Genomic DNA, 143,470 nt, shown 5'->3' on the forward strand with positions numbered 1-143,470 from the left:
TGGTGGGATGGAAGGTAATGGAAGGACTGGGAGAAACCAGAGGTAACCCAGATCCCTCAAACACCCGTATCCCCTTCCTGAAGCATTCAGTCTGGACTATGTTGGATGGTCCAGTTGGACTGAAGAAAAAGGCAGACCACTCCTGAGTGGCAGGTGGTGGGTTTAATAAGCAAGGGAACGTAGATGTGCACCTTGTCTTGGGTGGTCACAAGATGAGTAGATCTCTGTACTTTACCATCAAATCTTAGACGTTTATAAAGACGCCTTCACTGGGTTCAACCAATCCAGATAGTCTCAACACCACACCACTATCTGGTGGCTGTGTCCTTGGGGCAGCCTCTGGGAGCCAGGAAGACAAAGGAGCCCACATTCTGAGGCCAGGGGAGGTGGGGAGGAGCCTCTAATTGCTTGGGTCCAGCTCATGGGTCAACTGGTGGTCATTTCTTGGTGTCTCCCACAACAGGCTGGAGAGGTCAGGTTCTCCCAGGAGGCTCTGCTGGGACTGAGAAGACCCAGACCTCGGAGAACAAGATCCTGGCTTTACCATATATTAGCTGTGTGACCTTAGGTTACTCCTGCCTTTTCGGATGGCATGCTTAACCCTATAGCACTGCATGCCTACACAGGGCAAGCACTGTTCCATGCCACTCTGTCCTGCATATAAGTGATTCAAATAAGGCCCTGCCTCTGAAGCTTGGCAGGAGCCAGCAAGGACCTAGCTGAGGATGAACCCTCTTCCAGTGCACAGCCTGGCACATGACTCCTTGATGGGAGCTCCAATTGGCAGCTGGGTGGTGCTCAGACCTGGGCTCCTGCACTGCTGTGTGTCTCTGGGAAAGCCTCTTCCCTTCTCTGGGCCTCAGCTTCCCCATCTGCACCACAAAAGCTTCTTCCAGCCATACTATTCCAAGTGCCTAATTGGGACCAGCTTCCCGCCTCTGTCCCTGTAGGCCTGTATCCAGTGATTCCGCTGATCCAGAGTGACCTGTCTCTGGGAACTCCCCAGCACCTCCTATGCCAGGAAAGGGCCCCCATCCCCACATTCCTCCCAGAATGAACTACAGTGCCCTAGCTCTCCCCACCAGATTTCTGGCACCTCCTCTAGCCTGATGGGGCCTGCCTTCTCCTCACTCTCTCAAGAAAAAGTTTCTATTTCTACTTTTGCCCCTCCCTTCCCAGAAGGCAGGATCTCCCATCTTGTGTCTTTCACCCTTGCACATTGAGGAAAAAACAAAGGACACCCTCATGGAGGTAAGAGAAATTGAGGTCAGATATTCTTTAGCTTGAAGAAGAAAAGGTTCAAGGGAATGTGACAGGGGAAGACAAGGTTGAAAAGGATGGACATTAACATTCTGTGTGACCTTGGACAAGGCATTTATTCTCTCTGAGCCCATGCCCCCTTCTGTAAAATAAGAACAACAACAATATGTGCCCCACAGAAGAGCTGTGAAGATCAGACGTGATGGTCCTTGTACATGCAGAAGGCCAGCCTCAGTGGGTGTGCAGACTTCAAGCACCCAGAGGCTTGGCATTCCTGTGGCTCTGGGGGCAGCGGGCAGAGCCCCAGGACAATATGAGATGCTAGGCACATCAGAGCTGTCCATGCAGCCTGGGTGGCTGTACTCACTTCAGGGAGGGAAGTGTGCAGGCGAAAGTGGCACAGATCCCAGGCCACAGGCTTCAGAGAGTTTCAGTCCCTGGGAAAAGCAGGAGAGTCCTCTTGACCCTGAGAACCACAGATTCAGGTGTCTGGGCTCCAAGGTCTTCCTCCTTCCCGGCTCCCTGCCCACCCCTTCATTTGGAGGCATACCCCTTACCTCTCCAGCTTTCAGGCCTTCCATCTTGGGAAGGAGACTTTTGGAGGCTGTGCTGGATGCCTGGTGCACATAAGGGCTTTAGGACAATTTCACAGCCCTCCAACCTGACCCCTAACATAGCCTGGTAGGCATTGTCCCCTCCCCCAGGTGCACACCCTCCAATCACTTGGGTTAGTTCCCAGCTCAGGAGTGTCCCAGGAGTGGAGGTGAGAGAGGGAAGCGGTGTGGGCTGTGGGGTATGGGGGTGGGGAGGTTTCACCAGTGTCCTGGGTTCAGCCTTCCATGGAACCCACCATGAAGCCTGCACAGGAAGCTCTGCCTAACCCTACCCCCTCCTCTGCCACTGTGGTGCCTCACATTCAGCCTCTGGCACTGCCTGCCTGGAGCATCATCCCAGTTCAAAGCCCTTCTCCTGCAGGAAGCCTCCTCAGGCTGCCCCAGTCTGCACAGCTCTCCCTGCCGTCCTCCACAGCATCCTTTCTCCAGGTGTGTTCCTAACACCTGCCTCAGTATTACCAGTGGGGATGGGGTTCCTTACGGAGCACCAGCTCATTCTGACTAGGCCTGGAGACCTATCAGTTACAGGAAGGACTGGGAAGACAGGAGCCAGTGAAGTGACATGGTGGGTATGAAATCAGCAAAATCCAGAATGAGAAAAATTCTATAGGACAGATTGTTAAATAAATGGCAAGACAATAAAAGCGATGAGGGGAAACCTGTAAGTTAAAAGTGACTTACTATGGAACACTACTCAGCAATAAAAACAAACCAACTACTGACACTTGTAACAACTTGAATAGATTTCAAGGGCATTATGCTGAGAGAAAAGAATTCAGTCTTAAAAAGTTACATGTTATATGATTTCATTTATAGAAGTTCTCAAAATGACAAAATTATAGTGCTGGATAACAGATCAGTGGTTGCTAGGAGTTCAGAGTTGTTAGTACAAGAGACTTTCTCTTGGTGACAGTTCTGTATCTTGATTATGGTTCCACAAACTGATACATATGATAAAATTTCATAGAACTATATGCAAAAGGAAAAAAATGAAAACTGAGTGCATATAAAAACTTGTGAAGTCCAAATAAAGTCTGTAGTTTTAATAGTATTGTACTAATGTCAATTTCCTGGTTTTGCTAATTATACTATGGTTAGGTAAGATGTTATCATTGGGGGAAGCTTGTAAAAGGATACCTAGGAGCTCTGTCATTTTTGCAACTTCTATGTGAGTTTAAATTACTAAGAAATAAAAATTTTTTCTAAAAACTGACTTAAAAAAGACATCCAGTCACAAGTTATGGATCTTGTTTGGATCCTGATTTGAACAAACTGTAAAAAGAAAGTTATGAGCCAACTGGGGAAATTTGAATATGCTTGTACTTTTGATGATATTAAGCAATTTTGTTATTTATTTGAGGAACTTTTTTAAAGAGTATTTAAAAGTATTTTGTATTTAAATGTATTTTTTAAAGAACTATAAACAGAAGTATGTAGGGATGTAGGAAAGTGAGGTCCAGGATTTGAAGGGAAAAGGGTGGGGCCATAAATGAAACCAGATTGTCATGTGTTGAAATTTTTTTTATGTTGGATCATAGGGACTTGGGTTCATTAAACTATTGGCTCACTTTTGCACATATTTGAACATTGCAACAATGAAAGTTTTTAAAAAAGAAACCACACAAAGGGCAGATGTCTGGGCCTTTCTCACAGAGATTTTGTTTCAGTATCTCTGAGATGGGCTCATGCACCCACTCTTAGCAAGCCCCTAAGAGATAGTTATACAGAGGACTAAGATTTGAGAAGCTGTGCTATAGACTGAATGCCTGTATCACCTCACAATTCTTATATGCTGAAACCTAATCCCCAGTGTGACGGTGTTTGGAGGGGGGACTTTGGAAAGCGATGAGGCCATGAGGGTGGTGCCCTCACAATGGGATTCTGTGCCCTTATAAAAGTCACCCTGAAAAATTCCCTTGCCCCTTCTACCAATGTGAGGACACAGCAAAAAGATGGCTATCTATGAACCAGGAAGCAGATCCTCACTAAATCTGTAGATGCCTTGATCTTGGACATCCCAGCCTCCAGAAGCATGAAAAATAAATTCCTGTTGTATGTAAATCACCCAGTCTACAGTATTCTGTTACAGTGGCCCAAATGGACTAAGACAACCTCTTCCTGTTTTCCATATTACCTGTGGGGTGTGATAAAAATGGGGAACCTCCCTGAGGGTTGGAGGTATGTCTTCTAGAAATAATGGGTGTAAATTAGTATAGTTCTTGCATCTCACAGAGACAGCCTGGTGGGGTGGAAACAGTACTTCAGTTTCACTCATTTGTTCATTCATTCATTCCATAAATATTTACCAAAGGCCCATTAGATGTCAGGCACTGTGCTTGGGTGCAGACCTTACCCTTTGTGAGTCATGACAAAGGCCTCAGTCTTCTGAGGAACTTCCACCAAGCCCAGGCTCCCCATTTCATAGCTTGTGAAACTGAGGCTGCAGAAGATCATTACAAGAAATGTGGTAGAGAGGCAGTGGCTCTTAAAGGGGAAGGGTCTTAGGTTATCAGTCTAATCTCTTCAGAGCACAGGGTAAACCTCAGGCACAGGGAGTGAAAGGGATGGGACCAAAGGTAAATAATGATAAAACAAGCCATTCAGTGAACCTTCTTTATACCTATGCTTGAGATGCATTTTCTCATTTCTTCTTCTCTTCATCCCTGGGAAGGATGTATGTTTGTCTTTCAGGAGCTATTAAGTTGTCCTTGCCTCCAGAGGGAGGGATGGAGGGGCAAGAAAGAAACAGTTCCTCTAAAGGGTAAGATGGCATTGGACACATTAGGATGACATCCAAGTCTGTCTTGCTCTGCCTCTTCTCTCTGGGAGGATGCTTAGGTCCCACCTTGGCTTCATTTCCTGGCAGTGGGGAACATTGTGTCCCCCACAGCCTGGAGGCAGCAAATCAGGCAGTGGTGGGGTCCCCTGCTTGTTGGAGACTCACCTGTACCACACAGGGTCTGGATTCCACAGCAAGTACAGCCTGTGAATTCCCACAGTTGTAATCCTGCTTGTCAAGGGGCTGCTTTAGGAGGTTTTTCAAGAAGCAGCTGTAGGAGCACAGCTTTGCCTAAGGGTAAGGAAACTAAGGGCGTGCTCTTCTGGGGTCTGCGAGTCTGCTGTATGCTGGCTGCCCACACCCAGCCCTCCTCCGGAGGGAGCCATGGGCCCAGGAAGTTCTTAGTGCTTTGCAGGTAGGCTACTCAGTTGAGCACATGAGATTGTCTTCCCTTTGGACTGTAAACTCTGAGAAGTGGGCTTGTTTTTATTTTCCCTCCTCCCATGGAACCTTGTAGCAACAACTGACAGTTGTAAGGAACTTTTTGGTTTACAAAGTTCTCTCACTGCTCTGGTCACTTTTGAGTTCTGCAGCAGCATTGAGTTCTGGAGGCAACCATTGGCTCCAAAAGGTAGAAGGACTTGGCCAAGAGGCACAGCCTGAAAATGGCAGAGCTGAGACTCAAACTCAGGCCTCCTCAGCCCGATCACAGTCCAGCCCCGTGCCTCACACAGCCTAAGCATTTAGCAGATGTTCTGCTTGAAAGCTATCTCATGCGACCCATCCAGTAAGTTAGGGAAAGGCGAACAAATCAGTTTGAAAAGGGGCTAGACACTTTTGTAAAAATGTTCTCCTAGGAAAGTAGATGAGAGCACAGACCTCTGTGCCTGGATCCATGTTGAAGCAATTACCAGCATGAAGTTCGTCACCCGTCCTCAGTACCCTTGACACTACCTTAGGCTTCTCGCTCACTTTTTTGAAACCCTTGCAAAATTTGCTGGTACAGATCATATTCCACACACTCTACAGACAGCACCCATGAGAGAAAGTCATTTAGTGTGAGCTGAGGGTGGAAGGAGAAAGAGAGGAAGGAGACCCCATACAAAGAGGAGAAGGGGTTCAGGCAACAGAGGGCAATCTGAGGATCACTTAGTTTCTAGAGTGGAAGATCACTTGCCTCTGGGAAGAAGGCACATGGTAGACCATCACTGAGACACCAAGAGCTTCCCTGACCTTGACAGCAATGCTGTTTCCTCAGGGGCACCCAGAGGACACAGTGCAGGCTGCTGGCTCTGAGACAAACTGAGAAGCACAAGAAAGTTCCAGGCCAATCAATCCCAGCTCCAGTGGGGTGTGAGTCTCCCAACAGAGCTCTGTAGCTGAGTTACATTCATCCCCCAACATTGCTCCCTGCCCAGCTCTGCATACATCATCCCCCTCTGCATCCTCACCAAAGGCAAGAGCAAACGCACACAGGATGGACCAGCAACCCACAATTCTTCATGCAGCTGTGGGGCCAGCTTCGTGAACAGATTATCCAGGGCAATAACTAATCCAGCATTTGGCTCCAGGGATCATGAGCTTGGGTAGCTCTCAGTTCTCACAAACAAAGAAGCCATCTGGACTCTAAGAGTCTGGGAAGGCCTCTGCTTTCCTCTATTGTCCTCGAAGGTCCTCACCTGAGACCAGAAATCTTCCCTAGAAGCAGACAATAATCAAACCCCTGTTTTCAGATATATTCCAGTTGGGTTACCTGGAACCAAAGGGCAGAGAAAATTTTCAACAGAGAGATAGAAGAGATAAATGGAATGTTGCTACCAACACCCCCTGTAACATTAGGGAAGTCATTTTTCCTCTGTAAAGTCACTAACTATTATAGGGGTTTGCAAAACAGGCTGAGCCTCAGAATTACCTGCAGATTTAAAAAAATTTATTTTATGGTGTCCCAACTTCACTCCAGACCAAAAGAATCCATATTTCAGTGGTGGGACCTAAGAATTGACATCTTTGACAAGTTCTTCAGGGTTTCAGCCAGGTGGGAAAATTACAGGCTTTAGTCCCTTCAAGCTGTAAACTGTTCCATCTAATGAGTCAACAAGGAACTAAATAAGTAGAGGTCTATAATCTTGGTCTCAGATAAGCCATCCACAAATAGTCAGGCAGGCCCTGAACCTTGGCTTGGAACTCCAAGTGTCACCTGGCTCCTGACCAGATGTCAGCACCCAGGCTCTGCGTCTGCCCTCACTCCTCCCTTCCCTTGCTCAGGTGAGGGCAGTGGGGCCAGCCAGCTGGTGGTTAGAGAGAGAGAGACAGTGCTCACTCCAACCTGTGTGCTTTGGTCTGGGCTTAACCAGCCTCTCCCACCTTGCACCTACACTAGTTTGTGAATTCAGTCTTGAGAGTTTCCGTTTCTTACTGCATTTTCTCTGGCATGATTACTATTGTTCAAGTCTCTTTAAATTCTTGGTAGAGAATTTCTGAACATGGCAACATAGGAAATGTCAACAAATTGTACAGGAAAATAGCACAATAGAAAATTTTGTTCTAGGAGTAGAAGGAATAAGGCCTAGAAGTAGATGTATGTTCTAGAAGAAGTTCCCATCTCCTCTATATAGGAGATTTGTGCCTTGAACAGGTAAAATACTTAATCTAGCAGCTACTATTTTGCTCTTTTATTATGTGTGAAGCATAGTGCTAAGCACTTTATATATACTATATCATTTAATCTTTTTCTTAACTTTTGAGATGGGACTATTTTTTAAATTTTACAATGAGGACACAAAGGCTCAGAGAGACCAAGTTACTTTCCAAAGGCAGAAATGGGATTCTAATTTAGACCTTACTTTTAACATGTATGATGCTCTCTCTTAAGTGTCCACATTTGTAAAATGAAAGTAATGTTTTCCTTACAGTATCATGGTGCAAATGGAAAAACAACAAGCAAGGCTCATTCAACTAGCAAGGCTCACCAAAACACCGCTCGGCTTCTTCCCTTGCCTGACAAAATCCGAGTGAAAATGTAAGATCTGTCACCTACTTCCCACCTGACCAGAGGCAAAATGAAGGATTGAGCACAGGTTGAAGAAATAAGAATGCAAGGGGGGGATTCATGCCACATCATAAATGTGGGTACAATAACAGCAACCACAAAAGTGATCTGGGGATCATAGTGGACCAAAAGTCAAATATGACTCAATAGAGATGTTTCAAATGAAGGCAAGGATTTTTTGGGGTAGGAGACTGTAAGTGAATTACTTGAGGAGACAACACTTACCTCTGATTACTGCCATGGCAGATGCAGAAGACCAAGGAAAAGTGAGTATCACATCTTTTGGGAGAGATACAGGTTCTGGGTAACAGAGTCAATTCAGGTCGAGATGTGATGGGAACACTGGGCTGAAACCAGCCAGGTGAAATGAAATTGGGATATATATATAGAGGCCCCAAAGTTAAGAGTTCCAAGTGGGAAAAGCCATGTTTGACAGCAGGTCATAAGGAAGGTAGCTAAAGGTGGGAATGAGGACAAGGTGAGGAATGGTCAAGTTGGAGGAGTTAGTAAGGCAATCTTGTGAGTGGCCATGTGGAGAGATGACTGCCGGTGGGCCTTGCCAGCTCCCAAAGGATTGCCATCCTAAACCTACTCTGGTTGCTCCACAAGGCTATCTTGGGTTCAACTTCAGGCCTCAACTATATGGCAGACACCAGTGAGTTAGTCTGTCCAGAAGCAGGGGCTGGAGCTTTGAGTCATGTAAGGAAAGACAGAAGATTGTTTAATCTGCTGAAAAAACTCCAATCCAACTTGAGAACTGCCATCCTAAATCACCAAGGCTGTGAGGTACAAGAGTAGATAGACTTTTTTGGAAGGCTTTAGCAATGGTGGCAGAACAAAGCTCAGTGAGGGGAGTGAAAGGTGGCTAGATTTAAGTTCTGGCTGGGAAGAACTTGCTATGACTCAAGCTGTGTGGAGACAGCACAGGTCAGCTAAGCAGGGTAGAGAGCTCAAGGCCCTGGAAGTTTCTAAACTGTTGCGCAATGGCTTGGGGAAGCTGCAGAGGTGGGAGGTTAAATTTGATCAGGGCTTTCAAAATCTTTCTTGGAAACTGTTTCTTCAAATGATAGTTTATAGGAAGCCCATAAATAAAACACTGCCTCTTTAGTTGAGTTGGGGGTAAGGACTACACTCCCAGGGTACCTACCTCTAAGGAACAGTTTGGATTTCTTGGAGCCCAGTTGAAAACTAGTGACTAGACAGTCTCTAGGTTCCTTTTTAATGTTAAAACTTGGTAAGTCAAGATGATCTTGAATGTGCCAGGCTGGTACTTTAAATAATTGTCTTTCTCCAAAAGTTTTTTCATCATTTGCCAGTTCTTTCTGCTTATAAACCCTGGACCTGGGTGCCTCCTCTGATGGTCCTTTGGCTTTGTTTTCTACATGCAGCCTCTGCAGTAAGATTAAAAGAAGAACATAGTGTATCAGGTGCTGTCAGGTCATCCAGAATGACCAGAGCTAAGGGAGTGGGTAGGGGACCTAGCAAGAGATGAGCCTGGAGAAGTCACCAGGGACCAGATGCTGAAGCTCTTGTGAGCTGATCCAAAGGGACTTTGTTCTGGAAGCTCTGGGGGGCCTGGGAGGATTCATAAATGGTTCAAACCTTTGTGTGTGTGTGTGTGTGTGTGTGTGTGTGTAGCTGAAATTTTTTAATTTTTATTTTATTTATTTTATTTTATTTTATTTTTTTGAGGGCATCTCTCATATTGATCATATGGTTGTTAACAACGATAAAATTCTGTATAGGGGACTCAATGCACAATCATTAATCAACCCCATGCCTAATTCTCAACAGTCTCCAACCTTCTGAAGCATAACGAACAAGTTTTTACATGGTGAATAAGTTCTTACATGGTGAACAGTGCAAGGGCAGTCATCACAGAAACTTTTGGTTTTGATCACGCATCATGAACTATAAACAATCAGGTCAATTATGATTATTTGTTTGATTTTTATACTTGATTTATATGTGAATCCCACATTTCTCCCTTATTATTATTATTATTTTTTAAATAAAATGCTGAAGTAGGTAGATGCAAGATAAAGGTAGAAAACATAGTTCAGTGCTGTAAGAGGGCAAATGTAGATGATCAGGTGTGTGCCTATAGACTAAGTATTAATCCAAGCTAGACAAGGACAACAAAACATCCACGGATGCAGAAGATTTCTCTCAAAACAGGGGGGTGAGGTTCTAAGCCTCACCTCTGTTGATCCCCAATTTCTCACCTGATGGCCCCCCTGAGACTGTGCCTGTCTTAGGTTGTTGGTTCAAACCATTTTTGGACTATAATTTTTCTTGTAGCTCTTTCAGCTCCTGAGGTCTGAAGAGCTTAGAAGTAGCTCTGTGAGCGTGAGGGATGGGCTTTCTCAGTGGACACGACAAATGACACCATTAAGTCTGGAGCATGGACAGTTGCTGGCTGTTCTTGGCTTGGCTTCTCATGCAGGCAGTGACCTTCAAGTCCTCTCTTCCTTTTTGTGCACCAAGTCTGTCCTTTAGCAGATAAAAATGCTGCCATCAACCTGCCACATTAGATTTGCCAAGATCAAAGTGTTCCATGCAGCATAAAAGAGCACAAAAAAGTTTTCCTTAGAATACGATGTCTCTTCAAATACAGTTTGGAGGAATCAGAAATGTATAGTGTGTGCATTATGTTCTTCAAGTTGAGAGAAAAATTGGCCCACCTGTTTCTCAGAGAAAGGGATGGTTCAAAAGCTACCCATGACTTCCTAAGGCTTGAGTTGGCTGTTGGAGCAGGGGGTAAGGGTAATTGGGAGGCTGCCCTCTTTTCTGAGCTAATGGTGGGGGATTATGATGGGGGTAACAAGGAGAGCAGCAGCACATCTCACCAACCAGCAGGTTCCTGCTGACCTTATAGGGTTGGTTGCTGGAAGGATTGAGATGATCCATACAAAGGGCTTGGCCACAATGCCTGGCACATGGTAAGCCCTCAGTGGTCAGTGTTAGTGATTATTGTTAATATATATATACCGAGGCCCGCCCTGGACTCACAGGTCCTCTTTGCATGGAACACATTCTCTGAGACTTTAATATTGCCTACCTGTTATTCCCTAGTTAGCTGTGAGTGCTTCATGGTGGGATCATGGTCTGGCAAGATTTGCATTCTCCACAGTACCCAGCAGCGTTCTTTAACCTTCTTCACCCCTCTTCAAAATTAGTCGGTTTGCCTTGTATTGTAACTATTCATATCAGTGTCTCATTTGCTGAACTGTAGGCTCCTCAAGGGCAAGGACTGAACCTTTAAATCTGTGCCCAGAAACAAGCCTGCTGAGCTTGGCCCTGCTTCAAGGCCTTAGCACTTGCTGTTTTTTACCTGGTACTTTTCCTCAGCTCAAGTGTCAGCTGTCACCTCTGCAGGAATGGCTCTCCTGACCATGAAGTTATTGCCTCTACTCACATTCAATCACATTATTTTTTTAATTTTCATAGCGCTTATAATTATTGGTGCTATAAATAAGAAATAAGCTTACTGGTTTATTCATTTGCCTTCTCACAAGAATATAAGCTCTCTGAAAACATGGCTTTATTTGTCCTGTTCACTGCTGTATTCCTATTTTCTATAACTGTGCTTGGCATATAATAGGTGAACAATAAATATAAATGCATACTGAATCAAATGACTTGGGGAGTGGGCATTTATATGAATCAAAGGTCATTACTGTGGAGATTGCAAAAAACAGAACATGTGGCTTCTGCTTCCAAACTGATTGGAGAAGAAAGAAACTGCAGCATAAACACCCTCAGAACAAGATAAGGCAAACTATGACCAGGTGCTAGATGTGTGGCACAGAATCTGAGGCAAGGGAGACACAGGTGACGGCTGGAACAGGGCTTGAGAGCAGGGGGCATCAACTCCTCTTCCTGTCAGCAATTAACATGGCTGTGGCAGAGCAGGTTCTCTGTGAGCAATTGTTGATGTGCACCAAGCAAAAAACCCCAAGGCAAAGACAGCAGATTGGTGTGTGTAACTTGGTATCTTGGTTTGCAAATATTCCTACTCAATCAGTTCTTGATCTATGTGTGTTAAGGGATTCTCTTAAATTCAGAGTAATTAAACATAGGCACACACACAAGATAATGTTTTGGTTAAAATCCATGTCATGTATTTATTCAACAAAAACTGAGTATCTTCTGTGTTCCAGGCCATGTCCTTGGCACTGGGAATGGAGATTAGACCCTGGCCCTCAAGGAGCTCACAGTCTAGAGGGGAAAGATACCTAAATAAATAAATAAAACATAAAGTACACAAAAGGGACCAACAACGGAAGTGCAGAGCAAAGGAACCTGATCCTATGGTTAATGTCCCTAGGAAAGAAAGATCTGGCTAATGGGCATTTTGATGAAGAACAGAGAAGGCAATGGTTCTCCAAATGTGGCTGGTGAATTACCTACATCTGAATCATCTGGACACATAGCAAAAGCAGATTCCCAGCAAGTTCTGCAAAGACTGATTCAGCAGGTTGGGGTTTGGGACCCAGGAATTTACCTTTTAAGCACTCTAGGTAATTCTACTGCGATTTAAAGTTTGAGAACCTGAGATAAAGTTTGTTCTTTAAACTGGAATGAAGACAAATCTGCACATCTGAAATGCGAATCTGTCTTTAATGAAAGGCAGGGGAAGGAGAAAAGAGGAAGAGAGTTGACATTTATTAAGCTCTACAGTAGTCTATATGTAAGTTAGTTCTCACAATAATCCTATGAGGTAGATATTATCCCCATTTTACAGATGAATAAAGAGAGTTAAAATAATTTGTTCAACATTATACAGCTAATGAATCACAACACTGATGTCTGAGCCCAGACTCATTTAACTCTAAAACCTGTCCACTTGCTGTAATATCATGCTGCACCAGGGGACAAATTTACCAATTGTTACAATTTTCTTTTAGTTCTTTGCCAGATCTTGCTAAGTAAATATAAAGAACAGCCTGATGGTACTTTGATCATATCCAATGTAATTGTCCATGGATTCCCTCTTTTGCAGGTGGGATTTAGGGCAAAGCTGGGAGGAGCCAAAAAACGAGCAGCGAGTTCTTTTCCCCTCATTTTCTGACCTTTTAGTGGAGCTGTTACAGAAATGTACTATGGCTAAAAACTGTTCCCATCTAGAGGGAAAAGCAAACATTTAACTGAATATCCATGAAAGTAACTCCACCTGAAGTCAAGGATTCCTGGGATTCAAAACATCCAGATTCAAGTTTCTCATAAGAGGAACTGTCAGGACCAGAAATAGGTCCAGATTTTGCATTAGGCAACAGCTCAACCTTTAGAGAAACTGAAAGGACAGCAGCTTTTCCAGGGTAAACACCATCTGTCTCTTTCTATACACAGACTCAGAAGTACAAAACAGACACAGCTCAGAAAATAATGGGAAGTCCAATCTCATTTAAAGAGCTTGGGGACAGGCCCAACCTATAAAAAGTCTTCTGTAATAAAGAAAACACACACACACACACACACACACACACACAAACTGCAAATACTGGTTATATTCCCACTCACTATATTTAGTATCATACAACCAAACCTTAGGCAGGAGCAGCAAAGTGGAGCACACTGGATCAAGGAAAGGAGAGGCACAGTAAAGGTGGTTGACAGCGATGCTAGGGAGGCCCTGGGGCCTCAGGTTCAGAAGGCTGGTATATAACTACTACCCTCTCTGTCCCTGAACTTGGAGTCAAAACAGTGACAATACAAACCCAATGGAAGTTTCAGTGCTGGAGCTTCTTTCTGATTTTTGGCGTTTCAGGCAACTGCTGAGTCGAAAGATGAGTCTTGGTCAAATTAGCCCACAGCACTGACAGTACAGACAGCACATAGTTTAGATTTCACTGTTTAGTGTAACAAAGATCGTAAGCCAGCCTTTATTTTATTGCTACATTTTCCCCAAACCCAATCTGGAACATCTGCTTCCACCCACTTTTTTATATAATACTGGCAGGGCTTAGAATTGTTAAAAAAAAACACAACATGCAAATCTAGATTGATCCTCTCCTTTCAAAAGTGTTAATTTATTTACACTGCATTGATTCACCCCTTCTAAATACATAGCTTCTAAAGGAGTTTAGAGAAGCAGGTGCCACAAACTATGGTTTAAAAATATGCAGGCACAGTCCTTGTGCGTTTAACTGTCCCTGAAATCTACTGACACTTAGCTACACTAAAGGGAACTCTGGGGCTTCTAGATGAAGTCTTAACCCTGATGGCAATATAATCCATGGCACAGAAGAACTGAACTTAGTTGGCAATGCATAGTGCAGCAGCAACATTCTGGAAGAGTCTGTTTTTCTAGAGTCTAAACAGGATATTTGGGTTATGCCTTTGCCCAGTCAAGTGGTGTATGGGAAGAGTATGTAAAGCCCACATCTAACTACAGCAGGTCTTCAAGCTTATTATCCTGTCACAAGTTTATAAAGAGGAAGAACTAATCATTTGGGAGCTGTGCAGTCAGAATGGCCAGAAAGCAAATGCAGTCACATTGTGTAAAATAGTCAACCATCATGTGGATCCTTGGCTCTCTCTGTTGATGACCTCAAACACTTAAAAAGGAAACCTCAAGTGTGCTGGGAGATAATTATCAGGGTGTTTGGGTACCTTCATTCCTGAACATCAAGTAACACGGCTCACCTCCACAATTACTTCTTGCAATAAAGCACATAGGGTGACTCATTAGAGATGCTCAGCTCCCAAGAGTTCAAGCAGGTGGGTGGGCTCTAGACTATCCAGGGCTGAGAAGATTGTAAGCCAACCCTTCCGGCTCTAAGTCTTATCCTGGTTCTGGGCACTTTTCAGTTCTGCTCCCAGTCCACTTTGCTCCAATTCAGCGATGACAGACATATATTTGAACTCATTTGGTCTGAAGTTAAAGGTTTCCACTAACCCGTAGGTCTCTTTCTGATCAGTGGCATAGAAAAGCTGAACTTGGTTGGCAATGCACTGTGCCTCAGCAACATTCTATAAGGTAAAAACAATAGTGAGGTTTTTCCTTCAATAGGGCCACAAAGCTCTGTCAGTCCTATGGTGGGTGGGAAAACCACCCTGTTTCTAGAAAGCTTTCCTGATATCCAAGTCTTGGTTAGGTGCCCCTTTCTCTGTATATCCAAATCACTCCATCTTACCTCTATAATAGCATTTATCAAACTGTATTGCATCTGCCCTTCCCCCTCTTTTTCTTTTTGTCTGGCTTCCCTAGTATGAATTCTTCAGAGTATGCGCTTGCTTTACATCCCTGCACATGGTAACATCCAGTGAATGTCTGCTGAATAAATTAATGAATATGTTTAAAACTTCCCTCTTCATTCAGTTCCTTAGTAACTGTTAAGTATATCTCAAGGGAAAAAAAGAGCAGTAATACCCAGTTCCAAGACCCAGTTTGTGAGTGAGTACTAAGTTCCTGACCAGCCAGACATACTCCTCAATGAAACCTGTTCCCAATACCTCTAATGGTACTAGAAAATAGTGCTAAAGCCGACTGTGTGGTATTACAATTTGTCCATGAATTCTATGACTCTCCTCCCTTTGATGGAGACCTAGGTTCCCTTTCCTGGAATGTAGGCTGTACTTAGTGACTTGTATCTTAATAAATGGACTATGGTGGAATGATGGAGAATGACTTCTGCTACTAAATCACTAAAATAATGTAGCTTCTGCCTTGCTATCTCTCTTAAACCACTTGCTCTGGGGAAAGCCAGTTGCCCAGTCATGAGGACAATCAAGCAGTCCTACAGAGAAGCCAGTGTGGCAAGGAAATGAGGCCTCCTGCCAGCAGCCACGTGAATAGGGGTTGGAGTTGGACCCTCTAGCCCAATCAGCCTTCAGATGACTGCAGCCCTAGCCAACATATTGACAATTTCAAGAGACTCTGAGCCAGAATCACCCAGCTATGCTGCTCCTGGATTCCTGACCCACAGAAACTGTGAGGTGTAAGTGTTTGTTGTTTTAAGCCATTAAGTTTTGTAGTAATTGCTATGCAACCATTTATAACCAACCAACCACCCACCCACCCGCCCAACCAACGAGTAAAGCCCCAGGGAAGAGAAGGGACCACATTCTCTAAAGCTCAGTAGCAGAGAAAAATGGTGACCAGACTACTCTACACAACAGAGGGAGAGGTAGGGTCAGGACTAGGCTACACTCTCAAAACTATACGAAAGAACTACCTCAAACAACTCTTCCTTTTGCTTGCTATACATTTTCTAGTTCTAGCTGGTCAGAGGCACTTACTCATTATCACTGTGTTCACATGGCCAAAAGATAATGGAAAATTCCCACTAAAACTGTCAAAAGTATGCTACGTCTAGCTACAGAATGATGAAAATGGGTTTATAAATACCACAGTTTGCTTTACCTCCATTCCCTCCCACGGGGCTTCCAGGTCATTTCTCACCAGTAAGCACTAATCTCTGAGACTAGATCTTCAATCAAAAGCCTTCTTCCAAAACACTGGCTATTTCAATGGAATTTTAGAGTTGGAAAGGGCCTCAGAGATCATCCATTCTTCATTGAATAGGCCAGCAAACCAAAGCAAATGAGGTTCAGAGACAGGCCCAAGGTCATGTGGCCAGCAAGTGGCAGAGCCAAGCACCAGACCTCTGGACTCCCAGACTGGTACTCCTTCCACCTCACCCTGACAGTGTTTCTTGTGGGGCAATATATTTAAGATTGATCAAGGTCAATAACTCCACTTCAACAATTTTACATTTTTTATTCTCAAACATGCCCCAAGAACAAATCATTTCCAAAGCAAGTGCACTGCCATAATCTGAGGCAGCTACCACCATTGTCTGAGACCCTGAACTGTAGGGACTCTGATAATGAACTTTCATGAGGCTTAGGATGGTGGAGGAACGGGAATTTCAACTGTGTACACTCTACAACAGTGCTGTTCAAATTGCAGAGTTCCAGGGGCTCTGTGGAGGGGCCTCTGGTCCCCTCATCTGTTTAGCTGTTACATGCTGGGGTTTTATGTTTATATGTTATTCCCACCCACACCATTCACCCTCTGCCTTTTGTTCTCTTAACTCAACATGAAGCAGTAGTCTCCTCCCTTTCTAAGACCCAAGAAGATTAACATATTAATTCCTTGTGTTGCTCATGAAGGAGGTATATTAACAAGCCTGATTCCGCCCTTTCTTTCAGTCTTCATAGTTACAATCAGTTTACCCAAGTCTTGCCCATTTTACTCCTTATACATTTCTGGGTTATTCTTTTTCCTCCATCCCTAATACCACTGCTCCAGTTCTGGTCTTCATTGCCTCTTGCCAGGTCTATTGCAACTGTCTTCTAAAAGATCACAATAAACAAGCTAGAACTAAAAAATGTTTTGGAAGCAAATAATTAAGGTTTATGGTCTTGAACTCCAACTCTATGGATCACTCCCTGTTCAAATGACTCTTTTGTGCACTCAGAATAAAGCCAAACCTCTAAATACCACCCACCAAGCCCCCTTTTTTATATACCAGTGATACCAAACTGTTTGCAATACCCCAAGTCATTTTATGCCTCCTAGCATTTAATTTTTGCTATTTTCCTCTTTTTGGAACATACCCCTTAACGCTGCCCCTTTCTTTATCTGGCTAAATTCCTGCTCTTAGAGGTTCAGCCCAGATGTCATGTCATCTCTAGGAAGTCTTCCTTCTGGGCCAGGGACACCCCATACTGTGCATGTCTCTATCCTAGCACTTAGTGCATTACAATGAAATCATTTGAACATGGAACCAAATAAGGTTTTTGAATATTCTACTAAATTTTCAGCATTAAAGTTAATTAGTTCAGAAGACACCTCTAGTTCCCATATGTTTCTATTCATTTGCTTTACTTTATTGGGAAATACTATGCCTAAAGTACACACTCATGTATGAGTAGCAGGGGATCATATATATTTATATTACATATCTAAGTTTCCCATCTCTGAATCATGTATCTCTTCAATAAATTCTAACATGTCTAGTCCTGTACTACACTGGAAACTCACAGTGAAGTTGATTTATACAAGGTTAATGTATGTTGTCTGGTATGCTGTTGAATGTTGTAAGGCCAGGAAGCAAATTTTAGTGATGGGAACTATGCAGCAGTTTAAGACCACCAGAGTGAGGTGGTAAAATGCCAAAGCAAAAAGTTCCTCCTCTGACCTCTAGAGTCCACTTTTAATATGGATTTTTAAAGCTGTGCTTTGCTGAAGTCCAGAATATAAAGTACAATCTCTATGTTACTCCTGTGGTCATATCTTAAAACTTGTCATTATTAGTAACTATATCCCCTCAAAATCTCATTATGAAATACCTAGACTCTGTCTACCATTTCCTATTTTTTAAGCTCACTCCCAACTTAAAAAATTCTTTAACTCCACTAGGCTTCACAATTCTTACTGTCTTTAACCTTCCTCATGTTTTCACTTCCCTCTTCATCCAGTTTGCATTCCATGGCCAATAATTATAATCCTTCTTTTGCATTCACCGTTAACTTCCTGGTCTCTACCTTCCTTCATTATACCAGTGGCTAACCCATAACCCTGGTTAAGTCCAACTCTCAGTCCTCTCTCTATGCCTGTATTCCACCTGCACAGCCACTCTGTCTTTCATTTTCCTAGATCACAAGTTGGCAAACACTTTCTGTAAAGGCATAGATAGTTAATATTTTAGGCTCTACAGGGCCTATGGTCTCTGTTGCAGCTACTCGACTCTATTGTAGAGCTAGAACAGCCACAGATAATATGCAAATGGTAAGTATGGTTGTGTTCCAATAAAACACAATGAAATCTGAATTTCATACACTTTTCTCAGGCCATGAAATTTTATTTTTCTTCAGTTTTTCTCCTTCTAAGTATTTAAAGATGTAGAACACATTCTTAGCTGACGGGCCTTCTAAAAACAGACAGGGGATTGGATTTTGCCCACAGGTTATAGTTTGCTGACTCCTGTCCTAGATAACTTTACACTTTCTCTTTTCCCGTCAAATGTCCAATATCTATTCTTCCATCCCCACTCTCAACTGATGATCTTTCTTTTCACTAAGCAATCTGGAGAGAACTTCAAACCACCACCATTGCTATCCATTAACTGTATTTGTGTCCTTGTACCCTGGCTTCTCTCCTGTGGTATTTCTGGCAAAGATTAACCCCTCATTTCTAGATTTACCCATTCCAATATACCACTTCAACAATTCTCCCCTTTTTTCTCCTGAATTATCAGTATTTCCCTCTCTACTGGATCTTTCATCAGCATACAAATATGTTATCTCTTGTATTTAGAACAAAACAGAAACACTCTTGTCCTCACTTTTCCACATCTAGCTAACTTCCCTAGTTTCTGTTCCCTCACAGAAACAGCCCTTGAAAGACTTGTTGATGCTTACTCTTTCTAATTTCTCTTCCCATCCTCTCTTGAATGACTCCAATCATTCTTTTATCCTACCACTCCTTTGAAAGTGCCCTTATAAAGGTCCCCAGTGACTTCTGGGTTGTGAAATCTAGTAAACGATCAGTTCTCATCTTCTTTGTCCTATCAGCAAGTAAGATTTGGCCAGCTGAGCACTCCCTATTCCTTGAAACATTTTACCTTAGCTTCAGGTCATTCTACCATCTTAGTTTTCCTTCCACCTCACTGACTGTTCCTTTTTAATCTTCCTGCTGATGATTCCTCATTTCTCCAGGACTCAGTTCTTAGACCTCTTCTCTTTTCCATCTTCATTTAGTTTTTTGGTGATTTCATTCAGTCTCATGGCTTTAAATGACAGTCTGTATGCCAAAAATCCTGTATTATATCTCTAGCCTAGCCCTCTTCCCTGAACTCCAGGCTCATGTATTTGAACTGCCTACTATTTGGATATCTAATAAGCATCTCAGATTTAATGTGTCCAAAATTGAGCTTCTGATCTTCCTCCCAAACCTGTTCCCCCTGAGATCTTTCTAAATCAGTAGATGGAAACTCCATTCTTCTGGACAGGATTTTGGGTGATTTCCAGTTGAATGTGATGGGTGGAAAGAAGAATGGGGAAAATGGGACTCAACTGTGTCCTAGACTTAGGGCTTACTGCTACTCTGAGATACTAACTGAATGCCATCACTTTTTCCTTCCCTGTATGGAGCTGTTAAGAGACAGAGGAAGAATAAGTGGGTATTATAATGACAAGTATTAGGGGGAAGAGGCACTAAAATACCCACTGCTTAAAGACATCCTGAACTTAAACACTGCCAGATAAATGAGAGAAATGAGACTGAAATGAACAAGGACTAGACAGGCTGTACAGTAATTATAAAACTGCCCCTGGTTGTGGAGAGCAAAGAGAACAAACCCAATAGGCATCACTACCCGTGGGCATATGGCTGATGCACTGTCCCAGGGAATGGGAAATGGAGGAAGGGAAATCACTATGTATGATGAATATTGTACATGTGAACAGTATGGAGGAAGATAAAAGACTGAGAACTATTCTAGACTTTGAACTCTTCCCCACACTTAAGAAGCCATTTACTTGTCCACAGTCTCTCACCTGAAATCCCTAGGGCCAGATGTGCCTTGAAGACAGAATTACTAGATTTCAGAAAGGTAAAAAGTATAGATACTATATAACTGTATATTACGCAACTCCCCATAATCAAACACATGAATACTTCCCTAGTAAAATGCATGAATATTCCACACCAAGTGGGATTATAAGGACTGTATGTAGCCTTACACCAGCTAAGTGAAGATACCAAAGAAGTGTATGTCAGATAAGGTTTTGTGACCAAATGAGTTATGAAAACACTTTGTTTTCAGGGCTTTTGGACTTCAAAATTGCACTGGATCTGTTCTAACTTCAAATTGGAAGAGCTTGAGCAAGACAGAATTATTGTCAAATTTAAGTAAGAAACAAGTACATGGAGGTCTTTGGAATTTTACCTCTCACAAGCTTTGGTAGAAGAGTAACACCTTCAGGGCCACTGTAAATCCAAGAGCTAAAAGTTGATTCTTACCAGAAATGTGGAATCCATTTCGGCTGTCATCAGCACTATGCCCTTTTCTTCCTTAAGTTCAGGGTAGTGATATAAAATCAGCTGGCTGGCTGCAGATTCTCCTCGGGTCTGTAAGAAGGAACACTTATCAAGGTTCAATAAGGTACCACCACAGCAAAACTGCAATTTCAGAGCAATAGAGTCTGCAGAAAATTCTGGCTCTTAACAGCCCCTACGGTGACTAGTGATTTGGAAGACTGCTATGTGGGGGGATGGTCAGGCCTGCCAAGGCACAGTGAAACTGACAGTTTGCACACTGTTATTTGTGTCTTCAATTGAAAAAGGGTTGGCTTTTTTCCCAGAAAATGTTTACAGTAGGCAGTGAATCCTTCATCATGGCCATATATTTAAAAACAAAATGGCACAAGCAGCTACCAAATCAAATCTAAAGAAAGCAATATGCCTGTGTAATTGCCACTTTTATGGACTAGTGCATTTCACAGTTGAAATCTACTCCCCTTGGCTGGCTCTGAAGACTGAGCTCTTTTAAGCTGTGGCAAACAGCTGGACAGTTTGCACATGGGCTAGATTTGTAATGTGCAGTTTTAAAATATAATCTGAGTGGGAGGTAGGGGGGAAAAGAAGAATGGGAACATCATAGTTTCATGAAGAATGAACAGGGCAGTGGTTACTAGATCTAGTCCAGACCAGGAAAAGAGGCTGAGTTCAAAGCTAAAGCCCTCATGTAGGATAGGAGCAAACAACTATACATTCAAAAAGATGGAATCTCTGGATTTCATCTCTAAATCTCAACAAGAGTCCTTTTAATTATCAATACCTAACTATTGCTAGGGTATTCTTAATAGTTTAGCTTAATAGGTCTCCCAGATGCCAGACAGACTGATCATTTTGATCCTAATAATGCTTCTGGATCTTCTCCCTATACTTGTGTGAGAGCTTCATAGGGCAGGGACCTTGTCTCACAGTTTCCAAGTCCTAGCACAGTTTCTAACAAAATAAAACAGCAGAATGCTGAAGTTCACAGACTTTGGAGCCAATACTAAAGTCAATTAAACCTCTACCACTCAGAAGTGTGGACTAATTTTTGAGTCCACTTTCTACTCTGTAAGTAGAAATAATAATAGTAACTATCTCATGGGATATTTCTGAGGACTAACTGACATAATATACATAAAACACATGGTACACAGTAAGTACATGAAATGCTGGTTATTATGTGTACACCCAATAAATGATTGTTGGATGAATTATAAAATAATAAAGTGAAAGCTGCCCCCTCATTCTATTCATTTTCATTTCATTTTTCTTTTTTTAATAAACACAATCCAATTTTTTAATATCACAAAGATACAGTCATGTGAACAAGCCCTCATTCTATTTTGTCCTCTCCTTACCCCAACTTCAAAGCCAGTATAAAACACCCTTGCTTTTGCCAGATGTGGCCTCCAAATATAGGATGTCAATCCTCCTTATGAGCTGATTTAAAATATTAACTTTTATTTTAAAAGCTTCAAATTCTTTGGATCAAACTTTTTAATCCAATATTTGGGAATAAAACAAAGGAAAAGAAAGGAAGGAGGGGGGCAAACAAAACATCTATGGAATGGAGACTGCATCTAGCACGTTGTAAAGTGCTGACTTGGTTAATAAAATTCACGTAAGATGTAGAGCCTACTTTAAGGTTAAAAAAATAACCATCATAAATCACCCATATTTGTTAAGTGAGGCACATGCAGTAAATACTAGAGGCCTGGGGAAATGACAGGAGAGAGCCAGAAGTAGTCAGAGAATGTTCTGAGGTCTTTTCCAATTTCGAGGTATTGAGTAGGGCCTACAAAGCTAGCCCATCATACGAAGTACAACAATTCATCAATGCAAGAAAATACTGCTGGTAATTGGTAGATATTCTGTGTCTTAGAGCCTTAGCAAGGGCTCAGAGTCCTACAAAGGGGTAGGCCTCTTTCCTTTAGGGCATGAGCACAAGCCACCTACCTGAATATTTATAAGTGCAGTGAAGTGGAGTTCAGTACCTGTCCACTGTCCTACAAAGAACTCATAACCTTCCCTTCTTGGTAGTGCACACAGAAACTGTGGGAAACAAACACACAAGATTTATGGATAAATAAAATCATTTGCTCTACATCCAACCACCTATATTATTCACTCCATTTCTTCAATGTTTGGTTTTTAAAACTTTTTAAAATTATGAATTCATATGTGATAATAAAATAAACACTCATATACTTCTTGTCTTATATAAAAAAAAGAGCATTAGAGACCCAACTGAAGCTCTTTCTGTAACCCTTTCTCATCCCATTCCAGAGTAATATCTATTCTGCACTTAGTGTCTATCATTCTCTTTCATGTTTTTATACTTTTAGTGTATATGTGTATATTCATAAATAAGAAATAGTTTGTGTATTTAAAAACTTAAATCTTATCAACTATATGTATACTTCGCAACTTCCTTTTTTCACTTCACATTATACTTCTGAGATTTATCCATGTTGATATATAACTCTAATTCATTAATTTTCACTTATTGTGTTGAATTCTACTATAGAAATTTACTATAAGTTATCACCTCTTCTATTGGTGAACACTTATATCTTGTTCAATTTCTAAACTTTCTAAAATTGTTGAATTAACTTTTGTTCCAGTTACTGTAATCACCATATATTCCATTATCTGAGGTTGATATTCTATCATCTGAGTATGGCTCTAAACACCAAGAAGTGATCCATTTCATGCTCGGGATGTTTAGAATTGGGGACTAGTGGAGAAGAGAATGGTGCCAGAATAAGACAAAGGATAATCAGCCCAGTGTATATGAGTCAGAGAACTGTCTCCTCATTGCTAACCACCCAGGTTCCATGTTATTATTATTAGATGAGATGACTTCAATGCCTTATCTAGTAGCTGATGCCTCGTTAGGGAAAAAAATTTTTTTAGAGCTTTACTGAGGTATACTTGAAGTATAGTTAAGTTGCACACATTTAAAGTATACAATTAGATGAGTTTTGACATATGCATACTGTGAAAACATTACCATAATCAACATAACGAACATACCATCTTAAAAGTTTCTCCAAAAGTCCCTTTGTAATTCAGACCTCTCTTTCCCTAACTGTCCCTAAGTAACCACTGATTCTGTCGGTTCCTGTCACTACTGGTCAGTCTGCATTTTCGAGAATTTTGTATAAATGTAATCATAGAATCTGTACTTCTTTTTGGTTTGGTTCTTTCACTTAGTATTTAATTGTTTTGTAATCTATCCATGTTGTTACATATACCAATGGTTCATTCTTTCTTACTGCTGATTATTATTCCATTGTGTATGTACATGTACACCCCCCTCCCCCATTTATTTATTTATTCACCTGTGATAGATTTTAATGTTTTTCAGTATTTGGGTATTACAAATAAAGCTGCTATGAACATTTGTGTACAAGTTACTATATGGACATATGCTTTCAGTTCTCTTGGGAAAATATCTAGGAGAAGAATGGCTTAGTATGGCAGATATATGCTTAACTTTTAAAGAAATTGCTAGACTGTTTTCTAAAGTTGTTATACCACTTTACATAATAGCAGTTTATGAGAATTTCATTTTCTCCATATCCTCATCAATACTTGGTATGGTCAGTTTTTTAAATTTTAGTCTAGAATTCTAGTGGTATCTGTAATTCTGATTTCCAATTTCCATTATGATTAATGACATTGAACATTTTTTCAGGTGCTTATTGCCCATTCTACTTCATTGGTGAATTGTTTGAATCTTTTGCCCATTTTTTAACTGGGTTGCCTAGCCTCTCATTATTAAGTTGTAAGTTTTTAATACATTCTAAATACAAATCACTTGTCAATGTATGTATTATAAATATTTTCTCCCAGTCTGTGGCTTATCTTTTCACTTTCATATCTTTTGAAAAGTAGAAAATTTTAATTTTTTGTGGTAAAATATACATAAAAGTTATCATTTTAACTATTTTTTAGTGTACATTTACATTGTTACACAACCATCACTATCACCCATCTCCAGAACGTTTTCACATTATCTAACTGAAATTCTATACCCATTAAATAACTCCTATCTCCTTCCCTCCAAGCCCTGGCAATCAACATTTTACTTTCTGTTTATGAATTGGACTATTATAGGTATGCATTTAAGTGGAATTACATAGTACTTGTCCTTTTGTGACTGGCTTATTTTACTTAGCATAATTCTTCAAGGTTCATCCATGCTGTAGCCTGTGTCAGATTTCCTTCTTTTTTAAGGCTGAATACTATTCTATTACATGTATATACCACATTTTGTTTATCCATTCATCTATCAATGGGCACTTGGGTTGCCTTTTAGCTAGTGTGACTAATGCTGCTAGGAACATAGGTATACAAATAGAAAATTTTCATTTTGATGAAATCTAATTTATTGATTTTTTTCTTCTATAGTTCATGCTTTTGTGATGTACTTAAGAATTATTTTGCCAAACTCAAAATCACTAAGATTCAATGTAAGATCACTAAATCACTAAATCCATGATCATTAAGATTCAGTCTATGATTGTTTTTTCTAGAAGTGATGTTTACATCTGTGATCTATCTTGAGTTAATATTTGGATACAGTGTAAGGGTAGAGGTTCGTTTCGTTTTTTTTTTTGCATATAGATATCCAATTGTTCTATACTATTTGTTGAAAAGATTATCCTTTCTCCATTATTTACATTTGCTGAAAGATAACTGACTATACATATGTTGGATTATTTCTTGATTCTCTGTTCTGTTCCACTAATCTATATATCTATGTTTATGCCAGTACTAGAGTCTTCATTACTGTAGCTTTGTAGTACATCTTGAAATCAGGTAATATAAGTGCTCTAACTTTGTTCTTGTTTTCCAAAACTGTTTTGTTATTCTAGGTCCTTTGGATATATAAATACATTTAAAAAATCAGCCTGTCAATTTCTTTATAAAAAAAAAGCCTATTGGGATTATATTTAATGAAGAGATCAATTTTGGGAGAAATGATAATAATATTTAGCCATCTAATCCATGAACACAGTATATTCCTCTATTTACTTAAATGCTTTTTTATTTTCTTCAGTTAATGTTTGAGAAATTTTGAGAATCCTAGAAATTATTACTGACACTAAGTCAGCTGGTCCACCTCACCAATTCCCTTTCCCCTTGGTCTTCTGGCAGCTCATTACTCCAGCAACAATCTCATAATTCCTTTTAGGCACATATAATCAGAATAGCATGGCCATAAGTGAAAGGCACTGCCAATAAAACAGAAACTTAAAGGAGGTTGAAAATATTAAGGTCTCCGGTGTTGCCTCCAACATTCACTTATACTGATAGATTAAAATCCACATCAGAAAGGGCTGAGATGTGTCAGAGAGCTAAAAAGCCAGGACCAACTGGGCCAACCCCACATGATTTCATGAGGTTGAAAAATCTCATTTATCAGTACAATCAACATTTAAGCATCTTTTAAAAATAAACAGAGCACTATAACATGTGAGATAATATGGAGTATGAAGAGATTGGCTAGAAAACAGCACTGATAAGCAATCCTCGTATGATCATTGGAAACTTACTGTTGGACAGGACAGAGCCCGGTGCCAGATCAAATCAAACTTTTCTTCCTGGAGGTAAGAAAAGAATAAAATTCAAAAATACGAAAACATAGAAGGCCATAATCACATTTAAATTCACCAAGACTGAACTCTAGAACTAAAAAACAAAAAAAAACTTCCGAATTCCTGAAGAGAAAAAACTAGAAGTACACTTTTGGTGTTCAGTGTCAGAATTACATGTGAAGAGTGGATACTCCAAATGCCCCAACTCTCCAGGGTACTCTGCTGAGTGTCAGAGACACGAGGTCATGAAGTCTGTCCAAGGGAGAGTTAAGAAGGCCGGCTCAAAGTTTCAGATTAGACATCTAAAATATGAAAAGCGCAGATCCTTTCAGCTGTTGAACTCATGAAGAGCAAGGGCACAGATGTGTAAAAGACAGGAAAAAAAAAAAGATAGCAATACTCTCACAACAACCAAGAGGCCTGGCTTTATTTTTCTGTCTCCTTAACTTTAAACTTACACTTGTAACCTCAGCATATATTGGTGTGCTTGATATAAACTTAACCTAAGCTAGTTCCTCTTTGGAGAAGAAGAACAATTAAAGAACTGGCTGATAACCCAGTATATCAAGTGCTTTCTTATTGTAGAAGTCAGCAGAAGGACATTAAACCAGAAGCCAGCAGGACCCCTTCCCAGTCACAGAACTCAATGGTCGAGCAGTAGCCAATGACTATTTCCAAGACAGTAATTTCAAGAAAGAATGAAAAACAAAACAAAACAAGAAAATGCCACTTGCTAAGGGGAAATGCCAGAAAAGACTAGGTGGAGGCTCCAAGTCAGCTCAGGTATAGGTCACTTATAGACAAGAAGGGAAGAAAGCTATGCTAGAGGCCCTGTCTTAAATTCCTACAGCTTGGTTAGAAAACACCAAAAAGAAATAAAAGACATTTGGAAATTGCTCCGCAACATGAACTTACACTGTGCTCCCTTGTCAGAGACTTGACTCAAAGAGACATTTCTAAACCAGAAAGAGGGAAAACAAGAGCCATAAATATACCATTTGGAGCTTCCAATCTTTGGTGCTCAGGGCATAATAAAAGCCCTCGGAGTTATAAATATAAGTTCTCAAGGGGCAATAAACATGGGAAAAGTAAAGGCAACTGCCTGCTAAGGTTGGAGCCCTGACCTTCATGCTGTATCACTTTCATTTTCCCCTCCAAACTACTTACGGGAATAACTGCATAGACTGTATCTTTTGCTGCAAAATACTGCTGCCAAATCTGTACAAAAAAGGAGAGGTTGTCTGTGACATGTGGTTAATCTTTTCAACATGTACCAAGAATGGTGACAGCTTTCATTGCCCAGAGTAATATGCTACTTAAAACAGGGAGGAAAACCCAATGTAATGCTTTTATTACTAGAACATGATTATAAAAAAGATTTAATACCATCTACTCTTCTAGATGATTAAACTGTAACTCTTAATAACAAATTTCTGTCAGATGAATGAATTCTATACCTTGTTAATTATTTCTCTCAACATGTGCCTGTATATAAAAGACAGGCTCTTTTTTTATATCTTCTCTCTTCATTCCCCAAAACAAAACCAACTGTGGGCCTTCTCAGAGAGCCAGGATATCAGTCATTCAGAACCCAAAGTTTGGAGTCAGGTGGACCTGGATGCAAATACCAGCTCCAATCATTTTCTGGCTATGTTACTTTGGGAAAATTACTGAAAATCACTAAATAACATCAATATAATCCTCAATAAAATAGCAGTAACATCAATCTCACAGAACTGTTGTGAAGCCTAGCTGAAATGTGGATTTGTGCTTACCACAACAGAGCTGCAATACAACCAGAGCCAAGGTGCTCTGAGGGCAACAAGGAGGTACTTAACTCAAGTTAGGGAATGAGGACAGGAGAAGGGGACAATTGAGCTGTATCCTGAAAATGATCAGGAACTAGCCAGGTAAACAGGGAGGCTGGGAAGATAAACAGGTAGGATAGAAGAGACACATTCTAAGCAGAGAATGATAGTATTAGCAAAGGCATAAGTTGCAGAAGGCATCACAGCTAAGGTATCTGAGTGAGCTGGTGTGGAAGAATGGATCCTCCTCCTATAGAGTTGCTCCCTTTGTCAACATTTCCATTAAAATGGGGGCCCCTAACTGAAGATACTAATCAAAGTGTGACCTAACCAACAGAGAGCACAGAAGGACTATTATCTCCTAGGGCCTGGGCAAATTGCTCTAGCAGTGCAGCCTAAAGTTGCTTTGCTTTTTTTTTTTCATGACAAAACAATGTCTTGTCATTTTAAGGACAGCATATCCCACTTGTTTTTTTTAACTTATATTAGTAGTTTAAGAATCAACACTGAAATTTATGAGACTGATAGATATTTCCTAACATAGTTGACCTTAGTTACTCAAAATTATTTTAATGAACACATCAAATTACAGGTCTGTATGTCTAAATGATATTTGTCATATGATCAGGCCTCCTGGGCCTGTCTCCTCTCTCCCCTAAAGGACATGCTTGGTGTCCTCTATCTATTGGGATTCCTTTCCAAAGGCAGTTTGAGGTCTCCTCGGGACTTTGCATAAGCCTCTATTAATGTAAGTTAGAACCCTGTGCTGTTCTTATTTGTTTTTGTGTCTGTCCTCCCACTAGGCTGAAACTCTTTGAGAGTAGGAGACTCTCATTTATTTCTGTGTCGGGCATAGAACGTGACATTTAATAGGCATTCAATGAATGATACAGCACTAAAAGGAAGCCCATGGCAATTGGCACAACTTCCCAAAAAAGGTTTGAGTCCTGGTTCTGCCACTGACTAAATTATTTAATCTCTATAAATTATAGTTTCCTCAGTTGTAAATTGGGAATAATAGCACCTACTTAAAAGGTGGTTATGAGAATTTAATAAAATAGTGCATTTGAGGCACTAAGTACAGTATTTGATACACAGTATGCTACTTTTATTATTATTTTGATTCTTTCAATATACCTAAAATATAATTCATGGAACTACAGGGAAAGCCAATAAACTTATTATAGTCTAATTAGAAAAAAACCCACAGATATGAAAATATAAACAGCAATGCAAATCAAAGTATACGGTATGACCACATAGGCAGGACAGATTAGGAGTCCTTCGAACACGTCAAAGTGGCTTCCTGTAAAGTTCTTATAATAATGGAAGACTCTGAATATCAAGCAAAGGAATATAGGAAGTCATTGAACATTTGTGAGTAGGTTACTAACATAATATTTATTCTTATTCATTTACTTAAAAACTCAAATATAGCACTTACTCTGGACCAGGCACTGTTCTAAGTGCTCTACAAATATTAACTCATTTAATTCTACAAATAATTCTATGAGGTAAGTAATATTATTATCTTCACTTTATATATAGAGAAACTAAGGACCAGAAAGGTTCATCAACTTATCAAAGTCACTCAACTAGTAAGTGGCAGAGCTAGGACTTAAAACTTTGGTTCTGGTTGTAAAGTTTGTGCTCTTAAGTAGTATACTGTGCTTCTCCCTAATGAAAGCAGAATTTAAGGGGACTCAGATGTTGAGGATATGATAGGGGGAATGGGAGAAATGAGGGAAACCTATTTAGGAAAGTAGTACAGGCTTCTTGGAGCAGAGATGATTTTATTGATTGATTTATTTACCCTGACTGTGAAAGACCCGAGGGAGGAGCTTGAGCGGGAGAGCGAGTGGTGTTAGAGGTGAATGGGTCCTCCCTGATTCTGATTCCCTCAGTGTCCCCCAGCCACCCCCACCACCATAGAGATGATTTTAAATAAGATGTGAGCAACAGGAATGAAATGGGTTGATCAGATACAGAGAAGTGAGGCTAAGAAAGACGAGTATTTTTATGCCACTTTTTTTCATGTAATTCATCATTTTTGCTTTCTATGACCACCTTTCATTTGGCTAGAAAGAGGTGTCAGGAAATGTATGCTCCTTTCTACTTTCAGATTCGGTTCACAGAGCACATATTTTCATAAAGTATCCTAACTTATTTTCATTCATTACCTGTTTTATTTCTTCTGCAGTTTTGTCTTTCACCATCTCAATATTAAAGATTGAACTGAGAGTCTGCAAGAGAAAATAAAAGGCAATTAACACCCACAATTTAAAAAATAAAACAGTTTAACTCTATCTGTAAGCCTTTAGAAACATGACAGTGAAGCAAATCTTCAATAGAGAACAAGTATAAGATAACTTGCAAGTTCAGAGAAGTGAGCCCCCAGCCCAGGCAGGTTTTCAAAATTTTATTCCCAGGGAGTATCTGTAGATACTTCCCAAATGCACCACCCTCACCAATGAGCACAGCAGCACTTTGCAGCTGGTAAGAGGAGGAAGTCTGGTTATCTTTAATGGAACTGCTATTCTATCAGGGGTGGCTCCTTATTTGCAAATCAAATGAGGATTAGTATGTTTTTATTTTTATTTCTTTTACTACTTCCTATACGAAAGAAGGTTATCATATTTCCTCTAGCACCCCCATGACCCACACTATGCTAGGGTCATATCAAGGACACAAAAATTCATAGAAATACTTCTATGAAATTCATAGAAATTCATACTTCTCATCTTCACAGCTGGAAAAATAAAAAAATCACTGAACCTCAGTATAGGTCCAAATCTGTAGCCTCTTGTTATAGATGTTCCATGTGACTTCAGACTTGGATATTTAATTAGAAACTTACCTTGTCCTTAGTGAATCCTCTGCTCATAGGCTGTTTCCCCAAGGTGTCTGTCTGAAATACATGAGACAGGAACATTAATCTATACTTTACTCAAAAGAAAAAGACCACCAGACTAGGTGATGTGCCCATTATCTCATTTAGCAATTTTGCACCTGAGAACTCATTTCTCTCCACTCTATACAGTACACAATGTTCTAAGAGTTACTGTTTGTGAGATAACTTTTCTTTGGCTGAGCTTCTGAGATACTGATATGAGAAAGGATTTCTTTATTAGTAACCTGCCACCATGGATATGAGGGACTTCTTCCCAGAATGAGGTCTGTTTGAGTTTCCTGTGCTCTGCCCTCTCATCTGCTTTCACACTGAGCCACAGAGGTGGTGAGAAATGGAATCATATTTTTCAAGGCTGCTTCTTATCTGTGACAGCAGTTCTGAAGCCAGGCATCCTCAGTAGACTGTAGAGTCTTTTCCAGTACTTAATATTCCCTCCATCAAATCAGACTACTCCTTCAAAAAGGGTAAAAGCAACTAAAAGTGACTATTTGCTCTACTACCCCACTATCTCTGATAAAGGCCAGTCAGGAAATTCTATTTCAAGTTCTTTCTGATAGTTAAGATGGGTTGTTCTGGGTCTTCCACTCAATTTTTCAGTTTAAGACCATGCCTTTCAGAAGGAGTACAATCTACAACTGGGATTCTGAGGCTGAAAAACATTTTCTGTATAAAACCCTGCCTTGCATTATTCTGTGCTTTAATGAACCAAAACCTTTCACAAATGAAGCCCATATAACTTGTACCCACAAATTAGACAAAAGCCTGGTGTAGAAAAACCTACTGGGTACACCCTAGTCTTTTTGGTTGTGCACCCATACATTGGCAGCATCCTAATATAGCCTTTCCTTCCTACGTAAACTGTTCAAAAGAGAGAGAATTGATTTCATTTCTGTACCACTCACCTTCAGCTGTATTGTAAAAACAGAACAAAAACCCTCTATTTGCACAGCTGCCTTTATCTTTCAGTCACTAAGCCCAGGGTGTTCTTTTGTCATAATGTCCCTCCAATCGATTTGTTTCCATTTTCACTTATAGAAATAAAAAATTTAAGCTCCAAGTGTAAGTTTATTGCATTTTATCTAACCTAAGATACCAACTGATCTTAAGAAGCACCATTATTTTATGTATCAGAAAATGATGCCAATTAAACAATAACAGTACTTTCATATCACATCAATTTTAAGGTTCTTAGATGTTAAAATGTAAAAAAAATGTGGGCTTTAGAACCAATGAAATAAGGTAATTAAAATTATAGTTTAAAATTATGTGCCAAAAATCTCAAGAGCACTTAATAAAAAATTTAAATGGTACTTTACTACTCCTCTATGGATGCTCTCGGAATCTATGGGGACAATTTTTTTACTACCACAATAACTGACTGGATGGTAACACCTACATTTATGAGAGGGGCAGGGGTGGCAAGGAATTGCAATTTTGCAATGAGTTCTATAGAACTAAAAATTTTCCTCAGCCTGCGCAACTTTTCAATGCCAGGCCAGATATCCTTGTAGGTGAAAAACCTGGGCCTAGAATCTAACTCTGTTTTTCTATGTTTTTAATTAACACTGAATTTTTCAGAAATGCAACTATTATATAACTTGAAAGAAGAATGTACATTGTGGAATCTCATGTGGGTCACCGATAACAACACTACTCATGGTTTGGGAATTTTTATAATTACCAGCTCAATATCCATGTACCAGTCAGCATTTGCTGCTTATGAATCCATGGTGATTCCACATATAGGTGAAAGCATTATGACTGCATGCCCAAGAACCTGCACACTGAAATAGGTATTTTATTAAAAAATACTTTGCTTTATATTAGTTAGGACATTATATTGATTTTTCCCCCTTGAAATTAGTGTGTAGGTGGGTTATATTGTCTACATTTCATTTTAAGCTAGAAAAGAAAAATTTTTTCATAAAAAGGTGATGATGTTGAGTCTTACTTGGTAGGGAACCAACAATTCAAAGTAAAGAAAAGGCTTTGGGAATGCAGCCGTTAGTCATTAGTCTTTTTCTAGCTAAGAAAAACAGTGAGTGAGTATTTACCTAAGAGTTGCCAGGATTTAAACTAAGTCTACTTATTCTGCATTTTGTCATCATAGAGTTGAATTTCTAAGTCTATTTTCAAAAGGGGGCAAAGAGCTTTCCCATATCATACTGAAAGTTTATAATACAGTAATATTTCCAAGAGTTATTGACTTAAATGCTTATTATAGGATTTTACATGTGTTAAAATATTTGTAGCAGAGAGCTGTTTGTTCACATAAAGTTGTAAACTGCCTGTCACAGAGGTTGAATTTGCTCCCTAACTTTGTAATGATTAACCCATTGAATATTGTTCATGTGTTCAACCTGTTATTAAAAGCCTCAATGGATTCCCTTAAAATTAGGGATACCCAAGGCAAGAAAAGTTATTCTCCAAATAAAATAAACCTCTCTCACTTTAAAACACAATGTAGATTCCCAACTGTGACTACCTTATTTCAGGCCCACAAAGCCCACACCTGCCTTATGGCATGTTCTCCTTGGCTTCAGACTCTCCCACTCTAATTTGTTCTCTGTACCACCTACATTAGGACTTTACAGATCATAAGGTGTGAAATCAACTTAGTTGATTGTGGCCAAAGGTTTTAAAAGGTGAAAATAAAATAGTAAGAGTGCATTGAATGTAGTAAAAGCATTTCCTTGTAAAAAATTTGTTTCAGTTCAGTTATAATCTTATACATACGTGTGCACTGAATTACAATGTGAAATATATTTCTTACAGTGGGTCATGCTCAAAACATTTGAAAAGCACTGTATTGGATTAATTTTCCTATACACAGCCTTCAAGATGCTTTTCCCCAGCTTTTGATTCTTGTTTGAGGATAACAGCTATTAAGTACTTTTTTGCCCCCAGATCCCTATAGCCCACTGCCTCTATGTGCCCTGCTCTAACCATTTGACTGCATCCCCTGGCAACAGGGACTACTCTTTTCATCCCCCTATTTCTCTACCATGACCACAGCACCTTGCCAGAAAAAGCAGGATGGAGACTGAGCTGAGCAGAGAGGGGCTATGTTCAGCTCACCCAGCTGACCATCAATGAGCCCACTCCCAGGAGCAGGGCTGGGGATGGCAGGTAGAGCACTAGTCAGCCAATGGCACAAAAAGGGGCATTTCTTACCTTCTGTTCCACACATTTGATAAAGTCACCTTGCCTGGAGTGCCCCACTGGCTGCTTCCTAAACTCACCACGCTTTTCCAGTCGGGACTCAAAAGCAGCTGGGTCAGACCTGATCAAAAGTAAACCAAAAGTTAAACCACCTGGGCCTTTTTGGATTTGGAAATAACAAAGCATCATGTTTCACTTCCACAGAGACCTTTCTAGCATCCAGTTATTCAACCCTTCTTAATCCTCAAGGGGCCTGTGTAATATTTTTCTCCTGTAGGATATTCTCTTGGGTGATACAGAACTTAGTTCCTCAGGTACTTACACTCTGAGTACTTGGATCTCAAATTCTCAAGATGGGAAGAGGACTCTGCAGTTATCTTTTTGGGTCACCTCTTCAGGCAGGAATACTATAACAGTCCTATAAGTGTCAATCTTTTACTTTAACACATCTATCTCTTGAACACCTTCCCATCATCCCCCCAAGTTAAACATCTGTTTTTTCAGATGCAGGTGATTCAGAGGCCTCAGGCAGCCTATTTTGCACATTTAGCACCCGAGTATCTCCCTGAACCTTTCTCCAAAGAATCTGCTCCTGCAGATGGAACCACAGAACTTATCCTTTATTTCAAAATGGGTCTGGTCTGCATGCCTGAAGTCCAAGTCTGGGCTGCTATCCTTGTTAAGAATTATTTAGGCCATGTAGTCAATGATGTGATACTTGGCTTTGTATACTTGGGTGAAGACATTATATGGGGACTCTAATTCCTCGGCCATAAGACATGTATTTATCATGGGTGAAGGCTGCAGGATCCAAGGATATTAGGGTCACCTTTCTGGTGAAGTCCTTCCTGGTTAAGGCATTGTAGGGGACCCCTCTTCTATAAAACTTCTTTCCAGAGGTGACAATAAATACCACTCCCTTCACTGCATGTATGTGGGCAGATCTTCTTCCTCCCCTCCACAGTGGGCAAACTCCTTAGTGGAGAGTCACTCCAGGGGTCCTGCCTAGTGCGGTGTGGCACCTCCTGGCCAGGGCTGCAAGGGCCAGGACCAAGGCCAGTGCTGCCACTGTCCATAGCCACATCTTGGCTTCCATGGTGAGTTTTCAGAGGGAGGGGGTGGCCTAGGCTGTGCACTTCTGCCTTAGATATCTTTTGTTTTAAAATGTTCTGAGCCTAAACCTCTCTGTATCTTTCACCCTCAGGACAAGAGAAAATGTCTAATTCTTTTTATATGAGTACTTAAAAATTGCTATTATGTCACTCCCTAAATTTCTTTTCTTCAGGTTAAATTTAGTGTTTTTTTTGGCCCCTTCTTAGGTAATGTGTGAATATTTCCTCACTGTGGACCTGTTCTCTGGACACCCTCCAGCTTGTCTACTACTAAGTGTTGTTGGCCTGGAGCTAGATCAAATCTAATTCACCAGTAGAGTGTGATGTAAAAACCAGACAGTGGGCTGGAATGAGGTCAGCAGGGCACACAGCCTTATCGTGCTGTTGGCTCACCCCAAATCTGTGGCTGGCGCTCCAAGAGCCCGCGTTTTAGGGAGTATGCACTAGCACTAACCAATCAGGGCTGTAATTCCCTTTAAAATATTTCATGATATCCTGCTTGGTCTTGGGCCCTAAGGCCGGGCTTTGTCTTGCCTCTTCCCTTAACTTGGCCCAAGTTCTACTGACTTTTTTTTGGTCCTGCTTTCTTATCTCCCTTTTCATTACTTCAACCTCATGCTCTTTTCCTTTTTGTATCTACACAGCTTCCCCTCCCATCTCCCCCATTCTTGTCCCAGTCAGCTCCTTGGACTTAACCTTTCCCCTTTCCTTTTCATTCACTCAACAAACTTCTCTCTTGCCCTTGCTGGGCTATGGGGATACAAAAAATAAATAAGACAGAGCCCCTACCTCAAGGAGCTTCCTATTATATCTAGTGTGAGGGAAAGGCAGGTAAATAAGTACACTGACATACTGTAGGTATTATGAGGAAAACTTGCTTAAACATTCCCAATCGGCTGAGGTGGTTTCATGGCTCTGTACCTCAGCTGCTGCTCCCCTTACCTGGAACATTCTCCTCCAACCTTTTTCCTTTATTCCTTTGTGCTAGACCAACTGCTCAAAGGAAGTTTTGGTAATAGCTAAAGCAGAGACACCTGCAGGTACTACAGCATGAGAGCATTGTGGGCAACACTAAGGAAAATGGACATTACCCAGAGGTCAGTGGGGAGCCTTGGGAAGCTCACTCTCCAGGAGACAGCAGTTATGTGTGAAAGTCGATGGAAAGACCTAATGGCGAAGAACGGTAAAGCCAGTCATTCGTTTGCTCTTGAGTAAGAATAAATGGCAACTGTGAAGTACACAGAGTATGAGTAGACAACTTTTCTGAGATGCTTGTCTGTAAAAGGGATCAATGAGACAAGGCTGAGAGGGAATCTAGGTTCAGGGAAGGTTTTTAGATGACAAATACTTGAGTACATCTGAATGCTGTTGGAAGGACAGCAAGAATATTCATGCATTTACTCCATCTTTTTTTTTTAAAGAAATATTACTGTAGCAGCAGTGAGATGAATTGGGGTGGAGAGGTCCGAGACTGGAAGTGGGGCAGGCTAGCTAGAAGATTATTTCAACAGTCCAGGTGGAGGTGATGAAGAGAAAACTAAGTCTGTGTCAGTAGATATGAGACAGAAATCAAAGAAGTTAGGGTACTGTCTTCAGTTTTCTTTCATAAGCCAATTGCCTGCCTACCCTGCCAAATTCTCTCCCAAGCCCCTTTAATTTTGATCTTTGATCTCCTTCAGCTCTTTCCACTTGAACTCTTCAGACCCTCCTGCAGCCCCCTGACACCCACCTCAATCTCCTCTTTTTCACCAGGAAGCTGAGGGGTAGTGTTAGGAACCTGGATTCCAAGTCAGATGAATTCCATGTGAACTCTGGCAGGTCTCATGCTCTCTGATCCTGTTTCCACATCTTAACAAAAGGTGTTCAATTGATGATCCAACTGTGGCACTATTCCTCTTTGATGCCCTGGTCCCACCCCCCAGTCTCCGTTCCTTGCAGCCAGGGCTCTACAGGAGTCTGGGAACCTGAGTTCTAGGTTGGCCCTCAGCTGATATGCGACCTTGAGCAAGTCCAAGACCCCTCTCTGGGAGGCTCCATTATCCCACTTCTATAACGAGGACAGGACTGCCTGCTTCTTAAGATCTGCCCTAAGGGTCCACCTCTGCGTTTTGGGAGGTAAAGCACAAAGACAACTGGGGAAGAGCCAGGGCTTTGCAGAGACTCTCAGCTCTGACAACAGCTGTGTGACCTCAGGCAAGCGCCCTTACGTCTCTGAGCCTAGATTCATCATCTGTAGAGTGGGGACTGTAATAGTGGCCCCTCGCAGGGTTGCCGTAAGCACCGGAAGGGTCAGATACACCAGAAACGCGGGCCGCGCACCGCCCCTCCTCCCCGCCCGCCGCCGGCCAGATGGGCCCGCACCTGCGCAGCCGCTGGATCTTGTCGCGGTAGCGGTCGTAGAAGGGGTTGGCCTCGAGCTCTGCCCCGACGCCACTGCCGTCGGCGCCCCCCGAGGGCCGGCCCGAGCCGCGGCACACAGGGAACACGCGCAACTGAGCGGGAGACACGAGCCCCAAGCCCAGGGCGCGGCTGCGGACCGCGCACAGGCCCCGGTAGAGGCCGGCTACCTGCAGGACTGCCGGGCCCGCGCCACCCGCTGCCGCCACCGCGGCAGCCATGGCCTCCCCCACCTCCTCCTCCTCAGGCTCGCCGGCCTCGGCCCGCAGCCCGCGCTCCCGCTCCATCGCGCCCCGGGTCCGCCGCGCCCGCGTTCCGGCACCGAGGTTCCGCGCGCCCAAGGTTCCGGGCACCGAGGAAGGCAGAAGCCTGCGAGGCGGGGCCGCGGTGTGGGCTGGGGGGATGAGGGGAATGAGGGGAATTTGGAGGGGGTTGGCCGCTTCGCTCCGGGCTCGCGCGCTCGCTGCTCTGTGTGCCCCGGGCCGCCTCCTTTCCCCAGCCTGCTAGGAGTCACACGCCCCCGCCCAGGACCAGCAGCCTCTGCGCTCCAGATCTCCTCTTGAAAGCCGCTTGGACCTGCTCGTCCTCACGGAGCTTGCTCTCTATTAAATTCTCCTGGCACTCGCTGTAGCAGTCGTCCTTAAGCATTGAAGGCCCATTCATCAACTGCAATCACAGTAGCAGCTTATCTTTACTGAGCGTTTTGATGGGCAGAACACTCTCCGCTTCCCACCCTGTGGAGCAGGTTTTTTGCTCATTTTACAGATGAGCAAACTGAGGCTGAGTCATTAAGAGGCTTTTCCTAGTTCTACTCAAGGACTGAATTTTTTTCAAGATGCCAGGTGCTCTGAAATGTTGTCTCCCTCTGTTTGAACTCCACCAAACTCAACTACTTTCCTCCCCAAAGAGACACCAACAAATTTTTCAAAAATTTATTTTTGAAAAGTCTTTATTTACACTACTTTCAATACCTAGAATGCTCCCTCCTTCCTCTCCACCGAGTGCCACCCTTGAACCAGGTGTGAACTCTTGGGGTCGGAGACAGTTGCATCAACATCTTTATGTCTTACCTGCTCCCAGCACAGGGCCAGGCCTGGAGCAGGCCCTCTGTGACGGTACTGATGTTTGTGTTCATGGAAGTCCTTCCCGTGATAAAAACCCTTCCTGAATGGTGGATGCCTCAAGGGCAAGAACAGAGCCTTCAACTCTGCTCAGTCTAACCTACACTCATGAAGACTGGCCCTGGGTCCTGGCTTGTGCTAGTAGTGTGATGGGCTCTAAGATGAGATGAGTAAGACCTTCCAGTGTGCTGGCCTGTACCTACCTCAGGATCCTTGCACTGGCTGATCCATCTTTTTGGATGTGCCTGTGGCTGTTTCCTCATAATTTAGGGCTGGGTTCATAAATCAGCACCTCAAAGGGACTTTTCTTGATGCAACCCTTCAACCCCTCATCCCTTTATATTCTTTATCCCATTAGCTTATTTTATTCTCTTCATAGCAGCTATGATTATCTGAAATTCTTAGGTATTTATTTCCTTGTTTACATCAATTCATGGAACTTACATTCTAATGAAGTGAAACAGACAATAAATAAATACATAACGTCAGGTGATGGTATGTGCTATGCAGAAAAACAAAGCAGGCTAACAGAGATAGAGATAGGATCCTTGAGCAGAGAGTTGAAGGAAAAGAAGGAATGATCTGTCTGGATGTCTGGGGTAAGTGATGGTGGTTCTTAGAATAAGGTGATAGTGATGGGAAAGTGGTCAGTTGGGAAGGTGAGTATGTTTTGAAAGCAAAGCCTGAAGATTTTGCTAATGGAATGAATGTGGGTGTGAGAATGAAAGGAGTCATGGATGATCTACAGGCTTTAGGTCTGAGCAACTGGGAGGACAGAGTTGCTGATTTAAGTAGAGGAGGAAGGCTGGTGTAGGTTTTGGAGGACAGATGATCAGAAGTTTGCTTTTGGACATGTCAGTTTGAGATAACTTAATAGACTGGTAAGTAGGGATGTCAACCAAGCTGTTGGGTCAACTAGTCTAAAGTTCTGAGGATCAGTCTGGGCTAGAGATAAAGTTGTAAAGTATCAGTGTAAATATGGTATTTAAAGCAGAGTCTGGATGAGATCACTGAAGGAACGAATGGAGATAGAGAGCTAAGGATGGAGCCCTAGGGCATGCTGACATTTAGAGATCAGAGAAAAGAGAAGAAACTAGCAAAGGAGACTGAAAGGCAGGAGCCAGTGAGGGAGGAGGAGAGCAAAGGGTAAGGGAACCTAGAGAGAAATCTGTGCTACAGAATGCCCAAGTGACATGCTGGGAGAGTATGAAGAGGGGGAATTAAATAGTGCCAGGCTAGGCCCAAGAGTGCAACCTACAGGGAGGCTGACTTGGGCTTAATTAGAGAAGGGCTTTCTAACTGAGCTTCCCATAAATGGACTAAGTTGCCTCAGGAGGTGTGAGCAAGTTCCTGACCCAAATGAGTTTCGGGGTATTGGTTGCTGGGTAGGGAAAATGCACCTCCAGGTCTCAAGCGTCTGGTGGGAGTTAGAATAGACAACTCTCAAGGTCTCCTCAGACTGGAGATGGTGTCATTCTGGGAAGCCAACTGACACAACAGTCACACAGTAGGGGGTTTAGCTGAGCCTAAAAGAATGAGCAGGAGTTCAGTGGGAAGAGGCACTCCTAGGAGAAGGAGCTGTGTGAACAAAACTCTAGGGATGTGAATAAGCAGGGTCTGTTAAGGAGTCTGGCCAGATCAGAAAGGAAAGGTACGTGAAAGATGGGGGAGGAAGTGAGGCTAGAAAGAGATGTAGGGCCAGATGGTGGGGAGCTCCCACAGGGCCTGGGGTCCAGGAAACACTTGCCAACATTTGCTGAAGAAAGGTAATGAGACAAAAGTGAGATTGTAAGAGCCAAGGAAGGAGGTGTTGACCACTTAGTTCCCTTGGGCAGGTTTTCTCCTGCATAGATGTCCTGAGGGCAGGGCTTCCCAAAGGTGTGTGCTCCCTGCCCCAGTCCCCACTGGAGATAGGTATCCATCATTCATTAAGGCCCAGCAACATGGATAAGCCCCTGAGAGATTTGGGTGCCTTTCTGGGGGCGGCCCTGTGGGTTCACTGTAAGAGGGAGAGGGCAGACACAATTCAGTGTGTGCATCAGTCCTTGATAGAAGCAGTAGAGATACATTATGCTTATGAGATGACATTGGGTGGAGTCCCTTCCTTCCATTCACAAGCACTGCCTCTAGACTGCTCAATGCTCAGAACCCACGACTTCATCTTTAAGTAACAATGGGGGTTGAGCATTCCAGAGACTCCTTCTTATTGGCTGGACAGATGGGTAAGTGAACTCCTGTCTCCAGAGCTGTCATCCAGGTAGCAAGATCAGCCTTATGGATTTCCAAAAGGGGGACCTGAGCTTCCTGGGTGGTAAATGCCCCTCCAATCTCCGTCCTTTGCTTTGTGCCTTTAACTTGGGGGCAGACACTCAGGGAAAACCTTTTGCATGGATGTGGTGGTGGCTGCCTGCGGGCAGGAGCACTAAGCAGTTAGGATATGATCTCCCTAGAAAACTAAGGATTTTTTGAGGGTAGAGCCACGTCTCTCTGTCCAACCAGAGGTACTGTGTATATCTCAGGATCATCAGAGCTGAAGGTTAAGGGCTGTGGTCAGATGGGATGGGGCATTGGTGTCCCTGTCAACTGGTAGACTTTTACTTCCTTGATGAGCTTTTAGGGAGGCTTCTCAATCTGATGGATTGGATGGGTCCAGGGCTGGGAACCAGAGGCCTGACTGAACCTGGACAGGTCATGCCTCCTCTAGACCTAGCTTTCCTTATCCGTGAAGAGCTAAAGGTAGTCTCTTAAACTCCCTGGAAATCTAGCTTTGGTTGAATGAGAAGACTCTTGACAACAAGTCAATGAGGGCAAAAGGAAGGAATGGAGAGAGTGGGTAAGTGAATGAATGATTGATGGATGATGGGTCAAGGAGAGGAATGAGAAATAGTTCAGGCCCCAGGCCACAGTTATCAGCCAGCTTGCCTCTTTTTCTTTCTTACTGCCTTAGCATGGGTTTCACTGTACTTTGGATTCCTGGGGCTGTGTTCTGTGGTGACCGGAAGCTGGATTCTCTTTCTGCACTGGAGGAAAAACTTGCATTGGGAAAAGCATGCCAAGGAGTGGGTGGAGGCAATGAGAGCCACCACATTCACCTACAGTCCACTGTTGTACTGGATTAACAAGTGCCGGTGCTGTGGCATGAACGCAGCCATCAACACAGGCCCTACCCCTGCTCTTAACAAGACTGAGGCTCAAGTCCAGAATTCAGATCCTCTGTTGGAGTTGGACATCCCGGAGAGCAGAAGCTATGCTGCCCAAGACAGCAGCCCCAAGGTGGAGACCCCTGTCCTTCTGCAACCTGCACTGCAGCTGGTCCCACAGCAGCCCTTACCTTCCCCTGTGCCATGGTCCCAGACCAGTTCCCCACTCCCAATTCCCATCTTTCAGGAGGTGCCCTTTGCCATCTCCCCATGCAATGTACCCCCAATGCTGAGCCACTCAGTCTCTTACCCTTTGGCCACATGTCCTGAAAGGAACATCCACTTCCATTCCCTCCCCACACTGGCCCTTGGGGACCACTGCTGCTATGCCAAGCCTTTTGCTTCATAACTGTAGCCTCCTCTCAGTAAGGGTGGGAGCTGGAAGTGTCAGGGGCAGAGCAGAAGTAGGTAACCTCAAGTAGGTGGTATTGACAGAGGTCAGGGTCCACCTGGATGTCACATTATGGAAGATTAAAAAAAGTCCAAGGCTCCCTTGTGTCTCATTTGTTGTGAGGAAGGCAATGTCCTTCTCCTGTTTGATGGAGGAACTTTGCAAACCAATCTGAAGGTCACTGAGTCACAATGGAACTGAAGGGTTGGCTGTGGGGAGACACTGAACCAGTACTTGGAATAGGCTCAACATCCCTCTTTTCAGTATTTAAGACCAAAAATGTGTGCCAGCCCTTGGGCTAGGTACCTAAAGGCACTGCTATTCTGTTGAACATTTAGCACAGCTGCCACAAGAGTGATAGTTCATGTGGGTGTGTGAGCTATGGGCAGAGGCCATATGGCACAGATGCCATGTCGCAGGCAAACTAAGTCATCAGGACACCCACTGAGTCACACTGCACTGGAGACTCTAAGTGTGGAGTTCTTATGTGGTTGTCACCTTATTATTTCTTGATAGCCACAAGAACATTGCCAAATGGACATAACCCTTTTATAGATGAAGAGAGATTCCAAGGCCATTTGCCATTTCATTTTTAGGTTGCCTAGTTAGCTCTCAAATTTACTCTGCTTGGCATTAAAGTTCCTCATCTTCCTACCACACATGGTGGTGTCCCTTCTCTAATGTCTTGTTAGAAAACATGTGGCAAATGATTTTGTGTGCGTGTGTGTGTAATTAACTTGGGCCGTGGATTGGCTAAAATGATATACAGAAATGAATCTACAGTTGTTTTTTTTTTTCAGATCTTTTTCAAAGGGATTCATGACCTCACCAAAAGTTAAGATCCACTACATGGGAATATTAATTTTTGTATCTTTGGGAAATGATTCTAAAAAGAAAGACAATAATGGCTATTTGGTCTCAATTTAAAGATAGCCCAGTTCTGCCCCAGGGTGTAAATTTTTTTCACTTTAGGAATGAGGAAATCATCTCACCATATTTGCAAATGAGCTAAATTTTATGTAGTCTTCCCCGAGGGGAAAGGCCACCCACATTGCATGTGTTTTTTTTTTTTTTGTGTGTGTGTGTTTGTAATTCCAGAATCCAGCAAATATATAGAGCTAATTTTTCATATTTTTTTCTGTGTATGAAAAAGTCCCAGTTCCTTTGTGATTCTCTTGTAATGGATTTCCTGCCTTTTTTAAAGGCAGCGAAGTATTTCTTATAAACATGCTCTTATACTAAATTGCAAATATACAATAGGCCTAAGTGTAGCTTCTCTGGTTGTTACAGGGGAAGGAGGGTGGGGGAGGGCGTGTGTGTGGGTGTCACTCTGCCCCCTCCCATCCTGCAGATGCCAAAGAAGCTGTTTTTGCTGCTTTAGGCCAAATTTTATGGTTAAGGCAGACTGCTGAACATTACTTTGCGCCTACCATCTGTTAGTCCTTGCTTTCAAGAGGAGGAAGGAGTCCAGAAAAACAGGGATAGATCAAATATATATATATATTTGGGGGTTAGGGGGGGACCTTTAGTCATAGACACAGTGGAAGATAAAGGAAATGCTTTATTTAGATAAATTAAAATGGCTGTATTACTGGAAAGAAATAAACAAAGCTTAAATCAAGTTGCAGAAACCTTGAATTCATTCCCAAAGCAGAACCAAAAATTGCTTATACGTTACCAAAATAGCTCCACTAAAGGCAAAGTAGATTTACATTTCTTAATATGAGAAAACAACAAGGTAAGTTAGGTTCGTATAACAAACAATACACACTCTATAAAGTCTCAGAAATACCCAAATGTTTTCTGGTTTGTATAGGAAAGAAGGGACCACATCGGGCTGGTGTTGGCAAGCAAGCCAATGAGGTGTGTAGCAAACAAAAGCTGTCACTAAAAACGACACAAGAGCAGGCCATTATGAGTATGAGCCCATCACAGTCAAAATCTTCCACTGTGACCAGCAAGCCCAGCGGGTGGGGGGAGACAGGGTTCTGTCTAGCAAAGGAAAGTGAGGCAACACCCACGGAAGTGGAAGCAGCCAGTGGCAGGTGAAGGTGTCCACTCGTCAGTGTTGCTGTGGTAGACACACCCCTATGTGCCAGGACCCTCTGCCCTCAGAGTGACACTATGGTCATTCCTAAGCCAGGTTCTCCTTTTGGGCCTTCTCTTCGTATAACACCTTTTTGCCTCCCTAATTTATGGGGAGGCCCTCTAAGTCAACATTACACCAGACAGGAAAAGGCCAAAAACAAAAGGACCAAGAAGCAGTGGATGGGGAACAGCAGCTGCAGGAGTTGCCAGAGGGAAAAGGTGAAAGTATTTCAAATGAAGACCAACAACAAACGCACCACCACAAGCCCAGTATTCTTTTCAGAGCCAAGATGTGGCAAGTGAGACTTGACTGACCACAGCCCAACACAAGCTGCAGGTTAGGTAAGTTAAGACAATTTACAAATAAGATTCTCAAATCCACACTTAATAAAGTAGACTTTGGGGGCTCTTTCCTTAAGCCAACCTAACAAAAGAGTTTAAAATGCCCTAGTTCTGCCTGGGAGATAGGGCACTTTCTCAGACAGAATGACAAGGGCATTTACAGGTCTGGCGATGTAGCAGAAACAACTGTGCCAAATTTGGTAGGGGGAGAGGATGGTACAGTACAGCACAGCTGGCTCAGGAATGAGATGCTTGCCAGCAAGCTTGAGGCAGGAAGAACACGATAAGTTAAAAATAAAACTGACTTCTCCACGTATAGCTCTCTCATACAAAAGAAAAGTATATACAACAAAGAGTTAAGGTGTCCTCAAAGTATCTGCCTATGAATAAGAATCTGAACCTAAAAAGGACAAGCTACATTACCCTCGAATATATTTCATATAAATCAGTTCTCAAAAAAATACCTTCCAGGTACAGACATACTATTTATGGTATAGCATATACAAATATAGCAGTATAATTCAAATTATTGCTAGTATTTTATTTGGTTGTTACAAAACCTATAAGGGTATATATTAAAAAAAAAAGGTGGAGGGTAGTCATGGAAGGCAGCCAGAAGAGTGCTATCTTCAAGTTACCCAAAGTGCCAGGCTGATTTTATACTGTATTTTAACCTTTTTAAGAGAGGAAAATAGCTCAGATGGACAAGCAAAATGTTAAATTAAAAACAAAAGAATGTAGCATAAGCCACAGTGAGGTAAGTAGACACCATTCATGGGAAAGACTTCATCTTGTTTTAACTAAATTTTAATGCTTCTAGGAAAAATATCAAGTTTCACCAGCAAGCTGAAAATCAAATAGAGAAAAAAAACCCCAGCCCTTCAAAGTTTAAGGGTGCTCAACTGCATCCATGGATAACAGGGCAACATGGACAAAGTTAAAACAGAGTTCTACTAAATAAATCTGTGCCATGAAAGCTTTTCTAGTTTCTCCCTGACTTGGCATAAGCACAGCTGATTTTCAAACTTCTTTAACCTTTGTGTTGTCCAAAGACTGCTTCTAAGAACAACACAGCACACACACAAGTGACATGGAGGTACATTTCCTTCCAGACCAGGGGGCTCTTTAGTACCTGACTTACATAAGTATTTAAAGGGAGAATTATTTTCAGAGTATTTTCAAAACAGAGTATAGGAGCTGCCAGAAAGAAAAGGAATTTGAAATAAAAATCAACAACTTTCTTGTATGAAATTTGAAAAAACTTGCTACCATCATATGAAGCCCTCTGCTTTAGGCCTGCTTGCTATTGTCTGGCATCCTCAGGACAGAAAGCCTCTAGCTACTTCTGAGCTGGTAACCGTACGAAAATCTAGTATGACTTCTTGTGTTTCATTTCACAACCTTTTTGGCCTTAGAACATAGAGGAACACATTAGGTCCTTGATTAGCTTTCAGGTAAAATCTCAAGGAATTTCTTGGGTCAAAATTAGAGGCACATTTCTTCCCTAAAGCTCCTGGGTAGCCAGACTGAGACAGTGACCAAAGGGCTTCAGCCCTGCCATTCAGAATGGAGACAGTATTAGAGGTGGAGGTCAGCTACAACTTAAGACAAATTTGAGTGGGTGGATGGGGGAAGATAATCTAGGTCACTCAGGGGTGAAACGTAGCTCCCACTAGATACTTTTTATAATCATAAACCCTGAAATAGGATTAAAAATGAGAAAAGTCCCCAACAGGACTTCTCTGGTGCACAGGTTGGGATTAGCTGAGAGGGCAGGAACAAAGAGCCAGAATCTTACTTTCCTGAGGCGGGAGGTGGCACTGTGCCCCACAGTGCCCACTTCCTATATCTAGTACCCCAGCCACCAGGCAAAACCCCAGGGCAGCACCTAAAAGAGATACCTTAAGGGGATGTGGACATAGTTTCAGCTGCTACCAGATCAGATTAGTGATTTTTAATAGCAAGTCATTTGTTCACATCCTGTTTCAAACCATTCTTCCTACTTCCTACAAAATATGCACAGTTCTCTTTCATTTTAAGTATTTACAAACAGAAAAGGTCTATCTTTTAAAGGAAAGACATTTTCTGAGTCTATAAAGTGCAGCTAATTTAAGGCAGATTTATGTGAAATATAAAAGGTGGCTTATCCCCTCTATATACAGTTTCCAGTTTTAAAAGATAAGGTCTCCTCCCCTCAAAAAAAGGAAAGAGAGAGAGAAAAAAAAGAGGGCTTGATTTTTTTTCTAGCAATTTAAAAATTAAGATCTTATTGGTTTTAGGAAATCATAGACTTCTGAATATTATAAGTAAAATGGTCTTTTTTAAAAAAATAATTTTCATATAGCTTTTTCAAACAAGCTAAAAGGTGGCAATGTGTCTGCTACAGTTGTTTGGAGGACTGGAGGATTGATGGTTAAGTAAAAGGGTTGATTTTGTTAGAGTAGGTATCAGGTAGTCCAGGATATATATCCATTTCTGAAAGCAGCCTAATGAGGCTAGACACCTAATGCTGCTCTGAGCTCCAGGAATGAGTATCTTCCATCTCCATCAGAATCAAATTCTCTTAAATTCTCCGGTTCTGGCATAGCAGAGCCTAATGAGTTCCAGATTTCTTGGTAGGTCAGCTTTCCGTCCTGGCCAGTCGTTTGGAATAAATCCTGAAGATCTGTTAAAAAGGAATTATAAGAAATGTCTATAATCTTTACATATAGCTAAATGTAGTCAACAGTTTAAAAAGTAGTCACAACTAAATTTAAAGCACATAAGGAAAGCTACTTTGCCATCTTTGTTCCTAAAAGGTAAAGTGTAGGATCTCAGGAAATCAGAAAGACTTATTCTTGAGACTTTAAGAAGGCAAGGAATACTGTATGGCACTATCCTTCCAAAATGGAAGAAGTGACAGATAGTCACAAGAGAAATGAACAAACTGGCTTTCTCTCTGTCCAGAGCCTTCCCTTTTCTAGACTTTATTCTTACGTTGAAGGTGTGAAAAGGACTGCAGAGGCCTAAGCCAACTGATAGGAGCTGAGCCTATAAAACAGACTACGGAATGTTGTCAGTTAAACAGTTATCATATGACTCTGCAATTCCACTCCTAGTTATATACTCGAGACATGAAAACTTACATCTATACAAAAACTGTTTTTTTTTTTGTTTCACAGCTGCATTATTCCCAATAACCAAAAATTGGAAACAACCCAGATTTGTCTATCAACTGAAGGAATAAATAAAATGTGGTATATCCATACGATGGAATACTATTCAGCCATAAGAAGGAATGAAATACTCCTGCTACACACAACATGGATGGGCCTTGAAAACACTGTGCTAAGTGAAAGAAAAAAGCACACACAAGGCCATGTACTCTATGATTCCATTTATATGAAACACCCAGAATCAGCAAATCCAAAGAGACAGTGGTTGTGAGATTAGAGTGGTTGGGTGCCAGGGGCTGGGGGTAGGAGGAATAGTGACTTTAATGTGTACAGGGTTTTTTTTTGTAATGACAAAAATGTTCTGGAATAAGACAGTGGTAATGGTTGAATAACCTTGTGAATATACTAAAAATCATTGAATTATGTATTTTAAAAGGGTGAATACCATAGTATGTTAATTACATCTCAGTTACAAAAACCCCAGAGGACTATACATGTCTTCAATGCTATATATGCAGTGTATACAAAGAGTCAGGCACACTGTTCACTCTCACTCACTTTATCTCAGCTAAGAGAGAAATACCACCAGTTGATCTGTATCTTCTTTTGTTATTTCTATTATTTGAATTTCTATTAACAGTCTCTTCTGATATTTTCTCAAGGGCCCCATAATGACTACTTAGGAGGGCCAATTATTTACATAGTATTTAAAAAGGACTTGATTGTGTCCCCACAGAATTATTTAGATTTAGTCTCTAATACAAATAGTCACCGAGAAAAGGGATTGAAGTACAAATATTAAGATGACTATTTCTTAATTTGCTCTAAGAATCTTTTCTCCAAAAGAAGCTTACAGCATCTTTAAAAGTCTTCCTAATTCCTTGTCTTTCTTCATTTATTCAATTCCACACTTAGATTCAATAGGCCTCCTGCTATGTAGTATTTAGGAAGAACAGAAATGGCCTGAAGGGAGGGGAAACAGCTGCAGTGCAAGGTCCAGTCCATCAAGGAGTTTTTGTAGATAAGTTCAGAATAAGGCTCAACTTTCGCTCCTGAGACAGTCCCAGTAAAACAGCTAAATAAAGTCTCAGAAGCTCTCTGAAAGCCTTTGAAAAGCAGGTGGGATGCTTGTTCCCAATACCTGCCACCAGGTGGTGAGCTGGAAGATGATTTTTTTGTGTGTGATTATGGGGCATGATTTTATAAAATGTGCTATGCATTGGTAGCAGTATTCAAATAAAAATCTGATTGCTGCTTCAGGTCATTTCAAAAGTGTAGTCATCCAGAAGTACATAAGGCCTATGTTAGGGATTGAAGTACAAACGTTAAGATGGCTATTTCTTAATTTGCTCTAATAATCTTTTCTCCATTCATTCTCATCCATTCTTGATGTAATAATGGAAAGTGGGAGGAACAACTTGTGTTGCCAATAAATCCAACTTAACACTCTCCCGTCTCCCCAGAAAACGGGAAAAAGTTAGAGGTAAGGGGGAAAAGTAACTGCATTTAAATGGTATTATAAATGACTTTAGTCTTCTATGCTTTAAGTGTTAATTACAGCTTATAGTTATTAATATTCATGTATATATTATTAAAAAATATTAATGTGTACCAGGCACTATGCTAGGGATTGGGAGTGAAGTTATATTTTAGATCTCCTCAGGAAATTATAACAGAGTGACATGTGCTAAACAGGGGCAAACACGAAATACTGTGTAAGAGTGCATACAAAGGAGGAACTTGATGTAGTCCTGGGAGGTAAGGCAATGTTTCCTGGTGGAATGGTATCTAAACTGAGGTGAAGAGCCAGGCAAAGGTAGCCAGGCAAAGGAGAGGAATGAGGTGATTCTCCAGGCACTTAGCAAAATGCAAAATCAGAAGATTATATACAACACAATGAGGGATAAAACAAACACTGCTGGAAGCAAGGCAAACACATTTTTCTGTGAATCATATCCATCTTACTGATGTTTATCTTGCTGATTCAGCCAAAGGACTCCTCCTTTTTGGAGGGCCCTGACAAATAGGTCAACGTTTACTTTAGTTTGCTAACTTCACACTATTGTGTTGCCTACTCCACTAGACTGTTCTATCTGTGAGGAAAGTGAGATAGTGTCATATACTGTAATCTTACTACTTAGCACTGGGTCTAATTAGACACTCATTGAATGAAGACTCAAAAAACATTAATAGAGAGATAATATGCTACATTGGTTAAGAATGCAAACTCTGGTTTCAGACGGCTTTGGTATGAATTTTGCCTCAACTAATTAATTGCTCTGTGGACTTGGGCAGTTTCTCAATTGGTAAAATGGGTATAATACATGAACATTTATGTTCCCGGGAGTGGTTCCTGGATCATGTGATATAATGCATATCAAATATCTGGTCCACAGGAAGTACTCAATCAATATTAGATACAATTCTTTTTCTTACAAGTTAAAAAATTGAAAAGTTATAAATTTAAATACTTCCCCTCTTCCTCCATGGTACAAAAATTTACCTTTGAGGCTAGAAATTCCTGGTAGAAAGATAGATCTTAGCTGGACAGCTTTCTCACTTTTGTCTCCAGGAGACTGTGGAGATTTTGGCAATGCTGATGGCTTTGATGTGAAACTCTGTACTTGTTCTGTAATAAACACACACGGATTTAGTATTATTGAATCTGAGACCAAATTAAACCAGTTTTGAAGGTCACCTTTTAGGGCAATTGCCTATGTTCTTAATTTAAGAGACTGCTCTGAGAATTAAGTGGCACAACAACTATGTGATGCTAAAGGCAAGGACTGAGATATATTTTGTGGGTAGGTGAACATCAGTCAGTACAATATAACAATAAGGTTTAAAAAAAGTGGTCCCATTGAAAGAGCTTATAAGTTTGTAAGTTAGTTAGGTACAAGTTCGCATTATATATACTCAGATGCTAAGAGTTTAAGCAGCACATGAGAAGAGCCTTGGATATTTTACATCCAAGGAGCTACACTATAAGCTCGATATGGGGTTATGTGCCACCAGGGCAGATGGTACTCAAAAAGTGCTACCGTACGATTATGTAGCATAATGTTAGGACACGAACTCCCACTGCAGTCTGTCTCCCACCCAAAAGAGAGTAAGAGAGGTGTACTGCTTTCCCAAAAATGAAAAATACTTGTGAAGGTAGGGGGTCAAAGCCAGTGTAGTCTAGTGCCTTAGTTATGCCCTCACAGAGCTAAGCTAATGGAGACTGATGTATCTGCTAGTATTGATTAGGTGTGCCCCTACCTAAAGCCAAAAGCCCTTCCAAGCCAATGATTGCAGTCATTGTTTGTTACTGGTTTTTCAGAAGAATTAACATTTATTTTTAAGTAAATTTTATGCACTTAGAGAAATGAAAAGACTCCCATAAACAACATTTAGGGCTGGGTTAATATACACCATGACAGCAACATTTGTGCCTATAATTGGATGCAGACAGCATGGAGAAGTCTATTTCCAGCTAAACATTACCCATTCTTCCCTTAATAGACTGGAGTACAAATCATGTACAAAATGGGCTTTTTCTAAATGAAAGCAAAGTGCATCAGCTTCATCTCAGTGCACTCAGGCATCACTCACTTGGCTCGATCAGCCCTGCTGGAATACCTTTCCCCACTCCCAGTGTGGGCGGCAAGCTGCCCAACCCTGCGTGAAATACTCAGAAGTCAGCCCTGAATATCTCACCTTCATTGGTGGTTTCTGGAGGCCTGTTGCTGTCAGGTTTGTTGGTGAGAGCACTGATCAGCTGCAGTTTCTCTCTTAGCTTGGATACCTGAGAATCTGAACTATCTTCTTTCTGTCCAAAACAAAGATCATAGAGGGTTTAAGGTAGAAGGAAGACCTCATCTGATTCTTCATTATCTTCCGGAGCCTATATAGCATGTAGTGCTTGATCCCCAGTAGGTTCCCTATAAAGGCAATGAAGGAATGAATCAAATATGAGAGACATCTTTCATACTCAGTGTTGATGAGGGCCTAGCTGGATTTGAGGTTAGACCATCAAGGGAACATTGTGCTACAGATGATCTGATTCACTGTGTACATTTGGCTGATGGGGGAAGGTTTGCAAGTGTCAGCAGTAAAAGAAATGTACCCTTGCTCAGGTGCCTATGCGATACCCATTTCTTAAATGAGTAGGATATTATTTTCTAGGAACGATTATATTAACTAAATAATTTTCCTCAATATCTTACTTCACCTTGTGACTAGACCACTTTAGAGAGTTTTATGCTCTTATTACCTTAAAAAAAAAAAGAACTATAAGTATTCCCTCATCTCTTCTCCCCTGATGGTGGTGACTCAACTGGGGACAGGAATTCTTAGGAACTCAAAGAAAGAGCTGTAATAGTTTAGTTTAAGGTCTTATTTACTTATATCATTTTAAAAAGTTTCCTCACTACACCCTGCCTCATTCCCAGGATGATCTAGAGTGGCATATAAAAAAACACATTTCATTATAAAAAGAGAGAAGTCTGGTTTCTACAAGGCCGGTTTCCAACAGCTCAGACCAGTGTGCAAGGTCCTGAACCTATGTTTAATTAGAACATCAACACATGACATGTTTCTTTTTTTCAATATATATTTACTCATTTCTTGCCTATCTTTCTACTCTAATAGTTACTGTATAACAGACCACTCCTGGTTTATTTAGGGAGCTAATATATGGACATATGTAACTAAAATTAGGTACTAAGTACTTAAATTTATGGTAAGAAGAAATTATACCTGGTTAGGCTGCTTAGATGAAGTACATTGGGATGACAGTCCAAAACCCAAAGGGTATGAAAGCAGAGCCAAGAAATTTAGGCAAAAAATGTGTACTAGGTGTATTTTATTCTGGTATTTATTGCTAAAATCTTGTTACTGAAATTACTACTACCTTCCAATAGTAGCCATCTGTTATTTTTTTGTGGTCAACATTTTTTTTTTTTTTTTTTTTAATAATTATTTTTTATTGAAGGGTAGTTGACACACAGTATTACATTACATGAGTTTCAAGTGTACAACACAGTGGTAGAACATTTATATACATAATTCTAGGTTCCAGCTATCACCCTACCAGGCTGTTACAATATCTTGACTATATTCCTTATGCTATACATTACATCCCGGTTACTTATTTATTTTACCATTGGAAGTCTGTCCTTTTTTTTTTTTTTTTTTTTGTGGTCAACATTTATATCTGTCTGGCTCTTTTTCTTGTCATTCTCTAGGTGAGTCAAAAAAACATTTTTTGCAGAAGCAGAAAAAACTCAACAAACACCTAGCTTATAAAGCATTAAAATCTTAATATATGTGATTTTTATCTAAACAATACAAAACTGTTAAGGAAGATCAAATATAGATGGAAAGAAAGCATTACATTGAGAACTGCCTGTACTATGGTTCATTTCCAAGTTCATTTCCTCTGAACCTCATATCCTTGAACTTCTCACACACAGTGTGCATCCAAGATGGTATTTTAGCCACTCAGTCACAATCTTCCTGGCTTTTCCTTTATCTTAGCCTAGATCTTATAATATTAAATAACATTCTAACCACAGAGAATGTTGCAAGCCTTCTTTCCCTAATGTCAAAGCACACCACAGATGGTTTGTCATGATGGTATATCAGGGAAAAACATAAAAAGGGGGAGGGTACAAGATGAAGGGAACTGGCTGAAGCTTAAATGGACTATGTATGTACTAAGATTTAGGTCAGACACCATTTTTAGAGTATCTGTGCCTCTGTTCCCCACCACTCGTACAGATAACTTGCTGTCTTAGCTTAGGAGTCATTTCCTTAGGGAAGCCTTCCTGATCTCTGCTGACACCCTCATCAGACCCTATACTTTTCCTCCGTAGCACTAATACTTGTGATTATTTGTTTAATTATGTGTTACTGAATTTCTGACTGATGGACTTTGTGCTCTAACAGAACAGGGGTAACATGTCTGTCACACTCCCTGTGGTCATACCAGTTCCTAGCAAAGTGCTTGGCACAGGTTAGGTACCTGATAAACTATTCACTTATCCACTAATTAATTAATCTGGTTTGGAAGTTTCAGCAAATGAAACCAAAGTGTTCTTTATGAGACAGAAACAGTGGCTCAAAAGCACAGAGATGCTGATGCATGTAATTTTACTTCAGAATAAGCCTTCTATTATTTACCTTTCTGCTTTGAGTTTTAACTGTATCTGTTCTGTTGGTCACTTGATGCAAAGACTCTCTTTTCAGAGTTGCAGCTCTATCACTCGTCTTAAAGATAAAAAGAACAAGAAAAAATTAAAGGCAACATTAAAACTTAGCATCTTGCATTTTTTAAACAAATTAGTCTAACTTACTTAAAGGGTCTCAGACACCTTCAAAAGAAATAGGAGAATGAGAGAGAGGGAGAAAGGTCATCAAGATACAAAGCTAAATCGGTGATTCTAGGTCTTTCTGTCATAAACTTTAAAACTTTGAAGTAAAAATGGCAAGAGAACTTTTTACCCAGAACCATGCTAGGTATATGGTGCTGGAAGAAACAGCAGGACAGACAGTACTATTAGCAATTCCCTCTTCTGGAGAAAAATAAAGTAGGGAGGGAAAGGCAGCACAGGCATTCACAGGTGATAAGCTTTCACACCCTTCAAGGCCTAATACTCATCACATCATTCCATATCCCTAGCCCCTAGTTACTTTAGCTGAATTCAAAGGGCTCTTAAAATTAAGGCTCCTTTAATGTTCACAGCTTTGTAGTAAACTACACAGCCTTGTAAAGCACAAGGGGAAACAGGTCCTCTTACTGCTCCCTCCAAGCCAAGGCTTGGCAAACTGCCAACGCTCCACTTGGTAGAGCCAGTTCAAGTGCTGCTTTCTACGTGCCACAGTTCAACTTTATCTGTGGGCTTGCTTCCAGCTTTGGCTGTTACTTGAATCTATAATGCAATTTCCTGTATTTGGTTTCCATTTCTTTATACATGCCTGTCTTTGCTGTGTGAAAGCTTTAAGGGTGGGGTTTGCAGCTATTTAGTAATCCCAGTACAACATATATGTGAAAGGTGATTTGAAAGCACCCATTTTATTCACAGTAACTTTCAGTAAACCACATGGTCTGCCAGCATCAGTAACTTAGGAGGTCATTCGGTTTCCTCATATGTAAAATGAGAGGACAAACTTAATGATCTCTTAAGTTGAGGAGCTGGTGTGACCTGATCTATTTTAAATGGCTTTCCTGATATTATATGCAAGAGGAGGTAAATGCAGATGAAGAAGGATAAATCTGAAAGCCAAGTTCAGGCTTAAAGAAACTGGCAAAAGATTCTTCAGTTATTGCCACTACCATTGCTCTCACCCTTAACAACTCAAAAATAAGCACAGTTCAAGGAGACCTCATTTAGAAATATGTGCCAGAGTTTCCCTACCAGATGGGTCACTGGTAACATAATAGGAGGCTAGTCATCTCTGCCAACAACTTGCGGTGGGGCCTTGGCAAGTAACCTAACCTACCTCTCTACACCTCCTTTCCAAATCAGGACTAAGACTGCCTGGGCCATTCACATCACAGAGCAAGTGTAAGCATTAAAGACGACAAAGACTGAGAACAATACAAGTGTGTAGCCTCCCAAATACGCCAGAAGACATCTGAAAAGGTTGTGGAATGGTATCCATGTGCAGACAAATACACTACAATATGAGCACATCACACAACATCTGAAAAGGCTTACCGTGCTGAAGGACAGGTTTGCGTGCTTTTCTACCTTGCTTGCAGCAACCAGATCTCTTTCTACCAAGGTGACTCTCTGGGTGAGATTACTGACTGTCTCATTCATCCCTTCGAGTTTAAGATCATTCTGTCTCTGGTACCCAATAAAGGCACTGTTTACCTCCTCTAAAGAGTTGTGAAGGTACAGGATATCCTGGAGTGGAAATAAATCAAGTTGTGGAATCCAGCTAAAGACGTGTATTAGACAAGCAGGCTAGCTGCATTAAACAACCATTATTATGTCAGGTTACTGAAGTAAACTCCCTTTCCTGGTTTAGACCATTGATTGTCTGTCTCTGCTTTGTCTCTACACTGTAAATTGCTCCCAGTTTACTCCCTCAGGAGTTGTTTGACCTTAGCCAGACAGCAGGGGGAAAGAGGCAAGAGGACTACCTACATGATTCACTCTCTGGTCCCAGAAAGCTGAAAGCCAGGGAATTGATTTCCCAATGTCTACCTCACCTGCTGGGTTATTAACTGAAACACCCATTAACCTAATTTGTCAGAATAAAACCACCTTAGGAACAATACCAATTACTGAACTGGCTCATGTAGCAAAACCATAACAAGTTGTACATTATTTAGTACAAGATTCAATTATTTTTATTGACATGCTCTAGTACTGATTACTACTTAAAAAGGAATGATGACTATAGGTTTTACAGGGCATTAAACTCAGGACAGGAATTCCTCTTAGTGAAGATTTCCTTTATTCTCTTTAATGTGATTCTGAACTCAACAACCTTTTTCCTCCTTGCCTTTAGTCTTTAGAAAATCTTGATTTTCAAGGTTATTATACTTTCTAACATTCTAAGAATTTACTATGGCTCAAAATAGCCATCACTCTGAATTAATCTGCTATCTAGCCATCTTTAACTTGCCCAGATCACTATTTTTCATAGAATTTCAGAATAATCTGGTTATTCTATGTCTTTCAAGATGTGAACAGGAATTTACTCCAATGATCAACATGCAGGGAAAAAAGCAGAGTGTGAAAGAAGAGACAGGATAGCATTTTGGATCTCTAATATAGGAATACACATTCCTCTCTGCTCAGCCCTCAGGCAGGCAAGTATATGGATGAGACATCTGCTGAGACACCACAACACTGAGTCCAAACTACTCAGGCTGCCTCCAGAGTCCACTGTGGTCACAGGGATTAAGCCAAAGACAACAAGTACCTGTTTCAAATTCTCACTGTGGGTGTTATTGTCAAGTTCTGATGTAGCTGGAGGTAAAGGAGTCATCTGGCTGCTTCTGCTGGTCTCCTTCAAGAAGTGCTGATTCCGTTAACAGGAATGGAGGTTAGTAAAGGCAACAATTACTAGGTCTGCTTAACCATCCAGGATGGTGCCAGAACATTCTAGCTTCTTGCAGGGGCATCCACAGATTAATCCCAGGAACCTACAGTGTAACCACTTCTGTGTGAGGCTGCAGGAGCACAAGGTACTTTTGGGGATGATGCCCAGCCCGATGTATGGACACAACCAGCAGCGCTTAGACTACCTCCGGGAACTGAGATCCTCCTAGTCTGTTTCTCATCTCCAAATGGATTATACTCCCTAGAAACCAGCCCTCTGACCCGTTACCTCTACTCCCAGAGAAACTACACAATCCCTGTAACTTCCCAGGGTTCAAGTCAGTCAGAACCTGGCAGGCGTTGTCATTTCCCAAGACTAAAGAGGTTTGTATATTCAAAGGGCAGCCGGTCAGGTAACCACTGATTCTGGCAATGAGCACAGCAACCACTCATGTGCATTATTATTTTTTCAGTTTTAACAGCACAAGCCAAGACTTTAAGGGTTACCCTTCCTTTCCTATTCCCTCACCACTGGTCAAGTTCTTCATTGCAGAGAGAAGTACAGCATGTTTGCATACACTTTTTCCCTCTTGTGGAAAAACTGCATGGCTTAATTTTCAGTCCATAACTAAGAGTTTTTCAGCATAAAGTGTGCTAGGAGGATTACCATTGGACACCAAGGAAGTTTAAAAGAGGCATATGTAATTATGACAAAATGCAATTGTTGAAAATAAATGTTTTCCTTGAAATTTGAAATCCTGAATGTTTACCGACCCTGTTTTTGTAAGAAACAAAAGGCAACAGTAAAGAGAAAAGAAAGAGAGGAAGGGGAAAAAACTGTGGTTCTATGAAGCACGAGTTCTTGAGTTAGGAAAAAGCACTTTAGAAAATATTTAATTATTTTGAGAAAACATTAAAGACATTAAAATAATAGTAAAAGAATTGCTGAGTTAGAGCAGTCTTTATTATTACAAATAAGTTACTTAGTGGCAGAGTTGGAACTAGAATTCAGGGTGTCGGGACACTTACATCAGTCTGTTTTCTCTGGGTCAACCCCCCAAAATAACTGAGTACTTGTTCTGAAGAAATGAAAAACCCTCCCTTTAAGAGCTCTACTACAGCCCAGGTCTCCTTGGTACAAATTACCCTGTTTAAAGTTGAAACTCCAAAGCTTGAGAAGAGCATGTGGGGCAGATCTAGAAATTAGTAGAGAAGGTAGGAAGCTTCTGTGTGTGCCTTGAATAGTCCCAATTTCATGTACACATAACTCATCTCCCCAAGAAGACACTGACTGAGAGCTGTGCCATCCTTTTTTACCCTTCATAAATCCTTCCTGGAACCATGTACCCATTAGGTGATTAAGTAAGGCCCCTGAATGACCATAGACAGCTGACAGCTGCACAATGTTAACAAACACTTGAAAACAACTCCTGAGCACTACAGGGGATTGCTTCTGTCTTGGTTATCTAATGCTGCATAAGAAATCACCTCAAAACTTTGTGGCTTAAAACAATTTATTATTTCTCATGACTCTGTGGGTCGACTGAGCTCGGTGGGGCTGGCAGTGTTCTGTTCCACATGGTGTAAACTGAGGTCACATATACAGCTGCATTCAACTGGGAGCTTAGCTGAAGCTGGAACATCCAAGATGGCCTTTTATCCTCTAGAGCCTCTTTACTTGGCTTCTCATCATTCCATAGTCCAAGAGCTCTGCCTAAATTCCTGACCCACAGAATAGTGAGAAATAATAATGTGTTATTTTAAGCCACTAAGTTTTGGATGATTTGTTATGTAGCAATAAATAACTGAAACACATCTCTTTCTTTTTTTTCCATTTTCCTCCCTACCCATTCCACCCTCAGGAACTGTCTTATCCCTGTATCAACACTACGTTTGCAAAAGACCCAGCTTTTAATGCTTGTCACCTTAACTGCTTATTTTACAGGCTGCAGAAAAATCAATGAACATTGCTTATTTTATCTTTTACAAAGGGGCACAGTAGTGTCTGTGGTGGGCAGGAGAAGACTGACTTTTCACACCATCTGTAGATTCCCTTACCGAATCACTCTGCAGTAACTCCATGGTTTTTTTGTGTTCATCCACAGTTTTCTGTATTGCCTCCACAGCAAGATGGACACTGTTTAAAGTATTGCCAATGGACGCTACACTCTGAACAGAAATATGTAAAAAGGTCAGGGTTTTTTCATTAAAAAAATTTTTAATAGCTTCAAGATGTAGCTGATATACAATAAACTGCATGTCTCCATAATGTATGCAGCTTGAGAAGTCCTGACATATATATACCTGTGAAACCACTACCACAATGAACATAATAAACATCCCTCACTCCCAAGTTTCCTCAAGCCCCTTTGTGATTCTTCCCTTCCTGTCTCCAGGCAACCACGGTCTACTTTCTATCACTAGATACCAGGGTGCATTTTCTAGAATTTTATATAAATAGAACCAGTGGGTATGTACTTTTTTGGGGGCCTAATTATTTTGAGATTTAGCCATGCTTTAGAATGTTGGTATCATTTCACTATATAGCTACATCACAGTTTGATGTTAATGGACATTTATGTTGTTTTCAGTATTTGACTATTAGAAATAAAGCTGCTATGAACATTCATGTGTAAGTCTTTATGTGGACATATGCTTTCATTTTTCTTCATCATGTACTTTCTCATCATCATACTTAGGAGGTGAATGGCTGATCATGTGCTAGGTATGTATTTAAATTTTTAAAAATCTATTTATTGAAGTATAGTTGATGTACAATTGTAAATTGGTCTCAACAATACAGCACAGTGGTTCAACAGTTATTCACATTATTAAAACCCCCAACTAGTGCAGTTACTGTTTGTCAACATAGGAAAATGTTACAGACTCATTGGCTATATTCTCCATGCTATACTACCATCCCTGTGACCAACTTAAATTATGATTGAGAATTTTTGTGCCCCTTTATCCCCCTCACCCATCCACCCCTACCTTTCACCAATGGTAACCACAAGTCACTTCTCAGTGCCTATGAGTCTACTGATGTTTGGTTCATTTTGTTTTGTTTTGCTTTTAGATTCCACATGTAAGGGAAATCATATGGTATCTGTCTTTCTCTGCCTAGCTTACTTCACTTAGCATAATGGTAGGTACATACTTTTTAAAACACTGCCAGACTGTATTCTAAAATGGTTATACCATTTTACATTTCTGCTAGCAGTGTATGAGAGTTCCAGTTACTCCACATCCTCACCAATACTGGCACCCTCAGACTTCTCAATTTAGCCATTCTAGTGGGAATATAATCATGTATCACTGTGATTTTATTTTATATCAAACACTGACCTGGTGAAGGTGTTTTTAATTATTTCAAATATCTTCAAACTATGACTTCTATGTAGCTTTACTGACACATATATTTTGTATATATATAGTTGACCCTTGAACAATTCAGGGGCTGTGCAGTTGAAAATCCACATGTAACTTTTGACTTCCCAATAACTTAACTAATAGCCTACTATTGACTGCAAGCCTCACCAATAACATAAACAGTGAATTAACACATATTTTGTATGTTATATTATATATTGTATTTTTATAACAAAGTAACCTAGAGAAAAGAAAATGTTTTCTCAAATTTTTGTTGCAAACCTCCAAAAAATTTTCCAATATTTATTGAAAAAAAAATTCATGTATGAGCAGCCCCATGCAGTTCAAACCTGTGTTGTTCAAGAGTCAACTGCAAGCAATGCTCCCTATTTAAAGGACTTTTCTTAGAGGAAAATCAAATCTTTCCTTAAAATAAGATATTAATTCATAAATCTGGGACCTAGAGGTAAGCTTCTCGCACAGACTGCCTTTACCAAGACCTGCTCTAGGCAGCCAGAGCTAACACTGTAGACTGTCGCTGTGTCAGGAACAAATGACGGCTTTTGAGTGAAAATAGGTGGAACCACCTTTGGCTTTGGGAAACCCAGCATTGCAGAGATGAAGGGAAAATTCCATTTGGCATCATCTGTTCTCCTTTTACTTTAGGATCCCATCAGCGACTACTGCGTAGTTAGGTATGAGTAGTAGCTTGCCTTGCTTTCACTAGGTTTAAGGAGCCCAAGTGGCCTGGGGACTTGGGAATATGACTCAGAAACTATCTTTTTAAAAAGATCTGACCTAATAGAACATCCAAAAAAGTGTTACTATTTGGTGGGTGTTGGCCTTTTATTAAGATATACTGACAATTTCATACTGTCACATTAGCATTTTTAACTAAGGTTATTTTTATTATACTGATAGCCAAGAATCCAAAAGAGAAAGAGATGACATTTTCAACATTTAAAAAGATTACATGAAAAGACACTGAAGTTAGGTTTCTGAGATGACCTACCACTCTGAAACTGAATCATTTTGATAAAGTAATACCTGACATAAATGTACAGCTTTGTGAAGAAACAACACACTGGGTAGAAGCCTCTAAGCTGGGATGTTATCCATGCAAGCTCTGTTGTTGCACAGGCATTCAAAGACATCTAGTGTTAGAGTGCCCTCCCTGGCTGGCTGTATGGGCCCATCAGGATGCAAGATAGTAAGCTCTTGTTTAAGATTTTTTTTTTTTTTTTTAAGGAAGCAGCTGACAGAGCCATGTGAACTCCAGAGCAAAACCCTGAAACTAGTATTCTCACCAACTGCAAAGTGCCTGGCACATACTGGAGGAAGCTCCACAAATATTTATTAATTAATGAATGCATGAATAAGCTAATTTCCTTTTCTAGTGCAAGACCGCCAGAGTTGTTTCTGTACATTTGACTCTGGGGGACAATGGCAAGAGGAATCTGGCCTCATCAAAGTTGTTCTTACCATTTTTTCTTTTTTTAAAATAAGTTGTAAGCAAACGACCATCTTGGACAAATAGCAAGCTAGGGACACTAAGCACACATAGGTGGTGTGGCTATAAAATACTGTTTTGTCACTGCTTGTGGCTTAGGAATTTCTCACTTCTTTGTGGAAATAATTTGTTTATAGAGCCTGGCATATAATCAAATCAAACTTATCACACACTAACTTATAAAAGTGTGAGATCCTAGATTTGATACCCACTGTTTGGGTTCCTTGGCTCCAGAACCCCTATCTCCATTTTCTGCTACAGGGGCTAGTGTTGCTTGTGTTCCAGTTAGACACCTCTGCTCCTTCCCACTCCTGTCTACTCTCCCCACCCAGCTCTGAAGATCCCTGTGTATTATTCATCTGGTTGTTCACTGCCTCCTGCTCTAGGCCTGAATATGAGGGATCAAATAAACTCTGAATTATTTTTTGCCTAGGCTCTAGAGTTCAAGATATATACCTAGAAGTGAATGGCTTAGAGGATGTGTACCTTTTCTTTTTTTCTTTTGGTATCATTAATGTACAATTACATGAGCAACATTATGGTTACTAGCCTCCCCCCATTATCAAGTACCCAGCACATACCCATTACAGTCACTGTCCATCAGCGTAGTAAGATGCTATAGAATCACTACTTGTCTTCTCTGTATATACTGCCTTTCCCGTGTGCCACTCCCCCCACCCCCACTACATTATGTGTGCTAATTGTAATGCCCCTTTTCCCCCCTTATCCCTCCCTTCCCACCCATCCTCCCCAGTCCCTTTCCCTTTGGTAACTGTTAGTCCATTCTTGGGTTCTGTGAGTCTGCTGCTGTTTTGTTCCTTCAGTTTTTGCTTTGTTCTTATACTCCACAGATGTGTGAAATCATTTGATACTTGTCTTTGTCTGGCTTACTTCACTGAGCATAATACCCTCTAGCTCCATCCATGTTGTTGCAAATGGTAGGACTTGTTTTCTTATGGCTGAATAATGTACTTTCTCTTTATAAAATAATATACACTATCTCCCAAATGCTTTTTGCCAGCTTATACTCTCAGCAGTTTGAAAGTTTCCTTTGCTCCACATCCTTGCCAACACTTACTATAACCTCTGTTTTTAATTTTTGCATTTCCTCAAATTACCTTAAAAAATTTTTTTTAAAAACCTCTTCCTCAATCATGGAGAACAGCTATTTAGAGCAACTCTCATGTACAACTGGTCTGCTTACACGAAGACACTGTGATGATGAATTGAAAAGGCAACTGATGAAAAGCAAGCCCACATATATTAATATGAGTCCTAGTAGTGATCCTGGGACTCTGTGAAATAAAAAGATCTGCAAATTAAGGCCCAAACAACCAAACCAAAATGGAAATGTTCGGAACTCTTTAGAACACAGTGATATACACTCTATTACCGCCCTCTTGGAGCAGCTGACTTCAAATGCCAGGCTTTTGAAGAAAACCTGTAAGAAGTTAGAATTACAGAAGTAATTAATCTCAGTGCCCAAACATAGCACTTACCTTCTGAAGTCCCTCTACAGTGGCAGGCAGGCTAATTAAGTCTGCAGCTGACTTAACACTGGCTTTGAGGTGGTTTACTGCAGAAGTCAACAGAGAAATCTTAAAGGAAGAGAGTAACATACAGTGAAAACAGAGTTTGTCAATTTAACGCTTTGTTCACAAACTCTATAGTTGATGATGATGTCAAGGCACCCCTGGCTTTTATGCATGTCTGTGATCTCAGAGGAGATCTGTATACTATATTACCTTGAATAGACCTGAGATCTGGGAGGCAGTAGTAATACCGCTTCTTTCCCTGCCCAATTTAAACACTAGAGCCAAAAAGACAAAGGTAAGTATTTTTTTTTACCCTATTCCTGGCAGCTACAAGCTCCAAAAATGTTAACAGAAGATTCAATGATTACAACACAATCCTTCAACAACTAGATAGGAGGAACGCTAATGATCAAGGACTCCTGAAAGATTTCATTTTTGGTAAAAAATAACACCATAATCATTCACTGAACTTTTGTCCCTGCCCCAAGTGGGAACATACATTATAAAGTAAAAACCCATCATCACAAAATACAGTCTACAGGAACTGTATCCCAACAATGTGAACAGCACTTTCAACTACTTGGGGATTTCGTTTTGGTATAACAATGTGATTAATATTTCAAACCCAATAGCTCAACCAAAGCACTACTTTGTACCCTGAGGGGGCTCAATAAATACCCACTGACTTGCTGACTGATATACTGAATGTATTAAAATAGGAATTGGATCAAAATAAAATGTGCTATTTAGGGGTAGAATTCTAAATAGCTGACTTCTCCCTTGAATGGGGACTGGGGGAACCGACATAATACTCTTTCAGGCTGCACAGATCATATTCTAATAACTTTGCAGTGTGGCTCAAAACATTCTTGAAATATTCTTAGTTCCAAAAATCTTTCTGGTCCCTAATTCTAGGAGGAGGACACATATCCACCAATAGCAATTAAATTCACGGAGTAACCACTAGTTTCTGGGCACATGTTACATGCCTAACACTGTGGCAGGCACCAGACAGATATGACAAAGTAAACCTGATCCCCTATTCTTTCCTTCAACAAATGTTTGGCATCTTCTCTGTGCCAAGCACTGTTGACTCTGATGGAGAAGTACAAGTTTTATATAAATATAAAACAGGTATTGTTTCTAGGTTAGAAGTGTTAGTATGGCATGGGGGAATAGGCAGGGAGCAACAGCATGAATAGGCCTTAGAATACTTTTTCTTTGTAGCATTTCTCAAAGTGACAGTGATTCATTTGTGTGATTATTTAATGTTTTTCTCCTCCACTAGCCTAAGCTCCATATCATCAAGGACCATGTCTTGTTTTACTTTCCATAATGTGCCTGGCACAAAGACAGAATTCATTAAGTATTTACTGAATGGATGAATGGCTGAGCATGAACACTGTGTGTCTGGGATGGAGACTGAGAAGGCTGGTCCAAGCAGAGCAGAGGGAAAAGGCCAGGAAGTATAAAGCTAGTTAAGTAGTCAACTCATTTTTCTCACCATTAAAATGGCTAACACAGTAAAAACTGTTTAACAATAACCATCTCATAGAGATATGTGATGGTTTTAAAACAGGACTACAAATTGATAGTCCTTCCTTCAAGAGGTGGAATCTAATTCCTTTCCTTTGAGTGTGGCCTGTACTTCATGATTCACTTCCAGTGCACAGAATAAAGTGGGAGTAACAATGGGCAACTATGGAAACTAGGTCATGAAAAAGCACAGTAACTTCCTCTTTGCTCTGTTGGATCACTCTGGGGAAGCCAGCGGCCATGTTGTAAGCACACTCAAGCAGTCCCATGAAGAAGCCCATGTTGGGAGAAACTGAGTCCTCCTACCACTAGCCATGCAAATGAGGATCCTTCAGTCCCAGTCAAGCCTTCGGATGATGCAGACTTGGCCTACATCTTAGCTGCAACCTTAGAGAGATCCTAGCCAGAACCATTCAACTAGCTCTTCCAAATTCCTCACCCACAGAAACTGTGAAATAATGTTTAAGTCATTCAGTTTTAAGATAAACATAACAACAGTAACAGATGACTAATACAGGCTATGAGGATTAAATGAGGTATATAACTAACACTCTTAGCATATACCTGGCACAAACAAAATAACAAATAACTGCTAGCTCTTTAATGGTGAAATTTAATAAGTAGTTAAACAAGCAATTCTCCCTAAGTGCTCCAAAATATTCAGACTAATTTTCAACATCCTAACCCTACCCATTTAAAAATGAAATATCTGAGAAACTCAGCCCACAGAAAGATATTCTCAGCAAACTATAAACTTCTTAAGAGTGGCAATTACATCAAGGAGGTTTTAACCCATGCCTTTAAAAAGTTATGAGTATCATCAAGGTTTGAAAAAGACATAAGGAAATTGGCATTCTCATGCATTGGTAATGGAAATGAAAATTGGAGAAGACTTTTAGAAGTTCATCTAGTAGTATCTGTCAAAATTTGGAATGTTTATATCCTTTATTCAGCAATTTCTAGCAATCTATCTTAAAGATTACTTGCTCATGTACATAAAGATGTATACACAAAATTATTCACTGCTTCATTATTTGTAATAGCAAAACACTAGAAGCAGTCTAAATGTCTATCACTAAGAATGTAGATAACAAAGCAGGTTGTAAAACAATATATACTAAATGATTCCATTTAGTTACACACACATACACAAATTCATATTAAAAGCTATTATGCTTTTATGAATGCAAAGAAAGGGACTGGAAGAATGTGGCCCAGACTACTGACAGTGGACACCTATAGGGACAGGGAGTGAGTGAGTGTGTGTGTATGAGTGAGTGAGTGATAAGGGCATATACAGAGATGGGGGTTGAAGGGGAGTTTTTATAAGAGTTCTATACATATTTTATTGTTTATAAGAGATTCACATATTACTCATGAAATTTTAATGATAAAAAAGATGGGAAAGAAATATACACATAGCAAAAAGATATCACAAGACTTTGGAAGGAGTTTGACAGATTTCCTTGGCTGGCCTTTTCTTCCATGTCCTTTCCTGGGCCTTCCAAGACTATGGTTCACATTCTCAATCACAAAGTGTTAGGAAAGGGTCCTTCCTCCAGGTATGTTTTACTCAGTGTTGCAAAGTATGTACACAATTGGCTCAATACCAACTTGATGGGCAAGAATATGGTTATTCTAAATACCCTATCAATTGTCTGGTTACCTTTTGGCTATCTTGTGATTACCTCAGGGAACAAACTCCCTCCACTGACTACTGGCCAGTTTTTGAAGGGACAAGAAGCTGTGTACTGGGTGGAGTCATCTGGGTAGAATTATTCTCCCAGGTATTGCAATATCCTGAGGCTTGGCAGAGCTTGATGTTAATCACAAGTATCTAAAGAATGGTAATGGCCTCACAAATGGCCAGTGTGGCTGGCTGGCAGCTACCATTTCACTCAAAAGCAGAGCTGCAGCTGAAACCCAATGCAAACTGGATAGTGAGGTACTGTCCCACTTCTCCCTGTGACTCAGACACTCTAGGCCTAGGGCATCAGCTGCCTCACTAAAAGTGTATGCTCCAGAGAGCTGACTTTATTACCAAACATCACTTAGGACTTCTTACTCATTTACAAGACCTGGACCATACACTGGTCACTAGGGCTCAGCTACAGTCCCATACACTGCAAAGCTGGATTCCATCTTTCAGCATTCCTCTCTCAAAGGTGGAATAACGCCAATAATCTGTGGAAAACTGCAGCAAAGACATATGTGTAATTAAAATGGAGAGACAAGAGGCACTCTCCTATTACTATCTCTGGGACTGTTCTAGTCTCTGACAGACATTCTAGAATGTCAGATTGGATTCAAGCATTACAGAACTTATCTCTAAAAGTCACACATTGCAATACAGAGTATAAAAAGTCAAATTAAGTAGACAACATTAGGAAAAAAAATCCTACATTCCAGTCAGAAGATGAATCATGACTTTTACGCACATTACATGATTTTCATTAGCAAAATTAAAAACAGCTACTGTAGACCATTTGCTTTTTGGACCATTTTATTCTATGAAGTCTGAAATGATATTTTTTTGCTTTGGGGTTAAAATTAAGTGTTTAAATATTAAGTAGAAAAGTTACTAAAACAGACAATCATCAATGAATGATTATGAGCCCTAGTAGGGACCTGACGTCATATCCCATATCCTTTTAACTTTAATCTTTTGAGCACCTACTATATCTTACACAGGATTTAAAGATGGAAGGCAGAATGGGAAACTGGAAAGAAAGCATGCTCTTAGAACTTGACTATTTTGATGTTAGCATTACTACATGGTTGTGTGACCTTGAGCAAGACTTAATCTCTTTGAGCCTCAGTTTTCATACCTATAAAATGGAGATACCACCTTCTACTTCATAGGGTTACTGAAGCAAAAAAAGGAGATCTCACATGTAGTACATCTGATAGCAGCCTTCACAAAGAAGGCATTTAATGCATGGCAGTTACCATCTTAATTGCCACTGATCACCACTGTTGCCGTCATCATGTTCAGAGTACAATATGCAACCTACTAGTGTAGCTAAATACATACACAAATAACTGTCACATCAGGTGGTCACATCACTGGACCAAGTGCCATAAAAGAGGCATAGAGCATATTACAGGAGAAGGACCCTCAAGGTCCTTCTTGATGTGGCTCTTACAGACATATCCTTTGTTCTGACTTCTTTCCATCAAGCCATAGCTATAATGAGCTACTAAAAGTCCCTGAATATTCTGTGTGTTTCATTTGTCTATGCTTTTGCACAGAGTCAATTCTTGTTATTCACTGTAGTTATGTTCTAGAAAGTCAGAGCAAACACTGAATTAGTCAATACTGAATCATCGCTCCTAAGGGAAATACAGGGTTAGGATCCTGATAGCTCTCTGGTCACAACTTTTTTGTCAACTATCAGTAAAATACAAAACCTTGTTTTATGTGTGTTTCTATTTAAAGATATCTTACTTTATGTATATTGTTGAATTCTCATAACTGAATGAAGCTTATGTATAACATGCATTTTCTCTTAAGGCACATCAAAGCCTTCTTGTATGCAGGAGTACTAGACTACTTCACACTATGCAGGGGGTACATTTTAAGCAGCAAAATCACCAAAGAAAGCACAGAAGTGCACACAATGTGATACTCACTACATCATGAAAAGGAATCTTGTTCATAGTGAGAGCTGAAACAAGGCAGTGTTGCTTGTTTGACCCCTTCTGGAAACGTTCATGTCAGACAACTCAAGATTTTTTGTGACTGTACTCTTGTCACTGAATGTCTGTGAAGGCACCATGAGATTTTGGGGTTACAAACAAATTTTAGCAAGTAGGTGAATTTGCAAATATGGAACCTGCAAATGATGAGGATCAACTGTATTAATGTTTTACCTAAAACACCCTTCTCTCTCTCTGCAGAATTCTCCACTGCCCTTTAGGACGCAGCTCAGGATATCTGAGAAGCTTTGCTGGACCCCAGCCAGTATGGGTTAGATACATACATTAAAAATGCACCCCCAGAGCTCATAAGGACCTGCTTATTGCTTATCAGGCTGTTTTACAATTGTTTACTTTTCTCTCTCCTCCATTTGACTGTAAGACCTCAAGGGTAGGAGTCACATCTTTTTTAGTTTTGAATCAAAGGCCTAACTCCGTAAAAGCAGCTCATTAAACATTTGCTGAATTAATGGTCTTCAAAGAAGGGAAGATGACTCCCTATAATGGTTGAGAATGGGTAGGGATGTGAAACCAGAGGTTTTAGGAGTCAAACAGAAAAGTAAATGAAATTTTAACTACTAGTTTTAAGATTTTCAATGAAAAATTCGATCTTATTGCAAACTAATGGCTTTTTTGTTTTCAGGCTGCATTAACATCAACTTACATGTGATAAGGACAGTTCTTGTTAAATGATACAGTACATTTTCTTACTGTTTAAGCCACTATGAATGGCCACTAAAAAAAAATTGCCACTAACTGTATCTTAACTGACAGTTATCCTTAGATATAGAAACATGGTTAAATATGAATGTTTATACCTCTTCTGTTTCTCATACTTGGACAGACCATCAAAGAGAGATGTAACAATAATTTTAGAAAATCACTCTGGGAGTGATGAGCACCCTTTGGACCAAGAATGCTCTATTTTACCTCCACCTTTCCTTCTGCCCATGCCATCAGAAAATTCCTCTGGTTTCACTAGTCAGTCCCACCATCTTGGAAGATCTATTGAAGCTAAAATGGAAAGGGTTTCAGTTCAATCTCTCCCAGTTTAACATATGAAGCCTTAGGCTTGAAGTCAGCTTTCCTGATTACCTCCCTTCCCAGGTATTTCTTGCATTAAGAATAACAGCCAGGCCAAGAATAAAATGATTTTGTTTCTAGATTCCTGGTTAAAGAGAACTCAGAAACCAAAATATATAGCAAAGATTTGAAAACCTGTGTGTCCTCTCATACCAAGTACCATTTCCTCTTTGACTCTTCCTGCAATGCTGATTTACTAGGAGATGAGAGCTACTGATGTTGCCTCTTCATCCTGAAAGATCCCATCCTTGCCTTGGAATGACATCCTCCATGACTGACTATCTAAATGAAATCCACAGTTTGCCCCAGTGAGTGATGCTAATTATCTCTCAGTGCTTCCCTGTGGTCTATTTTCACTTGATGTAATTTCTGGCCAAACTGCTCATTTCCTCTGTGAATACAGGAAAGGCCACAGTTTATTCTGTCTTTTTTGCAAAAAAAGGAGTAAACACTTGTTTTCCCCTAATTACTGAGAATCCAAGGACAAATCATAATGAGTTAATACTAGGTGCTGTAACCCATCAATTATTTCATGAATCATTTAAAAAAATGAAAGAGAACAGAATAGAAAATAAAATACCATAAGGTATCACAATATTAAGGGTAAACTATTATTCCAGAAACTTTTATTTCAGTTACATATATGTATATATGTGTTCACTGGGTAATGATGTAAAACATTTCTTATTGTGGGTTCTAAGCAAGAGTGTGAAAGCCACTGCCCCAGGCCACTGATCTCTGGTCTTTAGTGCTGCACTACTGCTGAAAGGTGGGGTAGCTTCAGATATATGAGTGAGTATGGTATTCAGCACAGTGCTCCCCATCACTGGATGATTCTGAACTTTGTGACTCCATTCTGAAGAGTGGAGTATCTTCTTACCTGCAGCAAGGATGACATATCTATTTATAAGGACACTGCAGGTGTACCATTCATTTGGTACTTGAGTTTTCTCTTCAGTACATTTCTTTCCTAACTAAACTGCAAAACTGAGGACAGGGGTTATAGTTACCTAGCAGCAACAGTAACCCCTTACACATACAAGATGCTCAATCAACATTCTTTGAATAAACCCTTTTCCTTTGAAAAATTCCCTTTCGGAATCAATGTCTACTGAGATCTGGCCAATTTGGGGACTGAAAAGCTTGTGCTCCAGACTTGCTTGCTTGGCCAAGGTATTAACCAACTCCTCCTATGCTATTCATTAGCTGTGAATGGTTAGATTTATTTTAGTATAGGGCATAGCACTACACCCCAAGGTTGTGTCTGAAAGTTTGTAAACTCTACTAAACAAAACTGCCATTATCTAACAAAAATGTTATCCATTTTTCTTGAGAGTTAGACAGACACTCTTTTTTGATACCTAAGCTGTTCCTAAGGAACAGCTGACTCAAAAATATCCAACTCCCTCTAAACTACTCTACTTAGTAAAACTGTGCCTTTGCAGAAAGGGTTAATATTTTAACTATTTGGTAAATGCATAACTATTACCTATCTTACCTGATATTAACATGCTGGGATCATAGTATGCAAAACACCATTTCCAAAAGTGAAACAATTTGAAGTGAGCTCCAATTCATACTAAGCAAACAAAACTAAATATTAATACCTTACACAGAAATAAAATCAAACATTTTTTTTTTTTTACCTGCTTATTCATTTCTGTGACGTTCATCCAGACTTTGTTCAAGCCTAGCTCTCCAGATTCAATCTTCTCAAGTTGTTTTTGTGTGGTGAGTAGTTCTTCATTAAGTTTGGGAATTTCTTGGAATGAGCTTTTCTGATTAGATTCCACTAAAAGCAAAAATAAGAATAATCATAAATAGCCATAAATTTCTCTCATAGATCCAAGAAGAAAAAATGATCAATCACGTAGTAGGAAAGAAGACAGATTAATAAAAGTTAATTCTGGGAGAATGATGACTGAATTCATATCTATCAATTACACTGTTCTTTTATTGATGTATGTGTATGTATGTATCTGGCAATACAACTTGTAAAAGTCACATGGCTAAAAATAACAACAAAGAATTTTAGCACAAAGACTTGGACTTGAATTTCAACTCTAGCTTATTGTGATCTTGAGAAAATTGTTCAAATTCTTTGAGTTCAGTTTTCTCATCTGTCATCCAGAGATAAAACACACTTCACAGGATTTTTAGAATGAGGCGAAAGAACAGTTGTAAAGTACTGAACAGAGCCGGCTGGGTAAGTGACACATAAATGTTATGTACTAACCAGCTCAATTAAGGAACTTTCGATTAGTCTGTGAAGATATATAAACTTTACTCCTTTAATGCTTAAGGTGACATGAAAACTTTTCCCTGTAAATGCTCAAACATGCTTTTCTCTTTCTCAAATTGGTCAAGGTAGGTTCTTAACAACTGTTCAAGTATTCTTAGGAGGACTAAAATTTTAAATCATTTTCATAAATAGCAAACAGTATTTCCTTAAATCTTCAATCAACCCAAAACTTCAAAGTGAAATAGAAGATAAAACAACATGTTAGGTGAAATAAAGGGTGAGAGTTGGCCTTTGCTTTGGAAACAGTATCCCTGAATGGTTTAGAGATCTGCCAGCCTAAAGGCAGAGGTCTGAATGAGTATTTTCCTTTTCATGAAAAATATTGGTAATGGCTGGTCCTCCAGAATAAAACCCACATTTTTTTTTTTTAAAGCCACAGATTGCCTGATTATTTTTATTCTTTCTTTATAACCAAAAACCAGCAGAAGGACAGTTATAAAATAATTTGCTAAAATGTAAGCTCTAAGACTTTTTTGGTTTATTTCTGTATGGTCAACACTTAGAATATACCTGGCACACTTCAGGCACTCAGTATTATTGACCGAATAAATCTGGCTTTGCTTACCTCTCAACCACATTTCTTGTCACTTTACCTACCTCTTCAATCTACTTTCCAGCTAAGTGGATTTTCCTGACACACCAACGTCTTTAAGCCTCTGTAATTCCTGCCTAGCAGTCCCTCGGCTTGCCACTTCATTTCTGTCTCCTTAGCCTAGTTAATTCCTTTCAAGATTCAGCACAAACAGCTGGGCCCCGACCTTGGCCCACCACCATCTCTTTTCCATTACAAATGCTACCCAGCACTTAACACACTGCTGTAACTGTTTACTCCCCAGCTTCCTCCACCCGACTGAAAAAGAGCTGCTTGAGGACAGGGACAAGGTCTCAGGACCCAGCACAGTGCCAGGTACACAGAAGCACGCAAATGCCTATCCAGTGAATAACTAGAATATGAATGGGAGTTAATGTTATACTATTCATTTAAGGAAAACGTGAACAAACACCACAAAATCCCCATAAAAATTGGGGTGGTGGTGGTAGTATCCCTACTGCAAACAAGCTCACCATCTGAAAATTCAGAATTATTTACCTAGATATTTTAATTAACTTTCCAAAAATATGTGCCAAATAATTTCCTTATAAATGAAAGACTTCCCTAGATGCTTTTAATGTAACATTTGATTTACACACGGTTGTAGGAATACATCCATTTCCTGTAGTAAGCATTTTACCAATTTACATTCATGCGGCGCTTAGCATTTCAATGAATTTCTTTCACATTTTCAGTTGGTTTGGAAAGTAAAACTCAGCCCACACATATCTGCCATTCTGAGGTGGTCAAACATCCCAAATGCAGGATCTGCACTTCACAGGAAAGACACAGAAGTGGAAGAGGGAGTAAGACACACACACAAACAACTTGGGTTACAATTATGAACTAATAAACATATAAAGCTGACAAGCCCAGAAAACACTCTGGGTCCTGAAGATTGTACCAGCCAAGAGGGAATCATATTCATTATTTGATTTGGGGCTTTTCAGGAGAGACAAAGCATTGTGACTACATAAATGATAGTATGGCAAACAGACAACTAATGATTACTAATTCATGTTCTTTCAACATAGAAAGCAATTCATTTAAAATTTAAACTGCATCTACCTGATGGTTAAGCATACAGCCTTCGGACAAAACATATATAGTGGGGATAGCAATATTTTATATTTATGCATTTTTTTAGTTTGCAATAAACTTTAATGTAATTGTTCCACTTGTTATTCAGTCTCTATCATGAACCCAGCTGTGCACTTAGCATACAAAACACCCTGAAGCTCCCAGTCTAGTGGGGCACCATCACAGAATTACTATACAGTGTGACAGATGTTACGACAGAGAAATGCCCCAAGTGCTTCAGTAGCAGAAATACATCTTTATGTTTTATGAATGGGAAAATGAAGATTCAGAAAGAATAAGTGACTTGTCCAAACTTTACAACTAATAATGAGTAACCCAGGATTCAGCAGTCAAACCTGTGGCTCCTAGAACCAGCACTCTTTCTAGCATCACGGACACTTACATCCTAATGCCCTCATTAGCACAAGCCCATTTTTTTTTTGTTTTTATTATTTATTTATTTATTTATTTTGTATCATTAATCTACAGTTACATGAAGAACATCATGTTTACTAGGCTCCCCCCTTCAACAAGTTCCCCCCACATACCCCTTCACAGTCACTGTCCATCAGCGTAGTAAGGTGCTGTAGAATCACTACTTGTCTTCTCTGTGTTGCACAGCCCTCCTCATGACCCACCCGCCACTTTATACATGCTAATCATAATGCCCCCTTTCTTTTTCCCGCCCTTATCCCTCCCTTCCCACCCATCCTCCCCAGTCCCTTTCCCTTTGGTAACCGTTAGTCCATTGTTGGGTTCTGTGATTCTTCTGCTATTTTGTTTCTTCAGTTTTTCTTTGTTCTTACACTCCACAGATGAGTGAAATCATTTGGTACTTGTCTTTCTCCACTTGGCTAATTTCACTGAGCATAAAACCCTCCAGCTCCATCCATGTTGTTGCAAATGGTAGGATTTGTTTTCTTCTTATGGCTGAATAATATTCCATTGTGTATATGTACCACTTCTTCTTTATCCATTCATCTACTGATGGACATTTAGGTTGGGCACAAGCCCATTTTTAAGTTCTGTACTAAATGACCAAACTCTGCCAATATGACCGACCATAAAGGAGATGCCTGGTTTCTTAACACTTTCCTTCTCTTTCCTTCACTCTAGTGTTTCCTAGAAGCTTTTCCTTCACTCTAGTGTTTCACAGCTGAGGGACAGAGAGAGATGGTTGGGAATAGAATCTGCCTTATAATAACTGGGAGCATCTTCTGAAGTATCTGGTTCTAGAAAAAGAATACTGAACTAAGAGTTTCAAGGCCAGCCAGAGCCTTTAGCTTAAGGATCAAGTTACTTCTTGACCACAAGGAAAAACACCAAGCCTATCTGCTCTGCTCTCTGCTTCAAGTATTGCAGCAATCCTGCTTCCTTACCTCACAAGTGTCTTTGAAAATTTATTGAAATAAACAGCAAAGGCTCTGAATTTCTCAAAAAGGTATTAAAGCCAGACCAGCAGGTGGCCTTGAGTCAGTAACTTCCACTGTCCTCTCTTGACACACAAGAAATAAAAATAACTTACTGAAAGATATTTAAAGCCCAAGTGCAATTTAAAAACTATTTAAACTTAACAAGATTGACCTCACTTAGTTAAGATAATGGTCTTCATAAAAAACTCTTGGACAAGTAGTCCACAAAGGTTCAGCCTATGAACTATGCCCCAGGCCCCACCCTACCCTCTCTCAGGAAGTCCTACTGCAGACATTACAGGTGCTGGCCTTTCTGTTGTAGCAAACCAAAGCCACCAAAGCAGCTGGACTGGCAACTCTAAATCTACTTCTCTCAGCTGGCTGACAAATGTAGTCAGGGTCCCAGGGGAATGTTGCTCAGTGGTAGAAAGCGGGTCTCCCAGTCCTGAGTACAATTCCTAGTATCTCCTGAATATAGTATTCCCAGGGATTGGTATTAACAAGTCCTCAATAAATATTTGTTGACTATTTGATTACCAGGGCTATTACACATATACACTTCAAATACCCACATCTGAACAAATTCACTGAAAAGCTTGATTAGGTATAAATTACATGGGTGTCTCATAAACACAGGCACAGAGCAGATTGAGAAAGGAATCCCTGGAGTGTAGAATTGAGCAATGTTTTAAAATGTATGAATAAGCAATTGCTATACATGATCAAAACAAGCTGTAGTACAAACCTAGGAGGCCCAACTAATTATGGAGAGATGATGGCACAGACAGGTGTCTTCAGTCGTTATTTATAGTTACATGCTGTTCCTGAGAACCTCACTTCCAAGTTATGGTTACTACTTACAAAAGAAAACACTGGCCTTAAAAAAGCACCTTGCAACACGGCTATGTAAGGGAATCAGTAAGGAGGGAAAATGACTGGAATACAAATCTCATTCTTATATGTGCTCTGATTCCACAAGTTGATAAAATATACAGGTCAGGGTGATTCTGACAGAAAATTGTGGTTTACTCAATCCCATTGCCTGAATCAGAGGGTCAGAAGAAAACCAAAGTTAACATTTCAAGTTTTTTTTTTTTTCCAAGCAACATCTCTAGGAACATCATTAACATGCTAACTAAGGATTAGTTGTCCTTAGGTCAGGTTTGGAGCCGGAAAAACTGCAGGCAGCAGAGAGAAGTTGGGGTGAAGGAAAGCTAGGATGTTGTGATCTCCTACGGCTTAACATGGGCTGTAAGGAAACAGCTAATTCTACTTCTAAGGTCGGGTTTCCTTATAACCTTGAGAAAGCCTGATGGTCAGTTTCTTGGTATGTTAATGTTGCTACTAAGGTTAGGGTGTCTGTAATTAACTTGAAACAGGTTTCTTTGCATAGAAAATTAACCCTTCAAACCTAGACCCAAAGATCTCAGTGTTGCTAAAGAAAAATACTGAGGTTAAATCTGGTTGAAGCAACTATGCAAACACACCTTTCAGAAAAAGTACTCTGGATGCGCAAAACACAACTTTTTAACTTAGGATGTATAAAACTCTTCAACTTAAAATAAGTCTCTTAACCTTTAAAACTTGCTCATGAAACAAGTATTTATTTGTGCCTTAGCATGTAGTAAGCACTCCACAAATGCTGGCTATTACTATTGCTCATTTCTATGTTTTCATATGGTTTTTCTTAAGAGGAAATTGGTTGACAGACATGCCTACATTCTTTCTTAAGCAGCTTTGAGGAGGAAGGAAATAACCCAGTGTTGCTATTGCCACTTTAAACATAAGGAGGTATTAAGTGACAACAAGTGGAGGTTAATCAAGGTTCTATACTCCTGGACTTTTGTGCTTCCCTTCTGCACTCTAAGTATTGACTACAATGCCACTATTTCAGATGGCATTTGTCTTGATGGCGCATAAGAACCGTTTTTTGTTTGTGGGTTAAAAAAAAAAACTATTCCTACATTCAAGCTGACAGTTAAGAAAGTGTACAAAAATGCTGCAAGGAATATACAGTTGCTTCAACAAAGTGAGCAAAACTATTAATTCAGCATGGTCCACTTTATCCTAGAGGCTGGAAGAGTCCAAGACTATACTCTGAAAAGATGACCACTTACTTGTTCTAAATTTTTCCTTGAGGGCATCCAGATCCTCCTTCAGAGCAACTTGCATCCACACCAAGCCAACGCAGGCCACGACACAGGCAGCAAGGATGACAAAAGCACAGAGGGGATAACAGATCTTGCAGCATCGTAAATAGTCTCCCCTGATCATAAGAACAAATTCAACCAGGAGTACAAAAGTGATTATGAGTACAGCTTTATTAGAAATAGCACATGTATGCTACCACACAATTATCTTCTCTAATGAACAACTAGTTGATTTACCGGGGAATATAAAGTAACACACTTAAATCTGAACAGCAGGTTAAAAATGACTAAATAGTATGACCTATGAGGAGTTTCTATTGGATACAAAGGTTTCAAACTTCACATGACACAGAGGAAGCTCCTCTGGGGGGTCAAGGAAGCACCTGCGGGCACTGATGCTCACTGCCATCATCTTCAAGTCAGGTCTTTGGAGACAAACTAATGTTAGGGAAGTGTAAACACCTGAGCTTCTCTGCAATTCCACCGCAGTGTAATTTATCTGTTTCTATCTCTCCAATACACACTCACCCTAGTGGGCCATTTCAGATTTTTGAAACTTCATTCACTTTGAGCAAGTTTTAATGCAAACATAATTTAAGAAATAGGAACTGTACATTTATTTAAATGGACACTTGGTATATTCTAGCTTATTTTCTCGGAAGGAAACAGAGAAAAGGGTTAGATTTCACACCAAACTTTAACCAGCAGTCAAGGGTAAACTAACCCAACAGGGTAACCCCTGAGTAGGATTACCTTTAACTACCTGATCTGACAAAGCTTATTAGAAATCAAATTCTTCCTTCAACAAAATGAAAGGACACATTCTAAGCAAACAAGAAAACTTCAAATAAAGGATTTAATCTTTTTTAGTACCCCAACCTTCTGCCTAGTCCTTGCTTCCACATCCTCAGTGGAATACTCTTTTCTTTTAGTGTGCTCCCTGAGAGGGTCCAAGGGTACCTTCAAGGTTCCCTTCAGCCCTTTTCCACCCTGAGCCCCAATTCCCAATGTCCTCAAAGCTCAGTACTGGATTTGTCTAGTGGCTGCACCATCTAAAAGTAGTTTGGGAAAAAGTTGCCTCTTCTTCTTGTCCCCTGCCTTTCATCGACTGTCAAGGCTCATACTGTCTTCAGTACATGTCTCACCACATTCTCCCACCACCAAGATTCCGACTCACCAAGAGTGCAAAAAATAATTCGCAATCTTAAGGTCCCTATTTGTCCTACACTTTTAAAAAAGGGCTAGTCCCAAAAGCTTCTCTGCTTCTATTGTACCTATTCTTTGCTACTCCCAATTCAGTTTCTCAGGGTTCTTGGCACATCCCCAAGTCCACACTTCACCCTAGATTCAAAGCTTTTCTTTATACACTTAAGTGGCAGATCTCTAACTCATCATTCATTCAGAACCTGAACTCATTTTCTTCCTCACATCTTTTCTCCGTCCTTGCCTTCCAAGGTCTTCACCTTTTTTTTCTTCTTAAGAACTCCCTTCTCCTTCCCTTCAATTTGCTCCCTTGGTAATGCAAGGAGATGCCTTTTCCCCATCCCACCCTCCACCACTGCATCACTCACTTGACAAAGCGAGAGCGATTTCCAGTCACACCGAATTCCTCTTCCTCCTCGGAGCTGGATTCAGAGTCTGAGGCAGGAGGCTCAGTGCGAAGAAGGCGGTGTCCTGAACCTTTCTTGGGCTTCTTTCTCCGGCTGTCCCCCGCCAAGCCGATCAATGCATTCAGCTCTTTGCGCTTTTTCATCTTCTTGTGTGGGGTGAGTGGAGCTCCCACTCCCGAGTTGCCAGGTTCGTACCCAACGCCCAATTCTCTCGTTGCCTTGAGGCTGCCTTCCAGGGTGGGGAATCCTGGGCCAGAGCCCCGGGTCAGTCCCACCCAGGGGTGGGACTGACCAGATCTGCTGGGGGATAGGGACTGGAGCACAAAGGAACCTGGAACTCAGATGGGTGGCAGATGCCACATAGAGATGGCCAGGAAGTTGGTGATCCAAATGGGTAAGACCCAGGGCTTGGAGTGTCAGATAAGGTGGAAATGGGGCCGACCTTTACCTCCGAAGGGATAAAAAGCTCAGTTAAGAATGAGAGATTCTCGGCCCTGATAAGTAGATAATATTTCTAAGCGCGCTCCAGTAACTGGGGAAGGACGCACAGATAGGTGTTTTGGACTTCCGGGGCAGGATTTCCAACGGAGAGGTTAGAAACTTGTTTTTGAATGGGAGGAAAGGGGAAGTGTCGAGCACAACAGTGGGAATGCACTAATTCCTTCCTAGCTGGAGAGACGGCAGTAGGAGGAGGCAGCCGCTAAAATCTCGACAACGCCTGGGCGCCGAGAAAATGCCAGGGTCTGGGGTGATTACCGTCCGGAGTTTGAAGGGAACCCAAGACCTAGGATGACCAAGAGCCCGGCTCGGAGGTCTCGACTTGAGAGAAGCCAATCCCGCGCCTAGAGAGACCCGGCCCTGCTGCTGGGGCCTGGGGAGCGGGGTGCGGTGGGGAGACGGTGGCTCAGCCCACCCGAAGCGCTCCTGCCCAAAGTCTGAGGTGTTCCGGCACGGGTGACCTCGGCAACTCACACGCGCTGCCTCCACTCAAGCCACGACTCCGACTCCTGCTCCAGCTGCGGCCGCGGTTGCTCCCGACGATCTGATGGCAGCAACGGCGGCCGCGGGCTCCAAACCCGGGCCATCGCTCCGGCCCCGGTTCACTTCCCCTTCGGCAACTGCGGCGGCGACGCCTGCCAGTAAGCCGCTCTTCCATTGGCCACCCGTCGGTTACGTCACACCCGGGCGCGCGCGGTGGTGAGGAGGTGGGACGTTAAAGGGGCCTGGGCTGAGGCGAGGGGGGGCGTTCTGACTGCGGGTTGGGGAGGCCCCGCCCCGCCCCGCCCCGCCCCGCCTCGCCCCCAGGAGTGCCTCCTGGGTGGTGGGGCTTAGCAGACGCGAGCGAGTTTTGTTTTGCTTTGATCCCAGGCGGTGGATGGCAAGCCCCCAGCTGCCCGACCTGCTAGAAAGTTCAGTTTGCCGAGTCCCCAGGTGTGATCTGGACTGACGCAGCCTAGAGGCTCCGCCCCTCTGGCCCGCATGCTGTTTATTAAAAGTTTAGGAGTATTACATATTAATGACCCCGTTGAACACACTAATTCATTCCACGCATATTGAGAGCTTACCACATCAGGAGCACTTCTAGCGCTGGGATACAGCAATGAACAAATAACTACTGTCCTTGCCTTCCTGCGTAGGATCGCCAGATTTAACAAATAAAAATACAGGACACCAGTAAAGTTTGAATTTAGGATAAACAACGATTTTTTTTTAAGTATAAGTATATCCCATTCAGCGTCTGGAACATCTTCATACTGAAAAGTTAATTATTTTTAAAATTTGGAATTCAAACTTAACTGGGTGTCCTATATTTTATCTGCCAACCCTATTCCTGCCGCTGATACTTCAGTGGGAGGAGAGCAACAACAGGCAAGTATATTAAGGAGGTGATAGATTAGATGAGGAAAAGGAAACTTAATAAGGAGATGGGGTGTGCCTCTGTGATAAGGGAACATTTGATTAGAGACTGGGAGGAACAAGGGAGTAGCACAATGGCTATGAGGATGGAGTGACCTGGAAGCCCCGGTATGGCTGCACCTGAAGAGGAAAAGAACACTGGGGAATGAGGTCAGACAAGCATTGGGGCCAGATCTTAGAGGGTTTTATGGACCACGGTGAAGACTTAGGTAACCATTGGTGCTTTAAGTCTGTTAAAATGTCAGAAATAGCAGAAGTGAAACCAGTAGGTCACTGAAGTAGTGATTATTAAAAGTTTATCACGTGCACACCAAAAAGGCAGTGTGCAGACTGGCAGAACTCAAACCAAAACATGCAGTGAGGCTCAGGGGTATATTGTTATGAGGCAGCTTAGAGTGAGAAAGCTGTGACTGTTGATCTTCACGGGGACTGGTTATAATATTAGAATTTCCTTAAAAGATAGGGAATTGGTCAGTGGTTACCTCATATCAACTTTGGGAAACGGTTTAAGTTTGGCTTATGATTTCCAGAGGCGTACGTAAGAGATGACCCAGGTCAAGTTAACTTGCTAACTTAAAGCTAAATTAACCTTTGTTTTTATGACTGAACTAGTTTTGTCACTCAGGGAATTTTCAAGGTTGGTTTCCATTTGTTTTTGGTTTTAACAGCTGAGTGTTAAACAGGCCTGCTCCGGCTTAGATTTTTAGAAGATGACTCTGGCTACTATGTGAAAAAGAAAACTGGGAGAGAATTAGAGACAAAGGAGACCAGTTTGTTACTGTCCAGATAGAGATGATGATAGACTAGGTGGCAGTAGAGGAGATGGTGAACGTTCTGGATGCTTCTTGAAGATAGAACTAACAGTTTTTGCTGAAAGATTACATAAAAGTTATGAAAAAAAGAAGACTAACACAGGACTCCACGGTCTTAGTGTGGAATAGTTGGAAGAAGAGAACTGCTATTTACTGCGATGGGGGAGAGCAGGTTTGGAGTGAACTTGAGAAATCAATTCAACATTCAAATGGGCTGTTTGGCACATCCATTTGGAGCTCTGGCCAGAGGTTGGGGCCTGAAATGTAAATCTGGGTGTCATCAGATGTAGATGATATTTAAAGCAAAGTGCTTTGAAAACTGCTTGGGAAAAAGTCTCTTAAAGTAATTTTTATATTCACTGTAACTACGGGGGCAGTGGGGGAATATTTTCCCAGTTCTGGGCAAAATACGTTTGAAACTGAAGTTAGTCAAAGGGAGAAATAAAGTGGGAGAAACCCGCTTATTGCTTACAAGGAGTCGTACGCTTCTGCTCGCACGTGTCTCTCATGGTCTGGCTGCAAAAAGGGATCCCACCAGACTACTCTGGTCCAGTTATACCGTCGCTCCCCGCCCCGCCTTGTAATCACCTATTGATAGAGAGGTGGACTACTTCTCTACACCCTTGGAAACACCTATGGAGATTCACAAGGCCAGGTGAGAGATTCTGGAATTACCCACACCCACATTTTATTGTGGCAATCATATTGTCTTTGTCTCAGGATACCAAAGCCTCTTATTTGTCCTTATGTGTCTAGTCCAGAGGTAGGCACCTAATAACAATGATATGCCAAATATATGATGCCTGCAGAAGTGGGCAGAATTGTATGAAGGTACTAGTGGAGTCTTGGAATCAAGAAATCTGGGATGAAATCACACTTCTAGTACTGACTAGCTCTGTCACCACAGAAACCATTTAAATTCTGTGAGCTTCAGTTTTCCTCTCTGCAAAATGGGGATTAACATCTATCTCACAGGACAGACAAATATGAAGATGCTTGTGAAAGTGCTTTGGGGCCCCAAATCGTGGTGCAGTTATTCTTATTGTTTCCTTTTGTTTCTAGAGCTGCGCTGCCCAACAGTAGCCACTAGTCACTTAAATTTACATTTCACTTAATTAAAATTAAGTTGAAAGTTTAAATTAGTTCCTCAGTCCCACTGATTACTGTGTTCTATACGTGGCTAAGTGGCTATTGGGCAACACAGAACAGAACATTTCCATCATTATAGAAAGTTTTATTGGATGACTCTGCACTAGTGCCTCCATGAAGGTCTGAGGATGGAAGGAAAGGGTCCCGAACTTAGGAACCATTCCACAAACACATTCTGTGGTCATGGGACACTTGAGGCAAGAGAGGTGACTGGTCTAGGGCAGCCATTCCCATGGCTCTCCTGTGTTGTAGGTGTCATATCCTCACCAAGGGAACCAGGGGCTGAAGAACCCAGGGGAGTGAGGCAGGGCCACAGATATAATGCCCAGCTGCAACGATTTCTGGTCCTCCAGACCCAGCTCTCTCTGTAGCTGGAGACCTGCCCTGGGATTGGCCAGTGGGCTGGCCATAGGTCGGGAGGCTACGGGAGTGGAGTTGGGAGCTAAGGAGATACTTCTATTGGATCTGTCATTCAGTCCCTCTGTCTGCCTGTTTGCCTATTGATCTATAGATAACACCCCTCCTATGTTGGGTAAGCATCCCAAAGGATTCTGAGGACATTTGAAAGCTGCTGCCAGGCGTTTCTCTTCTCTCAGGAGCTCTTGGTACCTCTCTGCCCTCCGCCCTCATACCTGAGACCTTCAAGGCCAGAGACTAGGCCAACCCTTTCAGAGCTAGGATTCCTGCGTTAAGAAAAAAGCCTTTTTCCTTTGTTTCATTTCTCATTCAACCTGTCATGCTGTTCATTATTTACTATTTGATACTGTGCTCTTTGGGGCATGAGGACACTCACAGGGGCATGGCTCATGCCCTGGCAGGCACTCCCACCCCAACCTCCACCTGCCTGCATTACGGCCCCTGCCTGGGTCAGGGGCCAGGCTAGGGGAACAGGTAGCTAAGAACCCATCTGGGAGAGGGGTGCTGGGGAGGCAGGAGGCAGGACTAGGTGGGAGCTGGGACGCCAAGTCCCCAGTGCATGCTCAATTGTTCCATCAGACTTGACTTATAAAACAAATTCAAAGATAAAATTGTTAAGTATTTCAAGACAGTGACCACAGAGCATTAAACCCCACTTATGGGGCACCCTTCTGATGGGGGGCTCTGTGTCACCTCACTGATCACACATATCCTTGAAGATGGCCCTGATAATATCCAGTTCACAGAGTAGCTGTGAAGAAGGTAATGTGCCTGAGCCATAGTAAGTGCTCAGTAAATGTCAGCTGTTCCAGTAATGTGATTAACTATGAAATGTGATTCATTACATTTATTTATTATTAGATTTCTTAAATTTGATTTTGATCCTGTTGGTAATACATTTTCATTACCTAACAGAAAATGCGGCTCCCATCTGCTCTTTGCCATTACCTTTCTCAGTGTTTTGACATGGTTAAAGTAGGGGGAAAGAACAGAAATGAACATTTAAAAATGCTTAGGCATCCAGCATCTTGGTGCTAATCCTCAGTGCAATAACTAATCCTCACTAAGTGAGCATTTTATCTCTGCTCTGAGGAGACTGATGCTCAGAGATTGAAAGAAGCTCACCCAGGGACACACAGCACGTCAGTGGCAGATGCTGGGGCTTGAATCTGGATCTGCCTCTCTCTGAAGCCTGGGTTCTGTGCCCAGGGAGAACACTGCCATTTGTCTGTAGCTCATCTGGGAAGGGACCACCAGCTCAAGTCTCACCTCTCCAGGCAGGGCCCCATCGGCTTCCCCCAGCTCCTTCCCTTTCTTTTTGCTGCTGTGCCGCAGCTGCATCCTGTACCCTGATGAGAGGCCTGAGGACAATGGGAAGGGGAAGGATCCGGTGGGAGGAAAGGGGCCAAGCTCCAAGTTAAACAATGGTTTCTCTCCTGATGGGTTCCAGGCAGCAGGAAGTAGTAACTGGTTCCCAGCATTATTGTGGGCAGGGGTGACGGCTGTCTCTGCTGGGATTCTCTTTCCATTCCATGCATAGCTTCCTCTGAGTTGCTGCAAGCTTTTGTCCCTTGGTTGGGTAGCAGCCTCAGTTTTCCCATCTATCAACTGTGTATGTAGCACCCAGAACAGGGCCTAGCGCTGGGGAGCCCCTCAGGGACTGTTTGCTACTGGAAGAGTAGATGAGACCCTAAGGAATTTCCAGGCATTGTCCTTCATCTGGGTGACCTCACCCATCCATCCGACAAACTTGTGCTGAGAGAGACCTACAGTGAGGGCCTGGAATACACCAGGACTCTCCAGGCTGTGCCCTGCAAGAGTGCCAAGGAAGCAGGCCATGGCCCTCAGAGTACACGCCACAGAAAAGGTTTATATTCGAAAAAAATCCACAAACATCTGGAGTGACTGGGTTATTTTAGGATGAGAGCAATAATCCTGAGAAGAGAGAACCTGCACTTTGGCCTACAGCCCACCTGTCCCTGCTCCTGCCCTCTTCCCCTGGGGCTTCAGTTGGCCACAGAAGGAACCCTGGACCAGCACATCCGAGTTTGAAGTCTCATCCTTTCCACCCAGTGGTTGTGTGACCTTAGGCAAGTTCCTTTTCCTTTCCAAGCCTGTTTCCTCATCTGTGAATTGGAACTAACAATGCTTGATGGCAGTGCCTGTGGTACAGATTAAATTTAAATGGTGGGCATTTAGTGACGGGAGGGCTCTTCTAACTGAAGAAGAGCTGTGTGTGTGCATGTGCACATCTGTGTGTGTCTGTGTGTTTCTGCTCCACCCACCACAGGTGGGTGTTGATGGGTAAAGGAGTAAGTGGAGGGAGATGCTACGTCAGCAAGGTCATGTGGGAACAACCTAGGGAGGGCTGTCTGGGTCTTCCTGAGTCCTTTTCTGAGGGAATAGCATAACCTAGGATTGCAGCTCTAGCTCTGAGACCAAACCCTACTTCACTGAGAAGACTGGCGCTAGGGAGACAATAAAGACATGCACAGCCCTGTGCTGCCCTCTGCCGGTATCCTGGACAGCTGCACTTAACAGGTGGAAACAATTTTCCATTCATAGAAATAACTGTCCTGTACCAGCCTTGTATTGGGAGGTGGGGATACATAGATAAACAAAGTCGTATTCTGTTATTTTTTAGGAATGTGTATGTGTATGAGAGAGACAGAAAGAGAGAAACAGACACATATAAACAATGAAGGTGAGATCAGTACCATGATTCAAGATGAAGAAAGGGTAGGGATGACATCAGTGAAAATTTTTAAAGGAGGTGTTTTTCATTGTTCTATCTATCCATTCATCCATCCATTATATATTTATTAGCACTTAATGTAGTCCAAGACATAATCTCTGTGCTGGAGCTACAACAGGGCACAAAATACACAAAAATCTCTGCCTGCATGGCACTTCCAATTCCAGTGAAGGAAAACAATTCATAAGTAAATGGGTAAATATATAGTGTTGGATGATGACCACCAGAGAGAAAAGCGAAGCAGGAAAGGAGGACAAGGAGTATTATTGGAGTAATTTCAACTTTTGAAGTGACATTTGAATAAAGACCCAAAGGAGAGAAATTTTAGCTTTTGAACATGATTAAATCATACTGCACTTTCTTTCCTGCATAAATAACTAGAACACTGGACAAATATATGAAACAACTGTTCAGACACTGAACATTAGTACAAGACTGATCTCCGAGAGAAAGAAAACAAACAAGACGAGCCTGATGATCACCTTAGCTTATGCCTGAAGGCACTTTTTGACAGAGCAGGGAGGGAAAACCCAAGTAGAATAGAAGCAATGTTGGAGGTCCTTGATAATGAGCAGAGGGATATTGGAGTTTGGGAAGACTGGCCTACTAGAATTTACAGGGAAGAGCACACGAGAGGAAGGAGCTACTCAGAAAAGAGTTCCAGAAATCTGAATAAGGGTCTCCCTTGAGTCTTTGTCCAAATTGTAAGTTGTGCGTGCACAGGATGAAACTCCATGAGTGTGAGCAAATAATAACTACTGCAGAGCTGTAAGCCAAACAATTTCTAGAGCACAGACTAGGCTGGGAGACATTCAAATTCCAGTTGGCTAGAGTGGAGAGAACTTGCTGGGCATCTGGGGTACTCAGTAGTACTCAAAAAGGTCATAGTAGTAGTGATAATGTAGGCTCTCTAGAGCTACCTTGATAAAGTTTAAAAAAGGATAAAAGTAATCTACAAGTAATGTAATTGTCTGCCAAACAAAACAAATTTCAATATTGTTTAAAGGAAGGAAACAAAATTCAGACCCTCAACAATGGAGCATTCACAATGTCCAACATCCATAAAATGATTAGCTTTGGAAAGAAGCAGGAAAATATGATGTATTACCAGCAGAAAAATTACTCTACAGAAATACCCAGAAAGGACAAAGATGATGGAATTATCAGACATAGACTTTGAAGGAGCTATTCTAAATATATATTAACAGATTTAGGTGAAAACAATGAAGATAATGAAGAAGAACTATAAGTTACCAAATGGAACTTAAAAAGTTCTAAAGTATAATATCTGAACTAAAGAATACATTGTTTATCTTCAAATCAGATTAGGTACTGAAGAAGAAAACAGTAATCTTGAAGACACAATAGAAAATATCCAAACTGTAGCACAGAAAGGAAAAAGACTTAAAATAAAAAAGAATAGAACTGTGAGTTATCTGGCATATATAATTGGGGTCTCAGAAAGGGTAAGAAAAATATTTGAAGAAATAATAGCCAAAACTTTTCCAAACTTGAAAACTATAAACAATAGACCCAAGAAGCTCAACAAACCCTAGCAAGATAAACACAGAAAACCATGCCAAGGCACATCATAAACAACTTATTAAAAAACTAGTCATAAAGAGAAAATATTAGAGGAAGACAGAAGAGAAAACATATATACAGGGGAGCAAGGATAAGAATTATCACCCATATCTCACTAGAAACAATGCAAGCCAAAAAACAATAGAGTAGTCTCTTTAAGAGCTGAAAGAAGAAAAAAAAAGTCAAGCTAGAATTGTATATCAGTAAAAATTATCTTTAAAAAATGAAGGAAAATAAAAACACTTTCAAACAAATAAAAGCTGAGAGAATTTACACAGTTTTACAGTATAAGAAAGGGTAAAGTAAATTCTTCAAGCTGAAGTAAAATAATACCAGGTGAAAATTTGGACCTATACAAAGGAATGAAGAACACTGGGAATGTTAAATACAGAATCCTTTTTTCTTTTCCTTTTTTAAAATTTTGGTATCATTAATATATAATTACATGAGCAACATTATGGTTACTATATTCCCCCTTATCAAGTCACCACCACATACCCCATTGCAGTCACTGTCCATCAGCATAGTAAGATGCTATAGAGTCACTACTTGTCTTCTCTATGCTATACTGCCTTCCCCGTGCCCCACCCCCCCATTATGTGTGCTAATCATAATGCCCCTTATTCCCCTTCTCCCTCCCTTCCTACCCCCAACCCCAGTCCCTTTCCCTTTGGCAACTGTTAGTCCATTCTTGGGTTCTGTGAGTCTGCTGCCGTTTTGTTCCTTCAGTTTTTGCTTTGTTCTTATGCTCCACAGATGAGTGAAATCATTTCAGAGTCCTTTTTTCTTATTAAATTGTTTTAACTGACCACTTAATGCAAAACTAATAACTCTATTATGGTGTTTATAACATACATAGAAGTAAAATGTATGACAAGGGATAGGAAGGAGAAGAAGAAGTGTATTATTATGTTTCCTTTAGTGTATGTGAAGTAGTATCACATTCTTTGAAGGCAGATTGTGGTAAGTTACAGATGCATATTGTAAACCCTAGAGAAACCACTGAAGTTAAAAGATGTATGGCCAATAAGCTAATAGTGGAAATAAAGCGAAATAATAAAAATGAACAAATAAAACTGCCCAAAGGAGGCAGGAAAAGGGAACAAAGAACATCAAAGTTATCAAAAATTCCTTAGAAGGAAATGTATAACTTTATTTCTTATGTTAGAAAAGAAGAAATGCTGAAAAGCAGTTCTCTTAATGTTTGCTTTAACTCATTAGGGAAAAAGGAGCAAATTAAATTTAAAATAAATGTAAGGAAATAATAGAGATATAAGTGAAAATCAATTAAATCGAAAACACACAATAGAAAAAAAATCAATTCAGAGGACATTTCATTGAAAATATCAATAAACTTGATATATCTCTAGTTAGACTGATCAAGAGAAGAAACAAATTATCAATAGTAGGAACAAGGACGGAAACTATGGTACATATCCTTCAGATGTGTAAAGGATCAAGTAATATTTTGAAAAACTTTATGCCTCTAAGTTTGACAACTTAGATGGACAAATTCCTTGAAAAGTACAAACTGCAAAATGTACTGAAGAAGAAAATGGGTGTCCTGAATAGCTCTATAGCAGTAAAAAATTAAATTTGTAATTCAAATATATCCCTTCTCTCCCCACAAAATAATAAAGGAGAAGAAAATCTAGGCCTAAATAGGTTTCCTGGTGAATTCTACTAATAAAGGAAAAAATAATACTAACCCTACAACAACTCACTCAAAAATAAGAGAGGAGGGAAATTTCTCAATGAAAGACAATTTCTCACTTTGTCTTATGAAAATAGATGTAAAAATCTTTAACAAATATTAGCAAATTGCAACCAGCTGTATAAAAGGTATATATCATGGCTAAGTGTGGTTCACCTTAAAAATTCAAAATTGGTTTAACATGTGAAAATCAGTGTAATTCACCATATTGCAGAATAAAGGAGAAAAACAATATGATTATCACAAAACATGCACAGAAGCACTGACCCATTCACCATTTATTCATAAGAATAATTAAAAGAATTAAGAGTAGAAGGGAATTTCTTCAATGTGATAAAGGGCATCTATGAAAATCTTACAGCTGATTTCATACCTAATGCTGAACAAGACTAGGAACAAGATAAGGAGGTCTGTTCTCACCACTTCTATTCAACATTGTACTGAGGTCCTACTCAGAGCCATAAGCCAAAAATAAAAATAAATAAATAAAAAAGCACATAGATATGAAGAAGTAAAACTATATTTACAGATGATTCGATCATATTTGATAAGTAAAATATCCTAAGGAACCTACAAAAGAACTATTAGAACTAATATATTAATTTAGCAAAATCACATTTAAAAGGTCAATTATATTTTTATAGACTAGGAATGAACAATTGGAAAATAAAAAATTTAAAACACCACCATTTACAATAACATAAAAACATGGAATATTTGTGATAAGTTTAAAGATCATGTATAAAATCTGTACATTAAAACTATGAAATATTGCTGAGAGATAAAATAAGACCTGAATAAATGAAGACACATACCATGTTGATCAACTGGAAGACAATATTATTACAATATCAGTTATCCTCTGATTGATTATAGATTCAGTGCAGTCTTAAGCAAAATGCCAGCAGGCTTTTTTTCTTTAGAAATTGACAAGCCGATCCTAAAATATATATGGAAATGCAATGAACCTAGAATAACAAAAATTTTTTTGCAAAAGAACAAAGTTGAAGGATTTACACTATTTGATTCCAAGACTTAATAGAATGCAACAGTAACCAAGATCTGAGGGAAGTGAGGGAATAAAACATGTGAAAATCTGGGGATAAAGTATTTCAAGCAGGAAGAAGAAAGTGCAAAGCCCCAGGGTGGGATCACATTTGGCATGTTTAAGGAGAAGAGAAGACATCAGTATGGCTGTAGCAGAATGATTTATGCTGAGTAGGAGAGAGGTCAGAAGGCCAGATAATTTAGGTCCATGTGGGCTATTTTAAAGATTACAGATTTTGCTCTGAGTGAGTTTGGGAGTCATTAGAGAATTTTGATAAGAAGAATTATATATTCCCAATTAATGTTTTACAGGATCACTTTGGCTGCCATGTTCAGAGTAGAATGAAAGGGGAAGGGCAGAAACAAGAAACCAGTTTAGAGGCAACTGCAATAACACAGAGGTGATGGGGATTTGGACCAATGTGGCGGTGGTGAGAAATGGCTGGTTTATGGACATATTTTGAAGGCAGAGCTGACTGAATTTGTTGGATACATGATATGCAAGAAAGAAAGGGAGAATTTAAGGCCTAAGCCTCTGGAAGACAGAATTTCTAATTACTGAGATGGGAAAGATGGTGGCAGGAATCATTGTGGGAGGACAAGATCAAGTGTTTTGTCAGAGATGTGGTAAGTTTGAGAAGTCTTTTGGACATCCAACTGGAGCTATCAAGTAGTTAGAGATATGAATCTGAAGTCCAGGGTAGAGGTCAAGATTAGAGATATATTTAAAGCCATGGGACTGGATGGGATCACTGGGACAGGATGAGTGGAAATAGAAGGAGAAGAGTTCCGAGGGCTGAGCACTGCAGATCTTCCAACATTTGGATGCTGAGGGAATAAAGGGGATCATCGGAGAAGTAGGAGGTGATCAATAATGTTAGAAATAGGGTTGGGGGAAGACATAAAGGACCTTGAATACTAGGCTGGGGGTATCATTGAATAGTTTGCAAAAAGATAGAGTCATAGTCAGTTTCAAGATGTACGAAGATTGCTGGTAGCACTGAGGGGATGAAATGGAGATTAGTGTGGGGTGAGCCTGTAGGCAGGAAGACCAGGGGTGAGGCAAGAAGTCATCGCATTAGGCTAGATTAGGGCTAATGGTCTCCTGATGTGGGATTTCCCTGTCCTTGGGCTCCTCAAGCCTGGTGTCAAAGTCTCCAAAGATTTGTCTGCCAACATTCCAGCTGGGTCTCTCTGGCTTGGTTAGACCCCTGAGAAGAAATTGTTGGGGCCTTTGTCCATGGTGCTGATTTGTAAGTCCCTGTCTCTACCTCTTGACCATAAACTTGCATTCTCATCCTGGCTCTCAGAACTGTCACAGAATCAATAAGCCCAACATCACCCTACCTATGGCCAGAGGCTCAGAGACCTTGGTCTCTGGTACAAGATGGTTTTGGGCTGTGTGTCTGGCTGCACCTCTGTTCAGATTGCCAAGGTCATAGTTGCTTGGATGGAGTCTTGCTGGCCAGAAAGATTGAGAAAGTCTTCATACCTAGGGGATAGAGGGTCCAGACTCAATCACTTTCCTAGTCTCCACCCTAACCCTATGTTTGAGGGTGTTGGAGGTGGCTCAGGACCTGCAATAGTTCCTGAGTCTTGTTTCTTATAGTGGCCTAGTTCACACTCTGCTCAGCAGTTATCCTTAGCAACTGGTAGGCCCAACCTTTCTGGCCTTCTGTCTTTGCATGTTAATTTTTCTGAAAACCCTTATATACCTCTTTCACCTGGATAATCCTAGGTGCTCTTCAATGTTCAGCTTAGGTGTAGCCTTCCCATATCCCTCCCAGGTTACTTAGGTGTCTCTTTCTCTTCCTGCTCCTCTTCTGCTTCTTAATTGACATCAATTGTGCAAAACTGGCTTATCTATAAACTGACCATGACACTGTCATTAGTCCTTGTGCAGATCTCTTTTCCTCTCTCTTTCCTTCCTTTCTCCTCTCCCTTCTCCTTCTCTTTAGAAGTATATACATTACAAACACCCCTCTCACCCCCACACAAACTCAGAACCCAACCCAGGAAGTAGTATCAATAATAATTGCATTTAAGTGTCCAGACCCATTCCCCAACCCCAGTAAACACCAGCCTGAAACTTGTATTTGTCATTTCTTTGATTTTCAAACACAACACCCCATTTTTTTTTAGTTTTAGTTGTTTTTGAAATTTATAAATAGAGTATCATGCTGTATACAATCTTCTGAGACTTGCTCTTTTTTTCAATATAAATGTTATCAAGATTCATCTAAATTATAATGTGGGCTATAGTTCATTCAATTTTGCTGCTATACATAAAATATTTTATCTTTTGTGCAAGTATATCACAATTTATTTATCCATTTTCCTGTCAATGGGTACTGGAGTTGTTTCCAATATTTTGCTATTACAACAGTACTACCAAAATATTATACATGTCTCTTGGTGCATGTCTCTCTGTAGACACTCACACTCACACACACATTCATATCTGGAAGTGGAATTTCTGGGTCATAACTGATATTTAAAAATCAGGATCAAATCAAAGATCTAACACCATATTTAGTTTTCTTTTTTTTCTCCTGTATCTATCTAGAACAGCTTCTGGCTTGTCATTGACCTATGTGAATTTTGCCTTTCATATTTTGAAAGTATATGCCAGCTGTTTTGCAAAAATATCCTTCAGTTTAGATTTAAAATGGTAGTGCTGATATAATCTCTCATCAGCAACTATTGTATAATTGTTTCCTCATCATTAGATTCACATTAAATATTTTTGGCAGGAATACTATATCACTAAGATGTCTATCTGGGTGTATCCCATCTCAGGGCACATATATCATTTGTCTAATTCCTGGTAACATTAGATTTGATCACTTGGTTGAGGAAGTATTGCTCAGCTCAGCAACATACTCTACATATTTGCATAGGTAGCTTACACAAATATTAGTTATACTTATGCCTAAGTATTATATAATTCTGTTGCTATTACAGGCAGCATCTTTTAAATGATCTTTTCTATGGCAATTGTTTGTTGCTGGTGTGGAGAAATGCAATGATCTTTGTGTGCTGACCTGATATCCAATTGTCTTGCCAAGCTCCCCTAATAATTCTAATTTGCCTGTGGATTTTTGTTTCATTTTATGCAATCACATTATCTGTACACCTAGCTTTATTGCTCCCTTTCCAATCATTTACACCTAAGTGTCTGTTTTATTGATTAGGGTTTGAAGTTTCTCCTTTGTGCCTCTCTGCCCTTGTGTTTCCCCCAGTCATGGCATGGTAGCACTGCATTATTATTGTCTCATCACTTGTCTATCTCCTTTACCAGCCTGAGACTTCTTTGAGGATATAGATTGATTCATCTCCAGATCCACTGTACTCAATAAGTCTTGGCTTAGAGTGAATGTTTGGACATAATCATCATCAATTGTAAGCACTGTGCTATGCAATTTATATATATAAATGATTTTATTTACTCTGCCCAATAACTCTATAGGATGGTGCAATTAATATTTACATTTTTAAATGAGGAAACTGAGACTCAGGTAGCAATTTGCCACATAGCTAGAAAGAGGTAGAGCTTGGATTTGAACCCAGATCTAGCTTCTGGTGCTTTTCTCTTAACTACCATCCTTTCCTGCTTCCCCAATAAATGAATGAATGAATGGGTAGGAGGAAGGATGGGAAGGCCTTGTTTCATCTCCAGGGGGTTAGGAAGATCTCTTGGGGTTCCTCTTCCCTTGGAGAGGTTTGAGCACGAAGGCTACTCATTCTGGGTCACCCTTGGAAGCCCTAGTGGTCTTCTACTCAACATAGTGAGACCCCCTCCAGCTGTACTTGGGACAAGTAATATGTTGGAGGTTCAAGATCTAGCAGGGCCATCACATGGGCTGCTATCCTGGACAGCCTTTGCCAATTCAGGCAATTTGAGAGATGGGCTAAGACTCCCATGAGCCTAGGGAGTGACCAGACAGCTCTGAGTCCTCAGGCCAGTAGAGGGAAGCATGGAAACACAGAACTTTCTAAAGCCCAGGACTGCTTTGAGTTCATCCTCACTCTATATGATCAGAACCTCAGCAGAGTTCTAGACAAATAATAATGACTGCTATTTACTGAATACCTATAATATGCCATATTTTTACTACTACTATTATTATTATATATTATTTCTAATCCTTAAAACAGCTATGCATGGAAGGGATGACCGTCTCCATTTTCTGGGTGGGGAAACTGGCTCAGAAATCACTTGCCTGAGGCCATGGTATACCTGGGATATGAACTAAGTCTGCTGGTTCCAAAGGTCTGGTGCCTCTTTCTTAGTAGGTCCAAGAAAACATCCACTGAATGAAGTCAAGGAAGGGCCCTCCTCCCTCCAAAACACCCTAGTCCTTCTAGCCATCTTTCTCCAAATCAACACCACACAGGGCTGAGTGAAGGTCCCCAGCTCGAGAGGAAATCAGCCTGCTCCCTGCCTCCCAATTCTGCTGCTGCTCCATGTCTCCCATTAACATCTTTCTCTTTCTCTCTTTTCTTTCTGTTGCTGTCCCCAGTACTTCTAAAAAGGTAAAACCTTTGACTTTTTCCTGAGTAGAAAAAAACCAGTTCTTTCTTACTGTGTGTTTCTTCCCTCTAAGTCTCCTTTATTACCCACACAAAACGATTCATGTATGGTCCCCAAATGGGTGGAGGTTTTTCTCCACACCAAGCAATTTTCCAGATACCAGATGTGTCCCCTACAGCTTAACACAATTCTTAACACTATCTACCTGGAGGTAGTGTCAGATTAAGGACTCAGTCTTACAAGATTGTCCCACCCCCACCACTTCAGATGCCAGTCACAAGTCCAGGCTGTCGTCACCTGTGCTTCTGACCTGCTAGCCTCAGATTGGAGGTTCCAGTGACCCCCTCCTTGAGTCCAATTAATTTGCTACAGTGGCTCACAGAACTCAGGAAAAGTTTAATTATGTTTACCTGTTCATTATAAAAGGATAAGATAAAGGATACAGATGAACACCTAGTGAAGAGATAACCTAAGGCAAAGTCTGGGAGGGCCTGGAGAGCAGGAGCTTCTGGCCTGGGGAGTAGAGTGTGGCAGCCTCCCAGTGAGGGCACGTTCACCAGCTGCAAGCACTCTGAACCTTGGTCAAAGACCAAATATTAGAACAAAACATACTCCTGGTATGCTGATCACTTAAGACATTACAAGGGTTTTAGGAGCTCTGTGTCAAGAACTGGGGGCAGAGTCCAATGTGTGTGTGTGTGTGTGTGTGTGTGTGTGTATACACACACACACACACACACACACACATATATATATTTCTTTTTATAAATCATGACATCACAGTTTCTTTTCTATCCAAAGCTGGGCTGGGAGTCAGGTTCATGGGGCAAGGATCTGGCACAGTGGGCAAGGCTGGATCCTGGCCCCTGGCCTCTGCCCTCGTTGATCGTCCTGGTCTTGCCACTGCTAGTCCTGCATCCAGGTGCTCCTCAATGAACACTGCCCTAGGGGGGTCTCCACCACCCCCTATCAGCTTCCTCACTGATCTCTCACCTTTCAGGTCTTCCCACCTCCCCACGTGGATCCCCACATCATAGCCAGAGCAGGCCTTGCTGGCAATGCCTCTGTTCCCTGCAAGCCTTCCAGGGCTCTCCGTGGCCTCTGCATGGCCTCCAGGGTAAAGCCCCTCAGCCTGGCCTCCGAGGCTGGGCATGATGTGGGCCTAGCATGCCTCTCCAGGCTCTTCCCTCCATCTGCCCCATCCTCATTCCCAGTGCCCCAGCTTTATCCAACAACTGTCTGTCTGTCACCTGCCTCTGTGGTCTTGGCCACCCACATTCCTTCCTCTGCCAGGGAATGCTCTTTTTCCAGACTCTTTACCTAGTTCTAGTGACCCCTCTTCTTGAAAGACTCCCATGACCTTTCTTCCTAGCCCACCTAGAACAAATCCTTCCTCCCTTCCCCTCCCTGTGGTTCCAGCCCCGAAAACACTTGACTGCCTTAATTTGTCTGGGTCTTTCTTTCTCATTCATTTGTGAGCTCCTGGAGGGCAGGGACCATGTCTGAGATAGCCTTCAGTGCTGGGTCCACCACGCAGTTGTACCTTTGTAGGTGTCTGTTGGCTTCACTGCACAGGCGCACGGCTTTGGGTTCCTGCTGCTCCAATCTCCTCCAAGGTTATGGGAAAACTGTGCAAAGTGGTATGAAGAAATAGCTGGCTTTGGTGTACCTGCTGATTAGGCTCTCCCTTCCTCCAGACATATTTCCATAATCCCCACCATGCCCCATGGCCAAAGGGAGATGTGCCTTGGCATAAGCTTTGAGGCCCATTCCCTTAACCATTGTCCCAAACTACTTCCCTCTCTAAAAGGCTACCTAGTTTTTATAAAATCTCTGTGCTGCCTCTGGCCTCTACATTACTCCTGTTGTCATTTATCAGCAGAGAGGAAGAGGGACAAGGTGAGGGTGGAGAAGGAGAGAGTGTAGGTGGAGGAGGTGAGTACTGTCTTTATGTTCTAGGGCTTCCATTCTCTCAGGGAAGTGGCAAGCACTGATTAAGCAGGACTAATTCCTCCTCTTCGGCACTTGCTTCGGGGAAGGGGATGAATGATTTGCTGTCAGGAGCCTCAGCATCTCCCCAAGCAAGGGTCCTCAGAGGCAGCTGGAGCTGGCAAGCCCCAGGCAGTTTTTTGTCTTTTTTTTGGTAGAACCTGATTCACATTTTCTGCCCTTGTCTTGCTCTCTTCCACTCACAGACAGGTTTGCAATAATATGGCCTGATTGTTTTATTATGAGACACTAACCATGTCATGGAGGGATTCATTTTTCAGTCCATCTATGCTGATTTTAACTGCAGGAACCATCAGCCATCTCTGGGTGTGTCTGGCAGAGTCCTGGTCAGTCCCAAAGTCAATTTGAAATGCTCATTCTCAAGTCTGCAAATGGCTGTACCTGTTCTTGTAGCAATGCTTCCTTAAGTATCACAAATTTTACGCATGTGTCAGACTTTAAGCAAGCATGTGTGTGCCATGGAAACCAAAGTCCTGAATAGTGCTCGTTGTGCTGGGTTACTCATGTACCAAGGCAGTCCAAAGCTCAGGGCAGAGGGTAGTGAGTTTACTATTTACTAGGGGTGTCAGATAGGCAAACTGGTATTGCTTACCTGGGTTCCCCAGAGTTCTATAGCCTCTGAGCTCACTCTGACCACTGCTACTCAAAAAGAATCATGGGACATGTTGCCACATGTGGTGGGAAAACTAGCATTACTCTCACATCAGAGATTCTCAGGGGCTTGTGTTTTTCCTGGTGACCTCTTTGTGTTTGTGATGGTTTTAAACATGTTTGCTAATTCTTAAACATTAATCAAGAGGTGGAGTCTAATTCCCTTCCCTTGCCTGTGGGCCGACCTCAGTGATCTGCTGCTAAGAAACAGACTGGAGGATGTGGTGCTGGCTGGTTCTTGAGGCTAAGAACACAGAAGATGATAGAGCTTCTGTCAGGTTCTCTCTCTGGACACTTGCTTTTGGAACCTAGCTGCATTGCTGTGAGGAAGCTACGGACACATGGAGAGGCCATGCGTATATGTTCTGGCCAACAGCCTGAGCTGACGTCACAGGTGATGTGAGTGGTTCACTGCTGAGGAGCCCTTTGAGAGGCCCCAGCTCCAGCTGGGTGGCCACAGTGCTCTGTCCCCACAGTGCTGCCCTCTGTTCTTGCTGCTTGAGTCCACACACACCGTTGGCTCTTCATTCTTGCAAAGCATTGCTAATTCAAGGCTAGTGTGTGAAGTGGGTGATATTAAAGCTTTGGGGCCATAGAGGGGAGCTGTAGCAAAGACCTGAACAAATGGGAACTTAAATTTGAGTGTTAGACTTATTTTAGTGGAAATCTGTAGGCATTCAGTACCATGCGGATTTTTGCTGGGCCTGTCCACCCTTGGGCTGAAGCTTTCTGCTGTCATCTTGGGCTTCTCTTTCTCCTGCCATCTTCAGTCCTCCTCTTTCTCTGTAGTTGCATTAATTTTTGTTTTCACTTTTCATCCATAAACTTAAAGCCTGTAAGAAATGAAATGTTCTCTCTCTACATTTTAAACTCATTTTCTTCTTCCAGAGCCCTTCCTACAGGTGGCCACCTTCCTAAGACATTGGCCTAGATTGCAGATGACTTTTAAAAATAACACTTCCCCCTTTCTGTTAGAAAATTTCAAAACTGCATAACCAGAGCTATGGTGGAGGCCAGCCAGCACTAGGGACCTTGGGGCAGAGAGTAAGGAGGATCAGGTTGCAAGGGTAGGCAATGGAAGGCTTCTTGGAGGAAGTGACACTTGGCCTCGTGAGAGCATTCCAGGCAGAGGGAACAGTGCGAGCAGAGATGCATAGGTTGTTCTGGGCATGCCAAACAGGAGATGAGAAGGGAATGACAGGCAGGGTACAGGTGGGAGGGGATACCAGGTGACCTGCAGGAATCAGCTTGCACCGGGCCTGGGTGGCAACGTGTTTGGCTTCTATCTGGAGAGAGATGCAATCTCTTTATTAGCTTCCTGGCAGAACAGTGCCATGATTCAAATAGTTTCCTCTGTGTCTACTCCTGTCGTGTTTGCTCATTCCACACTCCCCACCTGAAGTGCCCAGTGCCATTCCATTCCTTGTATGGGAAGGACTTTAGGCCCCACTCAGCCCTGTGTCCTATCTCCTTCTCCTCTGCCCTTGAACCCTGCATCTCATGGCACCTCATTACAGCTGCCCTGAACTTGTGAACATCCTTTTCACTGTCTACTTCCAGGCCTTTGCTCTGCTGTTCCCTCCACTCAAAATAACATACCTTTTGTCAGGCTCTTACTCAACTTTCAGGTCTTAGCTGTCTGTCTGCTTCTCCAGATCAGATCCATGACCCTTCCCACACATGTTTCTGCTCTGTGTCTTCTCTATTGTCTCAGAGGCAGCCCAGCCTACCCTTTGGCCTGTAGACTGGCCTGGGAAGGGTGAGTGAGTGGCTTTCTGAGGTAGCTTCCTTTGTAAGATGGAGCAGGAGGTAGAATAGCCAGCGTTCCCAGGCCCTGGAGTCTGTTTCTGATCTAAGGTTCAGGAAACAAAGTATACAATAGGATTAGTGGGCAAATAATCAAGCAGCTACGAGTGAGGGTATGACCCCAGGGAGGGTTCATTCTGGGTGCTGTGGGCCTACATCTGGCCTCAGAGTAGCATCAGTATGATTTGCTGTGCATCCCTGGCAAGTTCCTTTACCTCTCCAGAGCCTCAGTTTCCTTATCTGTAAAGTGAAAGGGTCATACTAGATGATCTCTCTCTGGGGTCTTCTCAACAAATACTCCAGAGTACCATTTTGGGTCTGCTGGTGATACAGAGATAAATTAGACCCCATTCCTACCCCCGTGGAGCATACAGTCTGGGACAGGGGCAGAGTCATGCTCAGGGGGCTCTCACACGGTGGAGAGGTAGAAAGAAAGGGCTTTGCAGTCAGACAGACCAGGGCAAGGCCTGCCTGAGTTGCTTCAGGCAACCATCTTTAATTCCTCTGAGCCTCTGTCACCTCTACAGAAAAGTGAGGATGTGACCCCAGGAGGGCTCCTCCATAACTGCTGTTTATGGAGGGTGTGTTTTGAGGGTTAAATGGAGAAAAAGTCAGCACCTCCAAAGAACTTGGTGCTCCAGGCATTATTGCAGGGGTTGCAATGATCAAGAGATGCCTGGTGGGCTTCAGAAGGAGGGTTGACTCTGTTTGGGGTGAGGTAGACTGGGGCAGGCTCCCCAGGCTGGGCCTTGAAGATGAGCAGTCCCTGAGGAGGAGCCGGTCGGGCACTGTGGGCAGGTCCTCAGGGTCCACTCCACCATCACTGGCCATAGGGCTGAGCTCTCTGTCTCGGGTTGCAGCAGCCCTCCCAGACTGCCCACCCTACTCCAGGTGGGTTCTGATCTCCTTTAGCAGCCCTCCATGTGCTGGGTCCCAGCTTATGACCTGCCCTGTGTCCTTTCTCTGTGACTGGCCCCAAGCTGCTCTGGCTGGCTGCCATTTTCTACTCATCTCTGCAACTCAGGGCAGCCTCCACTCTGTCCAAAACCTGTTTCCTGCCTTGAGAAGGATTCAGCATCCTTCTTGAGCCCTTGACAGCCCCATCTCCACCCCACACCATTCTTTTGCCTCTTCTCTACCTTGGCGTGGCCAGTTCTGCACTGTAGTTCTCATATCCTGCATGCTTGGGACCTGGTGTATCTCTTATCTCCCTCTGCCGTGTGTTCTCAGCCTTCTTCTCCATCTTCCCTTCAGCATTAAAAAATGCTCAGGTCTTGCCATCTTTAAAAGGAAAGCAACCCTTGGTGCTCTTCAGTTTCTCCTCTTCATAGCCATGCTCAGAGAGTCTGTTGATGACCCCAGTGTGTACATTCTTCACCTCCCACTCACTCCTCTGTCCACTGTATCCTGATTTCTGACCCCAGAGCCATTCCTCTGACACGGCTCTGGCCCAGGTCATCAGTGTACACCCTACCTTCTCCCTCCCCATCCTTGCTCAATCCCAGGACCTTTCTCTGAGCATAGTCCCTTTTAAAACCTGCTCAGCACTCTGTCAACAGTCCCGAGGGCCAGGCAGTGTTTTCTGACCACAGAAAAGGGAGCTGGTCCCAGGGCAGGGCTAGAGGCCCAGCAAGGAGACAAAGATACTTAGCTCTTAGAATTTTTGGAAGCTGTCCTAAGCTTAAGTGCTGTTTACTTGCCTGAGCTATCATAGGGAAGGGGCAGGACCCACAGGATTGGATTACATTACCTAAACCAGGTAACTCTATCGCTTGCTTTGACCTGCTCTTACCCCATGATTCTTGGTTATCCTTGCTGGAGATGGGGAGGTAGACTGGGGCAGGCTCCTCAGGCTGGGCCTTGAAGGGTAATGGGCAGTCCCTGAGGAAGAGCCGGTTGGGCACTGTGAGCAGGTCCTCAGGGTCCACTCCACCATCACTGACCATAGGGCTGAGCTCTCTGTCTCGGGTTGCAGCAGCCCTCCCAGACTGCCCACCCTACTCCAGGTGGGTTCTGATCTCCCTCAGCCCGTTTTGATCACCCTCAGATGTTTCTGATCACCATCAGGCCTGTTTTGCTAAAGTGGAGCCCTGTTCCCTGAACTAGAGTTCCTTGAACTTCTGAGAGCATTGACTCAGCTGCTCCTCTCCCCTGCCAACTGGAGCCCCAGACCTGCTTGCTCACATCCAGTAATGGGGAACTCACCATCTCATAGTTCAAAGGTACTGCCTGGCAGGCTGGTTGTATAATGGACCTGGCACAGTAACAGTTCTGTGACTTACTGTTCTTTTGCCCTTTCCTTATCTCCAGGCAGCACTTCATGTTGAAGACTTTTATGCCCCCTTGGGTTTGATACCAAGCCTATTATTTACGTATGTACTTAAAAAATTTTATTATAAATAAACCCACTCCCTTATTCCCTCCCTTTTGGAAACCACCACTTTGTTCTCTGTATTTATGAGTTTCTGTTTCTATTTGTTTGTTCATTTGTTTTGTTTTTTAAATTCCACATATAAGTGAAATCATGGTATTTGCCTTTCTCTTAAAAAGATGATGTAGCCTTTTGGTGTCTCAGACTAGTAAGTAATAGATACTTTAAAATGTTTCCCTTTTTCCCCTCTCCACATTTAATTATGAAAAATCCCAAATTTACATAAAAATTGGAGGCATAATATGATGAACATACTCTAGAGTCAGTAATTAATACCTTACCATATTTGCTTTCTCTCTGTAATGGCCATGAGAATGCTCCTTGCAGACCTCCAACTAGAGAGGGCATAATTGGCCATAATGACCAAGCTGTTGCACATGTTTGCTCCAAGGTCGCTTCCCATGGGCTGATCCCAGCCCATGACTGAGAGCTCCAGGGATTCGAAGGCAGACTTGCTCCTTGGAGACATGGAACTCCTCTAATGGCAGATTTTGGCTCAAAGACTTTTTGCTGAACTTTCCTTAGATTAGATGGCAGTCCAGGACATTTCTCTCCAATCTTCTTCCCCTTCTCCTTCACTTAGAGTCAGACTTGCGTCACAGTCTGATGGCTTTCCCCACCTTTTCAGGCTTCCTCCCCATTTTCTCATATGGACATTTCTTTAAATAAAATCCTTGAACATTTAACCCTGTCCTACTAACTACTTTTTGGAAAACCTAGATTAACTCCCTCTCTATATATATTTATATGTGTATGTACGTACACACACACATGCTCTAATTAGTATAATATATACATACATGCACGTTATATGCACGTACACACATATATATGTAACATATACAAATATATTTTTTCTGGACTATTTGAAAGTAAGTTGCATTCAATATGATACTTCATTCCTAAATACTTGCACTTTCTCCTGAAATGTGTATTTGAGTGTTTCATAAAGAAATATTACAAATTCATTATCCATGTAGATAATCTGAAATGACACTTTAAAGAAGCATTACTGGAATGGACTTCATAGAAGCATTATTCTGAGGAACACCCGCACTCTGTGGCCTGACCTTGGGCACGTCTCTGCTGTTCTGGTGTTCTGACAGGTATCTATGGCCATACTGGTTGTTCCCTGGTCACCTCTGATTTGAGAAGGTGTAGAAAAGGCTGAGAGGTTCTTGCCACTAGTGGGGAAGCCAGGAGTGCAGCCACAGGGCTGAAGTGGAGGCAGGTGGACTGCGGTGGCACAGTTGGCCTTTCACCTGAGCTGTTGCAAGAGGAGCTTGCTAGGAGGCTATGGAGCCATAACAGATGTCATGTTATTAAGACCAACCAGTTTCCAGCCCTTATCTCCCTCAGATTAAAATTTCCTGTGCTTTTCAGGTTTTTTTTCTTTTAATTTAATTCAATAAGCACTTATTGACCCAACTGTGGAGCAAGTGATGACCAACCATTGCAGTATGCCCAAGACTTGCTTGATTTTGTCACTGAAATTTCTGTGACCTGAGAAATCCCTCAGTCCTGGACACACTGTGATGGCTGGTCACCAGGCTCTGTGCTGAGCCATGGGCCACCAGAGAGGTGAATTGGATGAGCTCCTGCCTTTGAGGTGGAGGAGGGTCTTGGAGGGCCTTGGGGATAGGTTAAGGGGTGAAAAAAAGGAGAACAAACACACTTACACACAGCACACTAAGTGCAGGAAGGAAATTACAAGCAGCCAAGCACAGTAGTGTGGGTCAGGGTAGGCTCAGGGAGGGCTTCCTGGAGGAAGTGCATTGTGTATAGAGACATGGAATTAGGTAGGCAGAGGTTGTAGATTGGAGGATAGAAAGGGCCAGTTTTGCTTCTCTCCTAGTTGCCTCTAGATTCTCACCTACGATTTTGAGCTAACTGCTCTGTTTTTCAGGTGTCAGACTCTTTCAAATATGATGTCTTAGAGTGAGATGGGATTTTGTCCAACCCTCCTGCTGAACAGATAGGCAGACTGAGGAACTGAGAGGAAAACAACTCACCCAGGATCACAGAATGAATTCCTGGCAGAGTCTTTAATTCAGTTTACCAGCCCAGTAGGTGCCCAGCACACCCCATATCATTTATTCCAGGGACCCAAGCCTAACTTCTCAGCCAAAGGCCCTCAGGCCACTCCAGAGTGGCTTGCCTTACTGGGTAGTGCCTTAATAGAACGTGGCCAGCTTCCAGGCCTCCTGATACTGCCCTGCCCTGCTCACATTCCCCAGCCTGAGCTGTCTCCCTCCAACTTGCACACACCTAGGCCTATGCACCAGCCAGGGCAGCCGGGATTACTCTGAAGCAAGTTTATCTCAGCCGGGATTACTCTGGAGCAAGTTTATCTGGACAAGCAGTCCAGAAGACAAAGTCTGAAACTTATCTCAACTACTCTCCTTTTATTGATCACCATCCATCCAAAAACAAGTAGAAGAATACTAAGCTTAAATGTACTAAGCACTAATATGGGGGCTGGTTGTTTTATACACATGATCTCATTTAATCCTCTAAACAACCTCATGAGGTAGATACTATTATAACATCCATTCTGTAGATTAGCAACTTGAGATGTAGAGAGGTTAAGAAACTTGCCCAGGGTTGGATATGCATCTAAGGCCAGTCAGAAATCCAAGATGAGGCTCTAATGTGTGTCTAGTGAGAGGTGGTGGGGGCATCCCAGGTGAATCCTAAATGGTCCTTGCCAAGAACTATGGCTCCTTCATCAGGTGGGAGCTCCTTCAGGCTCTCCCCAAACACTCCCTTCATTATACTGCCAGGCTGACGCCGTGTTGCTAAACAAATTCACTGTAAAGTATGGAAGTCTGCTGATAGCTCTTCATGCTCCTTTACTCTCTGACCTTGATAGCCTATATTTTAAATGGGTGCTCAAGTCTTGATCCAATGAAATGAAGCACAAATGCAAAATGGAGTTCCCTCTATTTTCCTGACCTCTGCCTATGGTAAGACTGGATATGGTGTCTCCCAAGGAGGAGCGGGAGGTCATGTTCTCTGAGTCCGCACCTGTGATCCGAGTTCTGATATCTGAGTTCCAAACCAGCTTGTGTGCTGGTTTGTGCCCCGCCACCTCCATGCCAGGCCCAGCTTTCACTCTTCTCTGTCCTGCTGGGAGGCTGACTTCCACACGCTGACTTCCGCAGGTCCCTTGCCGTCTCACTTCTGGTCAGGTTTGGCTAATAGGAGAAAGCAGTAAGCGACTGGCGAGCAGGAGAGGAAAGAGGCTGGGACGTTCCTTCCCTGCTGCGACATCGCTTCTCTGGCAATAACCGTCTCCACCAGGTGACAGCAATGCTGTTTCCTCCTTTGTTCTTTCAGCCTAAGAATGTTGATGGGTTTCTGCTGTTGCTAGTCTCCGCATGCCACACCACACCTTGTTTGCTTCCTTAACTCTGTTACCCCTCTGAAAGGAGCCCTGCACCCAAGGCTCTGCATCTGAAATATCTGCAGCAGATTCTGTTTCCTGTGGGACACTGTTACGACCCAAGAATAGAGGGCCCAGGTGGCTTCCTCCATCAGTCCAGGAGGACTGGATTTGGTGATCTCTCCTTATACCCTGAAAGGATTCTAGGTTCCCAAGAGTCAAGTTTGTACTATGGGCTTGGGGGTGGAGTTGGCCTTTTTCTGACCCAGGATCTTCCTTCTCGGACTAAAACCTTGTTTCTGAAGATGCCTCACAAAAAGGGATTCCTGAACTGGCATAAATGCTAGCCCTCCCAGGGATCCATAGTGAAGGGGACAGTGGAAGCTTTCTTGCAGGAATGCACAGGCAACATGATGTTTAGTTTCATTATCTGGAAAATGGGAATAAAGAGTGAGTACCTATGACCTCCATGTTTGGAGAAATGAGATAGTGTGTAAAAAGTGCCTGACACCTACAAGGTACGTGCCTGCACAGGCAGTCATTGTCATGCTGATGATTTCACTAAGAACAAAAAGTGCCATGTATTTGCTCCTCCAAGGAACCACGGCAGGATACCCATTGCCTTGTTGTTTTGGAGCCCACCACCTGGTTTTGTTAGGGAGAAAGACAGAAATGAGCAGGATGAAAAGGAGAAAGGGCCCCCAAAGATGACTCAGGGAGTTGATCAAATAGAGCCAGAAAGCCAGAAATGACTCAGAAAGTTAATCAGATGAAGCCACAGGGTCTAAGAGTGACTCAGGAAAAGTTCAGGGTCCCCCCCAGATAAGAAACATTAGAAGCACAGGCACAACACAGCCCCCATCCTCATTTCACCAATCTGAAAAAGCCTAGAGAGCTGACAGCTGTCAATCAAGGACCTGTCTGCCCTGCCAAAAACAAATAAAAGAAGCCTCAGAATGAGCATCTGGGCCTGCCTTATGTTAGGCAGGCCAGTTCTGTTACTCTGTGCAGAGTGTGTTAAAACTTACTTTGCTTCCTTGACTTTGGTTTCTCGTCTCACTGTATCTGACTTCCCTGCGACACCAAGCCGAGTCCTTCCTTCCTAACAGTTTCTTTTTAGGCAAGTTTTGTGAAAAGTCGTGCAGGCTGTCTCCTATTATCTGTGACTTTTGTCTCTGCTCCATGGAGAGACCAGTCTGGCTGAAGGTGTGGCTGTGGGCGGGGTGTGGCAAGGTGCCCAAATCTAAGGTACAAAGGAACCTGAAGAAAGCGGACCACAGGCCAGAGCCACGGTGGCTGCAACTCCAGTCATGGTGTCTGTCTTGTTCTCCCTGAGTCTCTCCCACCTGGGCCTGTGGGCTGCTGGACTTGTCCTGGTTTTAGGTTTCCTCAAGCTCATTCATCTGCTGCGGAGGAGGAAGATGCTGGCCAAGGCTATGGACAACTTCCCAGGGCCTCCCACCCACTGGCTCTTTGGGCATGCCCTTGAGGTATGTGGGGCCAGGGTAGGGAGAAAGAAAACAGCCTCCTTTCCCCCCGGGACCATGGAGAGAGATACTATGCTTGGGCAGGGGGATGATGTCCTGGGAGCCATGGTTCCATTTCAGCATTCCCATCAGATCTCCCCCTCGCTTCTGCTTTTCAAGCTGGCCTCAAGTCGGGGGCACTTCAAAGTTGGGGCCCAAGCAGGCCACAGTCTCCTCCCATCATACTGAGTTTCAAGGTTCAGGCAAAGATCAATAAGGGGTTGGTGATAGCATCAGAGAAAACCTCCTAATAGCTAACAGAACTAGACAATCTTGTTTAGAGCCTAACCATTGTCCTCTTTGTTCTGTATAGTATAAAGATTTCCATCTTTAAGGCAGAAAATGAAAGTGAAGGCAGAGATGAGTGCCATCACCTGAGGGACCATTGGTGCCCCCAAAGGTAGGGTTCTCTTGTCCATGCCTACAGGCTGGCTCAGGAGCTGTGGCACCTCCCTGGATTCAGACCCTGGCTTGTTGTCCCCAGTTATCTCAGGGTCATGGGGGCCACCTTAGCACTCATGCTCAGGAACAACTCTTGGCTCCCTACCTTCATGGGGATCTAGACCAGAGTTTTCTGAAACACAGGGGAAGGGATACCTGCTTTGGAATCAACTGGGAGAAGCAGATCGCTGACCCCTGGAGATCCTGATGAACATATTGGAACTAGGAGTCTGAATTTAAAAACCAGGTTTGGGAATCCAGGTGCAGACACCAGAGATTAAGGCTCATAAAGAGGCAAGTTTCTCCTACCTTATAGGTACAATTTTCCCATTTACAATTTAGGAAATTGCCTCTCTTTCATGACTGATGCTGGGAATGATCTTGACCTCTGGATGAGGGCTACCCAGGGTTATTCTTGCTCCTACAAATGACCTGATAACCTACACACAACCTGGAGTCATCTGGGAAAGGAAGGATGGGTCAGGGAGGTGAATCAGACCCAGGCCCTGCTCTCAAGGTACACACTGTCTAGAGGGGAAAACAGCCACCAGAGCCTTCCCTGCCCCAGGTCGGGTGGAGTGCCTGACCAGGGTTTTGCATCAGCTCCATGCTTTGTAGCTCAGCACTTGTCCCACTGGGTTGTCATCTTCTGTTTACTTGTTCATCTTCCCCACTAGACTATGATCCCTGGAGAATGGAGATCTGGTCTGATTCATCCCAGTGCCCTCAGGGTCCAGCACAAAAGGAGCAGAGTAGGCATCACTGAATGACCAAGCAGTGAACGTTCAAGGGTAGGAAGGGGTATTGATAGAGGAGACAACGGGATGGGGAGATAAGTGGAGAGCATGGGATGGGTTTAGGAGAGGCTTTGCGATGTACAGAAGGAGGTCATGGGAAGGTTGAGGTCTGACCCTGATGGGGGTATCAGAAGCATCTAGGAAGGCCTTCGATCCCTTTTCCTCCCCTCCCTTCCACATATACTTGCCTCCATTAAAGCTGGATTTGCCCTCAGCCAGGGGTCTTCCATACAACAGGGATCTTGCTCTCCAACCCCCATGTTGGAGCTGGCTGCCCTCTTCCTCTCAAATTCCCTTCCCCCCTACCTTGAGAGTATGTAGGGGACCTGGACACACCTTAGCTCTGGCTTCTTGGCTCTAACACAAGTATCCGGAGGACCTTGGCACCAGGAAGGGCAGGCAAAGGCCAGAGGGCTGGTTGGTCTTGAGCACTACAAAGGTTTCCTGGGGAACCATGGCAGGCCCAACACTTCTGCATTCCTCCAGGGCTCGGCACCACTGTTCTTGGTCAGATCCACTTCTGGGCCCAAGAAATGGGGAGGTCAGGCCAGGGATTATTTTTCCTAATGTAAAGATGGGGAAATTGAGGTTCAGAAAGGGCAAAATTTGCATATAGTAGCTTAGGAACTGAATCAAGGCTGTGCATAGGACCTGTTCCTTTCATTCAGGACATAAGCGTGACTGCAAGTTTGATCCCTAGGCCTAGTGATGATGGGGAGGACTGGTGGTGGAAGGAAGGGCCTAGGGGTGGGGAAGAGCTGTCCATAAGGATTAACTTCTCCCTTCTCCAGTTTCATTCAAGAGGCTCTGGAAACATCTACCTTTCAGACTCCTCAGTTTTCAGATTGTGTCCCCTTGAGGTGGGGTCATGTCCTATTCTTCCAGGGTCCCTATCATTCTACTCTGAGGCCCAGGGGAAGATCTTGCACATAGTAGGTGCCCAATCATATTGTTGGCCTGAGGCTGGGGACCCTGGGAGGGGCCCACAAATCTGATTGCTGTGTGGAGACTATGTTGGGGAGGAGGGGAGAATGTCAGCTCCTAGCCCAGGAAAGGTGAATCCCTGAGATTGCATAGGCCTCTTCCTTGGTTGTGTTTATTGCTGGGACAATTCCTTTGACCTTGTGTTGTGTAGTGAAAAGCCCTGGTGTGGAGGTCTGATCTCTTTGCATTCAGCAGACATTGACCCTGGGCCTTCACTTTGCTTCCTCTCTGTGCTTCTTTTCCTTGCCAATAACATGGATATAAGCATTTTTACCTTGCTGGCTTAGAAGAGGATTCAAAGAGATAAAGTATAGGTACTTTTCAAATTGTTGGCAGATAGATGTCAGCAGGGTCTGAGAGGCCTGGAGGATGTCATGCAGAGATGTCCGGGGGTGGGGTGGGGGGAAGGTGGTTAGTCATGTTTTTGGAGCTCAGGAGAAAGATAAGCTGAGATGAGCCATCGATTTAGGAACCAGTGTCAGGTAAATGGCAAAGGAAGCCAGGAGAGGAGGTGAGAGCCTACAGGGAGAATGTGCAAGGAAGAGGCCGGATTATGGGGAGCCTCAGTCTTTGATTAACACCTGGTAGGTGAGGAGCTGCTGAGAGGGTACATCAGAAGAGGTGAGAGGACATCCAGGAGAGGATCAAGGAATGGGGTTAACTGACCATGGCACAGCAGCTGCAAGTCCTCTGGGCTTACCACCAAGTCAGGCGCTGGTCCCCTTACAAAGAGCAGCTTTGGAGAGGAGGAGGCTGAGGCAGGAGGAAGTGGAAACGGTAGAGACAGCTCTTTTGAAATGTTAGGTTATGAGGGGAGAAGGAAAATGGGGTGTTAACTAGAGAGGAAGCAGAACCAAAGGAGGTTTTGTTTTGTTTAAGTAGGAGAGACTTCAGCATGTTTTAAATGCAACTAGGAAGGAGTCAGTAGAGAGGGTGGGGTTTGTCATATGGGTGAGTTAGCTTCTGATGGATGGGGGATGTGCCTGAGGCAAGGCTTGAAATCCAGAGTTGGCCCTGGATGCCTCCTTTAATGGAACAAGAGGGAATGGGGAGGCTGCATGCAGAGCAAGTGGTTTTCAGGTCTGGTGACTGGCTTTTAGGCATGTCTTGTCTGACGGCTTCTGTTTTCTCTGTGAAGAGCACAAGGCTAACTTGCTGGGAGCAAGGAGCAGAGGAGTGGAGGGGACAGTTGAGGAAGAGCAGACTGTGGCCAGTGCCATTATTGGCAGTCAGCTGCATCTGGGAGGTCTCTCCCTGCACACTAGGTGAAACCTCCACCCAAACAGGGGAGGGCTCTTGACTCTGATGGGGAAAGAATCTTCTTCAGGTCAAAAAAGTGCCAGCAAGAATGGATCTCAGCATTCTTTATCTGCATAGGTTCATTTACACTCCTGGAGGTCTGTTTTTCCTACTGGTTACAAAGTTACTTAGTTGATTAAGGGGCTGGAAGAAGAGGAAGAACAATATACAGATTAAGTTAAAGAATAAGGAATAAACTAGGCTAAGTGGATTTTAAAATGGCATAACCCTTGTTCCATTTCCCTGCTCTATCTCAACCTGGGACTTTCTAGAAGGTGTATCTTCTGATCTCTGCACATGTCACCTAAGAGGCCTTCCCTGGCCCTCCTGAACCCCTGACAACAATAGCAGCTTCTTATATTTATTTATTTTCCTAGAGTTATCACTACCTGAATTACATTACTGATGTCTTTGGTTCTTATTTATTTCCTTTCTCCCTGCTTGAAATGTAAACTGGGGAAGGCAGGGCTTTGTCTTATACACACTGTGTACCTAGGAACAAGCACTATGCCCGGCATTGAGAGTGGGAGCTCTATGCACATTTGTTGAATGCATGAATGAATCCCTGGGGGACTGAACTCAGGGCAGCAAAACCACTTACATGGGGTGAGGCCCAGGATCTGCATCCCCATGGACTCTTGGGCACTTCTTGGGCCCCAGCCTCCTGTCTTCTTAGGTGTTTGGGTGCTTCCCTGTATTCCTCCATAACTTGGTCATTCCTGGAGCTGGAGTTCCTCTTTAGTGCTAAAGACAGGTGGGCAGAGCATAGGCTTTGGAACTGAAATACCTGGACTCAAAAGTTGTGCGGCTCTGGGCAAGGCCCGCCATCACTTCCTAGCCAATCTGTGGTCTAGGAGAGCCAAGGGGACCCATGTTGATCTTGCCCAAAGTCCCTCTGCTCCTTCTATGGAGCCACGGGTCCTTCTGTGTTATGTGCTCACATGTGCATGTATACTAGTACGCTTGTCTCTGAAAGGAAAGATGGAAGATGAAGTCACCTATTAGTCACCAGAGTCAGAGAAAATCGGTTCCCTGCTCCCTGGGGCATTATACAGTAGATCTCTTCTCTCCAGGCTCCCCGTGGCTCTCTGATCAACTCCATAGTTGGATCCGTAGAGTTTGTTTAAGTTGATTTTTATGGTTATTTCAGGAATACTACCTCTTCTCAGTTTTAGTTAGTTCTTCTTGGCAGGTGTGCCAAACCCTTTAGCTTTGAACACACAGCTTTGTAGTCCTTGACACTGGCTGGGGCTCATGTACACACGGTGCCAACCAATCTTGTGTGTGTGGGTGGGAGGATGACTAAGACCAGAGCACCTAAGGGTACCTAAGGATGTCCATCCCAGAGGAGAACAGACTCAAAAATCTGGCCCCCACCCCCAATCCCTGCAGGACTTGCCTGGGCAGGCACCTGCGTGGCCCCAGACAGCAGAGCAGAGACTCATGGGGAAGGGCACAGGCAGCTATGTTTCCAGGGGGACAGAATTGGAGAGTGAAACCCAAGGTCAGCTTCCCTTGTGACAGGGGACAAAGTTTGGTTAATCCTTTACCCACCGGTGGAAATGTGTTCAGAGTACATTCTTTGGTGCAGTTTGGGGGCATTTGGGAGTAGGATATGGCAGAAAATGTAAGGAGGAGGTTTGGGGGAGTTGTTGGGCAAGGTTAAGCTTGAAGGGGAGGGAACTACTAGTTGAGGACTTGCCTTGTACAGGTCCTTTCATGCATTATATCATATCAGTGAAGGGCCTTGAATGTAAGTACATGATCTCAACTAATAACATACATATGCTGCATGATTTCATTAATGTCAAAGCAATCCTATAAGGTATTATCATTCACATTTACAGATGAGAAGAGTAAGATTCAGAGAGCCTAAAGAACTTGCCCAAGTTCACACATCTAAAGAATAAGGGAAATTGATATTCAAACCCAAACTTTTCTTGGTTCACATCCCAGCTCCCTTATAAGCTGTACAGTCTTCAGCAAGCAACCTCAGACCACCGCACCTTAGGATCCTCTTCCCTAAAATGGGACTTGGTAGAGTTATTATGAGGACTTATTGAGGGCAAGATGTAAGGTTCTTAGAGGAAGGCCTGGCACACATCAAATGCTTAATAAAGAATAACGTTTACTATACGAGTAGTAAGACCTACTCACAAACTGCAGAGCTCAGACTTTATTCTGAGGCTCATGGGTTTTAAGTGTCATGAAATTTTAAAGGTATCTCTGAAAGACTCCCTCAAAATAGGTAAAAAAGGAACAATACATAGTGGTACATCCCTATAACAGAATCTTGCTATGCATTTTTAAAAACATTGAGGGACAGTTAAATGCATTAGTTTGAAAAGAAGGACAAGATTTGTTAAGAACAAAAGGCAGGCTTCCAAAAAAGTATTTACTGTAAACTGCACTGACTGACACTGTATCTATGCTATAATCAGAAAGATTTCTTTTCAGCATTAAAGCCATAATATCAGCTAGTTGGGGTAATACAGAAATCTATTCTATTCCACCCCTGTTAAGTCATCCGACACATTTTTTATTGAACACCTGCTCTGTGCAGGGCACTGTGTAGATGTACTTAGATGTGACTAGAAAGACCCCCAAAGAGCACACACCACCCTCTGGATGATCTCTCCAACCTCACCTCAGGCCACTGTCCCACCATGTGGCAGTGCCTGGAAGACCCACATTTTCTTCCCACCCCAGAGGCTTTGTGTGTGCTGTTTGCTCTACTGGGAATGCTTTTCCCTTACGCTTCCCATGGCCAGCTCCTTAGGATCCTTCGGCTTTCTCCTTAAATGTCACCTCCAACAAGAGTCCATCCCAGATCCCTCTATCCAAGCACATCCTGCTGTCAGTCTCCCTCATGGCATTTTGTTTGTTCCTTCTTAGCACTTACTACTGTCTGTAGTCGTTTTGCTTAATTGCTTCCTTGTTTATTTCCAGTCTCCCCCCATAGAATGAAAGGGCAGGACTATATCTGTCTCATGCCCGGGAGAAGTCTACACAGTGCCCTTCAAACAGTAGGGCTTCAATAAAAACATGTTGAATGACTTAGCAGGGGTGGAATAGAATAGATTTCTGTATTGTTTAATAAGCTGATATTATCTTTCCAATGAAAAAGCTTTAGTGATGAAAAGAAATATCTTCCTGGCCACAGTGTAGATAATGTTGATGGCAGACATGGATGGAAGCAGGTTGGCCAGTTTGGGGTTGTGGAGTGAATGCAAAGAGGGTTCTTGGACTTAGGGCAACAGTCCTAGGGCTGGAGAAAGAACTGAGCCCAGAGACATATGGGACTGGGTGACTGGCTTGGAGGGAGTACAGGAGGAGAGAAGCAGCCTCCTCCCTTCCCTCTTCAGGGACTTAGGGCCTGGCTGGTGACGCTGGGGTCCTGAGTAATCTGCTCTTCTGTTATTTCAGGTCCAGCAGACGGGGAGCCTGGACAAGGTGGTGTCCTGGGCCCACCAGTTTCCCTACGCCCACCCACTCTGGTTCGGACAGTTCATTGGCTTCCTGAACATCTATGAGCCTGACTATGCCAAAGCTGTGTTTAGTCGAGGAGGTGAGGGCTCCAATGGGAGGGCAGCAAAGGGCTCAGAATGCCACATAGTAGGCACTCTAACTTGGGTCCTAAGTCTGGGCAGCAGAGGTCCACATCCCATTTATCAATGAGCCTCCTCTGGGCCTCAGCCACTCCCTGCTTGACCTGATTTTCTCTTCTGCAGATCCTAAGGCCTCAGATGTGTATGACTTCTTCCTCCAGTGGATTGGTGAGTGGCCGCCCCCCCTTCCTGCCCTTGGTGCTGAGTGACCAGGACCCTTTGCTGCCCCACCCCTCCCTGACCTGTCCCCACTCAGTCAGTCATCCCACCCATCAGATCACCTGGCCCCCAATGCTCCTTCTAAGCTTGGCTGCTCAGTGGGGAGATGGGAGGAAGGAGAGCTCCTGGCTGACCAGGAAATGGAGCTCAGGCACCTTCTCTTGCCTGGTATGTCCTTTTCCCTGGATGGGCAGGGCAAAGGCTCTGAAAATGTATGAGTGTGGAGAATAACTTCCTAGAGGAGGTGGCACTAGAGTTGATCCTAGGAAATGTATTGGTGCTACTGGCCAGGGCAAGGGCCTGAGGAAAGGAATGGTGGTAGGACAAAGGCTGGTGTCACCAGATGCTGCTGAGGCTGGGTGGCTGGAAGGCCGAGCAGGGGCAGGATGTGAGGCTGGGCAGAGAGGACTGGGGTGGGGTTGGGTGGGTTGGGGTGTGCTGGGCCCCAGGCTGCCATTGTGTGGACCGATGAGCCCTCCTTTTCCCATCCCTTCCCTAGGGAAAGGCCTGCTGGTCCTCCAGGGGCCCACGTGGTTTCAGCATCGTAAGCTGCTCACGCCTGGCTTCCACTATGATGTGCTGAAGCCCTATGTGGCTGTGTTCACCAAGTCCACAAATGCCTTGCTGGTGAGTTCTCTGTGCTGGGCTCCTGCCTGGGGCTACAGGGCCAGCACCTCTCCACCCCAGTTTTGTCTGGGTGAGGGCAGGAGAGGTATTGTTGAGGCCCCGAGGCCCTTATTCTGCCTGCAATAGCGGTGCCGAGCCTTGCTCTGCAGGAACTGAGGCTCCTCTTGGCCAGGCAGCCCTGGACCTTGCCTCCTTCTAGAGACCCAGCCTTCCTTCCCAGATCAAAGGGCCTCTATGTGAGACCCCAATAGGGCTCCTACTACAGCAGATTTTAGGGCTACCTATATTTGAGAATATTAGGAAGGTCTTTCACATCTAAAAAGTGTCTCCTCGTTTACTGCCAACCACAACTATGTAAAATAATGTCATTAGCTACTCATCTCTAAAAGGGATACCAGAGGTCAGGGGGCAGGGTCAGACTCTCTGGGCTGGACAATCTCCCGAGATTACCCAGGCTAATCTTTCCCTTTGCAGAAAAGTTCTCCCTAGTATCACAGCAGGCCAGATTTATACTCAGGCTGTGCTGGGGAGCTTATCACCTCTGGGCCCTCCTCTTCTCTTACGTACAGGCTGCCCTGTTGGGGAGGAACTGTGTGTTGTGCAAGGCCTGCCACCTGCCCTCTGAGCCTGAGGCCTCTGCCTGTCCCCCCACCATACCCACATTCTAGCAACGGGGAGGCCAAGCCAGGGACTGGGGTACATGGCGGGAAGGACAGTTTGTGGGTCCTGGAGGGCAGGGATGGGTCCCCTAGCCTGGCTGGCCCCTCACATCACCTTCTACCTCTGGGCTTCAGGACAAGTGGGAGGAAAAGGCTCGTGAGGATAAGAGCATTGACATCTTCTACGATGTGGGCCTCATGGCACTGGACACACTCATGAAGTGCACCTTTGGCAAAGGAGACAGAGGCCTGAGCCACAGGTCAGGGGGCACTCGTGGCAGACCACAGTCTCCACCCAGGCCAGCTCAGAGGCCTTGGTCTGGAAGGAGATAGGGTCCTGCCCTAGGGAACCCCAGATAGGGAGGGTCAGGGAGCCGGGTCTTGCACGTGGTGGGGAGACAGATTCTGGCTTTAGTGGGGACACTTAACACAGGGGGACGAAGGGAAGAAGGTGCTGTGGGTGGGGCTGGATTCTGGAATGGAGCTCCTGGGCTCTGCTGCAGTTTCTGAGGGCCCTGTATCCCTCCCTCTGCTGTGCAGGGACAATAGCTACTACTTGGCGGTCAAAGAGCTCACTGTGCTGATGCAGCAGCGCCTCGAGTCCTTCCACTACCATAACGACTTCATCTACTGGCTTAGCCCTTCTGGCCGCCGCTTCCTGCGGGCTTGTCAGGTGGCCCACGACCACACAGGTGGGTCTTTCCCATGAGGCCCAATGGCAGGAAGCCTCACTTCTAGCCCAGCTCCTCCTGGCCTCTCTAGGATCTCTCCCATTGTAGGACCTTAGCTCCCTTTAGGGCAGAGGATGGGTCCCCAGGGGTGACACCCTGTGCTTCCTGCCCAGACCGGGTCATAAAGGAACGGAAGGCAGCTCTGCAGGATGAGAAGGAGCAGGAGAAGCTCCAGAACAAGAGGCACCTGGACTTCCTGGACATTCTCCTGGGGGTTCGTGTGAGTGCACAGTTGCCCACCTCCATCTAAGAACTGGTCTCAGAGGCTCTGCCGACCATCCTACTTGGACAGGGCTTACTGGACAGCAGGGGATGATAAGCATTTCCTTCCCCTTTCCCCAGGAAATATGACTGTTCCTTGTTCCACGACATAGTATCAGCAAAGGCTCACAGGTGGGAAGGTACAGAGTGTGGTTGGCTGTGGCACTGTGGAGAAACAGTAGCAGGGAGACTGGGTCACATGCTAGAAGGCCCAAAGACCAGTTCTAGACTTCTGAGACTCTGAAGACTCTTAGCAGCCTAGACTCTTAGACTTTATTCATTTATTTACTCACCAATTCATTCATTCAGTTGGTCCTTTATTTACCTGCTCCACAAACTCAATGAGCCTCCCCTTGGGTTAGCTCCTCTGCGAGGGATGCTGAAGAAGAGAAAGACCTGGCCCTGCCCTCCAGACCTTTCCCGTCTAGTGGAGAGGACAGGTGGTGGACATTGACAAAGATCTCTCCCTCTGCCGGGTGGCATTCTATTTGTCAAGTGAGCAGAATTGACAGCTGGGGTTGGGTAAAGTCACAGGTCACTTGGCCAGAGGGATCAGGGAAGGCTTGCTGGTGTAGGGGCATCCAAGTTGGGCTTGGAAGAACAGAAAGGAATCTGGGGAAGGTTCTGACCCCTAGACTGAAGAACTTTCCTTCCCTCCTTGGACCTTCATTTAACTACTGTTATGAGTTGTTTTGGCACCCAGCTCAAATGCCCTGGGCTGTCCCATTATGCCTTCCCTAACCCAGGATGAAAGTGGGATCAAGCTGTCAGACGCAGACATCCGGGCTGAGGTGGACACATTCATGTTCGAAGGCCATGACACCACCACTAGTGGCATCTCCTGGATTCTCTACTGCATGGCCCGGTACCCCGAGCACCAGCATCGTTGTCGGGAGGAGGTGCGCGAGATCCTTGGAGATCGGGACTCCTTCCAGTGGTGAGTGAGGCTATGGGGAGCCGTCTGTCTGGCTTCTCTGGCCCAGGGATAGACTGTGCCTTTGCTCTTTGTGCCATCTATGGACAACACAGCGCCACCCTGAAAACCAAGTGAGAGTGGCAGCCATTGTCCTGCCCTCTCCGGGGCTGTGGGTTTTTTTGAGAAGCTGTGCATGGGGAGTTCATTCTCCCACAACAGTTTTTTCAGATGTGAGTTATCAATAGGAAGCTGCTTTCTTGTGTTCTGACTCCCTCTGACAGCAGAACCTGACTGCCCTTCTGGGTTCCTGGATAGAGCAGAGAGCACTGGGATAGAAAGAGGTAGAGGTGGGGATGAACTGAGCTGGGATAGTCTGGGGGCTGATCCCTTCCCTCCTGCCTTTAGATGACTGCTGCAGCTACTAGACTCTTTGGTGAAGGAGAAGAGGATGCTTCCCAAACTCCATCACTTGAAAATTTTCAATTGTTCTCTGTGTCTGGGTTCAAGCTTGAACTCATCAACATGACCACAATTGATGCTGACCTCTTTTTGCTGCAGGATCTTTGGGAATCTCCCACAGGCTCCTCTTCCACCTCTGCCCTCATGCCCCTTTCCCTGACTCCTCCCCTAAGGCCTCGAGTCCTTCCCACACCTCACGTTCCTCTCTGGGCTCCTGCGGTATATTCAGCACAGGGCTAGGCCCACAGTAGGGGCCTAGGAAATGCACAGTTGATAGGAGAAACTTCAGATTCACTTGAGGGAGACTGAGGTCCAATTCCAGGGTCTGGGATCTGGAGGACGGAGCCTCTGCTGCCCATTGTTGTTGGTTGGATGTTGGGACCTCCTAGGGTGTCCAGCCATAAGCCAGGTGCTGCTGGGGAAGCCAGTGGGGAGAAGAGCAAGAGCCAAGTCTCTGCCCTTGGGGAGTTTTTAGAAAGACAAACTCCCACAGCCAAGAAGCTGGGGGAACCGCAGAATAGGGTAGGACTGAGTGGGCCCATGTGGAGGGCAGAGGAATTGGAAGGGGTGGAGCTAAAGTTGGCCTTCTAAGGAGGGGCAAAACTCAGAAAGGCAAAGGGAGAGAGATCTGGGGATTCCAGGGTGCCTAATTATGCAAACACTTGGCGACTTGGAGGACACTTATTCAAATATTCAAAAAGAACTTGGGAAACTTAAAGGACACTTATTCAATAAAATAGTAAAACACAAATGGAAAATGAGAGCCAGGGGAAAGAACTTTAGGGTTTGGGCTTCTGTAATAAGGTACTGCACAATAGTTATAGTTAGATCACATATGGGTCTGAGCTTCCTGATTGCAAAAGGGAAAAGAGAAATACACACACACACACACACACACACACATGTATATATATATATTTTTTTTACCCAAGTTTGTCATTGTTCATACATTTATTACTTCACTTGACCAATGTGTATCAGACTCTATTCCTCTCCATTCCAGTTCCAAGGGAAAACCAAGGAGAACCTAAAGAACTGTTCCTTTTGGGGCTTCTGTGGGGTCCTGAGAAACAGAGGAGTGACCTGGTCTTGATGGTCAAGTACACATACACTTCCAGGGTTCTGTGCCTCCCCTCCCCAGCAGTGAAGATGAGGGAGGGAAAGAGCAAAGCAGAGTCAGAATCCCTGGGTCCAAGTGGCCACCCCATGTTCAGTCTGGCCTGGACACTTGGAGCTCTTATGCCCCTCTCACTCTTGAGTGTGTGATGATATTTAAGAGGGGAAGTTGAGGCTGCGTCCTGTCATCCTGTGGGACCCTGCTCTTCCCCATCCCCAGAAAGCCTTGGTTGTGTTGCTGGCAGGGATGATCTGGGGAAGATGACCTACCTGACCATGTGTATCAAGGAGAGCCTCCGCCTCTATCCACCCGTGCCCCAGGTGTACCGCCAGCTCAGCAAGCCTGTCGACTTTGTGGATGGCCGTTCTCTACCTGCAGGTGGAATGAAGTGGATTTGGGGGTAGAAATGGAGTCCTTCGGGATGCTTCTCTGACATTCTCTGTGCCTTGGCCAAATTTTTGTACCAGTGGGAAAGAGCTTTGGCTCTGTATTTGACCTGGGTACAAATCCTGGCTCTGCTATATATGGGTAAATTCCTCTTCCTTTAATCCTCTGTTTCCTCTTCTGTAAATGGGAGTGAGAAGAGTGCCTGCCATACAAGGTTGTTGTCAGGATTAAAGAAACAATATTCACTGGGGCTGTCATGTCCCACCACGCAGATTATGCTCCAAACAACTTTGGGAGGCATGATTAGCATAGACTATGATGCTATGCAGTACACAACTTGTACAACTATATGCGATGGCTTTGAAAAGAGTGTTTAACTCTGTTTCTGGCACATAGTAAGCACCTACTGAGTGGTAACTTTCTATTGATAGCATAATGTATGAATAATAACTTCCCTTGAGAGTCAGTTAATCGAAGCCAAAAGTGTGTAATAGTCCTTGCCTTACCCAACCTGGTGGTGGGGTGGGTTCAGTCCTCCAGGAAGTAGGTATGATGGTGATCGAAAGCACTTTGCATGTGTTGAGCATGGTCATGAACTCTCTGTCACAGGCAGTGCTCAGGCAGGGGCTGGTGCCCAACTAGGGGAACACTGAGGGATCCTGGCCCTGGGAGGAAGTGGGCCTGGCTATCCCAGGACCACCTGATTACCAGGCTTCTGCTCTGCCCACAGGCAGCCTGATCTCTCTGCACATCTATGCCCTCCATAGGAATGCTGCAGTGTGGCCTGACCCTGAGGTACCCCATCTCTGAGCCGGGAGGTCAGGTGGGGTGGGAGGCTGCGGGGTCACCTTCCCCCAGGACCTGACAGGTATTTAAGCAAGGCCTGTTTTCTTAGGTCTTTGACCCCCTGCGCTTTTCCACTGAGAATGTGACCACACGCCACCCCTTTGCTTTCATGCCCTTCTCAGCTGGACCTAGGTAAGGAGAGGCCCAATGTCCCCAGGCCCCTAGCCCTGGGAGGTGAGGAGGGAGGAAGTTGGGGGGCAGGCATCATTTTGGGGAACCCTATGATAAAGAGGACCATGCTGGGTTTGTGGTGATCCTAATGTAGGTAAGTCCTGAGAACTTTCTTGCCATTAGCATATTCACACCTCTGGCAGGTGGTGGGGTGGGTGAGTGGTTCCAAGAGAGACCCCCAAGCCTGAACCCCCAATGTGAATCTACTTGGTTTGGAACCCTCACCATGTTCCTAAGATCTGCTTCTTAAGCCTAAGTCAATTGATACATCAAAAATTCAGCCAATTACTTATTTAAAAATAGTTATTGGCTTTTGTTGGGCGTGAAGAGGCTGGATTTCATCACTCTGGACACCCCAGGGCCTGATGCTGTTTTGTGCCACTCACTGCAGGAACTGCATTGGGCAGCAGTTCGCCATGAATGAGATGAAGGTGGTCACAGCCCTCTGCTTGCTCCGCTTTGAGTTTGCCCTGGACCCCTTGCAGCCACCCATCAAGATGCTTCACCTGGTCCTGCGCTCCAAGAACGGCATACACCTCCACCTGAAACCACTGGGCCCAGGCCCTGGCAGGTAGCTTTGCTGAGAGTAGGGCCCCACACAGCCCAGGCTGTGGCTTTCCCTGGGCACTGTCCTCCCCAGGCTAGACCGTAGAGTAACTGGCTTCTCGTCTCTGGGAGGTTTGGAGCTTAGAAGGGGAGTCGACACCCACGTAGACAATTGGCTTGAGGGCGGTGCCATGTAAACAAGCATGTCTATAAATGCTTACTGTACAGGTACTCTGTAGATGAGTCATTCATTCAACAAACATATGGTGAGCACCTACCTGCTTCTAGAATTTTCATTTATCTCCCACAGTTTGCAATGTTTTTTAAGTGTAGCAGAAGCTTACATTCCAGCCACAGTGACGTGGAGAACACATGGAAGCTGTGCCCTAGGATTTGTGTTATGACAAAGTACTCACTCCACATGAAAAAGGAATGACTTTCAGAACTTGCCCCTTCACTGAGATGTATTTCTTTGTTTAACTTTGTGCATGTGTGTTTGGAATACAGCAGACCTAAGGAAAAATGGCCTAAACCCAGAATGTACAGGATAATGAATTTCTTAAGCGAACTCCCAGCTAATCACCACTGAGATCAAGGAATATGGAATATTGTTTCACAGGTGTATCTTCTGCCCTCTTGATGTAGGTCTCTGTGGCACTCCTGACATCATCAGCATCCGTGTTGGTCACCCAGTGCTCTGGGTGTTCAGGTTTTGGCTGGAGAGGAGGTAGAGTGGTTTTAGAGGGGCTTCCTGAAAGAGATGGCCCTTGGATCAGGCCTGAGGTGAGGTATGAAGGTACAAAGGACTTCAGGAGATGGTTTTGGGCTGGGCCATGTAATGAACTAAAGATCCTTCCCCAGTAGTGCCTGTAGCAGCTGCCTAGTGGCTGGAGATACACATACCTCTGAGGTTCAAGGTCTAAGGCAACTAGTGGATTCCAATCCAGGAATGAGACAGATGTGGAAGGAAGGGCACTGGAGACTTGGAGGAGGGACAAGAGAGCGGAATTGCAGGTCTGAGACTTGGAGATGTCCCTTTGTTGCCCTGGAGATGAGACACCTCCTTCCTGCTATTGATACTTTCCTTCTTAAAAGAAGGCCAGAGGCCTGGGAGGTTGACCATGGGCCACCTGCTCACTGCTGCAAAGCCCTGTCAAGATCCAGACATCCTTGCCCACCTGAGACTGAGATGCGGAGGCCCCAAACAGGGTGTCCCCCATGCCACCAACTTCCCTTTGTCCTGGTCCTGGACAGACCTTTCTCTGCACAGGTAAATATACCTTTTCAATAACCACCATCCCGGAGCAGAGCCCAGTGGTTATAACCACTTCTGGCCCTTGGGTGGTGCCCAAATCTAAGACATGCCTACTTCCATTATCTCTGGATGGTCAGGGGCCTCTCAAGCTGGACTGGGGGAGGCTCTTATTCCACTTCAGTATTAAGGAAAGGAAACTTGGGGAGCTTGAGCTGAGGCCTTCTGACCCTGGCCTCCTTTGACCAAGGCTCCATATTGACTCTCTCTAAGGATTTGTCAGTGGGAAATAGAGCTGAGAGCTTCTGAACCTGAGGAAAGGGGGAGGCTATACGTGGGAGGGGAGGATGGAAGCTGGAGACCAGCAGACACCAAAGATGAATTCCACTTAATCCTTCCATCTCTCCAAACACACTCTGCAGCCTCCTATGATCCTAAACAGAGCTGGAGCTGCTGTTGGTGGAGCCGCCCTCCATACGGCCTCTGAGATGTGTTTCTTTGTTTAACTTTGTGCATGTGTGCTTGGAATATAGCAGATGTTGTGTGCAGATATGTGTGGGTAGAGTGTGAAGTGTGTGAGAGGCACACACAGGGGTGTCCTGTGTATGTGCCATGGGTTGTGCGTGTGTGTGCATTTGAGTGGGAACTCAGCTGGCCCCATTGCCTGGAGCCATCAGGGTCACTTCTTGGCCATGCTTCTTACTTCCTGTGTAAACCTGTGGTTAGGGTATATGTCCATGGCTGGTCACCCAGAATTCCAAGTTCCCATTGTCCTGTGCCCTCTGAGCCCTTCTGCACCACCTGATGCCTGGAAAACTTCCTGTCCAGTGCTTTCCCAGCTTACTCTCCTGCCCCAACCCCCTAGTCAAGCACTGAGTGTCCACCCTGCTCAGAGCAGGACTGAACTGATCCAGTGACCCATGAGGCCAGGGGACTGGAAGGGAGGCCTTGGCTGCAGGCAATGGCTGTGGGAACAGCCCTTTCAGGGAGACAGAATGTGGCATCACACCACGGGCAGAGGGCTGCAGGAAAGTCTGTCTATGGTATCCAGAGACCTGGGCTAAGAATGGCAGGGGGTGGGTTGAAAGGAAGACCTGTGTTGAGAATCAGCAAGAGAAACAGGAGCTGGGTTGAGAAAGGCTTGTGGAGGAGTGTGAAGGGGTCTGGTGTGGCCTCAGGGGCCCAGGGCCAGGAGGACCAGCTTCCATGCAGTCATCAGGTGTGGCAGAGCTGAAGGACCCCCTCCTCCCTCAAGGCGGCAGACCAAGGATGCAGGGGACTGCCACGAGGCTGTCCTGAGGGGAGGTGCCACTGGCTGTTTACTGCTTGGGGTCTGACATCCACTACCACCAGCCAACCCATTTGTCAACCTGGGTTGCTCCCTGATCCTCCTACACAGTGGCCCACTCCATGTCTGAGGTGCTGGGACATGTCCAGCCCTGCAGGGGCCCTGGCACTCTTCTCTTCCATCCATCTCCTTGCAGGGGAAGACACACATCCCATTTGACATTATGAAATTTATTCCAGGGATGGGGAGAGAAGGAGACGATATGTGGATGACAAACATGTAAGCAGGTAACACACAGGAGAGCTCCAGGGACACCGACCAGTGGTAATCACATAGGGACTTAGCCAGCTGAATAATTAATGGCTCCCCAGGGAGGCTGCATCCTAATCAATGGAGCCCGAAAAGATGTTTTATCTGAATAGGCCCCTGTAATCACAGAGGTCCTTATGAAAGAGAAGGTGCTATGAAGACAGCAGCAGAGAACCATGTGAAGATGGTGCTGGACTGGAATATCCAGAAGAATGAATGAAGCTCTAGATGCTAGAAAAGGCAAAACGAGGGACTCTTTCTTAGAGTCCGGGAAGTAGTATGACCCCATTTGCCAAGATGTTGACCTTGGTTGTGGTCCAGCAAAAATCCATATCAGACTTTTGACTTTAGAACTGTAAAGAATACATTTATGTTGTTGTAAGTCACTAAGGCTGTGGTAAATTGTTATAACAGTGTCTGGGAAAAAGATGGTGGTGTAGGAAGTCAAGGCAAAAACCTCCTCCCGAAATCATATAGAACATGAAAATACAGCAAATACTGCTAGGCCTGAAGAAGATCTGAAGACTTCTGGGGAAGAAGGGAAGACCCTATAGAAAAGGGTAATGTGGCAAAGCCACGATCTGGTGGGACCCAAGCCCTCCCCCAACCCCAAATGACAGGAAGGAGGAAGAAGAACAGAGCTAGGAGGGAGTAGAAGCCCAGGACAGCTGAACACCTGCCCCTGAAGACCTACTCCAGGAGCATGAGCCCACATTGCACAGTGCCCTGGTGATTCGTGGGGAGGAACACTCGAGGAGGCTGAGGTCCCAGCTGTCTGTGGAGAATAGGCACGATCTACGGATCCCCCTGAGAAGGAAAACAGAGTGGGCAGTTTGAAAGACTTCCCAGCAGTGAGGGGTACCAGAGGGGCAAGGACTGCACAGTGCTCTCTGTTTAGGAGAAAGTTTAGGTGGACAAACCTCCCGAGCCCGCCCTCAGCCCAACAGGTTGGGAACCCTCAGGAATTTTAGATGCTCCATCTCCCTTGTGGGCAACACAGCCTGGAGGCTCCTTAGTGGTGGCGTGTATCCTGCCAGCCAGCAGTGATATCAAACTTTGCTCCCAGGTAGGCAGGGGGAGAACCGCCAGCCTGCTCAGCCCTATTTTGGGCTGGCCAGGGAGCTGTATGCAGGAGCCAGCCAGAGGAATTCTTTCCTCACGTCCTGTTCACCAGTGGCCCCCACCACTGCAGCAGGCCATATGGACGGTGGCTCCACCAACAGCACCTCTAGCTATGCAACAGGACACACTTCCCTGCACATGCGTGCAGCCCAGCCCTAACAGCTCTTTCCTCCTGGGAGGTGCTGGTCCTATTCGCCAGGAGCCCCCACTATTGCAGCAAGCTGGACAGAGGGCAGCTCTGCTGGTGGCAGCTCCAGCAGTGTAGCACAGATGTGCTTCCCTGTGCACATGCGTGCACAAGACCCAGCCCCGGGAACTCTTTCCTGCAGCAGGGGCCAGTGCAGCTTGCCTCTGGCCCTGCCATTGCAGCAGGTTGGAAAGAGGGTAGGGTAGCTCTGCCCACAGCAGCTCCAGAGAGTATTCTTCTCTCTCCCATGATCAGCTGATGGCCCATACAGCCCAGCTAAAATCAGATTACTATCAGCAAGGCAGAAAGGTGCCACACCCACTGCACGTCAATAGCTAGGGCTCCTGCCCAGGAAATTGAGCTTCTGGGCACTAGATGGCACCTGCTACACAAATCCATTACCCCATGAGTGAAATTGAAATCAACAGTCTTCTTGATAAAGATTTCGAAATAAAAGTTATAAACATGCTCACAAATTTACAGAAAAGTATTCACCATCTCAGGAAAGACTTCAACAAGAAGAGATAGAAATCCTGAAAAAGCCACTCAGAGCTGAAGAATACAGTATCTGAAATAAAACATACAATGGAGGATTTTAAAGTAGATTACATGATATAGAGGAGACAATAAATGAACTAGAAATTAGAGAACATAAAACAAAGAAGCTGAGGAGCAGAGAGAGGAAAGGATCTCGAAGAATGAAAGAATAACAAGAAAGCTGTGTGACCAATCCAAATGGAAAAATATTCGCATTATAGGGCACCAGAAGAAGAAGAGAGAGACAAAGGGATAGAAAGTCTCTTTGAGGAAATAATTGTTGAAAACTTCACCAGTCAGGGAAGGAAATAGACACTCAGGTCATGGAAGCACAAACATCACCCAACAAAAGGAATCCTAGAAAGGCAACAACAAGACAATAATTAAAATGGCAAATGTCAACAAGGAGAGAGTACTGAAAGCAGCCAGAGAGAGAGAAAAGTTCATTTATAAAGGAAACACCATTAGGCTATCAGAAGACTTCTCAGCAGAAATCTTATAGGCAGAAGGGAGTGGCATGATATATTTAATGTAACGAAACAGAAGGGAGAAGGATTAAAGATGGTGGTGTGAGAGATGAGACAGTGGCTTCCTCCTAAACCACATATAATATGAAAATATAATTAATATAACTAATCCTGAGAGAGCAACAGGAACAAGGACTGCACCAGACTACATACACCTGGAGAAAAGAGCAGACCTCACAGAACAGGGTAATGTACCAAAGCTGTGGCCCGGTGGGATCCAAGCCCTTTCCCCACCCCAGCTCACTGGCCGGAGGAAGAGAAATGGAGTGGGGAGGGAGTGGAGGCCTGGGACTGCTGAATACCTAACTCTGGGTATCTGCTCTGGGAGCACAAACCTACATTTCATGGTGCTTGCATGATACTCTTGTGATTAGGGGTTTGGAAAGCTAAGACAAGGCAGAATTCCTGGAGAGACTGAGATTCCAGCCACTTGTGGAAAGCAGGGATCCATATCCAGCTGCTCTTGGACAAAAGAAAGCCGGTCAGTCTGACAGGCTTCCTAACAAGGGAGTCCTTAGCAAGAGGGCTGCTAAAGGAGCAAGGATTGCATGGAGCTTACTGCTCAGGAGAAAGGACAGGTAGACAAAATTGTCTGGGTGCACTCTGCCCGGCAGATTGGGAACTTTCACGATCTTCAGGTGCTCCAGCTCCCTGGCTGGCTACACAGCTCCAAGGACGCCCTCCATGATACATGGCCTACTGTGCCTTTCTCCCAGCAAGCCCCACCTGGCTTGCAAACCAGCAAACCCTACCCTGGTGTTAGGCCAGCCAGAGGGAAGATGTGTCTACAGCAACTACAAACACAAAGCATAGAGGCTTATACCTGTTTGCTTGGACCACTGGTTCAGGCAGTGGAGACAGGCATAGCAGCTGGGAAGCGGGAAACAGCTCTTTCCTCCCCCTAGGCACCAAGACATATAGTAATTAAAATGGCAAAGATCAAGGAAAAGGACAGACTATTAAAAGCAGCCAGAGAGAAATAAGATCACATACAAAGGAAAGCCCATCAGGCTATCATCAGACTTCTCAACAGAAACCTTACAGGCCAGAAGGGAGTGGCATGATGTATTTAATGCAATGAAGCAGAAGGGCCTAGAACCAAGATTGCTTTATCCGACAAGATTATCATTTAAATTTGAAGGAAGGATTAAACAATTTCCAGATAAGCAAAAGCTGAGAGAATTTACCTCCCACAAACTATCTCTACAGTGTATTTTGGAGGGACTGCTATAGATGGAAGTGTTCCTAAGGTTTAATAGCTGCCACCAGAGGTAATAAAACCACAGTAAAGAATGTAGAACAGCTCATTACTAAGCAGGTGCAAAATTAAATTAACTATCCCCAAATGCAATTAAGGAATAGACAAAGAGGACAGAATATGATACCTAATATATAAAGAATGGAGGAAGCAGAAAAAAGAGAAAAGAAAAGAACCTTTAGATTGTGTTTGTAATAGCATATTAAGTGAGTTAAGTTAGAGTCTTAAATAGTAAGGAAGCTAACCATGAACCTTTGGTAACCACGAATCTAAAGCCTGCAATGGCAATAAGTACATACCTACCGATAATCACCCTAAATGTAAGATGGGTCATGTTTTTTTTACCCATTCTGTGGATGGCTGTGCTAAGAAGAAAGTATGTTGCAATACAGGCCTACCTCAGGAAAGAAGAACAATTCCATATGAGCAGTCTAAACTCACAATTAATGAAACTAGAAAAAGAAGAACTTCAGAAGATTGGAGACTGACGAAAATTAGGCTTGGGGTGGATTAATGATTGTGCATTGAGTATTGACCCCCCATACAGAAATTTATTGTGGTTAACAACTATTTGATCAATAAATATGAGAGATGCCCTCACAAAATATATATATATATATATAAACACACTTCCAATTGTAAAATAAATAAGTAACCGGGATGTAATGTATAGCATAAGGAATATAGTCAATATATTGTAACAACTTGGTATGGTGATAGCTGGTACCTAGAATTATTATGTATATAAATGTTGAATCACTGTGTTGTACACCTGAAACTAATGTAATGTAATACTGTTGTCAATTACCCTTCAATAAAAAATAAAAAAATAAAAAAAAATAAAAAAGAAAAAAAGAAAAAGAAGAACAAATGAGGCTGAAAGTCAGTAGAAGGAGAGACATAATAAAGATTAGAGAAGAAATAAATAAAATTGAGAAGAATAAACAATAGAAAGAATCAATGAAAGCAAGAGCTGGTTCTTTGAGAAAATAAACAAAATAAATACTCCCCTAGCCAGACTTATCAAGAAAACAAGAGAGTCTACACATATAAACAGAATCAGAAATAAGAAAAGAAAATCACTACAGACACCCCAGAAATACAAAGAATTATTAGAGAATACTGTAAAAAATTGTATGCTAACAAATTGGATAACCTAGAAGAAATGGACAACTTTCTAGAAAAATACAACCTTCCAAGACTGACCCAGAAAGAAACAGAAAATCTGAACAGACCAATTACCAGCAATGAAATTGAACTGGTAATCAAAGCCTACCTAAGAACAAAACCTCTGGACCAGATGGCTTCACTGCTGAATTTTATCGAACATTTAGTGAAGACCTAATACCCATCCTCCTTAAAGTTTTCCAAAGAGTAGAAGAGCAAATACTTCCAAAGTCATTCTATGAGGGCAACATCACTCTAATACCAAAACCAGGCAAAGACACAACAAAAAAAGAAAATTACAGACCAATATCCCTGATGAACATAGGTGCAAAAATACTCAACAAAATATTAGCAAACCGAATTCAAAAATACATCAAAAAGATCATCCATCATGATCAAGTAGGATTTATTCCAGGGATGCAAGGATGGAACAACATTCAAAAATCCATCAACATCATCAACCACATGAACAAAAAGAAGGACAAAAACCACATGATCATCCCCATAGATGCTGAAAAAGCATTTGACAAAATTCAACATCCATTCATGATAAAAACTCTCAACAAAATGGGTATACAGGGCAAGTACCTGAACATAATAAAGGCCATATATGACAAACCCACAGCCAACATTATACTTAACAGAGAGAAGCTGAAAGCTTTTCCTTTAAGATCAGGAACAAGGCAAGGATGCCCACTCTCCCCACTTCTATTCAACATAGTACTGGAGGTCCTAGCCACAGCAATCAGACAGCACAAAGAAATAAAAGGCATCCAGACTGGGAAGGAAGAAGTCAAACTATCTCTGTTTGCAGATGACATGATATTGTACATAAAAAACCCTAAAGAACCCACTCCAAAACTACTAGATCAATATCTGGATTCAGCAAAGTTGCAGGATACAAAATTAATACACAGAAATCTGTGGCATTCTTATAAACTAACAATGAACTAGCAGAGAGAGAAATCAGGAAAATAATTCCATTCACAGTTACGTCAAAAAGAATAAAATACCTAGGAGTAAACCTAACCAAGGAAGTGAAAGACCTCTACCCTGAAAACTACAAGACACTCATGAGAGAAATTAAAGAAGATACCAATAAATGGAAACACATCCCATGCTCATGAATATGAAGAATTAATATTGTCAAAATGGCCATCCTGCCTAAAGCAATCTACAGATTCAATTCAGTGCCTGTCAAAATACCAACAGCATTCTTCAACAAACTAGAGAAAATCGTTCTAAAATTCATATGGAACCACAAAAGACTCTGAATAGCCAAAGCAATCCTGAGAAGGAAGAATAAAGCTGGGGGGATTATGTTCCCCAACTTCAAGCTCTACTACAAAGCCACAGTAATCAAGACAATTTGGTACTGGCACAAGAACAAACCCATAGACCAATGGAACAGACTAGACAGCCCTGATATAAACCCAACCATATATGGTCAACTAATATATGATAAAGGAGCCACGGACATACAATGGGGAAATGACAGCCTCTTCAACAGCTGGTGTTGGGAAAACTGGACAGCTACATGCAGGAGAATGAAACTGGACTATTGTTTCACCCCATTCACAAAAGTAAGCTCAAAATGGATCAAAGACCTGAATGTAAGTCATGAAACCATTAAACTCTTAGAAGAACACATAGGCAAAAATCTCCTGAATATAAGCATGAGCAACTTCTTCCTGAACACATCTCCTCGAGCAAGGGAAACAAAAGCAAAAATGAACTCATGGGACTACATCAAACTAAAAAGTTTCTGTGTGGCAAAGGACACCACCAACAGAACAAAAAGGCATCCTACAGTATGAGAGAATATATTTGTAAATGACATATCCAACAAGGGGTTAACATCCAAAATACATAAAGAACTTACATGCCTCAACATCCAAAAAGCAAATAACCCAATTAAAAAATGGACAGAGGATATGAAGAGACAGTTCTCCAAAGAAGAAATTCAAAGGCCAACAGACACATGAAAAGATGCTCCACATCACTAATCATCAGGCAAATGCAAATTGAAACCACAATGAGATATCACCTCACACCAGTAAGGATGGCCAGCATTGAAAAGACTAAGAACAACAAATGCTGGTGAGGATGCAGAGAAAGTGAAGCCCTCCTACACTGCTGGTGGGAATGTAAGCTAGTTCAACCATTGTGGAAAGCAGTATGGAGGTTCCTCAAAAAACTAAAAATAGAAATACCATTTGACCCAGGAATCCCACTCCTTGGAATTCACCCAAAGAATACAAGTTCTCAGATTCAAAAAGACATATGCACCCCTATGTTTATCACAGCACCTTTTTACAATAGCCAAGATATGGAAGCAACCTAAGTGTCCATCAGTAGATGAATGGATAAAGAAGATGTGGTACATATAAACAATGGAATACTGTTCAGCCATAAGAAAGAAACAAATAGTACCATTTGCAACAACATGGATGGAGCTGGAGGATATTATGCTCAGTGAAATAAGCCAGGCGGAAATAGACAAATGCCAAATGATTTCCCTCATTTGTGAAGCAAAACTGAAGGAACAAAATAGCAGCAGACTCACAGACTCCAAGAAGGAACAAGTGGTTACCAGAGGGGAGGAGTGTGGGAGGGTGGGTGGGGAGGGAGGGAGAAGGGGATTGAGGGGTATTATGTTTAGTACACATGGTGTGGGGGATCACAGAGAAAACAGTGTAGCACAGAGAAGGCAAATAGTGAATCTGTGGCATCTTACTACACTGATGGACAGTGACTGCATTGGGGTATGGGTGGGGACTTGATAATATGGGTAAATGTAGTAACCATACTGTTTTTTCATGTGAAACCTTCATAAGAATGTATATCAGTAATATCTTAATAAAAAAAAAAACAGAAGGGCCTCCAACTAAGAATACTCTACTCAGAAAGATTATAATTTAAATTTGAAGCAGGGATTAAACAATTTCCACACAAGCAAAAGTTGAGGGAGTTCACCACCACCAAACCATTCCTACAGGATCTCTTAAAGGGAGTGATCTAGATGAAAATGTTCCTAATGCTAAATAGCTGTCACCAGAGAAAACAAACCCACAGTAAAGGTAGCAGACTAATTAATTACTAAACAAATACAAAATTAAATCAACAACTCACAAAGTAGGTCAAGGGATAAACAAAGAGTGCAGTATATGACACCTATTATATAAAGAGTGGAGGAGGAAGAAGAAGGGGAGGAAGGAAAAAACCTTTAGATTGTGTTTGAAATAGAGTAATGAGTGATTTCAGATAGACTTTTAGATAGTAAGGAAGCTATCCTTGAACCTTTGGTAACCACAAATCTAAAGCCTACAAGCCTACAATGGCAATAAGTACATGTCTATCAATAATCACCCTAAATGTAAATGGACTGAATGTGCCAATCAAAAGAGATAGAGTTGCAGAATGGATAGAAAAACAAGACCCATATGTATGCTGCTTACAAGGGACTCATTTCAAACCTAAAGACATACACAGACTAAAAGGGAAGGAATGGAAAAAGATATTTTATGCAAATAACAGGAAGAAAGAAAGCAGGAGTAGCAGTACTTATATCAAACAAAATAGATTTCAAAACAAAGAAAGTAACAAGAGACAAAGAAGGACATTACATAGTGATAAAGGGGTCAGTCCAACAAGAGGATATTACCATTATAAATATCTATGCACCTAATATAGGAGCACCTAAATATATGAAACAAATACTAACAGAATTCAAGGAGGAAATACAATGCAACACATTCATTTTAGGAGACTTTAACACACCTCTCACACAAAAAGACACATCAACCAGGCAGAAAATAAGTAAAGAGACAGAGGCACTGAACAATACATTAGAACAGATGAACTTAACAGACATCTACAGAACATTTGACCCAAAAGCAGCAGGTTACACATTCTTCTCAAGTGTGCACGGAACATTTTCCAAAATAATCATATACTAGGTGATAAAAAGAGCCTCAATAAATTCAAAAATATTGAAACTACCAATCAGCTTCTCAGACCACAAAGATATGAAACTAGAAATGAATTTTGCAAAGAAAACAAAAAAGCCTACAAACACATGGAAGCTTAACAACATGCTCCTAAATAATTAATGGATCAATGACCAAATAAAAACAGAGATCAAGCAATATATAGAGACAAGTGAAAACAACAACTCAACAGGCCAAAACTTGTGGGGTGCAGCTAAGGCAGTTGTAAGAGGAAAGTATATAACAATACAGGCTTACTTCAAGAAACAAGAACAACCCCAAATGAACAGTCTAAACTCACAATTAATGAAATGAGGAAAAGAAGAACAAATGAGGCTCAAAGTCAGTAGAAAGAGGGACATGATAAAGATCAGAGCAGAAATAAATAAAATTGAGAATCAAATAATAGAAAGAATAAATGAAACCAGGAGCTGGTTCTTTGAGAAAATAAACAGAATAGATAAACCCCTAGGCAGACTTATCAAGAAAAAAAGAGAGTGTACACACACAAACAGAATCAGAAATGAAAAAGAAAAAATCACTACGGATACCATGGAAATACAAAGAATTATTAGAGAATACTATGAAAAATTATATACCAACAAATTGGACAACCTAGAAGAAATGGACAACTTCCTAGGAAAATACAATCTTCTAAGACTGAATCAGGAAAAAACAGAAAATTTGAAGAGACCATTACCAGGAATGAAACCGAATTGGTAACCAAAAAACTACCTAAGAACAAAACCATGGGCCCAGATGGCTTCATGGCTTAATTTTATCGAACGTTTAAAGAAGAGCTAAAACCCAACCTCCTTAAAGTATTCCAAAAAATAGAAGAGGAAGGAATACTTCCAAACTCATTCTATGAGGCCAGCATCACTCTAATACCAAAACCAGACAAAGACACTACAAAAAAGAAAATTATAGACCAATATTTTATAAACATTGATGCAAAAAATCCTCAACAAAATATTAGCAACTAAATTCAAAAATGCATCAAAAAAGATCATCCATCATGATCACATAGGATTTATTCCAGGGACACAGGATGGTACAGTATTTGAAAATCAATCAATATCATACACCACATGAACAAAAAGGACAAAAATCATATAAATGCTGAAAAAGCATTACACAAAATTCAACATCCATTCATGATAAAAACTCTCAACAAAATGGGTATAGAGGGTAAGTATCTCAACATAATAAAGGCCATATATGACAAAACCACAGCCAACATCACACTTAGCAGCAAAAAGCTGAAAGCTTTTTCTCTAAGACTGGAAACAAGACAAGGATACCCACTCTCACCACTTTTATTCAATATAGTACTGGAGGTCCTAGCCACAGCAACCAGACAACACAAAGAAATAAAGCATCCAAATTGGGAAGGAAGAAGTTAGACTGTCACTGTTTGTAGATGACATGATGTTGTTTGTACATAGAAAACCCCAAAGACTCTACCAAAGATCTATTAGAATAACTGAATTCAGCAAAGTCACAGGATACAAAATTAATACACAGAAATCTGTTGCATTCCTATATATTAACAACAAACTAGCAGAAAGAGAAATGAGGAAAACAACTCCATTTACTATTGCATCAAAAAGAATACATTACCTAGGAATTAACCTATACTCTGAAAACTGTAAGGTGAAAGACCTATACTCTGAAACTACATGACACTCATGAGAGAAATTAAAGAAGACACCAATAAATGGAAATACATCCCACGCTCATGGATAAGACGAATTAATATTGTCAAAAGGGCCATCCTCCCTAAAGCAATCTACAGATTCAATGCAATCCCTCTCAAAATACCAACAGCATTCTTCAATGAAATAGAACAAATAGTACTAAAATTCATATGGAACCACAAAAGACCCCACATAGCAGAGCAATCCTAAGAAAGAAGAACAAAGCTGGGGGATTGCACTCCGTTACTTCAAGTTCTACTACAAAGCCACAGTAATCAAGAAAATTTGGTACTGGCACAAGAACAGACCCATAGATCAATGGAACAGAATAGAGAGCCCACATATATGGTCAATTAATATATGAAAAAGGAGCCCTGAATATACAATGGGGAAAAGACAGCCTCTTCAATAACTGGTGCTGGGAAATCCGGACAGCTACATGTAAGAGAATGAAACAGGATTATTGTCTAACTCCATACACGAAAGTATACTTGAAATGAATCAAAGACCTGAATGTAAGTCATTAAACCATAAAACTCATAGAAGAAAACATAGGTAAAATCTCTTGAATATAAACATGGGCAACTTTTTCCTGAACATATCTTCTCAGGCAAGGGGAACAAAAAAGTGAACAAGTGGGACTACATCAAACTAAAAAGTTTCTGTACAGCAAAGGGCACCATCAGCAGAACAAAAGGTATCCTATAGTATGGGAGAATATATTCATAAATGATTTATCTGATAAGGGGATAACATCCAAAATATATAAAGAACTCACACAGCTCAACACCCAAAAAATGAATAAAATGGGCAGAGGATATGAACAGACACTTCTCCAAAGAAGAAATATGAATGGCCACAGGCACATGAAAAGATGCTCCACACTGCTAATCATCAGAGAAAAGCAAATTTAAACCACAGTGAGATATTACCTAAAACCAGTTAGGATGGCCAATGTCCAAAAGATTGCGGTAGAACAAATGCTGGCAAGGATGTGGAGAAAGGGGTATCCTCCTACACTGTTGGTGGGAATGTAAATTGGATCAATTATTGTGGAAAGCAATGTGGAGGTTCCTCAAAAAGCTAAAATTGGAAACACCATTTGACCCAGTAATTACACTCCTAGGAATTTACCTGAAGAAAACAAGATCCCTGAGTCGAAAAGACATATGCACCCCTATGTTTACTGCTGCACTGTTTACAGTAGCTAAGATATGGAAGCAACTTAAGTGTCCATCATTAGATGAATGGATAAAGAAGATGTGGTAATATATGCACAATGGAATATTATTCAGCCATAAAAAGAAAAGACATGCTCCCATTTGCAACAACATGGATAGATCTAGAGGGTATTATGCTTAGTGAAATAAGCCAGGTGGAGAAAGACAAGTACCAAATGACTTCACTGTTTTGTGGAGTATAATAACAAAGTAAAAGTGAAGGAACAAAATAGCAACAGACTCACAGACTCCGAGAAGGGACAAGCAGATACCAAAGGGAAGGGGTTGGGGAGGGATAAGGCGATTAAGGGGCACTATAATTCGCAATCACAATATAGGTAGGTCACAGGAAAGGCAGTAAAGCATGGAGAAGACAAGTAATGACCCTATAACATCTTACTATGCTGACAGACAGTGACTGCAATGGGGGCAGTGGTGAGGACTTGATAATATGGGTGAATGCTGAAACCACATTGTTGTTTATGTGAAACAATGATAAGAAATCAATGATAGTTTAATAAAAATTATTATAATAGCAAAAATAAACTAAATCAGGGATGGACAAGCAGGCAGAAAGGAAAAAGGGTCACAGCAGAGAGGCTGGAAGAAAGGCAGGTGATGAGGAGGTAGAAAGACAGTCAGATATGGACGTGAGTAGGAGACAGGAAGATAAACAGGGAGCCCATACAAATATGAGAGAGAAAGTCACACAGTCTGATGGGTGAGAGGCAAGAGATCAGGTAGTTTGGCAGGTGGACAGACAGAAAAGCAGGAAGTGAGCAAACAGGCAGGGGAAATGAGAGAGTGGCAGGTAGACAGGATGGCAGGCAGGAGGCTGCAGAGCCTGTCCTTGTCCCAACATGGGTTAGAGGAGCTTCCTGAGATGCAGGTGGATCCCATTTCTGGATCTCAACACAATTCTTGGTCTGGGATCAGGGACCCTAGAGGGATCCGGTGCCAGCTCAAAGCGGGGCAGGGTCAGGGCCACAGCCACCTTCATCTCATTCATAGCAAACTGCTTTCCGATACAATTCCTAGGCCAGAGAGGAAAGGGGAATTAGAAGGGGCCTCCACCCCGCTGCCAAGAACAGGGCATTCAGGAGGACCTTCCCGCAGTTGGCCAGCCCCAGTCCTCTTTCTTACAGCTCGTACACACCTGTGCCTTGGTTCTCCCCCTCCCCCTGACCTTTACAAAGGCTACCTCACTTCCAGGACGAGCCCCTAACTCCCACTTCTGCTCTCAGCAGTATGAAATCCTGTTCGGGGAGGGTCAGCACTCTGCGCCACAGTCAAGTCAGCTGAGCCCCTAAATCACTAGTTTGTTCACCCCCTGCACACGAATATTCCGGTCGCACAATGTGGAAGCCAAGTCAGGGTCCAGTAGGGGACAGGGGATGCTCACTCTCAGGCCCCCACCATCTAGAGGGACACAGAGGGACCCCGATCCTGAGGGAGAGGAGAGGATGGAGGTGTCGGGGAAGTCGGAATGGCAACAAGGCAGCTTCCTGGAGGCCGGCAGCTTGGTGACTCCAGACCTACTGCAGCAGGCTCCTGCCTCCCCGTCGTCTCCTCAGTCAACCAGCTTCTGCAGCCTTCCAGTTCTACTCCAGAAATGTCCCTCCTGCCATCCTCAGTCTCCTCACCCGGGCTTTCTGTCGCCTGCCTCCCCTCCCTGTACTGAAGCTGCAGCCCAGCTCTGACGCTCCTTGGCTCCAGCCCAGGCAGGCAGCTCAGATGCCTTGGCTGACACCAAAGCCCTCCGTGGGCTGTTGCCTCACTCACCTCTTACCTGTCCAGTTCCACTTCCTAGCTGAACCCCTGTTACTGAGATCTCCCACAATGCCCGCCTCCATGTCTGCCTGCCACATGCTCAAGGCCAAGTCCAGTGACGGCCCATCCTCATCTCGGGCGGCTCTACCTCCTCCTCCCGGACCCCCAAGTTACCACAGCGTGTTACTCAGGGGCACATCTCCGTCCCGGGCCCAGACAGTGCCTGGCGCATGGAACAGTCAACGGTCTGCTCAGTGAGTGAGTGACTGAGTCGTGGGAGGAAGAGTGAATGGTGTCTGTCTGGAGCAGAGGTATTTGTCTCTTCACGGTGAATTCTTGGAGGCGGGGACAGAATGTTTCATGTGTGGGTTCCCATCCCGCCCAGAACCTGGCACGCAGAGACAGCTAAATAAATGGTTTGTGACTGAATGAACTGAACTGATTTGATAAAGAACAGGAATGCAAAAAAATGAAAGGAAATATGAGTGTGACCTGGGAATTGAGCTGCCCTGTGCTCTCCTGCCGCCTAGGGGCAGCCACGTGACTCGCAGACAGTGTCTAAGAGGAAGGACTCAGCCCTGGGAGAAACCAAGTCTGGAGCCAATTTCTAGAACAATTTGCTGAAAGCCCATTTTGTGAAAGTTGATTCCATTCCCACCCCCACCGCCAAAAATTCCATATTTTTGGATTCAGAAAACACTTGTGCCTAGTAATTACCAAGTTTGCAAATTACTCCACAGGATATTTCAGCAGCCTTCGAGGACTGCCTCAGTGGTTCTGCAGTGCCCTTGACCAGCTCAACAGGTATTTCAAGTGAGCTTTGTATTTTACACACCAGGGACCCTTGCCAGGTGTGGTATATGGAGCAGAGGATTTTCTCTCAGAGCAGTTGACTTTCCTCGTTTTTGTAGTTTCTGCTGGCTTGGATATAATATATCCCAGATCATATAAAAAGTTTAGATACTTGAAAATTGGCAAGTGTGTATGACCACTACCATAGAGACAAAAATTCTTTTTGGTAGATGTAAATGCAGTGGTGACACACACTGGTATAAAATTATCTTTAAAGGACTACAGGAACCTTTCCCGGATATGATTTAAACAGTTGAGACATGCAAGATATCTGAAAATGGAAACAGATGCAAAATAGTCAGTGATGCACTGAGTTGGCAGAATGGCAGGATTAGGTAGCAAAGGCTGGATTGAGTATGTGTAAGAAAGAAATGTACCTTTAAATTCTGATATTTGAAATGCAGAGCACTTGAAATGTAGCATGCACGAGGAATTCTAATTCTGAAAAGTCATGTTCTTAAAGTAAAGGAAAACGCCAGAATACACTGAACATTGGAACAACAATCATTAACATTGAGTTGTGGCTAGTTATTGAATAAGAGCAATGGGTCAAAGTCTCCAAGGTGTGTCTTGACATGTAACCTTCCTGTACACACAAACACATGCCCCCTTCCCAACACACCACCATACAAGGGCAAAACTGCACATACCACAAGTGAATGAAGGAGGTCACACACTTTAGGTTTGTACCAGTGACACTCCCCACCCCACCAAGTTCAGGATATCTCACCTTGATCCTCCTGAGAAGGGCAGGAAAGCATGGCTGTGTCGCACAGAACCCGGAGCAAACCGGAAAGGGTCAAATACCTGCAGAGACCACCAGAGCCAGGACATCCACATTTTGAGGCCCTCCTTGCCACCCACCAGGGGACAGGACTGGTACGGGTGAGAGTGGGAGGAGGCTGTGGTCTAGAGGATCATCCCACCCCTCCTCCCAGGGCCATCATACCTCTGGGTTCGGCCACACCTTTGGGTTACGGTGAAGGGCATAAAAGGACAGGAAGACTGCAATTCCTGTGGAGCAGGGAGGACAAGAGAGAAGACTGATCACAGCTAAGGTATTGGGGGGTGGGCAGGCCCCCAGCAGCAGAGGGCATGAGCATTCACTAAAGGCTTGGGAGCCACTGTGACAGCCACTTTCCATTACTCTGGTGGAATGATCCTGTTGTAAAAGGTGGGTTGTACATGGCAAAGCCCATGTGCCCAGATTAGGTGACAATGACCCTGGCTTGAGAAGCAAGAAAGAGTCACAGGCTCTCTTTTTGGAGCAATCAAAGTGACAGCTCACATTTATCAAGTGACATCCACCAGCCCTTGGGTAACATGTTTAACTCATTCCATCTTCACATCCGCCCATCAAGAAAGACTTCTATCCTCATTGTGCAGATGAGGCATCTTAGCCTCAGAGAAGCTCATGCCCTGCCTGTGCTCACACAGCTAGGATGTGGCAGGGCAGAATTCAGAGGTGAGCCAAGGGGTGGCCTCCAACCATGGAAGGGGGCTCAGATGTGCCCATCTGCTCTTCTCTGCCATCAGACTGAGGGCTCCTAAAATGCTGGACCATTTGACCCTGATTTCCCTTATTTGTCATAAGGAAGCAATCACGTCTCCCATTGACCAGTCACATCTCAGGGAATGAGAATTAGAGCTAATTCCGTAGCCAACATTCAGAGAGTCTAGCATTTGTTTGTTGAGCTTTAGAAGGGGTCATATTCTGAGCCAAACATTTCATGCACCTCATCCTCACTACAAAGTAAGTATTGCTCTCTTGATGGGAAATAAGAGCCAGAGAGGTTCAGAATGCTCTAGGACACATGGATTTCTGATGACCCTGTGTTCTCCAAGTGCCTATGTTAGTTGCGTGGTGAAGTTCACACCTCTGGGTAAGGAGCGTCCATCAGGGAAGGTGATGGGCTTGCTGAGCTCCCTCCTAACGCCTGGTACAGGTGGATAGAGCCGCAGAGCCTCCTTGATGCACATGGTGGTGTAGGGCATCTGGTCCAGGTGGTCCCTGAAAGGAAGGCCATCCTGAGGGTGGGCAGGGCCTGGGCAGACCAGGATCTCGTCTAGCTGGGCAGGCAGAGCTCTCCCATCTCTTGGACACTGACCATGTGATGGAGGTGCCATCCCCCAGGAGGCCCTGGATCTCCTCCCGACACCTCTGCTGATGCTTGGGGTGCATGGCCAGAGCGTAGAGGATCCAAGAGATGCCACTGGCTGTGGTGTCGTGGCCCTCAAACATGAATGTGTCCACCTCAGCTCTGAGGTCCTCATCAGACAAGCGGCTCCCGTTCTCCATCTGGGGAAGGCACAGCCGAGAGCCGGGTTTGCCGCTTCCTCTGCATCCTGGACAAAGCTTCAGGCATCTCCTACCCACACTCACTCTGGCAAAGAGGAGGATGTCCAGGAAATCCAAGTGGCTCTTCCTCCTGATCTTCTCCAGCTCTGCCTCCTTCTGCAGCTGAGCCTTCCTCAGCTTGATCACCTGGTCTGCCCCAGACAGGTGGTTACCGGGTGAAGCTATGAGTTCTGGGTGCCCAGACACAGCAACCCGCAAGAGTGCCACCGGCCCATTGAGCCCCCACGTGGGTGCCAGGTGGATCAGGATGATTGTGGCCCTGGGTGTGCTCGCCAGGGGTCGGAGCCTAGCACCACCTGCTTGCAGGGATAGCCCCTCTCATTCATCATCCCACACAGCCTGTGCTTGAATGCTGCTAGGAGGGGTCTCCTCCAGCCATCACCCTTGTGGTGACACATATAAACCCCTGCACCACACCTGGCACCCTAACATCTCAGTTCTTGAACACTGCACCTGGCGAGGATGGGTCCTAGCCCTGATAGGGAAGCCTGGGGCCGGGTTCTGCCTGATCAGGGCCAGTCTGCTTGGGATGTGTCCAATGAAGAGGGAAGAGCCCGGGAGAAGGAATCAAACCTGTGTGTTGATGGGCGATCTGGCAGGCCCGGTGGCTCCAGCGGCCTTCAGGGGTCAGCCAGTAGATGATGTCATTCTGGTAAAAAGCATTTTTCACCCGGGAAAAGAACAGATTGCTCAGGTCCTCAATGGCCTGGATGTAGGACTGGGAGTCCCTGAAGGTAGAGGATGCAGAAGACCAGAGTGGATGGAGGCCCGTGACTGGAGGGAGGAGAAGGGCTGTGCTGGAGGTGTCCCCATCCACTGGAGACAGGCAGCACTTTGGCACTCGGCAGTTCCGCTGGACCCTGAGTCCTCTACAAGGGGCATGGGTAGCTAGGCTCTCCCTGTGCCTGGGGTCAGGGCTCTGTGGCTGAATGGAGGTTTGGTCTGGGCTGGATATGAGTGTGCTGAGGGCTCTGGGAAGAACGTTGCCTTTATGATGTTTAATGTCCAAGCTGCGCAAGCTGCCTGTCAGGCAAGTGCACAGAGGGGGCAGGAACAAGGGCCCTGCAAGCGAAGGGTCATCTCTGACCTGTCGGTCTGGAGGCTGCCCTGGTGGCTGAAGGCGCACTTCATGATGGTCTCCAGGGTCATCAAGGAGATGGGCCTACAGATCTCCAGATGTGGGTTCCGGCTGATGAGATCCTCCCATTTGTCCTGTGGTGGGAGCAGGGGGCACTGATCATACTCTACACCCTCCAAAGGCCTGTGCTGACAGGACCAGGCTCTCTCTCTCTGTCTCTAAATTTTCAGATGAGTTTCTCCTGTGTCCTGAGAGCTGAAAAGGACCTGAGGACAGGTGATGTTCAGCGTTAAGGAGCAAATGTTTCATGGCAAGTGAAAGTCTAATGGACCTATATGGGCTCCTAAGGAAGAGACATTGGGGAATCAATTCCTTTGTTCATCAAATGTTAGCTGAGCACAGTGGTGAGATATCAGAAGACCACCTCCTGATGGGAGGTGATGTTATGGCAGGACCTGGCTCTGAGTGTGTCATAAGGGACATCCAGTTCCCCCCATGGAATAGGTGAAATCCATGCAGAAGCCCTGATCCCAGGCCAGAGCCGAGCTGAATGACATCTGGGATGTCCAGTGCCTCTGAAGCTGCCACTGCCCACATGAGCCCGGGTCAGTTTGTCCTTATGTGCAGGGGATTGACCCTTGCTCTAGTGTTGGGTGTAGAACACGTGGTGGTGGAAGGAGAGCCAACCCTGCACCCACATGACCCTCCTTTCTCTTGGAGATGAGCAAATTGTGCATCCACACGGGTGCCTGGATCCTCTCCTGTCCATCCACATTTAGGATGCCCTTATAGTCTCATAGTAAGGTCTGAGTGTGTTATTCTGGGGGCCTGTGTGATGGATGCCTGAGGCACAGAGGTATCTGAGAGTGGACTTTGTGAGCTGTGCTGTGAGTGGGTGTGGGTGCAAGAGGGACGGACTTACCAGCATCAGGTGGACAGAGCTGGCCATGAGTCCCACATAGGGCTTCAGGACGTCATAGTGGAAGGCTGGCGTCAGCATCCGTCGGTGCTGGAACCACGTCTGCCCATTCAACAGGAGCAAACCGTACCCTGGGCCACAGATGTGTGTGTTTGTATGTGGATGGGGACAAGGGACCCGAGGGAGGACTGGGGACAACTTGGGAGGAGCCAAAGGTGTAAGTGGAAGGCACATCCTGGACAAAGCTGGGAAAGGCCAGTACATTTCAGGAATGTGATTTCCTCCAAATGGCTGGTGCATTGAATCTGATTATGACAGTTGTGAGATAATGGTTGCAATATATGAAGACGCAGGTCACAGAAGGACTCAAACAGAAGTCGTGCAGAGAATTGGTAGGACTGTGAAGTGATGTGGAAGAAGCAGTTTCAGGGGGGCTCTTCAGAGGTGAGAGTGGTGACACGAGGCCAGTCACATGTTGTTCTTCTGAGCCAAAAAGGTAACTTGGTAAAACTACCTGTCTGGTGGAATGCTCTCCTAGTTAAAAGTACTTACCAATCCAGGGAGCCAGGAATCTGTAGGAATCATGAGCTTTGGGATCTGAAAGGTAGGGAGGGGCATTACTGGAAACCGTAGGGGCCAAACAAGGCAGGCAGCCCCGCAGACGCTGCTGTGGTCCTGCCCCTGCTCTGCCATCCCTTCCTGATGATGGGCAGCTGGCAGTTTGTCTCAAGCCACTTCCCACTTGCTCCCACCTCTGACTCTCTCTGTGCTGATGATCTCTGAGGGCCCAGGAAGGCAAGTTAAAAACAGAACCTTTATGATTTTTTCCTACAGTTTCTGGTGGCTTTTCATGTCACAGCACAGAATGGGCAACAATTAGATGTTTCAAACCCAAGTGAGTTTCAAAAAAGGAAATTTCCCTTCAGATTGGCATTAATTTACCTCACAGATCATCTGAATTTGGGAAGAAAGAAAGAAAAGAGAGGAAAGGAAATACAGCCCCATGCGGCTATGTAAGCATTTAGCTAAATAACTACTGTCCGGCTTTGACAGTTGTGGCTGGGAGGATGGTTGGTAGAGGTCAGGTATGGGCAGCTGAACTGCCAGTATGTTCTGGAATCTCACAGACCAAGGGTCATGTACCAAGAGGGAGGGCTGCTCCAGGAGGGAAGGCGGGTTTTGCTCTCACCTGATCTCCCCAGGA

The 143,470-nt window shown here is 43.1% G+C and overlaps 5 protein-coding genes across 9 annotated transcripts in view; 2 read left to right on the plus strand and 3 right to left on the minus strand.

Moving 5' to 3' along the window:
* Nucleotides 1-11,803: 11,803 nt before the first annotated feature.
* Nucleotides 11,804-38,218, minus strand: ATPAF1 (ATP synthase mitochondrial F1 complex assembly factor 1). Of its 4 annotated transcripts, XM_036892926.2 has the most exons (10): nucleotides 37,675-38,218; nucleotides 34,214-34,322; nucleotides 30,986-31,036; nucleotides 30,309-30,371; nucleotides 27,488-27,538; nucleotides 26,279-26,326; nucleotides 22,671-22,766; nucleotides 20,679-20,786; nucleotides 14,604-14,677; nucleotides 11,804-13,520 (listed from the first exon to the last, which is right to left on the minus strand). In XM_036892926.2, exons 1-10 carry the CDS (start codon nucleotides 37,995-37,997, stop codon nucleotides 13,508-13,510), a joined length of 936 nt encoding a protein of 311 aa, XP_036748821.2. In that variant the 5' UTR covers nucleotides 37,998-38,218; the 3' UTR covers nucleotides 11,804-13,507. The 4 variants fall into 4 exon arrangements, with proteins under 4 accessions (XP_036748821.2, XP_036748819.2, XP_036748822.2 ...); XM_036892924.2 differs by having other exon boundaries at nucleotides 11,804-14,677; nucleotides 37,675-38,217; XM_036892927.2 differs by lacking the exon at nucleotides 37,675-38,218 and adding an exon at nucleotides 36,405-36,426 and having other exon boundaries at nucleotides 11,804-14,677.
* A 2,850-nt stretch (nucleotides 38,219-41,068) lies between these two features.
* Nucleotides 41,069-43,885, plus strand: TEX38 (testis expressed 38). Its single transcript, XM_057501925.1, has one exon. It carries the CDS (start codon nucleotides 41,904-41,906, stop codon nucleotides 42,378-42,380), a length of 477 nt encoding a protein of 158 aa, XP_057357908.1. The 5' UTR covers nucleotides 41,069-41,903; the 3' UTR covers nucleotides 42,381-43,885.
* An 83-nt stretch (nucleotides 43,886-43,968) lies between these two features.
* EFCAB14 (EF-hand calcium binding domain 14) lies at nucleotides 43,969-80,033 on the minus strand. Its single transcript, XM_057500181.1, has 11 exons — nucleotides 78,888-80,033; nucleotides 77,284-77,432; nucleotides 71,427-71,572; nucleotides 63,427-63,525; nucleotides 59,107-59,217; nucleotides 56,930-57,028; nucleotides 55,711-55,902; nucleotides 54,173-54,259; nucleotides 51,707-51,818; nucleotides 50,511-50,636; nucleotides 43,969-47,517 (listed from the first exon to the last, which is right to left on the minus strand). The coding sequence occupies exons 1-11, from the start codon at nucleotides 79,067-79,069 to the stop codon at nucleotides 47,348-47,350; spliced, it is 1,473 nt and encodes a 490-aa protein (XP_057356164.1). The 5' UTR covers nucleotides 79,070-80,033; the 3' UTR covers nucleotides 43,969-47,347.
* Nucleotides 80,034-106,401: 26,368 nt separating this feature from the next.
* Nucleotides 106,402-121,177, plus strand: LOC118916218 (cytochrome P450 4B1). Of its 2 annotated transcripts, none has more exons than XM_036892977.2 (12): nucleotides 106,402-106,628; nucleotides 113,612-113,753; nucleotides 113,917-113,961; nucleotides 114,512-114,639; nucleotides 115,434-115,558; nucleotides 115,839-115,990; nucleotides 116,143-116,243; nucleotides 117,037-117,227; nucleotides 119,027-119,160; nucleotides 119,900-119,964; nucleotides 120,065-120,147; nucleotides 120,578-121,177. In XM_036892977.2, the coding sequence occupies exons 1-12, from the start codon at nucleotides 106,449-106,451 to the stop codon at nucleotides 120,759-120,761; spliced, it is 1,530 nt and encodes a 509-aa protein (XP_036748872.2). In that variant the 5' UTR covers nucleotides 106,402-106,448; the 3' UTR covers nucleotides 120,762-121,177. The 2 variants fall into 2 exon arrangements, with proteins under 2 accessions (XP_036748872.2, XP_036748871.2); XM_036892976.2 differs by having other exon boundaries at nucleotides 106,403-106,628; nucleotides 116,143-116,249.
* A 14,832-nt stretch (nucleotides 121,178-136,009) lies between these two features.
* LOC118916219 (cytochrome P450 4A6-like) overlaps nucleotides 136,010-143,470 on the minus strand; it is a 12,418-nt gene continuing 4,957 nt past the window's right edge. Inside the window, exons 2-12 of the mRNA XM_036892978.2 lie at nucleotides 143,456-143,470; nucleotides 142,819-142,863; nucleotides 142,270-142,397; nucleotides 141,357-141,481; nucleotides 140,843-140,997; nucleotides 140,294-140,400; nucleotides 140,019-140,209; nucleotides 139,788-139,921; nucleotides 138,860-138,924; nucleotides 138,641-138,717; nucleotides 136,010-136,322 (exon numbers count right to left, since the gene is read on the minus strand). The exon at nucleotides 143,456-143,470 is cut by the window's right edge and continues 127 nt beyond it. Coding sequence (XP_036748873.2) covers nucleotides 136,154-136,322; nucleotides 138,641-138,717; nucleotides 138,860-138,924; nucleotides 139,788-139,921; nucleotides 140,019-140,209; nucleotides 140,294-140,400; nucleotides 140,843-140,997; nucleotides 141,357-141,481; nucleotides 142,270-142,397; nucleotides 142,819-142,863; nucleotides 143,456-143,470 — 1,211 coding nt within the window. The 3' untranslated portion in view covers nucleotides 136,010-136,153. The remainder of the gene's footprint in view (nucleotides 136,323-138,640; nucleotides 138,718-138,859; nucleotides 138,925-139,787; nucleotides 139,922-140,018; nucleotides 140,210-140,293; nucleotides 140,401-140,842; nucleotides 140,998-141,356; nucleotides 141,482-142,269; nucleotides 142,398-142,818; nucleotides 142,864-143,455) is intronic.

Source organism: Manis pentadactyla, chromosome 4 (genome assembly GCF_030020395.1).
Source record: "Manis pentadactyla isolate mManPen7 chromosome 4, mManPen7.hap1, whole genome shotgun sequence".
Lineage (NCBI taxonomy): Eukaryota > Metazoa > Chordata > Mammalia > Pholidota > Manidae > Manis > Manis pentadactyla.

Bases quoted from the DNA above. Each gene is read 5' to 3' on its own strand.
- ATPAF1 (XM_036892924.2), bottom strand. From the start codon at position 37,997: ATGGAGCGGGAGCGCGGGCTGCGGGCCGAGGCCGGCGAGCCTGAGGAG. The intron at 31,037-34,213 runs GTAAGAAATGCC...CATGTATTTCAG, and splicing joins TCAAATGTGTGGAACAGAAG to ACAGACACCTTGGGGAAACA. The intron at 30,372-30,985 runs GTAAGTTTCTAA...TTTCTCTTGCAG, and splicing joins GAGGATTCACTAAGGACAAG to ACTCTCAGTTCAATCTTTAA.
- TEX38 (XM_057501925.1), top strand. From the start codon at position 41,904: ATGAGAGCCACCACATTCACCTACAGTCCACTGTTGTACTGGATTAAC.
- EFCAB14 (XM_057500181.1), bottom strand. From the start codon at position 79,069: ATGAAAAAGCGCAAAGAGCTGAATGCATTGATCGGCTTGGCGGGGGAC. The intron at 63,526-71,426 runs GTAAAAAAAAAA...TCTTCCTTTAAG, and splicing joins TCACAGAAATGAATAAGCAG to ATTTCTCTGTTGACTTCTGC. The intron at 54,260-55,710 runs GTAAGCCTTTTC...TTTATCTTTAAG, and splicing joins CAAACCTGTCCTTCAGCACG to ACGAGTGATAGAGCTGCAAC.
- LOC118916218 (XM_036892976.2), top strand. From the start codon at position 106,449: ATGGTGTCTGTCTTGTTCTCCCTGAGTCTCTCCCACCTGGGCCTGTGG. The intron at 115,559-115,838 runs GTCAGGGGGCAC...TCTGCTGTGCAG, and splicing joins GACAGAGGCCTGAGCCACAG to GGACAATAGCTACTACTTGG. The intron at 115,991-116,142 runs GTGGGTCTTTCC...CTTCCTGCCCAG, and splicing joins GGTGGCCCACGACCACACAG to ACCGGGTCATAAAGGAACGG.